The 115,849-nt window shown below is 38.8% G+C and overlaps 1 protein-coding gene across 2 annotated transcripts; it reads left to right on the top strand.

Annotated features, from left to right (window-relative positions):
* Nucleotides 1–4,561: 4,561 nt before the first annotated feature.
* Nucleotides 4,562–61,246, top strand: NMD3 (NMD3 ribosome export adaptor). Of its 2 annotated transcripts, XM_041731678.1 has the most exons (17): nt 4,562–4,718; nt 4,970–5,129; nt 6,619–6,753; nt 8,473–8,569; nt 15,543–15,623; nt 16,360–16,488; nt 16,765–16,855; nt 24,622–24,700; nt 25,389–25,485; nt 27,425–27,542; nt 28,840–28,985; nt 31,714–31,826; nt 32,539–32,611; nt 33,826–33,932; nt 35,081–35,151; nt 35,588–35,698; nt 59,554–61,246. In XM_041731678.1, exons 2-17 carry the CDS (start codon nt 5,086–5,088, stop codon nt 59,562–59,564), a joined length of 1,503 nt encoding a protein of 500 aa, XP_041587612.1. In that variant the 5' UTR covers nt 4,562–4,718; nt 4,970–5,085; the 3' UTR covers nt 59,565–61,246. The 2 variants fall into 2 exon arrangements, with proteins under 2 accessions (XP_041587612.1, XP_041587611.1); XM_041731677.1 differs by lacking the exon at nt 59,554–61,246 and having other exon boundaries at nt 35,588–36,988.
* The last annotated feature ends 54,603 nt before the right edge of the window (nt 61,247–115,849 follow it).

Raw genomic sequence — 115,849 nt, 5'->3', positions numbered from 1 at the left:
TGCCATGTAAGTATTTCATTTTGTCAAAAGCCTACGGCCTTTCTGTGCTAACAAGAGAGGGGTCCATTTGAAGGTCCATACCATTTTGGGTTCCCACGTAACTTAAAGGGAAACTTTCACAGTGTCTAGAGCCCTTGACATCCCACAAAGGGGAGGAGGACGTCCTCTAATTCCTTGTGGCAGGAACCCACTTAGTGGCACCAACCCTGACTTCCAAGTCCATCTACAAAAGGGGAAATTCATGGCGTATTACAAATCTGGAGCGATTCTATGAGAAGCAGAAGCTTCTCCAAGCTTGTACCATTGTTGATGTCAAACACTGGGGCTGATGTTGGTGTCATATCCTCCTGGAACAGTGACCAGTGGGATGTGCTTCAGCTTTGGCTGCTGCCACTGGAGCCTCTCCTACTGTGGGCTGCTTCACTTCTGGAACCTTCACTAGCTAGGTACAGGCAGCGTGCAGGGAGCTGTGTCTTCTGGTGATTAGTAATCCCGGAGCTGACCAACAGCTTTTCAAGGAGGCATCTTATGTTAACCTGCTGACCATCACCCTGTGTAAACCAGACTCTCCTCTGCACTATATGGGCATTGCCATCCCACACAACCGCAGGAACTCATGCAGCAGGTTGGAGGTGGTCGGATGCTATATGGGCATTGCCATCCCACACAACCGCAGGAACTCATGCAGCAGGTTGGAGGTGGTGGATGCTGGCCTGGGAAGTTGTGCACGTGTGTGGCACTATCCATGGGAGGCCACTCCCAGTCTCTCCTGAAAAGAACATGACCAAGGAGGAATTTCCAGGTGAATGGACTGCCCCAGGTCCCAAATTTACTGCTACTCAACCTCAGGTCTCAGATGGTGTGAAGGTGTGCAGGGGTCCCTGTGTCTGCCCAGTAGTTCCCTACTGAAAACTGGTACACTCAGCTGCCGGTCAGAACTGGTCTGCAGCTCCCACTGCTCAGGCCTCTCAATGGCTAGGAACAACCCCCGAGTGTTCCTAAGCTACTCTTCCATAGACTCTTTTCTGTTTTTTTTAAAAGATTTTATTATTTATTTATTTATTTGAAAGAGAGAGAGTGTGTGTGTGCACAAGTTGAGGGTGGGACAGAGGCAGAGGGAGAGGATCTCAAGCTGACTCTGCACTGAGCCCGGAGCCTCATGTGGGGCTCAATCTCACAACCCTGAGCCAAAATCAAGAGACAGATGCTTAACCAACTGAGGCACTCAGGTGTTCCTCTTCCGTAGACTCTTAAACAGAAGATGGAAATAAGGTTGATGGAAAATAAAGTCTCTTAAAAAAAAAGAAGAAAGCCTGTGAATAATAGGTGGCTTGAGCCTCAGAAAGGCATGCAGCCTGGTGTGGTGGGGAGGGCATGGGTACAGTTAGATTAACTATAGTTCAGGTCCCATTTCTGCCACTTACTTGCTCTAGAACTCTCAGCAAGTTACCTAAGCTTCTGGAATATTACCCTCATCTGTAAAATGTAAGCTCCACAAGGCCTGTGTTGTTCACTGTTGTATATCCAGTGTCTGACAAGCCTGGCACTGTGGCACTTGGTGTCAAATCAAATAGGGTATTAAGGGACTATGTTGAGAAAGAAAAGAACAGCCACTGACATTCAGAAGCTGGCCTGTACTCACAGGTAGCCCACATTGTTCTCCTGTTAGACAAAAACAATTTCACAGAATATCCACCTCTGACAAGGTTACTCTGACGCCACACTAAAATGAGACAAAGCAAGGCCACTGCATAATTTTGTATAACCACAGATAAATACAAGGTCACTGCATTACCCACAAAATACCAAATACTCCCTCTCTTGGCTAAAATGAGTAACTGCTGCTTCTTTACTAACTGCAGTTTTAACTTTTGCCTCTCTTCCTATGCATAAGATTTGTTGAGAGATATCCATTCATAGAATTACCCCTACTTTCTGACAGCATCCAATCTAGGGCAGACCCCTGCTTTCTTTTTCTTTTTTTTAAAAGATTTTATTAATGTATTCATGAGAGAGAGAAAGAGAGAGAGAGAGAGAGAGAGGCAGAGACCTAGGCAGAAGGAGAATCAGGCTCCATGCAGGGAGCCCAATGTGGGACTTGATCCTGGGACTCTGGGATCATGCCTTGAGCCAAAGGCAGACACTCAACCACTGAGCTACCCAGGCATCCCAGACCCCTGCTTTCTTAGACTCTCTCTCAAGTTATCCAAGAAAGCCCAAATTCTATGATAGGTCTTTCTTTCATTTTCTTTCTTTCTTTCTTTTCATTTTCTTTCTTTCTTTCTTTTCAGTTTCTTTCTTTCTTTCTTTCTTTCTTTCTTTCTTTCTTTCTTCCCTCCTTTCTTTCTTTCTTTCTTTCTTTTTTTATTTATGAAACAGACTGAGTGAGAGCATGAAGGGTGGGGGGCAGGAGGGGAGGGGCAGAGGGAAAAGCAGACCTCCCAGCTGAGCAGAGAGCCTGACAGGGGGTTTGATCCGGGGACCCTGGGATCATGACCTGAGGGCAGATGCTTAACTGACTGAGCCACCCAGGGGCCCCAATTTATTTATTTGAGAGAGAGTGAGCACACAAACATTAGTGGGGGGAGGGGCAGTGAGGGAGCAGGGAAAGAACCTCAAGTAGACTTCCCACTGAGCTGGGCTCATCTCAAGACCCTGAGACCATGACCTGAGCCAAAATCAAGAGTCAGATGCTTAACCCACTGAGTCACCCAGGTGCCCCTATGATAGGTTTTACTTAACACCCTCTTATTGAGACACTCCATGATTCCTCACAATATGTTTGCATTCACTTTAATGAATAATAAACACATTCTGTTTAACTACAGTTGTGTTCTTAGTGATACTTGGCTTAAAGAAAATGACAATATGAATGGGAAAAGTAGGAAGATAAGCTATTTCCTCAGAGTTGTTCTATCAAATAGATAATTAATTCACCACTATTTATTGAGGGTCTGTTTTGCACCAGGCACTGTGCTAGGTGCAGGGAATATGGAGAAGAGACTTGGACTGCTCTCCAGCGATTAGACCTGTGGAACATGCAGAGTAGAAAATTTATGATCCAATTTAATGTTGTTGGCACCATTACAGAGGCATATACCTTCTATAAAGATGTAGGACCACACACAAAGGAGGAACATCTTTTTTAGACTTACCACCTCTAGAAGTGTAAGATAATAAATTTGTGTTATTTTAAGCCATAAAATTTGTAATTTGTTGCAGCAGCAATAGGAAACTAATATATGGTACTTGAGCTTAATCTTTATGGCAGACTGTCCCAAGCATAAGCAAACGTAGACTAGCTCCTGTAGGACTTTTCAGTGGGTCTGTTTGGCTGCGTGCTTGGGAACGTGACAGGGTATGTCAGGATTAGATCCTAAAGTGTCTTCCTCCCATGCAGAGAAATTGGAAATACTCTGTAGGTTGTCAGAGGCCACTGAAGGATTAAAAGCAGGACAGTGCGACAAAATCAGATTTGCATTTTAGAAGGATAGATTGGAGTCTAGAAGTAAGAGGAAGGAATGGGAGATTAGGTACCCTAGGCAAGAGAAACGAGGAGGCCTATTTTGATCACCTTCTCTAACATGACCTTGCTTATTCCTTGAAATTTGGGGTCAGAGGACAAAAAATGATTGTGCTCTTTAAATATTTGAAATTCTGTCATGAGAAAGAGTGGTTAGGCATGGTCTGTGCCGTTCTAAGATGAAGGCATAAAGTCATAAGGAAATATTAAATGCATTATCGGGAAGCACATCCTTTTTAAAATTTTTATTATTTTATTTTATTTTTTAAAAAGATTTTATTTACTTATCCATGAGAGACACAGAGAGAGAGGCAGAGGCAAAGGCAGAGGGAGAAGCAGGCTTCCTGCGGGGAGCCCCTTGTGGGACTGGATCCCAGGGCCCCCATCACAACCTGCCCAGGCGCCTGGGGGAGCACGTCCTAATCATCAGTGGGCTAAAAACATACAGACCTGGGATCCCTGGGTGGTGCAGCGGTTTGGCGCCTGCCTTTGGCCCAGGGCGCGATCCTGGAGACCTGGGATCGAATCCCACGTCGGGCTCCCGGTGCATGGAGCCTGCTTCTCCCTCTGCCTGTGTCTCTGCGCCTCTCTCTCCCTCTGTGTGACTATCATAAATAAATAAAAATTTAAAAACAAAAAAAATACAGACCTCCCATAGAACTGGGACTCCTCTTTCTTCCGTGCATCTATTCAACAAATACGCATTTGACTAGGGCGCAGCGGGCATCGGGCAAATGATAGGAACGAAAGAGACAAAGACACCGCCCTTGACGGAGTTTAATTTCTTTGCATGTTGTGTCTTTGCATATTGTGTTTAGAGACAACTTTCATATAATCGCTCAACCAAGAAGCACGCAAGCCCCCCATCAGGATGTCCGAGCAGCGATTTACACACCGGGGCGAGGTTAGCTTGGGGTGACCCCTCCCCGCCCCCCCCGGGAAAGCCTACGCAAGGCGGAGGCAGGCCACGCCCCTCCCGCGCTCGCCCCGCCCCCGGGCCGCAGCCCCGCCCCTCGCAGCGCGCCTCCGCCCCCACCCGCCCCCTCAACGTCCAGCTCTCGGCCCGCGGGAGTGCGGGCTCTTCTCTCGCGAGATCTTCGCTGCCGCGGAGCCGGCTGTGGTGGCCGCGTTGGGGGCCGCGGGGGCTGTCGGTCGCGGCGGCCCCGCCAGTCCGGGTCTGCCTCAGGAGCGCTCGGTAGGTTCCGCGGCCGAGATCCGGCTGCTGGCGCGCGGGGGGCCTGGAGGGAGAGAGCAGGGCGGAGCCCCCGGGCTCGGGCAGGCCTGGGGCCGCGTGCGTGCGGCGTGGGCCGGAGTGGGCGGGAGGCCGCAGCCGCCGGGCGCGGGTCCCGGGTCGCTGAGGGGGCGCGGGCCGCGGCGGCGTCTGGGGAAGCGCGCGGTGCCCTGGGCTGCAAGGAGCTGCCGCGTGCGACTGGCTCTCGTTGGCAGCTCCGCGACGCGTGGCCGCCGTGTCCGCAGACGGGAGGTTTGCGCGGAGGTGAAGAGCCCCAAGGACTTAAACCCCACAAGCCGTTCTTGGTCTCTGCATCAAGGTGTGCGGAGACATGGAGTACATGACGGACTCCGCCGACCGCACCCCCGGACACATGTGAGTCGTACCCCCCCACCCCCACCCCCACCCCGGTCCTTGAAATGTAAAAATATTAAAGTGAGTCTTTGAAACTTGCTGCCTGTGAGGAAAGCCTTTTTTTTTTTTTTTTTTTTTTTTGAGGAGAATTCTTAAGTGGAAAGCTTTATTTCCTGAGACAGTCGGGATCGTTTTTAGTTGGAAAGTTTGTTGTAGTAAACACCTGCTGATTTAAGAGCGTTAAAATATTCGCTTTACGTCGTTCTCCACATGGCACTGTGCCATGTGATAGTTAATTAGCCATGTGGGGCTATTTAAATGTAAAGAAATTAAAATGAGATAAAATTAAATATAAGCTCTTCGGTCCTAGCGGCCAGGTTTCAGGTGCCCAGTGGCCGCATGGGCCCGGCGACTACCCTACAGAACGTCATGGATCATAGAACATTTCTATACCTGCGGGTCTATACCTGGGTGGCTCAGCGGTTGAGCACCTGCCTTCGGCCCAGGGCCTGATCCTGGAGACCTGGGATCGAGTCCCGCGTCGGGCTCCCTGCGTGGAGCCTGCTTCTCCCTCTGCCTCTCTCTCTTTGTGTGTCTCTCATGAACAAATAAAATCTTAAAACATTTCTTTGGGACAACATCAGTGATCGCTAAACCTCTTCTGTCCCAGTACACACCTAGAGTTATGACACCAGTCCATTATACAGAATCACGCTAGCCCTGGTACTCTTCCCATCCTTTGACAATTTTTCTACTCTGTTTATTTGTTTTCTAAAAGACTTATTTATTTACTTATTCATGAGAGACACGCAGACAGACAGACAGAGAGAGAGGCACAGACACAGGCAGAGGGAGAAGCAGGCTCCATGCAGGGAGCCCGACGCGGGACTCGATCCTGGGTCTCCAGGATCATGCCCTGGGCTGAAGGCGGCGCTAAACCCCTGAGCCACCCCGGCTGCCCTCTACTCTGTTTGAATGTTTACGTTTTGGCAGTTCTATACTGGCTCCCTAAAGAAAAATGTCTTCGGACTATAGAACTGTGATTACTCTAACAGATCTATTAGACTCTCTCTTGACCCTTTGGACAACACCATACTTTGAGGATTTTTGGAATTATAGCCATCCTTGGGTTTTTTGCTGCAGTATTCCAAGGTGCTGCTTTATCTACAGCATCTTTGAAGATTACTTTGCCAGGTGTTTTTTTGTTTTCGTGTGTGTGTGTGTTTTAAAGATTTTATTTATTTCTTCATGAGAGACACACACAGAGAGGCAGAGACACAGGCAGAGGAAGAAGCAGGCTCCATGCAGGGAGCCCGATGTGGAACTCGATCCCGGGTCTCCAGGATCATGCCCTGGGCTGAAGGCAGCGTTAAACCGCTGAGCCACCTGGGCTGCCCTGTTTTTGTGTTTTTTAAGCAAAGATATGGCCTCCCCTGAAGGCTTTTGTTTGTTTAACAACCAGTGCATTTATGAAACCTAATTTGAAAAATTTATGCTCTGTTTATTTAAGCTTGTGCTGTGAGTGTGGTGTCCCAATCAGTCCAAATCCTGCCAATATTTGTGTGGCCTGTTTGCGAAGTAAAGTAGACATCAGCCAAGGAATTCCGAAACAGGTCTCTATATCTTTCTGCAAGCAATGTCAAAGGTATGATGCGGTACTATTTTATGTTACTTAAAGTTGAGTTTTATATCTATATATGCTGAGGTGACATAGAGGTACATAGACTAAAGCACACATAATTGAGATTTAACTTTTATTTATGTTGGTGTTGCCAGACATTTTAGGATTTGCAATTTTGTAGTGTACTTCTGTAGTCTGAACCCTGATAATCTGGTAAAGTTAGTGTAAATGTATTTGAATCTACTTTCTTTTAGTCTTATTAGGGTTTAATAGGTTTGGTGTATACAGTTAATAGATATTGAGTTGGGTTTTTAAGGGTAAATGAAAGCAGATTACTAAGGACATAATATTGTTATTATCATGAGGGTTTTTTTTTTTTTTTTCATTTTAGTCACCAGAAGCTCTGTATGATAAACAGCCTCTTATGTTTTAATGTTTTAAATAATTTAGCAAGGTGTTTTAAAAATCTTGGTAAAATTCCAATGTAACTAAATGATTATAGTTAGCTGTTGAGTAACACAACCTGCCTAGTGACAGTGACCATATAAAGCTAATTGCCTGTGATTTCCCAGATGGGTTAGGACTCTAGTGGTTCTTAATTTTTTTTGAGGGGTAGGGGGAATGGTTCATGAATCCTTTTGGGAATTTGAAACTACCTTTTCAGAAAACATACTTAAAACGTCTTTAAAACATGGTGGAGTAGAAATAAAAAGCACTGGACAAAGAATCAGGAGACTTAGTTTGTGTTGGATTTCTCACAAACTAACTTTTTGAAACTCTGCCAGTTAACCTTTCTAAGCCTTAATTTAATTTCCCCATCAGAATGAAAGAACTTTATTAGAAGGCAGATAAAACCCTTTCTGACTCCAAAAGCATCCTTATAATAAAAGGACCTGTATAAGGTTTTTGAATTAACCTTTAAAAGTGAGAATCTGGTCCTTGGCTGGCTCAGTAGGTAGAACTTGCAACTCTGGATCTTGGGGTTGTGGATTTGACCCCATGTTGGGTGTAAAGATTACATAAAAATAAATTCACAAATAAAAGTGAAAGAACATTCACTTAACTAGTATAGCAAAAACAAGCACTCGTATAGTGTATTTAGAAGTATTATGTATTTAACAAACGTTTGTTGAGCACTTCCTATGCTTTGCACTGTCCTGAGTCTTGAGCAGGCTGGATTAAAAATCTTAAAAGCATTTGTCCAGGGATTGAAAATTTAATGTAATTAGGTTTTATGTAAGATTTAAAAACAAGTTTTACAATTTAAAATTTGGGAAGAGACTTGGAATAGATGAACAGTCTGAACTACTGTTGATACTTGGTATGAGGTACTAATATACCTTTTTTGTGTGTGAGAAATCAATTCTTAAACATTTTAGATGTTTACTATAAACCATTTTAATGCCATTTTAAGATGATTTCTTACCTTTCAGAGTATAGCTTCAAGGAACTCTTAAGCATTTTGTCAGACCTCACTGGAATTCTTTGCTGGTGTTTGAAGTAATAAGTCCTTTGTAATACATCATTTCAGATTGGCTTTCTCAAATATACCTAGGATTTCACTTTTTAATTAAGCCAATTGAAAGTTTTTTTGGAACTATTAAATATACTTGGGTTAAATGCTGCATGTCAGTCTTGGGAATTACTATATCTGATTAATCATCAGTGTTATATCCACAGATTCACAGTGAAATTTTTGTTTTTCCTGGGAGATGGTGGTTTTCAGTATATTTTTTTTCTTAGATATTTCCAGCCGCCTGCAACTTGGGTACCGTGTGCATTAGAATCCAGGGAACTTCTTGCTTTGTGTTTGAAAAGAATCAAAGCCCCTCTGAGTAAGGTAGGTCAGTCAGTTTTAAAATAAGTTTTTTGTGGATATGTGTTTTTATATTTTATTCTCTTGTATGAAAATCCTATATAGAAAATCCTATATTCCAAAAATAAATGTTAACATTGGTAAGCATCCTACTACAAACTGCTCATTTTTAAAGTTATGTATATTATTTTTTTATGGAAATGAAAATCTTTTTTGCTTTAAAAGATTTAATGTAGAATAACTTTTTTCATTGTTTATAGAGTCTCATATGCAATAATTTTTTTCTGAAAATATTTATATAAAACCATCACTAAACATAATTTAGAAGATGATAATATTAGGGCTATGATATTCAGTTTCTTTTTATTTTCACAAGAAAATACTTGTGCCTGTTGCTTAAAGTCAGTGCATCAGGGTCTCCAAAAAACAAATAGAATTTTAGCCTGTTTTACCTCTCTGGATAACACTTTCAGTTTTCTTTGTGTTAAAATTTATGACTGACTCATTTCCACCATGTATTTTTTTTTTTAAGATTTTATTTATTTATTCATGAGAGACAGAGAGAAAGAGAGAGAGAGAGGCAGAGACATAGGCAGAGGGAGAAGCAGGCTCCATGCAGGGAGCCTGACATGGGACTCGATCCCAGGTCTCCAGGATCATACCCTGGGCTGAAGGCGGCGCTAAACCACTGAGCCACCGGGGCTGTCCCCACCATGTATGTTTTTAATTGAAATGGACTCTTGGTTTGAAAGTCTTCAGATTCTTTTTTAAGCTCTGATAAAATTTCATGTAATAGTTCTTGGAAATTTTTTCCTTTATTATTATTTTTTTCTCCCTGGAATTTCTGTTAGTCAAATGTTGGCCCTTTTGGCTGAAAACTTTGTCTTTTGCCCCTTATATTGTTTTTAATCTTTCAGTCTTTCTTTCTGTGTTCTTGGTGATTTACTTTGTCTTCTGGTCTCAATATTGGTTGTTTTTTTTGTTCCAGCAGTGACATATTTATGTTCCAGAGTCTTTACTACAGTCTTTTTTTTTTTTTTAAGATTTTATTTATTTATTCATGAGAGGCCCGGAGAGGCAGAGACACAGGCAGAGGGAGAAGCAGGCTCCATGCAAGGAGCCCAATGTGGGACTCTATCCTGGATGCCAGGATCACGCCCTGAGCCAGAAGCAGATACCCAACCACTGAGCCACTCAGGCGTCCAACTTTGTCACAGTCTTAATGTTTTTTTTTTTTTTTTTTTTTTTTTTTTTTTAAATTTTATTTATTTATGATAGTCATACAGAGAGAAAGAGAGAGAGGCAGAGACACAGGCAGAGGGAGAAGCAGGCTCCATGCGCCGGGAGCCCGACGTGGGATTCGATCCCGGGTCTCCAGGATCGCGCCCTGGGCCAAAGGCAGGCGCCAAACCGCTGCGCCACCCAGGGATCCCAGTCTTAATGTTTTTGATGCATTCATTTTCTTTCTTTTTTTTTTTTTTATTTGAGTGTAGTTGACACAGTGTTAAATTAGTTTCAGTCATACAATGTAGTGATTTGACATTTTATGCTGTGCATACAAGTATAGCTACCATCTGTTACCATACAACACTATTACATGACTATAATGTCTGTGCTTACCTTTCATCCCTGTGACTTACTCATTCCAAAACTGGAAGCTATATTTCCCACTCCATTTACCCATTTTGCCTATCTCCACAATCTACTTCCCTCTGGTAATCATCAGTTTGTTCTCTGTATTTATAAGTCTTACTCTGCTTTTTGTTTATTCATTTGTTTTTTAGAGTCCACATATGAATGATATCATATGATATATGTCTTCCTCAGTCTGATTTATTTCACTTAGCTTAATATCCTCTAGATCCATTCATGTTGTTGCAGATGGCAAGGTCTCATCCTTTTTATGGCCGTGTAATATTCCATTCTCTGTATACCACATCTTTATCCATTCATCTATCGATGAACATTTAAATTACTTCCGTATCTTGGTTGTGGTAAATCATGCTGCAGTGAACATAGGGGTGCATATATCTTTTCGAGTTAGGGTTTTGTTTTCTTGTGGGTAAATATCTAGTAATGGCATTTTTGGATCATACGGTATTTCTATATCAACTTTTTGAAGAACCTCCATACTGTTTTCCATAGTGGCTATACCACTTTACATCCCTACAATAGCAATGCATTCTGTTGAATTTTTCTGAAGGTATGATAATAGGTTTTTAAAAAATTTCCTTCTGTTTCCTACTTTGTCTCTGGAGTCAGTTTTTTGTGTAACTTGGTCTCATTTTCATACTTCTGGCTTTCAGACTTTTGTCAAATGTCTGGTGAGCCTTAATAGTTCATTAGTTCATTCAGCAGTGTTATATTAAGTGTCAGCTCTGTGCCAGTCTGCTTTTGGTGTTGGGGATATAGTAGTGAATGACAGAGTCAAAAATGTCTGTCTAGGTAACTTATTCTAGTTGGAGGAGTAGTCACTGAAATGTCTAAATTCTGTAGAAGAATAAACCAGGAAGGGGATAAGAACTGCATAGGGAAGAGTTTGATTTAAAATAGAGGGGAAATAAACAAACAAATAAGAGGGGTTAGCATTATATGTCAGGTGTACTCAAATAAGTGAAATAGAGTGGTTAGGTAAGGCCTCACTGATAAGGTGACATTTGAGTAAACATTAAAGGCAGTATGGGAAGAAACTGTACAGAAATCTGTAAGAGAGAATTATGGGTAGAGAAAACAAGTGTTAGGCTAGAGGCAGGAGCATAGCTGTGAGGTTAGCCTGGAGTGGGGAGGGAAAAAGTAGTGGGGGTTGAAAACAGCAATTGTGGAAAGTCACAGAGGTTGGGTTTTTACTCCAAGTGTAATGGGTATAGAGGGTATAGGGTAGAGTAGTAAAATGATGAAAGATTTATGATTTATCAGGATCCCTTGCAGCTATGTTTAGAGTACGTATGAGGGAAATGGGGGGTGAGGGTAGAAGTGGGGACCTTTAGGAAGTGATTGTAGTAATCATGAGAAATGATGCTATTTGGATCAGTAGTGGATGTGGTGAGAAGTGGACAGTCTGGATCTACTTTGAAGGTAGTCAGTAGTATTTACCGATGAAGCTGAATGTATGTATATGACAGATGAGTAGAAGGATTATTTGATTTCATGTTTTTGACTCGATCAACACAATTGTTGAGAAGGAGGGAGGGAAGTTAAGTTAGTAAGGAGGGAGTTGCTGTTAGTAAGGTAGGGAAGACTTCAAGAGGAAGCAGGTCAGTGTGAGAGAGATTAGAGCTATCTCATAGTGGTACTTAGATGTCCATTAAACATAGAAGTAGACATTGTAGGCAGCTTATGAATAAACATTGATCCAGACTGGAGATGATGAATTTGGAATATAGATGGTTTTTAAAGCTGTGAAATTGAATGAAATTTCCAAGACAGTTTAGATACAGAAGGGAAGAAATTTGAGGACTAAATCCTGGGGTCTTTTACTCTTAAAAGCTTGAGAAGATGGTAAACCAAAGGAGACTTGAAAAGGAGTTGCTAGTGAGGTAGATGAAAAATTAGATGAGTGTAGTGTTTACATTCCAAGGGAATGTAAAGGAAGTATTTTACAAAGGAAGTGACTAGCTATGTAATTTGCAGCTAATAGGTCAAATTCTGTAGATGTAGCAATGTGAAAATCATTAATGACTTTGATGAGCAATTTCTGTTTAGTGGTGGAAATAAAGACCTAATTTGAATGAAAATGAGAGAATAGGAGAACAGAAATTGGAGATAACAAGTATAGATAATTTTTTTGAGTAAAGGGAAAGAAATAGGATAGTGGGTAGAGGGGGATAAAAGGGAAGGGACCCATTTCTCAAGGTATGAGGTTAAGGGCGCCTGGGTGGCTCAGTTGGTTAAGTGTCTGCCTTCTGCTCAGGTCAGGATCCCAGGGTCCTGGGGTCAAGCTCTGCATTGGGTTCCCTGCTCTGCCTCTGCCTCTGTCACTCCTCTGCTTGTGCTCTCACTCTTTTTCTGTCAAATAAATAAATAAAACATTTTTAAAAAGGATATGAGATGTTAGAGTATATTTATAAGCTATCTGGGAGTTGAGTACAGAGGGAAAAATCTGTGAAACTGCACAGAGACAGAATACTTGACTGTGAGATGACCTTGAGGAGTGGAAAAGAGAAGATAGAGCATACTAGTGGAAGAATATCAACAAGTATTTGGTACTTACTCTCTCCCAGGCACCATTTGGGACCCTGGAGTATTTTGTGGAACAAAATAAAGGTCTTTGCTCTCTAATGGGGCATTCTTAAGTTTGGTCTTAATAGGAGCTAGGACAGGTTATCTGTAGTAATAGAGAAATGTTTGTAAGTAGGAGCTTCTGGGAAATCTTCTGATTACTTTTTCTAATTGAGAAAACAAAAGCCTGGGGAGGAGTTATGAAGGAAAAACTATTAGATACTTGAGGAGAGAAGGGAAGGTATGAAATACTCCTCCAGAGTGGGGGAGAGAATGTACTAGAATGATGTATGATTGTTCCAAAGGTTAGTGTTAGAAATTTAAAGACTAGCATGGTGTATATTTATTCCTTTAGCCTCATTGGCTGCACAGGTAAGGCATAGAATAGGTAGGGCACTGGATTTAACAAAGTGATTTAGCAATGACAAGGTGAAATGAGAGTGGGACCAAGGGAATTGAGTGTATGCATGAGAATGATTTTGATGATCTTGACATTTAAGCTAGCATATGATGGAAGTGAGTAGAAAAAGGAGGTAGGAGGGATAGTGAAAAGTGGTAGGATGAATAGATTGTAGGTTGCAGTAGGTTGAAGAATTTTTGGTGCTCAGGAACTAGTAAAGTGAGCTGGAAGGTTAAGAGGTGGGAGTCAAGAAGTGGGATATTTGGAGTTGAGATTTTGGAGGGATTTCAGTTATTGATAAAACTTATTGGTAAAAGATATGAGTAGCTAAGATAGAAGGAGGACAAGATCTTGGGGAAAGAGGACTCAAAGAATGGAGATGCTAGGGTTTTGTGGGGATTATCTATGAGGATATTTAAATCACCAAGTATTAATATTGTTGGAAAGAGCAACAGTGAGCCAGGAGCCTAAAGTCTTTGAGAAATGAGAACATGTGACCTTGCAAGAGTTAACATATGATTATAACAAAGAAGGGGTAGCATAGCCTTCAGATTCAAGACTGGGTGTATTTAAGGAGGAGGCAGGGAGAATGGTTTGGAATTAGCAGTTAAGAGCAAAGAGGACACCTCTGGCTCTTGGTCCAGTGATAGGAATGAGAAAAAAAAAATCATTCATTAGTTTAATTATCTGCAGGGGAACAATATATATAATCAGGAGATTAGAAGGTGAAGGGGGGATGCCTGGGTGGCGCAGTGGTTAAGCATCTGCCTTTGGTTCAGGTCATGGTCCTGGGGTCCGGGATTGAGTCCCACATCAAGCTCCCCATGGGGAGCCTGCTTCTCCCTGCCTGTGTTTCTGCCTCTCTGTGTATCTCTCATGAAAAATAAAGTCTAAAAAAGAGAGAAAGTGAAGGGAATGTTCAGCAAATAGACTGAGGTTTTGTTGTTAGTGAATGTTGCATTCCAGAGGGCACAGTAAAAGGGTTTCAGAATTTTGGGAGAGGTGTTAGATGGGACAGAATGGGAAGTATGTGGAACCATATAGAGATTAGAGTGTGGGGAATGAGAGGTAATAAGTGTCTGGGACTGTTACAAAGAATAAAGGGTCCAATAAAGTTGATCAGTTCTGATTGTCTGAGGTTGTGTTGGTCAGTGTTAAAGGGTCTTCTCTGCATTTCTGTAGATGAGGTTGGAAGCTGAGAGAAGGGCAGTCTTAGAGCCCTTGGGCCTTGACCCTTGTGGGTGGATAGAGGCTGAAGGAGTAAGAAACTACTGTCACTCTGTGTACCTGGTGTGGCTTTAGTGGAACCAGACACATTAAAAGGGTTTTACTCTATAGAGAGTGCTGTGTCTATAACAGCTAGTCTAGTTCTCACCATACAGGAGCTGATAAAAAATTATCATCTGCCCACTGATGTCTCCGAAATCTGTTATCTACAACAGTTCAAGTTTCTCCATAGAATTCCAAACTGACTACATTAACATCCACTGAACAACTTCATTTTAGGGATCTCATAGATAAATCCTCTTAAACTCAAATATCTGAAACCAAATGTAACATCTTTTCTCCTCATCAAATCTGTTCTCTATTTGTTTCAGAAAAATAGTTATTACCTATATGCCCAAGCTGGATATTTGAGTGTCATTCTAAAATCTGTTCTTTTCCTCCTTCCCGTATCCAGTTGTCATATAGTCTTGTAAATCTTCTTTGCTAAATAACTCTTGGGTCTTTCTACTTTTTTTACTTCCAGCACCTTTCAGTTCAACTCACCTGCAACTCCTGCCCAGATTAATGAAATAACCTCCATTTTTGTTCCTCTTCCCTCTTCCTCAAAACACCCATTTTAGCTATATTGAGCTACATTGATGTCCTCACGTATAGCAAACTTTGACCTCTGCTGATATATCAGTGAGTTACCTACCATTGTGGATTCAGTGTTCAGCATGAGACCCCCTCTGATAAGCCTTTTTTTTTTTTAAAGCCAAATACTTAATATAGATAGAATAATCCAAGTAGAAACTTTTGTTTATGAGATTTCTAGTAGATGATTAAACACCAGATCTTTGCTTTCTTCTAAAAACTATAATTTCCATTAAAAAAAATTATTTTTTTTAGGGAAAAGGATTTCTTCCTATGCAGACACTTATATTTTTGCTTGAATTATACCAGTTGCATTAATGTAGTCCTTAGATGGTTCTTTTATTGCTCTTTTTGTTGCCATACTTCTGATGATAAATTTTTTTTTTTGACTGCTGTTGTAGAGTAATGATGCTAACCACAGATTCCTTAAACATCTTCTGAACTCTGCTAATGAGTTGTTTTTTCATCTTTTTTCTCAAGTGGGAACTTAAGTTTCTTTTTGGTTGTGTTCTTTTGAAGGTACGGCTTGTAGATGCAGGTTTCGTCTGGACTGAGCCCCACTCTAAGAGACTTAAAGTTAAACTGACAATTCAGAAAGAGGTAAGCTGTATACAGTTTTCTCAGCATGTCTGAAGTGTAGGTAGTGAAAATGAGGGGATATTGGTAAGTTATCTTAGGGCTTGAATAGCTTAGGAGGAGAGATTACACTCTTAATTTTAATCTGAGGTTTGTTTTTTTTTTTTTTTTTTTTTTTTGGTCATCTGCCAGATGATCCAAAGCAGCCATTGCTCATGATTAGTGGGTAAGGTAATCTTTTTCAGAGTTATTTTTATTAGGAAAAAAGATGGAAGTAAAAGCATGAGCTAAGGCAGTGTTTCTCAAACTTGGTTGATCATCATAATAATTCACAGTAACTGAATCGAACTGGATCCATCTGGACGTGACACCCAGGAATCTGTTAAAAGGCTGCCTAGATGGTTTCTGATGATTGGCTATGTTTGGGAACAATTAAGGAATGTCTTCTATTTTTAGAATTTTCTTTGTCTTGTATTTTTATATATACACACACATATAGATATAAAAATTCTTCAAAGACTATTCTTCACAACCACTTTAACTAGAGGTAAATATGAAATGTTAATTTTATCCTACAAATCAAACTTGTTTTTTTCTTGAAATAGGATTAACTTATTCTTATGACCTTTAATTTAATTGATTTATTGTTGATGTCCTCAAAACATTCATGGAAAAAGACTTTAAAGTTAACTTTAAATATTAAATATTTATTAAAGAAGAAAGGAATGTGATTTTTTTTTTTCCTTTTCCCCCATATCAGGTGATGAATGGTGCTATCCTTCAGCAGGTGTTTGTGGTAGATTATATTGTTCAGCCTCAGATGTGTGGAGATTGCCACAGAGTAGAAGCTAAGGATTTCTGGAAGGCTGTGGTTCAAGTAAGGCAAAAGGTATTGAGAGAAGGATGATAAGTGAATCCTTCATCTTGTATTTCATCTTTGTCAGTTATAAACAGTAAAACCTCCTCCTTTCCCTTTTCACATCCTTGAGGAACCAGGGATAGTCCAGGTTTCTGCAACATTTACTTTTAAAAATAGATCACTATCATATTTTAGATAATCTTTAAAGATTGTTTTTGTTTTAAAAATCAATGTGCTATAGCAATAGCTGGCCTTTTCTTCTTTTTTACATTTCACCTATTAATCTAATAATGCATTTATGTTTAGACTTTACACAAAAAAACTTTCTACTATCTGGAGCAGTTGATTTTGAAATATGGAATGCATCAGAATACACTTCGTATCAAAGAGATTCATGGTGAGTTAAAATTTGAAAGCATTTGAATTTAAGGCAGAATTAGTCCATCTAAATAAGAGGTCTTATCTTTATTGATAATATCTAGAATAGTACTGTCCAAAAGAACAGTTTCTTTTGTTAGGAAGAAAAAAATCTTGGTTCTTTATCTGCACTGTCCAGTATGGTAGCCACCAGCCACATACGGCTATTGAATACTTGAAATGTTTTTAGTCCAATGGAGGAACTGAATTCTTAATTTTTTTCTGTTTTAACTTACATTTACACTAAGTAACTACTAGATGAGTAAACCAGTAACTGCATTAATAAAATGTAAAGTGTTATGATGGAAAATTCATCAAAAACTTGTTTTATGCAGAGATCAGTTTCTCATTGGAAGAAAATTATTTTTGAGATTTGTAGGTTCTTTTGTAATATTTTTGGTTTTGACATACAAATGATATAGTTAGATTTCTTAAAGGTGGAATTTAAAACTTGCATGATATCGTATCTTACTGTTGATATCATATACATATTAGATGATGGATGTATATTTCTCTAATAGTAGAAAACAAATATTCTTAAGCAGACCCTTAAGTTTCTTGTTAAAGGTTATTATTTTGAGATGGTACTTGCTGCTGGTGAACATGTACATACGTTGTTTTCCTAGTCTCTTAAAGTATAGGTTTAAAGATATCTGTTCTTGAAGGAATGACTAAATTCTTAGGTCGACTCCTCATTTTAAAACTGGTTATTCCACTGTTACCAACTGATCTGTTACATCTTGTATGTCTTGGGAAAGTACTTAGAAAAGTGTGGTCTTGGGTCTTTAAATGGGGGGAGATGTATGTAGTGATGTCACCTAAAGAAAATCTCTTAAGCTTTGTATTGACCTGAGTGCCTTGCCAGTAGACATAAGGTTAATAATCTAAATCGGTGAAACACAATTTATTTTTTTCTAAATTTTATTTATTTGAGAGAGATAGAGTGTGAACAGGAGGTGGTGGGGGATAGCCGCAGAGGCAGAGGGAGAACAAGACTCCCTTCTGAGCAGGGAGCCCACCAGCACTCAATCCCAGGACTCTGAGAACATGACCTGAGCCAAAGGCAGACACTTAACCAACTGAGCCACCCAGGAGCCCTTAAATTGGTGAAACACAATTTAATGAATAATCTTAGTGGGTAAGGTACCTTGCTGCCTTGTCAACATAGTGCCTTGGCTATTTGCGGCTAGCCACCAGGCAAAAATACATCTTTGTTTTGAGTAATTCTGTTTTGAGTAACTCTTTCAGGGATAAGTAGATCCAAATATTCTAGCTAAGAAAGCAAACCACTATTACTCTGTTTCATCACCTGGCAGAAATATACTCAAAGAAGTTTTTTGTAGCAAAAGACTTGGATACATTCTGGGACATGCTTTTGTAATCATTTTTTTTTTTTTTTTTTTTTAGTAGTTCTTTTTTTTTTTTTTTAATTTTTTATTTATTTATGATAGTCACAGAGAGAGAGAGAGAGAGGCAGAGACACAGGCAGAGGGAGAAGCAGGCTCCATGCACCGGGAGCCTGATGTGGGATTCGATCCCGGGTCTCCAGGATCGCGCCCTGGGCCAAAGGCAGGCGCCAAACTGCTGCGCCACCCAGGGATCCCTGTAATCATTTTCAAAACCAAAAATATTGTGAGTTTAACAGCCCTTTTTTAATCCAGAGAATTTAATCTATATTTTTTTCCCTACTAGTTCTTGATTTGATTTAGATGAATTGTTTGTTTGTGGTTTATTTGTAAATTTGTTTTTTGAAATTGTTAAAATTTTACTATTTACTTTTACTAGTAATAGTAATAGTAAAAATATTCATATACACATAGATGTATATGAATAAAAGACCTCTACATTCCTTTTATCTATTTGTTGTCCCCAGAGGTAACCCCTTAAAACAAGATAGTATATATTTACTCTTTTGTGGGGCAGGGACAGAGGGAAAGAGAGAATCTTAAGCAGGCTCCACACATTGCAGAGCCCAACATGGAGCTCAGTCTCAAAACCCTGAAATCATGACCTGAGCCAAAATCAAGAGTTGATGCTTAACCACCTGAGCCACTCAGGCACCGCTATAATATGTATTCTGTATAAAAATAGTGATAGCAAAAAAAAAAAAATTAAAAAATTAATAACATACAAAATAAAAATTGTGATAGCATTGGTTTCCCTTATATGTGGGAATTATTTTTTAGTTATATAACTATGGCTTATAACTTTTGTGTCTTACATTGGAAGGCTTTCTGTGCTCCCACTATTGTTATTTTTAAAAGTAAATTATTTTCGAATTTTTAAGCTTACCAGTCGGAGTTTTTCTGAGGTCAGTCTATCCTTTCCCACTGATGTGAAATATCTCCTTTCTTACATACACTAAATTCTTTTATATACATGACTCCTTTCTGATTTATTTTGTCCCCCTGCTTCTACCACAGTATGTAAACTATATAATAATGTTCTCCCTTATTAATTTTTTTGGAAGATTTGAGTGATAGTTAATAAGAACATGGATTCTGGAACCAGATTTTGTGGATTTGAACTCTGTCCCACCAGTTTTTTCGCTGTGTGATCTTAGGCAAATTATTTAACTTCTCTGAGCCTCAGTTTTCTCATCAATAAACTAAAAAGGATGGTAATAGCACCTACCTCAGGATTATTGCGAAGATTAAATTATCTATGCAGAATAGAACCCTGCTTAGTGCATAATCTTTATTCACTTCTTTTCTGTACTTCAGTGAAACATTTTATAGTTTCCTCATAAAGATTTTTAAATGTTTCTAGTTATTTTTTTTGGCTGTTCTACACTATTATTGCGGATTGCAACTTCGTTGCATTTTTATTTTTCATTTTATTTTTTTTTAAGAGATTTTATTTATTTGTTTGAGACAGAGAGTGCTTGACCTGGGGGGTGGGTAGAGGGCACCGGAAAAGGGAGAAGAGATTCCCTACTGAGCAGGGAAGCCTAATGCGGTCCTGACTCCAGAACCCCAAGATCAGGACCTGAACTGAAGGCAGATACCCAACCGACTGAGCCACCTAGACCTCATGCATTGCTAAATTTTCAATTAATTCAAAGACTTTATTTATTATTTATTAATTGGAAGCTTCCTTTATTTTCAGTTTCTAATAAATATCCTGAAGTTTATAAATTTTCATGAATATGTATTGGTTTTATAGCTACCTTATCCTATTATACATTGCATATTTTATTTTCAGCAAACATCTCAACTCTTTTATTCTCTTAGGTATATACTTAGGTGTAGAATAGCTGAGTCATATGGCAAATTTATGTTTATCATCTTTCTTTTATATTTATCTTTTTAAGAAACTGGCAGACTGTTTCCAAAGTGGCTGTATCACTTTACGCTCCTATCAGCAGTGTTTGAGGGTTAGTTTCTACATCTCACCAACATTGTCTCTTTTTGTTCAGAGTCATTCTAGAGAGTAGTATGAAGTGGTACCTCATTTTGTGGTTTTAATTTGCATTTCCTAATGACTAATGATGTTGATCATTTTTTCATGAGGTTATTAGCCATTTCTGTAAATTTTTTGTTGAGATAACTATTCAGATCTTTTGTCCATTTTTTATTTTTTATTTTTTTAAAGATTTATTTATTTATTTATGATGGGGAGGGACAGAGACACAGGAGAGGGCGTGCAGAGACACAGAAGGAGGGAGAAGCAGGCTCCATGCCAGGAGCCTGACGTGAGACTTGATCCCGGGACTCCAGGATCATGCCCTGGGCCAAAGGCAGGTGCTAAACCACTGAGCCACCCAGGGATCCCCATCTGTCCATTTTTTTTTGGATTTTCTGTCTTACTAAATTTTAAGAAATTTTTTTTTTATTCTGGATACTAGTTCCTCATTATATATATGACTTGCAGATATTTTCTCCTAGCCCATACATAGCTTGTTTTTTCATTTTCTTAATGTTGTCCTTTTTTTTTTTTACTGTGATATGAACACTTAACATGAGATCTTCCCTCTTAAAATTGTAAGTGTATAATACATTATTGTTGACTAGAAATACAGTGTACCAGCAGTTCTCTAGAGCCTATTCATCTTGCTTATCTGAAACTTTATGCTCATTAATTGGTAACTTCCTGTTTCCTCTCTCCCCTGTGGGCAGTCATCATTCCATTGTTTGATTCTACGAATTTGAGTATTTTAGATACCTCTTATAAATGGGATCATGTAGTATTTGTGTTTCTGTGAGTGGCTTATTTTCGTTTAGTATAATGTCCTGAAGGTTCACCCATGTTGTTGGCATATTGCAGAATTTCCTGTTGTTTTAATGCTGAATAGTATTCCACTGCATGTACGTACCACATTTTATCCATTCCTTTGTGGTAGGAACAACCTCAGATGTCCCTCATCTTGGCCACTGTGAGCAGTGCTGCAATAACCATGAGAGTGCTAATACCTCTTTGAGATTCTGATTTCAGTTCTGGATAAATACTGAGAAGTGGGATTAATGGAACATGATAGTTCTATTTTAGTTTTTTGAAGAACCTCCATACTATTTTTCATAGTGGCTGCACTATTTCACATTTCCACTGGTGTGTACAAAGTTCCAGGTTTTACATTTCCTCAATGCTTGTTTACTTTTTAATAATAGCCACCCTAATGAGTATGAAGTGATACCTCATTGTAGTTTTGATTTGCATTTGCCTGATGATTTTGACCTTGAGCATTTTTCATATACTTTTTGGCCATTTATAGGTCTTATTTAGAGAAATGTCTGTTCAGTTCCTCTGCCCGTTTTTAAAACAAAAATATTTTAACTAATCAGGTTATTTTTTTTTCTGTTGAATTATAGGAGTTCCTGATATATTTTGGAAATTAACTCCCTGTCAGATATATGTGGTTCACAAATATTTTCTCCCATTTTGTAGGTTTCCTTTCCACTGTGTTGTTTCTTTTGCTGTGCAGAAACTTTTTAGTTTGATGTAGTCCCAGTTGTTTTTATTGCCTGTACTTTTGGTATCGTATCCATGAAATGATCACCAAGACCATTGTCATGAAGCTTTTCCCCCTTTGTTTTCTTTCCCCCTCTGTTTTCTTCTAGAGGTTTTATAGTGTCAGGTCTTATATTTGATTCCTTAATCCATTTTGAGTTGGTTTCTGTGAATGGTGTAAAACAAAGCCCCAACTTTGTTCTTTTGTATTAAGTGGAATCCAGCTTTCCCAATACCATTTTTGAAGAGATTATCTTTTCCCCAGTGTGTATTTTTAGCACCCTGTTAGAGATCAGTTGACCCTAGATAAATGGATGGATTGGTTTCTGGGTTCTCTCTTTTGTTCCATTGGTTATTACGACTGTCTTTATGTCATTATCAAACTGTTTTGATTATAGTAGCTTTGTATTTTGAAGCCAGGAAGTGTGATGTCTTTGGAATTGCAAAAGTTTAAAATTTTAAAGTAATACGTAAATTTTTTTCTTTTATCCATTAGGGTTTTGTTGTCATGTTTAAGAACTCTTGTTTATCAGTGTCAGAGATTTTCTTCTGCATTTCTTCATATGTTTCATAGTTTTAGCTCTTTTTTTTTTTTTTTTAAAGATTTTATTTATTTATGAGACAGAGAGAGAGAGAGAGAGAGAAAGGCAGAGACACAGGCAGAGGGAAAAGCAGGCTCCATGCCGGGAGCCCGACATGGGACTCAATCCCGGGTCTTCAGGATCAGGCCCTGGGCTGAAGGCGGCACTAAACCGATGAACCACCCAGGCTGCCCTATAGTTTTAGCTCTTAAATTTGGATCTAAACCTTTGTGTTAATTTTTGTGCATGGTGTGAGATAAGTGTCTAAATTCATCTTTCTCCCTGTAGATATCCTGTTTTCCCAGTGAAAAGCCTATCCTTTTCTCAATGAATTCCTTGGATCCTCTGTCAAAGATGTATTGACTATAAATGTCACGGTTTACTTCTGGATTCTCAAGTTTGTTCTATAGATCGGTATATCTATCCTATGCTAATACCACACTGTCTTGACTAAAGTTATCAAGTTTTGAAACTGGGAAGTAAAAGTTCCCAACAACTCTGTTCATCTTCAGAATTTGGTTTTGGTTATTCTGAGTTATTTTACTAGTTAGTGGAGTTGTTTGGAAAGAGTATCTCTATAAGCATTTCTATAAGTATCTTTAAAAGCAGGTAGGTGTGCTTTTAATTTTCCCTTTGTTACTGATTTTTGATGCCACTGCATTGTGATCAGATAATATTAATAATTTATACTGTTTAGAATTTATTGAAATTTAAAAAATCTTTGTATGTGATTGTTTTATGAATGTTCTATGAATTTTTAAAAATAAGTATTCTTGGGACATCTGGGTGGCTCAGCGGTTGAGCATCTGCCTTTGGCTCAGGCATGATCCCAGGTCCAGGGAAAATCGAGTCCCACATTGGGCTCCCTGTTAGGAGCCTACTTCTCCCGCTGCCTATATCTCTGCCTCTCTCTGTGTGTGTCTCATGAATAAAAAAATAAAATGAAAAAAAAAAAGTATTATTGGGACCATGTTCTATAATCTCAGTTAAATCAACCATGAGAGTTATTCAGGTTTTATGTGTCCTTCCTATTAATCAGTTTGGTTATTTTTTTTTTGGTGTTTTTTTAAAATTATTTTTTAAAATTTTATTTTATTTAATTCATTAACATATAGAGTATTATTAGTTTCAGTGGTATAGTTCAGCAATTCATCAGTTGCATATAACACCCAGCTCTCATTACATCATTTGGTCTCCTTAATGCCCATCACCCCATCCCCCCCCCCCCCCTCCTCTCCTCCACCTCCCCTCCAGCTACCCTCAGTTTGTTTCCTATAGTTAAAAGAGTCTCTTATGGTTTATCTTCCTCTTGTTTTATTTTTCCCTCCCTTACCCTATGATCCTCTGTTTTGTTTCTTAAAATTCCATGTGAGTAAAATCATATGATAATTGTCTTTCTCTGATTATTTCACTTAGCATAATATCCTCTTGGTCATTTTGTTTTTGATAGTCTCATATTAGTCTGCCACAGTGATTGTGCATGTGTTAACATTAATTAACTTCTATTTCTTTTTAATAGTTTTTGTTTTCTGCATCTTAGTGCTGTGTTAGTAGATGCATTCATACTATCTTGGTAGATTAATATATAAAATATGCTTCTTTGCATGGTTTTTCTCTTCCCTCATCTTTTTTTTTTTATTTTTTTTTTTTATTATTTTTTATTTTTTTATTTTTATTTTATTTATGATAGTCGAGAGAGAGAGAGAGAGAGAGGCAGAGACACAGGCAGAGGGAGAAGCAGGCTCCATGCACCGGGAGCCTGACGTGGGACTCGATCCCGGGTCTCCAGGATCGCGCCCTGGGCCGAAGGCAGGCGCCAAACCGCTGCGCCACCCAGGGATCCCCCCTCATCTTTTTTTTTAAGTAGGATACATGTCCAGTGTGGAGCCCAGTTTGGGCTCTCCTAATCCTAAGATCAAGACCTGAACTAAGATCACAAGTTAGATGTTTACCTGACTGAGCCAACCAGACGCCCCATTTCACTCCCCCTTTGACCTTGAATTTTATTTTATCTGAAATTAAAATTGTGAATCTTGTTTTCTTTTGTTATTATTTGCCTTGTTTGTCTTTTTGTTAAATCTTAATTGATATATTTTTATGTTTCCTAATAATTTGTTTACTACACATTTAATTTGTGATATAGTTATGTTAGTAGAGGGGAATCTTATTCTGCAGAATTATTTTCATGTGGCTTTTCTTTCTTTCTTTTTTTTTAAAGATGGTTTGGATTTCTATTATTCTTCAAAACAGCATGCTCAGAAAATGGTAGAATTTCTTCAGTGTACAGTTCCCTGCAGGTATGTTCTGAACCTAAATGTGATTAAGTCCAAGGAGCTGGGAATGGATATAGATTATATCCATCCCTCAGGCTTAGATGACTACTCTTATGTTAAAATATTTAAAATTGTAGTAGGAATACTTACATAATTAGTAAGCATCTATTGGATTAGCTACTTTATGGGAATTATTAGCCAAAGAATATAGAAGAATCTCTTTGGGGAGCTAGATCCCACCCTATGATAAGTACTATACTGCTAAACTTTTGATTGAATGTATTTAAATAAGACACAAGAAAGATGGAGGTAGAGGGCTTTGGGGAGAAGCTTCATGGAAAAAGGGCTTAAGCTCCTAAAATGGGAAGTTTTAAGATAGGGTTTATAGTGAAAGGTGAGATAAGTGTGACCAAGACTTGTGGTGGACATTAGTGTGGCTTTCAGTGGATGCTGTATATAGACTACCTTGGTCTGAGCCAAGTGCATGTTTTAGAGGTTTTGAGTAGACAAATTGAAAAGAGGTAGGATGCGATTGGATTGGCGGAGGTTTTAAAATGTAAGTAGATGAAATTAGGCTTTGCCATAGTGGGCATCAGGAAGCTGTTTCAGACCTTGGACAGTGATGATTTGATTGGATAAAAATTTATATTCTCTAGACTATATAAGTAGAAACCTTCGTCTTTTTATTACTATAAACTTTTTTTCTTAACAGACACAAAGCCTCACAGAGACTGATCTCTCAAGATATCCACAGTAACACATACAATTACAAAAGCACTTTTTCTGTGGAAATTGTTCCAATATGCAAGGTACTTTTTCTCGTTTAATTAATCCATGTCTATAAAAGAGTCCAGGTAATTAATTGGTTTATATGTAATTATTAGCTCCTGAGTTCTTCTGGGATTGGTTAAAAATTTAGAGTAACTTCTTAAAGAATTCCTTTCTGACATATTCACCCATGTTAAAAAGATACTGAAAAATAATAATGCTTAAAATTACAAATTGGCATACCTTTCATTTTGATCCTGGTGGACACATGAAAAGTTTGAATACAGGAAATGACATTAAAATAAATATCAGTGAACCACTTTGAAGCATGTATGTAAAATGAAGTTGGGCATGATGAAATTAAACAGTATTGTGGAAATAAGATCATGGAATCATTTTTGTGATTTAAAAACATCAAATACTTAAAAGTAGGTTATCATTTCCTTGTATTAAGGTAAAATCCTGCTTCAAAAATATAAATGAATTAAAATGCAATGAATAGTTAATGAGCACCTACTATATAGAAGGCAGTGTATTAAGGATATTATTTAGAGGTCTCTACCATATAGGAACTTGTGTGTCAATATCTAATAATAATGATAAATGCCATAGTTTATTAGAAGCATTCCATATAAAGTTAATATCTAAGTATTTGAGTCTATTTCACTTCTTCATATCTCATTATAAGGGGTAAATCATTTCATCATTTTGAACATGAGAAAGTTGAAGCCTGGGGAGGTTAGATGACTTGCCCAAAGTTACGCGATTACAAAATGAAGCTAGGATTTGTGCCTAGGTCTTGACTCTAAAGCTTTAAAGATACTATTGCTAATTTACGGTGCAGTGTATAATAACAAGGGTAAAATGATAGCTTAATACTGGGTCAGCAGAGGCTCCTGGCTAGCTCAATTGGTAGAGCATGGGACTCTTGATCTCAGGGTCATGAGTTCAAGTGCCACATTGGGCACGGAGCCTACTTTAAAAAGGGGGGAGTTGGCAAATTTTACGTTCTGTAAAGGACCATATGATGAATATTTTTGCTTTTAGGCCATATAATCTGTTTTGTATTCAGGTCTGCTGTTGCACATAAGTAGCCATAGGTAATAGGTAAATGAATAGCCAAAGCTATGTTTTAGAAAAACTTTATTTACAGAAATGGGTGGTGGGCCAAATTTAGCCTGAGCTTAAAACAGTGAACATTTTCCTGATACAAAGCCTGGGAAATGTGAATCTAGATATGATGCCATCTTTAGGCCAGGGGTTAAGTACTTGGATTGATTAATGCAAGTAACTGAATAAATGTACAATGTAAAAGTATTTTCATTAATCCATGGAGACTCTTACTAAGTTAGAAACAAGGTATTAGACTGGGTGCTATTTGAGATACACAGAAAGCCCATTTAGTGGAGGAGCCTATGATTGTGAATAGATACAGCTTAAAATATAACAAAGATTTTTTTTTTTTGTATTTTAATACAGTTTTAAAACAGGTAATTACATTGCTGGTAATATCTCCTAATGTACACATGGACACATGCTTTCTGGCATTAAATTTTGATTGCGTATTCGTGCATGTAGCCATGAAAGAGAAACGTGGCTCTTTTGAAATTTATTTTTTATTGAAAGGCACAGGGAGATTTAGAAAATCATTCTCCTTCATGTTTATAATACTCTTCTTAGAATGTACACTGTATTACCATAAAGCAGTAAGCATTCACACTTCAATATAATTGAAGTAAACTTAATAGCTTGGTAAGTGAGATCTGGAAAAATACTTTTAAAGCATTTTTATTAAGACAGATACTCTCATCTTTAGAAGGAATAGCTTTTTTTCTGTTTCTCTAAGATTTGATTTAGGCCCTTTGTTAATAGAATTAATGTTTTGGTTTGGGCACATACACTTGGTTTATATTGATGAGTGTTTATTGGAGATGGTTATTTAGGACTTGCTTCACTCTAAATGTTAGTTCTTATGCCTAGGATAATGTTGTTTGTCTATCTCCAAAACTGGCACAAAGCCTGGGAAATATGAACCAGATTTGTGTGTGTATTCGAGTAACTAGCGCCATACATCTCATAGATCCAAATACACTACAAGGTAAGTCTTAGAAAATATTTGTCTTGACAGTTTTATCCAGCAAGCATTAATAGTTTATATTGTTAATTTTATCAGATATTCTCAGTAATATTGTTATGCAAAACTAGTTCAGATTTTTACTGCTGTTTACTTCTTTAAAAACACTGGAATTTTTAAAGCTTTTGATAAGTAACTCCTGTATTTTTTATTTGGAGAAACTATTCTGTGAACTTCAAAAAATTTTCTAGGTTTAGTCCATTTATTTTTATTGAAATTGACTTATTCACCTAATTTTAATTTTTGTGAATAATTAAGTTGATTGCCAAGTTTAGTGTATAGCAGCTATTTAAGATTTGGAACATTTCACTTGTAATGCAGTAAAACAGTTTAAATATGAATTTTAACTAATTTTATCATTTTTACACATAATTTTTAACATTCCCTTTATAAAACTTTTTTTAAAGAAGATTTCATATAGATAAGTATATCTCCTATTTCTTGATCTTTTTCATGTTTTTCCTGTAATGTAAGTTTTCTGTTATACAAAAAAATCAAGTTTATATTTTTTAGAAAGTCATTTATTATCCTTGTCAATTAGAATTTGTAAGTCAAAGGTCTTTTGTGGTTTTGGGATGCATATCTGTCAGGTAGAACTTTATTTCCTATTAAGCAGCTAAGATGACTGATAACCTTTCTAAAGGGCTAGCACATGAAACAACTATACAACTGAGTGGATCTGATCTTATTTATTTTTTGTTATTTTTTAAGTAGACTCTGCGCCCAGCATGGAGCCCAACATAGGGCTTGAACTCGTGACCTTGAGATCAAGGCCTAAGCTGAGATCAAGGGTCAGTCACCCAACAGAGCTACCCAGGAACCCTGATCTTATTTTAAAGGCACTCAGCTCTGTGGGGAACGTTCTGATGATAGTAACTACTTAAGATATTATTGTCACTTGAGGGCACCTAGGTGGCTCAGTGGTTGAGCATCTGCCTTTGGCTTGGTTCGTGATCCCACGGTTCTGGGATCGAGTTCCACATCAGGCTCCCCACAGGGAGCCTGCTGCTTCTGCCTATGTCTCTGCCTCTCATCAATCAATAAATAAAATCTTAAAAATAGTATATTACTGTCACTTGAAATTTTTCTTGTGCTATGAGAAGTTTGGGGCTGATTTATAGGAATAAATGGTACTCCAGAGAGTTGCCACTGTGGTCTCGACCTCATGCTTGCCAGTTCATATATATCAACATCTTCCTAATTGACACGTTTGATGGCTTTTGAAATACTTCAGTTTTTGGTGTTCCATGTTTATACTTAGTTGCGGATATTGATGGAAGCACCTTCTGGAGTCACCCTTTCAATAGTTTATGCCATCCCAAACAACTAGAGGAGTTTATTGTGATGGAGTGCAGCATAGTCCGAGATTTAAAACGCAGTGCAGGTGCTGGAATGATATCCAAAAAGGTAAGTTCCATCCTGCCCATCTTTTTGCCCCCCAGTTTAATTGTTTTGGCCCCTCTTTTGTATTTTTCAGTTTCATAGTTTGTTAGGTAATTCCAAAATTTGGTTCCACAGAAAGCTAACACTTCATTAGGTTTCAAATGCATACCATATTTGTATGTTACTTGTTTTTACACATGGCCATTGTTACGAAATTTATTAGACATACACTGGTAAGTTTTTTTTCTCTTTAATGTTGAAAACATTTTTAAAAATGTTTATTGTGAAAAAAGCATTTCTTTGCTTTACTTTTGTATAGGAGGACGAAATAAGTAAACCTTTTTTTTTTTTCAAACATTTTGAATATAAGTGTATCTTATATTATCAGTAATTACTGAATACTGCAATATGTATCCCTAAAACATTGGAACATTTTTCTAATCAAAGTATTATCATTCGTATAAACTTAAGTAATTTATATTCAAATTTCCTCTTGTCCCAAAATGCCTTTTATGGTTTGTTCAAATTAGTATCCAGTTAGGGACCATATATTGAATGTGAATGTTCTACCTCCTAAATCTTTTACTCCCCCTTCCCTCTTGTTTTCCTTTAGGATATCAACTTCCTAAGGCAACTGGGGCATTTATCTTATGAATCTCTTACTGTTTTCTCATGATATTATTTAGCTTTCTTAATTTCTTGTATTTCTTTTAAATGAAGAGTGGATCTAAAAAGGCTTGCTTAAACTTCAGTGATTTTTGGCCAGAACATTTTAGAAGTGTCACTATGTGATTTTATGCTATTTTGAGTGATAGGCGTGTTTGGCTGTTTCACTGATAGCCAGATCTCTTCCTTGTAATGTTATGGTTTTTCTCTCTTTCCTATTAACTTGCTTGTCTTCTTTCTTTCCGTTGGGACATTCAGATTGTCCCAAATTTAGCCAGTGGGAGCTCCTGTGCCTTAAATTTTTTTTTTTTTTAACAACTTGTGCTTTTTAAGAGCAGTTTTAGCTTAATAGCAAAATTAAGAGGAGATAAGAAATTTCCCATATACCTCTTGTCTCCACATATGCCATAGCCTCCTCCATTATCATTTGTTAAAATTGATGAATCTACATTGATACTTGATATTCAACCTAAGTCCACAGTTTACATTGTTTCACTCTTAGTGTTGTACATCCTATGGCTTTGGACAAATGTATAGTGACGTTTCCATTATAATGTTATACAAGTTTTTTCCTGCTCTAAAAATCCTCTGTGCTTTGCCTGTTTATCCCTCTTTCTCTCTCCTGACCCCTGGCAATCATTGATCTTTTTACTGTCTGTAGTTTTGCTTTTCTCAGAATATTACATAGTTTAGATTAGAACATATAATCTTTAAATGCCAAGTAACATTTCATTGTGTGGATTTACTGCAGTTTGCCCATTCACCTAGTAAAGGACAAATATAATTGCCTCAAAGTTTTGGCAATTATGTATAGACTTGCTATAAACATCCTTGTGTTTTTAGCTTTTGTGGAGACCTAAGTTTTCAACTCCTTTGGGTAAGTAAATACCGAGGAGCATGTTTATTGTATCATTTGGTAAGATGTTTAGTTTTGAAGAAACTAGTAATTCACCTATTTTCCTTTTTTCTTTCCTAAATCTGGGAACTATCATTTATTTCAGTTTCTCTCTCTATCTCTTCTTTTCACCTCTTTGAGATTTGTTAATTCCTCAATCTATAACTCTTAGTATTTTGCTCTTGATCCCATTTTGTAGGTCTGTTTTTGTTACTAAAAAGTATTGGCAAGTGCTGCATTTAATTTAGCCTGGAAATTTGAAATGTCAATTACAGTTGCTTGTAAAATCCTATGTTGGAAAGAGACTTTAATGATTTTCCAAATTAAAATTTCAAACTTAGGGGGCACCTGGGTGGTGGCTCAATTAGTTAAGCATCTGACACTTGATCTCAGCTTAGGGTTTTGATCTCCGGGTTGGGAGTTCAGACCGTGCATTGAACCTACTTAAAAAAAATAATTTCAAACTTGGGATATTGTTTCTGCAACAGATATTAAGGACAAAAAAGATTATACTTCACATAATAGACATCCAAAAAATTAATTTTATAAAAATTTGGGTTTTCTAGTAGTAGTAGTGCCACTGGGATTGCTAGATTGCTTTGTCTCAACCTTGGTTTTTTGAACCTTATGTGTAAAACAAGGGGTTGTTATATTTTCTAGAGTTAAGATCTTTCAGTTATTTTTGCTCAGTCTATATTACCCATCTCCCTGTGTTTTGTACATTCTATATATATCTGTATTTAGATGATAGTGTTTATGTTTTATACAGTCTTAAATAAAATCTTAATAAAGATATTTATTTTATGTATTCCTTATTTTATTACTCTCTAGTAATTTGTTAATTTTTATAGTGTTTCAGAGAGCTGTAAAATTAAAACAGTTGCTATCTTTGAAGTAAAAATTAGTGGGTCGCCTGGGTGGCTCAGCAGTTGAGTGTCTGTCTGCCTTTGGCTCAGGGTGTGGTGCCAGGGTCCTGGAATCGAGTCCCACATCAGGCTCCTCACAGGGAGCCTGCTTCTCCCTCGGCCTGTGTCTCTGCCTTTCTCTGTGTCTCTCTCGTGAATGAATGAATGAATGAATGAATGAATAAAATAAAATTAGAAAACCGAAATCAACATTGTATATAATTTCTGTGAGATACATTTGAGTTATGCTTGGATTATTGAAGAGTGCATTTTCTTTCTTGTCAAGCATATCCTCGGGGAAGTCTGGGTACAGAAAACATCTGAAATGAATACAGATAAACAGTATTTTTGTCGCACTCATTTGGGACATCTTCTAAATCCTGGAGACCTGGTGTTGGGGTTTGTATTATTTTACAGTGTTTTAAACTGGCAACTATCATTGCAAATTTTCTTTAGGAGCCAGCAGACTAAACTGCTAACCATGTGTATTCCATAAAGAATTTAAGAGTTCTTAGGAGCATTACAGTTCACTTTATTGAATACTAAACTAGATTAGACAAAAGCCCATAGTTACTCCATTTTGACCATCATTTTAAAGAATCATTTAATCTAAGATTTTGAGTAACTGAGACGTGTATATAGTTAGATCATATTTGTAGCTTTTTGGGGAAGTGGGTAGTTTTTTATTTTGCATATTCTATTGCTCAGGTATTTCACTTTTAAAATATGGAAGCCAGAAATGTAACAGTTCTTTTCAGGCATAGGGCAGTCTATTCTAATACAGAGTTTATGAGCATGCCTTAAGCATTACTTTTGCTCTTATGCAATCTTTTTTTACTAAAGAGTGAGTTTTTTTTTTAACTAAATGGAACTGAATTCTAAGGATATATGTTTGTTTCATTTCTTTTACAAGTATACGGTAAGATGGACAGTGAAACTATGAAACTCAGATATGATCTGTAGAGGCATGTTATTGTACAGTAAATTGCAAAAATTTTAATGTGGGAAATATAAATGTTAATCTTAGAACTTTCAGGTGAACATATATTAAATAAAAAGTAATGTGGAAAGAATAAATGTTTATGTCATTGAGTGTTTATTTTTATTTCAGGTTTGATTTGGCCAACTGTAATTTAAATGATGAGCATGTCAACAAAATGAACTCAGATAGAGTCCCAGATGTGGTAAGCCTTCAGAGTTTTTCCTTTTAACCTGTGTTATAAAGAGAATTGATATAATAACTTTTATGGGTAAGATGTGTGAGTTCACATTTATGAAAATAACAAATCAGTTTGGAGATTCTTTTGAAATTTCAGCTAAGGTATAATAGGGCAAGCCTTCACATTTAATCATGTGTCTTTGTAGGGAAAATCCATGATTTGAGGTTTTTGTTGCTCTTAATAATTAAAGTTCCCTTCTCTGTCAAAATGCTTGATACCATCTGTAGAGCAAAAATAAATTTGCAGCTAAAAACGATGACCATTAGAACTTAATTTAGCTTCATTCTTTTAGGCTCAGCTTATTTCACATATTGCTCAGTTTAAGCATTTTAGAATGAAAACTTAGATTTTTCAGGTTTGAATATAATTGCAGTTGAAAATAGTCTTTACAGTGTTGAGTTTTAGAGAAAGAATGTTTGTTTGTGGAAAAGCCTGTTAAATTCTAACATGAGTTTTTTATAAGCAAAAATGAATGTGAAATGTGAAAGACCTTAATTCCTGGATTGTTTAATCTTCACTAATCTCTTTAGATGTGGGCAAAAAAAGTCATGGTATAAGAAGGACTCGCCTTCTTACCACCCAGTTGTGTTTTTATTAATAAATTAGGATATAGAAACATAATTTTTTAAAAAGATTTTATTTACTTGAGAGGGAATGTGTGTAAGAAAGAAATAACCTGCAGAGGGAGAAATAGACTCCTTGTTGAGCAGGGAGCTGGATACAGGATTTGATCCCAGGACCTTGGGATCATGACCTGAGCTGAAGGCAGACACTTAACCGACCAAGCCACCTAGGCACCCAGAAGTATAACTTAGATAAAAGTCTAACAGGGTCAGTAGAGGAGATCAGGACAGTCATTCAAGATTTTGTATTGTGTAAAATTATTTTCATTTATTCCACAATTTCTTAAACTGTCCTAGAACATATATTTGTAAAAGATATATATAGTTCTATGAGTGCCTATTAGTAGTAATAAAAGGGAGGGGAAAATGTCTGCCTGTAATATTTCAGGATGATTATGTGAATGGTAGGTGAAATTTGAACTTTGATATAAAACAAAGACACAGAGGGGTTCCTGGGTGGCTCAGTTGGTTAAACAGCTGCCTCAGTTGGTTAAGAGGCCCCATTACTTAGTCACCATTTTTTTGTAACTTTGCAAATATTTCTATTACTTTTAGGTATTAATCAAGAAGAACTATGACCGTACAAAACGTCAGCGTCGTAGAAACTGGAAACTAAAAGAGCTTGCAAGAGATAAAGAAAACATGGATACAGATGATGAAAGGTCCTACTTTTCTTTAAACCTTATATATTGTCTCAGGTGAAATCCTTATAATAAAAATAAATCTGTATACTTTTTACATTTAATCATCACCAGATTGTTGCATTCAGTATTACTTTTGTATTCATATGGTGTTAATTGAATCAGCATAAGAGGATACTGTGTTAATTGAACAATTGTTAATTGTTAGTGAGGATATAATGATATTTAACAGATTGAATTATTATTTCCTGGGTTTTAGCCTGAGAATTGTAGCGTTATTGTAAACAATACATTTGAAAAGCTAAAATAAGTAAGTACCTTGTGGATATCACAAAGAGCAAGTGAGTACTTGTGACTTGGAATAAAAAGAAACTAGCCTATTGATATCAAATACACTCTTTTTTTTTTTAATTTTTTATATATATGATAGTCACACAGAGAGAGAGATTGAGAGGCAGAGACATAGGCAGAGGGAGAAGCAGGCTCCATGCACCGGGAGCCTGACATGGGATTCGATCCCTGGTCTCCAGGATCGCGCCCTGGGCCAAAGGCAGGCACTAAACCGCTGCGCCACCCAGGGATCCCTCAAATACACTCTTTTCAAACAATTTAAGGAGAAATGAAGATGTGTTTTAGAAAAGTATATTGGATCAAAAGTGGCCATAATGAAGGTGAAGACGCTGATATCTAAGAAAATGAAGGTTTTAAAATAAAATTGAGTCGTGAAATTTGAGTGGGCGATAGCAGTATTTCCAAAATATAATCTCCTAATGTAATTTAAAATAATTTTTCATAAATATATGTTAAATTGATTAGATATTGCAAGTGCATATTTATTTCATGTGTAGTCTTAAAAGTATATGTATTTTAACTTGGCCATAAGACTTTAGGGGAGGGATGGTAAAGTAGCAGGATATTTTCTCACTGTCTTATATTTAATATCACATTATATTCAGTGTGTTTATTTTAATCGTCTAATCTTGAAAAAAAATTTTTTTTAATGTGTCAGAGTATTTCATTAACCATTCATATGTGACCTTCAGATATTATTTTTAAAGATACTAATACTTGGAACACATTTATCTTATAGTGCTGAAAATGAAGGACACATAACTTCATACTTTGTTGGTAAAGATGAAATATTTAAATGTTTCTTTATCCTTCCATAGGCAATACCAAGATTTCCTTGAAGATCTTGAAGAAGATGAGGCAATTAGAAAAAATGTTAACATTTATAGAGGTTAGTGTTTTAGGAATGTTTGATTTAGGTTATATCTTTTGCTTTTGTGTAGATATATTGCCCCAATATAAGTATCTTTATTTTTGGTATCTTAAATTCCATAAGTGACTTCTGTGTATTTTTAAAACTTGACTAAACATTTATAAAAAATAAAAATACTGTTGCAGAACAGTAAGATTTACTAATGTTGTTTTACCATATTTGATATCATTTGTAACCTACTATGATCCCTCAAATTTCTGATCCCTATAGTAATGGATAATTATTCATACATTTATATCATTCATTCATTTAGTATAAATGCCTGCTCTAGGTGTGATAAAAGAACTGCAGATACAATATAGTTAAATAATAGTAATGATGGTGGGGGCAGGCATTTTGCATATTTCCATGTTTGTATTTGAAATCCTCCTTGTATTTTTTTTTTTTTTTTTAGATTCAACCATTCCTGTGGAAAGTGACACAGATGATGAAGGAGCACCTCGAATTAGTCTTGCTGAAATGCTTGAAGACCTCCACATTTCCCAAGATGCTACCGGGGAAGAAGGTGAATCGATGATGACACAATGAGATTGTACTATAGATGATTTCCATATCTGTAGGCTCAGGATGTTGGACAAAAATAACTTTTATTGTCTATTCCATCTATGCTTCCGTATTGAGAAGGAGAAATTTAGTTTTAATCTTGAATAAATAGGACTATTTTGATTGCTCACTCAGAGCACTGAAAGAGATTGATAGCTTTGAAGTTTTGGATAAAAGATTATGGAAAATGTAATTATTAATGATACTTAGGTCATTTTATGTGTGGAGTTTTTTAAGTTTGCCTTTTTAAGAGACCCTAGTATTTTTGCATACTGTAGCACTGTATTTGAAATCAAATCTCAAAAGTTGTGATACTTTGGAAATTACCTAACTCTTCAATTATAAAACAAGCTTTTACATCATTTTACATTGATTGCTTTAGTAGAAGAGCATATGAAGGATCATTTTTTATATGAATTTGTTACTTTGATCCACATTAGATCATCTTTATGTTGTTGGAGTAGGTAAGTTGGTGTTCAATTTATTACTGGACATTTGGGGGAAGTTAACCTATTGTATCCATAATAGTAACACCTTCAAAAGCTGTTAAATTAGGGATTATCTTAAATTTTATTGCAGAAGGAAATATATTTAAAGTATTTATGGATTTGTAGCAAATATAGGCTATTTAAAGGTTAAATAATTTGTACTTCTGTTATTTTTGTTCATGCCAGCACCTTAGAGCAGTAGCTTGCTTGTGCATAAAAATGTCTTCCTGTCACTTCAAGCATTTTTGCTTTTAAAATTTTGGTTTATAAATTGAGAAGGAATTATCTTTAAGTTTCTGTCATTGAATACATCGCCATAAAAAAAAATTAGAATCTTGCATATATAGATAATGAAATAATAAAAATGATCTTTATGCTTTATAAAACCATGAATCAGACTTGAATGAGGAACACCTTCCACATCCTTGAAAGAAAAGCATTAGCTTGAGTTTTAAAGTGTTTTGAGAGTGAAGTATTAAGATCCTATTTCTGTAGTAAAGTCAGACTTAATAAATATGTCAGAACTATAAGCTAATTCATAAATTCTAGATATACCCCTACATAAGGAAACTAAGTGCTGAATGGAGCATTTCCTTTTTTTAAGATTAGAATCCCCAATTCTGAAGTTACAAAGACCTGAACTTTCTATAGTGACTCCTGCTCTGTCTGCATATTTAGTTAAAATTTTCACTTGTGGTTTGTGTTTACCTCTTCTTCTATGTCAAGACTTTAAAAAGCATGAAAATAAAAATATTCTCCCCTTTCTTGTGTGTCCTTGGAGTGATTGTATTAGTGTCATTTAAATGACAACGTTATCTTATGCAGTTGTTCTAGGTGGAATTATTTAAGTACTTGTCATACGATTTTCTCAGTGAAAAATAGTTTTCTGCCAAATTTAGTCTTACCCTTTTTGATGTCATCTTTATGAGTAGTGAAACCTGTTTGTTGAAACAGAGCTGTGACAAAGTAAAGGAATGTAGCTAATAGAAAAAGCTAATAGGGGATCCCTGGGTGGCTCAGTGGTTTAGCGCCTGCCTTCAGCCCAGGGCATGATCCTGGAGACCCAGGATTGAGTCCCGCGTCGGGCTCCTTGCATGGAGCCTGCTTCTCCCTTTGCCTGTGTCTCTGCCTCTCTCTCTCTCTCTCTCTCTCTCTCTGTGTCTGTGTCTCTCATGAATAAATAAATAAAATCTTTAAAAAAAAAAAAGAAAAAGCTAATAAGCCAAGAGTTCTCAGAGGAACATAGCCTTGATAAACCTACATTCATGCATGCATGTATTTATTTATTTATTTATTATGTTTTTATTTATTTATTCATAAGAGACACAGAGGACAGGCAGAGACATAGGCAGAGGGAGAAGCAGGCTCCCTGTGGGGAGCACAATGTGGGACTCAACTCGATGACACGCCCTGAGCCAAAGGCAGACGCTCAACCACTGAGCCACACAGGGATCCCCTTATTAGCTTTTTAGAGTATAGTTCCCAGGCTGTAGGTTCCCAAATACTCTTGTTGATGTCCCAGAGTTGATACAATTTGGGAAGGCTGGTATTAATCGAATTCTCAAGAAGCTGATTTATAATCTAGTTTATAAATAGGAGTACTTTCTAAGTCAATATGATCAGTTAGCTTCTTTTGTAGTCAGTCTTCACTTGAAGGTGTTTTATAGGCAAAAGTTATTCTGTGAACAAACAGTTGAGGGAGAGAGTTGCTTGTATAATTTAGATATTTCAACAGCATCAAGCTAATCCTTGCCATAATAGAATTTAGAACTCCAGGCTGAGTGCCAGGACTAGACATTCCTCTATAGTCAATACTGAGCAAGTGCCAGAGCTTTCCCTAGACTATTTTAGTGAATGTGTTCATATTGATTCTGTCCTTTAGGTTACTTGATCTGTTATTTTTAGCCCAAGGGATGTTACTTTTTTTTAATAATTTAATTTTGATATAATATCAGACTAAGTTGAAAGAATAGTACAGAGAATTCCTGGATAGAGTTCAAATCCTTGGATTTATCAAATGCAGGCACTCTCATTTGCTTTTATTTTTCTTGAACCATTTAAAAGTAGCCCCCCAAATATTTCTGTCCTCCCCCCACCCAAGAGTTTTCTTACATAACCATAGTGCAGTGATCAAAATCATAAAATTAATGTTGACATAATACACGTATTTTTATTTTTAAAGATTTTATTTATTTATTCATGAGAGAGTCAGAGACAGGCAGAGGGAGAAGCAGGCTGCCTGTGGGGAACCTGTTATAGGACCTGATCCCAGGATTCTGGGATTACGACCTGAGCCAAAGGCAGATACTCAACCATTGAGCCACCCAGGCATCCCATAATACTGGTATTTAATCAATGGTCCATTTTGAAATTTTGTCAGTCGTCCCAACTATAAAGTCTTTTATAGAAAAAATAAATCTAGGGCATCTGGGTGGCTCAGGTCAGGCTGCATTGAGTTCCCTGCTCAGGGGGGAGTCTCTTCCTTCTCGCCCTGCTAATGCATGCACATATGTGGTCTCTGGAGCATTCTTTGTCTCTGGCTTGCTCACTTTCTGAAATAAATTTTTTTTTTTTTAAATCTAGGATTGTGCATTGCACTGAGTTCTCATCTCTTTAGACTTCTTTCATCTGGACCTGTTCTTGAGTTTTTTATGTTCAATGTAGTTGGCATTTTTGAAGAGTACAAGCCAGTTATTTTGTAGAATGACCTCAATTTGGGCTTGTTTGATATTTCCTGATTATTAGATTTAGGGTAAACCCTTTTAGCAGGACTAGAAGTGGTATCAAATTCCTAGATGTAATACCGAATTCTCAGTGCATTTCTATCAGGAGATTCATGCTGTGGATTAGTTCAGATGTCCCTAAGCTTCCTTGGGTTCCTTAGTTGGTTTTTTTGTTTTAAAGGATTAGAAGATTTATTCCTTGAAGATTTATTCCTTGAGTTGCCTGGATGACTCAGTTGTTGAGCGTCTGCCTTTGGCTCAGGGTGTGATCCCAGGATCTGGGATCAAGTACTATGTCAGGCTCCTTGTGGGGAGTCTGCTTCTCCCTCTGCTTATGTCTCTGCCTCTCTCTCTCTCATGAATAAATAAAATCTTTAAAAAAAGAAAGATTTATTCCTTTATAATTTTTGCTTGATTTTTTTCTTTTTAAATTTAATTTTACCTTCTAGACAGTGAAATTCAGTCTCGTGATTTACAGTTCTCCATGAATTTCATCACAGGTAGATAATCACGCAATTCCCACCAAAACCAAAATACAGAGTAATTTTATCATTCCTCCAATCCCCCACAAATTCCCCTTTGTACTAATGTTTTAATGTAACTCTTTGGGCAGGTTTTGGGTTTTCCTTGTTCAGGCCCCACTCTGCTCTTGGCTTATTTTCATGATACAGATCAATTTACCTAAAAATAGACCAGCCTCAGTTGAGTCACCCTATGAATTAAAGAATCATGAAATGGCATCATAAAAAGCACAGATGTAGGCTATTCATTCTGTTTATCAATTTTGTCACATATTGAAATAACTTGAGCAGTGGGGTGGTAAGCCTTGATGAAGGCAAGAAGTCAGTCTCAGTCTCTTTGAACTTCCAAAGTAATGTGAGGAGAATATTCAATTTTTGGTTTTTGACTTGACACATTTTGAAAGAACTGCTTTATTATTTAGGGATAAGGTATGATTCATGATACCTTCTGGTAAAACAAGATCTCTGTAATACTTAAAAGTTACTAGATGTAAGTTTGGCAGCTGGTGTTTCTTGGTGTTTCTTTCGTAGCAGTGCAGCTTGTATTGTTATCTGATGGAGATTTTGTTTTTTTTTTTTTGGTGGAGTTAGCACTGCAGTGATGCCTGTCACATATTTTCTTGTGACACAGTTTCATTCAAATATGTCTCTTTATAATTCACTCTATAGCACTATTATGAAGTACTTTAAGATAATATATATACTAGCATTAGTTTATGAAGTACTGAACAAATAATTCTGGGGAAGCTATATTATATAGAAATAAAAAGGTGTTTTGGGGTCATTTTACCTGCCACCTATTGGTTACAGGACTTAAACATTCTAATGCTTTATTTCCTCACATTTTAAAAAGCAGTAACACTGTTCACTACACAGTATTGCTAAAATTCTTAGCATACAATTCATAGCAAATTGTAATTATTCAATAAATATCTGCTTTTAAAATTTATAATGACAGTTTCAGTGTTTATTTAAACAAGTTGAAAAAAAAAAAAAACACTTTTACTACACTTTTTAGAGCAGCCTAGAGCTTGTTCTAGAAAATGTGTGTAGCACAGAGAACTAAAGACAAAAAGCATAAACTACCCATATTTCCAGTATAAGAGGATTATCACTGTTAAGTTTTGTTTTTTTAAATAGACTTTATTTTTTATAGTTTTAGATCTTCAGAAAAATCAAGAAGATACAAAGTTTCCATATATGCCACACCAGCTTCTCCCTTTATTACTTAATTACCCAGTGTTGTCGCATTATTATTAACTAATATCTGTAGTTTATTTAGATTTCTTTAGTTCTTATTTAATGTAGTTTCTTTTTTTCCCCCAAGATCCCATTAAGGATACCAAGATCCCAAGATCCCATTAAGGATACCACGTTACATTTAGTCATCATGTTTTCTTAGTCTCCCCTTGTCAGTGGCAGTTTCTCTGAGTTCGCTTGCTTTTGATGACATTAACCATTTTGAGCAGTACTCGTCACTATTTTGTAGGATACTCCACTATTGGAATTTGATGTTTTTGTTTTAGGACTGAGGTTAAGGGTTATGGGGAGGAAAACCACAGGCAAAGTGATACTTTCATGACATTATATCAAGGCACATACTATCAATATGATTTATCATTGTTGTTGGTCTTGACCTGACTGAGGTAGTATTTGTCGGGTTTCTCCACTGTAAAGTTAACTCTTTTTTTCCCCTTTCCATAATGTACACTTTAGAAGAAAGTCATGCATAGATTATACTTAAGAAGTAGTGAGTCCTATTGCTCCTCGAGGGTGGGATATCTATATAAATTATTTAGAATTTTTCTTCATGGAAGATTTATTTTCTCCCATGTACTAATTTATTCAGTCATTTATTTATAGCAGTGTGGATCCATGAATACTTATTTTATATTTTGGATTATTATCTAATGCTACTTTATTTTTTTCCCCAGATTTTTATTTATTAGAGAGAGAGAGTGCACTAGCAGGGGGAAGGGCAGAGGGAGATGGATAAGCAGACTGAGCAGGGAGCCCGATGTGGGGCCCAATCCCAGGACCCTGAGAGCATGACTTGAACTGAAGGCAGATGCTTAACCGATGAGCCACCCAGGCGCTCCTAAAGCTACTTTATTTTGTTTGAATTATTCTAACTTTGGCCATTGTTCTCATCTTCTGGCATCTATTACTTAATTGTTCAATTTTGGTATACAGAATTGTTAATCTGTATCCCATGAAAAACAGCCTGATGCTTATGTGCAGTTCCTTTTGCCTTACTTAGTCTTACAGACCGCATTCATTTCTAGAATTACTTAGATCAGCACCTTCAGTGTGATCAGATCTGCTTCAGTGACTTTGTTTCTTATATTTGTAATGCAGTTAATCTCCTGTCACACGAGAGACACCTAACTCTGGGAATTGAACAAGGCGGTAGTGGAAAGGGAGGTGGGCGGGGGGTTGGGGTGACTGGGTGATGGGCACTGAGGGGGGCACTTGGCAGGATCAGCACTGGGTGTTATGCTATATGTTGGCAAATTGAACTCCAATGGAAAAAAAGAAAAGAATCTCCTGTCACAGCCTTCATTCAATTCCTTGATCTAAATGTTTCTTTTAAATTTGCATACATGAAGGTTCATCATTTGTACTATGAAGTTTTATGGGCTTTGACAGATTCACGTTTTGCATCCACCATTATGATATAACGAATAGTTTGTCATTCACCAATTCATCCTGAATCCCAAAACCTTGGCAACCATAGATCATTTTACTATCTCTATAGTTTTGCCTTTTCCAGCGTGTCATATAATTGGAATCCTAAATATATATCCTTTGGTACTGGCTTCTTTTCACTTAGCAATATGCCTTTAATGTTCTTTTTGTGCCTTGTTAGCTTGTTCTTTTTATTGCTGAATGATGTCCCATAGTATAAGTGTACCCTACTTTGTTTATTCACCTATCCATTCATCTTGGTTACTTCCAGCTTTTGGTGATTATGAATAAACCTTCAGTGAACTTCCATGTGCAGGGTTTTGTGTGAACATAGGTTTTCAAATTAACTGAATAATATCTAGGAGCAAGATTGCTGGAGCTTGTGAAAACAGTATGTTCGATTTTGGGAGAGGCTGCTAAACTGTCTTCCATAATGGTTACACCATTCTGCATTCCCACCAACAAGGTATAAGAGTCCCTGTTGCTCTGCATCCTTAGCAGCATTTGGTATCGTCAGTTTTTTAAATTTTATTCTATTAGGTGGGTAGTGAGTAGTTAATCTAATAGGTGGGTAGTAGTATCTCATTGTAATTTACAGTTCCTTGATGACAAATGTGATCATCTTTTATATGCTTATTTGCCATCTGTGTATCTTCTTTGATGAGGTATCTGTGCAGATATTTTGCCTATTTTTAAACTGGACTGTTTTCTTATTGAGTTTTAAGAGTTCTTTGGTATTTCAGATATAGGTCCTTTTTATCAGATATGTATCTTGCAAATATTTTCTCCTAGTCTGTGGCTTACCTTTAAAAATATATATGAAAATAATATATGTATGTGAATTAAATATAATACATGTACTTTACTTATGCATGATTCTGTAGAGGGGAGATCATACTGTCTGTACAGTTTGTTTTTTTTTTACCTTCTTTGACTTTTTAGCATTATTTTATAAGTCTTTTCTAAGCCATTAAAAAGTCTTAACTATGTATAATAATAAACCAACACCCCACTGGTAGATTGCAGAAATAGTCTTAATTCTTCACTTTTCCCTGTGTCTCATTCCCTTTATCCTATTGCCTAGGAGCAAATAATAAACATTTATTTAAGATTTTGCAGGTCATACAGTGTCTGTTGTAACTATTCTGTTTATGTAGCATGAATGAGAGCCATAGCCAATATGTAAATGAAAGGGAAAGGCTATATTCTTTTATTTATTTTTTAAGATTTTATTTATTTATTCATGAGAGACACAGAGAGGCAGAGACAGGCAGAGGGAGAAGCAGGCTCCCCACAAGGAGCCGGATGTGGGACTCAGTCCCGGAACTCCAGGATCACGCCCTGAGCTGAAGGCAGATGCTCAACCGCTGAGCTACTCAGGTGTCCAGGGAAAGGCTATATTCTAATAAAACTTAAAAAAAAATAGGCAGTTGGCCACATTTTGCCTGTGGTCTGTAGTTTGCTGACCCCTGATATAACTTTGTAGTGTCCTTCTACTCTTACACTGGGCTTTGGCGGTTAGAAGGAGGTGGAAATTCTGAGCTTAGGTTTCCAAATGGCTTGGGACCTGTATCAGAGCTCTGAGAACTTGCCTGGTTGAGTGTTGGAAGAAGAGACAGACCAAGTCGCCCCAGTTGCTCTAGAGAAAGCCAGCCAGCCCTCAAACATGTGAGTAAGCCTAGCTAAGATAAGCAGAGCCTTCGAGCCAATCCCCCAGCTGACCGCAGACATGAGCAATACCCCTTGAAAACCGCTGAGGGTTTGTGGTCATTGTACAGCATTGTTGTGGTGTTAAGACAATTGATAGACTATATATCAACATTTTATTAGCTGGTCTCTGAAGTTGGGCCTTTCCAGGTTGGTTCCCACCCCTCCTGCCCCATAAAAATCTGTATTTTGTTCATAATTTTCTTCCGAAGGAAGTAACTATGTCAAAGAATATATAAGAATCCCAGGACGTATTACAAAATCCTTTCTAGATAGATAACTACCATGTGGTACAGTTTATGAGAGTGTCTCTTTTATATTCTGCTATTCTGATGTTTGACATGTTCTCTCTCTTCACTGAATGTTTTATAGCTTAACTCAGGTGAGGCCCAGTCCACAGTGATCTGTTTGTTGAACTTCTGTAGCAGTTACTACCCATCCTCCTTTGTTAGTTTTTACATGCTTCCTGAGTTATTATTACCATTTTTATATATATTTGTCTTTCTCTCTAACTAGACTATACATTTCTTTAGGGCACTGCAGATACAGCACAATGCATAGGTCCTCAAATATGTAGTTAGTAATACTATCTGGTTTATGTGAATAGTTTGAAATAAAGGGCAGAAATTTTTGTTGGGTATAGTTTGGCTTTAACCAATTCCTTTACAAGTCTATTCATAAAATAAGAAACCAAGCAGATCTTAATGGCATTGGAGAGATGGTGAATGGGATTTGTAGGGAGAGTTGTTCATGATGTTCAAGCTCTCATTTTATTTATAGAAATAGAACCTGCATTTAATTCTAAACTTTGGTAAATTTTATGCGAGGGGTGCTAATTAACCACAGAGGTTTGATGTTGTAGTGTTAACATAAGACTGTTCAGTTTAACACAGTAAGTTGTTTTCTTCCTCCACGGTACTTTATTGTATATAATAGCACAAGTGGTGTTTACAGATAATCACATGGACAGAGGACCTGTACAGAGAAGGTAGTCTCTTCAATCAGAAGGGAATTTTTTGAGTGGTATCTAAGAAGTACAAAATACGTGTTTTTCTGTGTTTTCCTTTATACATTTGGATCAGAATAATGTTGAAGGGCTGACAACTTGAGAAAGGCTGAGATAAAATCAGTGTTCATCTGCATTCAGGAGTGACAGTGTAAACAAGTGGTTATGCAAGTCTCCATGGACTATTACCAGATAGATTTCTGCAGTGGTAATAACTCGAATGATCTGGAATGTAGAATTCTGTCTTCAAAGAGGATCTTAAAAAATTTGTATTTTGATTGTAGAGTTCCATTGTAGTATTTGTCTTTTCTCTTGTGAGAAAAGATAGATTCTGATTCTAGGTAAATTTGTAAGTTAGCAAACAGTTTGTTTGGGGTTGGCCCCCCAATCTCTTACTCTTTGCCTTCCCTAGTCTTGTTTGCCCTTTCTTTCTTATCATAAGAAATACTTTGATACTAAGGGACAAATAAATAGGTATGGAGTAAAGTGTCACCCCTGACAGTATTTCCATTTTTGTCAGAGACCAAAGGCTTGAGCAAAGGCATATTCATATTCAGATGGAGGAAATATTTGGGGATATAGCAAGTCTCCTGTGTGTGGTATTTGCCCTATCTTCATGCTGGTAGAAGGCATTTCTTTGCCTCTGAACTTTGGATTTGGCTGTGTGACTTGCTTTGACAATAAGATGTTAGCAGATATGGTAAGAGGGTAGGATTAAGATGCTTATTTGCACTTGTATTTTTGTCTTTCTTTCATCACTGTGAGAAGAATATCCCTGGGTAGTAGTTACTGCCTTCCCCAACTTGGCTCAGAGTGGAACAGTTAGTGTCCTAAACAGCTGAGAAACCCATGAATGTGATAGTAAGTGATTATTGTTAAGCTGTTGAGTTTTGGAGTGGTTTCTTATGCAGCATTATTGGCAATAACTGATAGTCTTTGCATCTTTAAAATTTATTTCATTAAGCAATTGTTAGTGGATAGTACTTTTTTTTATTATAGAAATAGGCAACCTCCCTTTTTCCTACTTGCTTAATTCAGGTTAAAGTTCAGGTGACAGTAAATGTACTCCTATAGATTCCCTTAGAGCAGCTTGATGGTCACTCTTACTTTCACTGTTATTCTGAGTGGGCACAAAAATTATTTTTGGTTTCATGCCCATATATTCTTCTTTCTGTATAATAGGTTCTAATGGTTTAAATAATGATCTGGAACGTGCCCTAGGGGGTGAGTTAAGATGACCTAGCTCCAGGTTTTCCTGACTCTTGTGTCAGGCTGACCAGCTTCATTTTCATTTAGATATTTGGTTTTCATGTAAGATTTTGTTAGGAAAAACATTTTTAGAGAATTAAATACTGTTGCTATAAATATACTTGTACATTTGTACCATAGGATATTATTCATCAATATAAAGGAATGAACTCTTGATAACAATCTGGATGGATCTCAGGGGAATTATGCTGAATGGAAAAAAACAATTTCAAAAGGTTACATACTGTGTGGTTCTGTTTAGATAACATTCTTGAAACAACAAACTTACAGAGATGAGGAACAGCTTAGTGATGGCCAGAGTTTAGGGATGAGGTGTGTGTGGAGGTTGGGTGTGGCTGTGACAGGATAGCATGAGGGAGCTTCTTGGTGATGAAACAGTTCTTTTTTTTTTTTTTTAATTTTTTTATTTATTTATGATAGTCACAGAGAGAGAGAGAGAGAGAGAGGCAGAGACGCAGGCAGAGGGAGAAGCAGGCTCCATGCACCGGGAGCCCGACGTGGGACTCGATCCCGGGTCTCCAGGATCGCGCCCTGGGCCAAAGGCAAGCGCCAAACCACTGCGCCACCCAGGGATCCCGAAACAGTTCTTTTTTTAAAAAAAAAAAAATCCTCTTTTAAAGATTTTATTTATTTGAGAGAGAAAGAGCATGAGCCCTAAGGGGCAAAGGGAGAGAAGGGATCTCAGACTCCACACTGAGCACAGAGCCTGACCTGGGGCTCCATCTCACGGACCTGAAATCATGACCTGAGCTGAAATCGAGAGTCTGGCACTTAACCAACTGAGCCAACCCAGGTGCCCCGGTGATGAAACATTTCTTGATTGTGGTGGTGGTCACGTGAAACTATCCAGGTGATAAAATTGTATACACGTGAATGCGTGCACTCATGTACACACACACATACACACAAATGCTTGTAACACAAAATCTGACTAAGTTCTGTGGATTGTTGTCAGTATCAGTTTCCTGGTTTTGATACTATACTATAATTATGTCATATTGGTGGGAGGCTGGGTGAGAAATGCACAGGATCTCCCTTTATGTTATTTTTGTTTTTGTTTTTCCTGTGAGTATATAATTATTTTAGAATTCAAAGTTAAGGATCAGGGGTGCCTGGGTGGCTCAGTGGTTGAATGTCTGCCTTTGGCTCAGGGTGTGATCCTGGGATCCTAGGAGCTAATATTTAGAGGAAAAGAAAGAATTCTTTGCTGTTATCAATTGATTTGAAAGAAATGAATGAATATTGACATTTTATTGCATAATTTATTCATCTTTGATAATCAGATATTCCTTAGAGAAAAGCGAAAGTGACTAAAGTGTGTGTTTATTCAGTTATATCTAATGCAATTTATTTATTTTTATTTTTTAAGATTTTATTTATTATTAAAGACACAGAGAGAGAGAGGCAGAGACACAGGCAGAGGGAAAAGCAGGCTCCATGCAGAAAGCCTGCCTGACGTGTGACTGGATCCTGGGTCTCCAGGATCACACCCTGGGCTGTAGGTGGCGCTAAACCGCTGAACCACCTGGGCTGCCCTACTGCAATTCATTTAGAAGAGTCTCAAAAAAGAGCCCATTTTTTTCTTTTAATGTAATTGCTGATATGAACAAAAGAAAAGAGGATAGATATTAAGTAGGGAAAAGAGAAGAGAGAGTCCTCAATTTATGAGAGGTTATTAGGGAGAAGGCAACTAACAGAGAACTAATAATTTTCAGTTTCGGCAACCCAGAGGAACTTCTGTGTCAGGAAATTAAAAGCAATTTCCTTCTGATAGGAGTGTTCAGAGCCATGGATGTGCTCATATTCATGGTAGCATTTTCTTTTGCTGTCAGATATTTGGGAATAAACTGAAGCTCACAGGATTTGAGTGGAGTCTTATCAGTTTCAGGAATAAAATCATCTATTAACCCCTGGCTTTGGCCTCTGATCTAGTTAAGTGATGATAAATAACATCACCAATGTCCTATACTTTCCCCCTTGTCTGTGGTTTTAGAATTTCCTGTGCAAGCAAGAATACTAGAAATTTTTTAAAGAGAATTTTGAAGATTGTGGTATGATTTGCCTTCGTATTTCTTTTAATTATTTTTTTAAAGATTTATTTGTGAGAGAGAAAGAGAGAGAGCGCGTGGGGCTGGGAGGTGGAGGACAGAGGGGAAAGGGGAGGGAGTCCCAAGAAGACTCTTCACTGAGTGTGGAGCCCGATGCAGGGCTTGATCTCTCAATCCTGAGATCATGACCTGAGCCAAAACCAAGAGTCAGATGCTTAACTGACTGAGCCACCCTGGTGCCCCTCTTTTAATTAAAAAACAAAACAAAACAAAACAGTGTTTGATGCAAAACAATCTAACATGGGTTGTAGGTCTGTTACTGTCTTTACTTGATCTGGCACTTGCCACTGACTCAACCATGGAAAGTTGAGCATTAGATCTGTAGGATGATGTATGGAACCATACTCAGTTTTTTCTCCAAGCATATGAATGGATCTATCAAGAAGGAAGGGAGGCCAGTGATGTCTTTTATCATATAACTGTTTTCATTACACTTTTTTTCCCCCAAGACATGGTGATACAAAATAAATGTTTACTTAAATAATGCCACAGGCATTATTTAGTTGTCTTTACCAGTCTCATTTCTTTCTTTCCTGTGGAAATGTAGTTTTACTCTACTTTGAAGTGTTTGACAGCAAGTATAGAAACTATATAGTTAAGTACACAGGCTCAGGAGCCAGAAATCCTAGGTTCATATCCCAGCTGTGGCTCTCAGGCAAGGAGGTACTTTTTCTGACTCACGTTTCTCATTTGTAAAATGGTAATTCAGGTATTTAAAATTGTGGGGTCCTATTATGAGGTTAATAGGAAACCAGTATATTTCAGATGGTTTGTACTGTGCACTGACATAAAGGAGAAGTGCAGAAAGGAATACAGATGGGCCTGGAGTGAAAAAGGAAGATCAGGAGCTGCAGATGTTGCAGACCTCTGACCTGTTGCTGTACTCAGAGGCAGGCCTGGATCTACCGAAGAGGTCACTTTACCAACCAATGGGTGCTGTGTCTGCCCCGGTTTCTTATCTGGAATCATGCCATCCTCAGAGCAGCACAGGTATCTGCCAGCAACTGTTACACATCGGGAGCCCGAGCCTTTCTTTTTCCTCAGCTTCCTTGGTTCCCTTCACTGCCTAACAGGAAACCACCTGGCAAAAGAGCTTAGAAATACAGTTTGATGTCCCCTGCCCCAAGATGTTCAGAATAGCGTATAGAAGGGTAGGTGAAGTGAATTTATAATCAGTAACTGGTTATCTTTAGGAAGGAGAACTGGGAGGCTTGAGCACCACCACAGAGGGATGCATTCGTTTTACTCCTGTCTTCTTTGCTTTGTTTTTAACGCCTTTAAAACCACAGAATTCAATTGGTTGTACTTATTTTGTGGCATGTTGATTTTGGTCCATGGAAATCATTGTGCCCAATTTTTTTCTTCTTTGTCACCCTTAGCATATGTGTCTATCTTCCACACTTCTTTATAGATACTTAGAAATTCTTGAAAGATACCTAATGTTATTCATGGGTTAAATTTAAATAAAGGCTGTTGTGCATTACTTTATTACACTCAGCCCTATGGGGTTTTTTTTGTTTGTTTTATTTAAATTCAATTTGCCAACATGGAGTTAACACCCAGTGCTCATCTACTCACATGCCCTCCTTAGTGCTCATCACCCAGTTACTCCACCCTCACCCCCTTCTGCAACCCTTTGTTTCCCAGAGTTAGGAGACTCTCATGGTTTGTCTTCCTCTCTAATTTTTCTCCACCTAGTTTCCCTACTTTCTCTTATGGTCCCTTTCACCATTTCTTATGTTCCACATAGGAGTGGGACCACATGATAATTGTCTTTTTCCAATTGACTTGTTTCACTCAGCATAATACCCTCTAGTTCCATCGACGTTGATGTAAATGGTAGGTATTTGTCCTTCCTGATGGCTGAGTAATATTCCATTGTGTATATACACCACATCTTCTTTAACCATTTCATCCTTATGTTTTTAAAGTGGATCCATGTGGTTGTGTATAAATTTGGTTCACTGTTTCTGATTGCATAGTATCCTTCCATATGCTTACATCACATTTTGTCTTCTCATCTATTTCCCCATTGATGGGCATCTTAAGTTGCCTGCAGCTACCCTTCACACAATACTACAATGAACAGCTTCATGCCTTTTTTATTGTTGATCTTTTGAGAGTTTCTGGGATATATAGCTATTGTGGTCAGCAGCCTTTAAAATGGTTCCCGATGATTCTTGCCTCCCTATATTCATGCCCTCATTTAAATTCCTCCCCTTTAATATGGTCCGGACCAACTGATTCTTTTATAATGAATTGAATAGGGAAAATGTGATGAGATGTCACTTCTAAATAGTTTACCAAAGATCTGTGACTTTTGTCTTGCTCACCATTTCTCATTCTCTCTTCTCTGAGGGAGACAAGCTGTTATGTTGTAAACTGCCCTGTGAGAGGTTTATGTGGTAGGGAACTTATATCTCTGACCAACAGCTGTGAGAGTAAACCAGCAAGCAGATAAGCAGATAGTTTCCACTTTTACCCTTGAGATAATTGTAGCCCCAGCTGACCCTTGACTGAATCTTCTGAGAAACCTGAACTCAGAGGTGCCTAACCAAGCCACATTTGGATTCCTGACCCACAGAAACTTTGAGATAATACACATTTGTCATTTTAAGCCTCTAAACCTTGGGTTAATTTGTTACACAGTGATAAGTAACTAATACACATAGGAACAGGATTGTTGGGTTGTAGAATACATGCATACTTAACTAAGTACTGACCAGATTTCTTTCCAACAGAAATACTTGAGGCTCATTTCCTCATTTTTTCACTAGCACTTGCTAATACCCTTTATAAGTCATTTTTTGCCAACCTGAGAGGTGTAAAGTGGTATCTCACTTTAATTATATTTATGAGATTTATGCTGAGTATCTTTTCATTTCTGTTTTTGGTCCATGCTTATTCATTTTCTTTCCTCCTCTTTGGTTTTTCTTGGATTGAAGAAATGTCTTGTAAATAACCCTCGGCTTCAGACATCACTATCTTCACTCATTTTATTACTTGTTAAATTTGCAAATAATGTCCTTTATTAAATAGAAATATTTAACTGATGTCGTTATAATAATTTATTTCTCCTTAAGGTTTGTGCTTCTCTGCATTTTATTTAAGTAGGGCCATTGATATCCATAATTTAGTTTTAAGTAAGTCTTTTCACTAAAAACTCTTGGATGAATTGAAGCGGGTTTTAAAATGGGAAAAACCCTGCTCCTTTGTTGTCCATTTCATTTGAATTTCCTTTGCAACACCACTGTCAAACACTTACTTTACATATACTGCAATAACTTAACCCATTCACAAATCTGAATGAAGATGAGGTGTGACCATGTAGTAAGTGACCTGAGTTAGGAAACCTAGAAGTGAATTGATACATTGGTTTCCAAGTTACAGAAACTAGAAGATAAACTATGTTGCAAAATAATAAAAACGTGTTTTTCTGCTTGCTTTTTTTTTAAAGCCCCAGATTCTTTACGTTAGCTTTATTTAAAAATGTCCACCAGATGGCACCAATGCACACTAAGTACTTTTAAAATCAGATCTACTTTTCTCACACTTCTCTTAAATCTGATAAAAATGTATTGACCATGTCATTAAGGAGATGATGTTGGCCCCCTACTAATTAGTTTTTAAGAAACTTTTTCTGAGCGTCCAGGTTGGGTGAGGTATTTTCCTCTGTGGTCCTGCAGCTCATAGCATTCACCTGATTGCTCTGTAATTACTTATTGGAGTCTCTTTCTTCCACTTCAGGTAGAGATTGGGACATTTTTAGTTTCACCAGGCCCTGAGTAGTGAGGCTGTCAGTTATTTTTCTAGTAGTCATTAGGTTATGAATTAAAGCCTTATTTGGGAGAAGTAAAATCTAAAAATACAGATTTTATAAGACAAGATAAGAGAGAGAGGCAAACCAGAAGATACTCTTAATCATAGGAAACAAACAGGGTCGCTGGAGGGGAGGGGGTGAAGAGATGAGGTGACTGGGTGATGGGCATTAAGGAGGGCACATGATTTAAGGAACACTGATATAGATATCAGACTGAATCACTGACCTCTGCCTCTGAAACTAATACATACTGTATGTTAACAATTTAAATCTAAAAATTCAAAGGAAATTTTAAAAAAGAAAATGAAGATTTTTACGATTTAAACATATCTTTCAATGCTTATAAAATCTGCAGGTTTGGAGAAACCATGGAAATAAATATTTTAATTTTGTCTGTTGAATTGATAATTAAAAAATAGTTATTATCTGCCTCATTCACTGGACTGGTCTAGAAATCCCATTTACCTTTGGGAAATGAACATAAGAGAAATGTATAAGCCTTGAAAAATAAATGTGTGTGTTAATATGTCCAAGGACCATAAAGTTATTTCCAAGCAATAGCCTGGACTCCAAATATCAAACTTTCTTACCATTTCTTCTAAATGGCACTAATAAAATTCAGGCTGTGTGTGTGATGTCTGAGTGTCCGACAAAAGTTTCCATGAACTTCTTGTGTTTGGAGAGATGATATTTTTTTCTGTATTATTGACACATTTGAGATAGAGCAGGGAGAGGAGTCCGGTCTCCTCAATCTTGATTGCAAAACCGGGGTTCCTAGGTAGCAGAAACACTACTCCCCTTTTAGTAGCATAACTTGTAGGAATGTGGAAGCAGTAGGAGAGACTTGATTAGGAAGACTGGTGCAGACCAAGCCAGTCTATGCCAAATTGGACCCCAGTGCTGATCTTTCACCAACTTTTTCCCTCATTATAATACTAAAAATCATGCCCAGGAGTGGAGATTTAACATGCTAATGAGACATGAGATGCAGAGCACAGCATGCAAGCCTGTGCTGTCCACTGCACCTGTGCATCCAACTTTTGGATCTCTCCTTGCCCCTGCATGATTAGCCAGCACTCCTTTTCCTGCCGTAGCCTCGTTAAAAACTCTCCCCAGCCTTTGTTTGGGGAGTCAACTGAAGAACCCTCTCCATCATGCTTGAGCATAAACCCCAGTAAAAGTCTTCCCTGAAATTCCTGCTTGGCCCCAAGTTCAATTGCTTGGAGAGCCCGAGGACCCCAGTTGGTAACACACATGGAGAGGTCCAGCTGATGCAGCTTTTGAATATATATAAGGTTCTTTGGGGTCCGGAGCCAATGGCCAAAAAAATTCTTGAGACTTGCTTCAGCAAAATGAAAGAACTGCTGCTGCTGCCTGCTGCTCCCTACTGCTCTGGAATTGTGAGGGGCAACCCATTATATGCTTTGGGGCTGGGGGGAGGAGTTAAGGGAAGTGTCAAAACATTCTTCATATGCTAAAGAAGACTCTTAGGATACCAGAGGCCTTATTATAGTCAAACCAATGTTTTTCCCTTCCAGCAAGGCAATAATACTAAGCTTCCTGGAGGAAGGTTACACTGCCTGCCTCAAGTATTTGTCAATGGCGTGCATATTATAAGGACATTTTATTTTGTGTTTCCTTCTGTCTTTGTTTCCCAATTCATAGCCAAGCATCAGACTTCCCAGGAAAACATATCTCCAGAACCTTCTTATTGCTGTTCACTTGTGGCGGGTTACTTAATATGCTTTTTTAAAATTAAATATTTAAAAAAATAATAATATCAGTATTTCCCAAAGTGTGATTAGTGAAACGATAGTCTTCTTAGAAGCTACTTGGGAGAGAAAAGTGTTCTGTTGTAAAGTGTTCTAATGTTTTCCTCTTCTAGGTCACATTGTCATGTTAAAGACTCTTTGAACAAAGCCTTATATCAGTGATTCTCAGTGGAGTGGTACTGTCCCCTAGGGAATGTTTTCTAAATTATAAACTTGTGGGAGTGTTTTATTGTCATACTGACTGGCCTAGAGGTTATGGACACTAGCTAGCTTATAGTGCACCGAGAGTCCCACATAAAGCAAGAGTTATCTCTGGTCCTCAAGGACTTACCCTTGTCATTATGGTCATATAGCTGAAAAATCTGTTTATAATTAAGCTTAGGACCCAACTCTGTTTTACACATAAATACAAAGTAGTTGTGATTTTATAATGGACACTGATTGTCTTAGTACAGTGACCATGCAAATCAAGGGAACATTGTATTTTGTTTGGAGCTTTGCCAAGAATTATTTACTATTGCAGAAAAGCACACTTGAGCAAACCCCACTGGTTGTATTTAAGTCACTGATACAGTGGAACTTTGTAGCCTTGTTTGAGCTGTCATATTCACCATGATTCTTCATACAAGTGTCTGACTACTTATGTCTTTTGGTTTAGTTATTCCCAAGCATTTGTGTATTAAAATAAGTATTTTGTTGGTGGTGTTTCTTTTGGAAATTGTTTATATAGGCTGTGTCTGTGAATTTTGTTTCAGGGTAGGAAGGGAGATGCTACGGAGTTAATTTGTTTACAACAAAGGCACATTGGATCTAATAGGGTTGGGGGGTCACTATCCTAAGTAGAGAAATCTGGAAAATTTTCTTAACCCATCATCTGCTAAGTTAATTTGATAATAGAACCTTTTTTGTGTATAACATCTGTTAACAGTAGGGAAAAAGCTATACTAATGCAAATCCTGTCACTAATGAAACTTTTTATAGTACTTTGTATTTCTCAAAATGCTTTTACATGCCTTATTTCAACTTAATTCCACATTTTATGAGGTACATAGCATAGGTGTTCTCATTCTGTAGATGAAATAGAACAGAATTCAGGTGAGTCACCCTAGGACACTCAAAGAGGTGTGTGACAAGCCACAGATAAGAGGCCCGATTTGCTGATTCATGCCCTTTTTCCTACATCTTATGGCTCTGAAAGTTTGCCAATCCTAGCATAGACTTCTCTCCATTCCTCCATGTGTCTGTAGCCAGGAAGTAGGCAGGAAAGAGATGGAACTGTGTCAGAGCAGCACTGGGGCAGGTGAGGCATTGCATGCTAACGGGCGGACTGTCCAGTCTGAAGCCCACCAGCTTATTTCCTGATTCCTACTTCTTGTTGTTTGCCTTTCAAGTTCATCACCTTTCTTGTATCTCTAGATCGAAAGGGTGATCAAAGGAAAGGAGAGAAAGCAAAACCGCAGCTCACTGGTTGAAGCTAGCAGATGGAATGTGGAATTTGTGTGATTCAGCATGGCTTTGTATTTGTTTTCTCATTTTCTGTACTTCCTGGGGCTTATGGTTGGAATTTGCATAACCAACTCTAGTTGAGATAACAGGCCTAGAGGATGTCTGTTCTTAAGAGGAAATTATAATGGCAAACAGCTTTTACTGCATGTCGGACATCATTCTAGGTTCCTTACGTACATTAATTCATGTAAACCTTTCAAAAACTTTGAGGTGGGTAATATTGTCTTCATTCAGGTGAGGAAACTGAGGTGAAAGAAGGTTAAATCACACTCACTTATTCGAGATTATACTGCTAGGAAGTGGTAAAAAATGGCTCAGTACTTTACCCCAAGTTGTTCAGCTATGTCGGCAGAACCGACATTGGAATCTGTGCTGTCTGGCATCAGAGGAAAGCTCATGGATTCCCAAAGATGATTGGACTGTGGTATAGTCAGAACATGACAGGCGGAGTCTTGTGATTTTCATTTAGGATGAGTGTTATAAGGGGTGCCTGGCTGGCTCAGTAGAGCATATCACTCTTGATCCTGGGGTCATGAGTTCGCGTACCACATTGAGGGCAGAGTTTGCTTTTTAAAAATGTAATAAAGAGATATATAAATAGCATGAGTGTTGCAAAAACTTTTATTGAAAATTTTTAATCAAGTTTGAGCTTTGTTTTTAAGTCTAAAAAGAGTGTCATGGTATAAGAGGTCTTACAAGCAACTTCCTACCTCCAAGTTTCTTTATTTAAGTGTCACAGTCTCTTAAATTCTATTAATATATCAAACCTTTTGAGTTTTCTTTGGGTTCAACTGTTAAATATTCCTAAAAGACTAATGTAGTAAACTAAGTGACAGATGAGACTTAGTAGTTTTGAACAAGACTAATGGAGCGAGACTAGAACCTCCTTGGCCAGCTAACTTCTTTCTTTCCTTCCCTATTCCTTTCCTCTGCTCTTCTTTGCCTTGCTATTGCTGCCCTCCAAATAATAGCAGCAGCAAGGTCCCCAGATTTAAAAAGAGGAGCAGGACATTTTTATTCGATGCTTGCTGTGCCAAGTTTCATTAAGCTGTTTTGCTGGGGTTTCCATTTTTCCCTCTGTGATTTTGGTGTAAATTTATTACGCTTCCAACATGTGGGCCAATGCTTCTTTTCAGTATAATGCTAATTGATTACAGAGACCAGAGCTGCAAATGGAACGCCAGGTGGGTAAGGGGGCACATATCCTGTCTTGGAGATGATGCTGAACATGCTGGTGAGTCAGGTGCAGTGGGTGGGACCAGCCAAAAAAACACTGGAGACAATTGGGCATGCTCCGAGAGCCTTGCTTACTCAGGGTTGGGCACTGGGCACTTTCCATACAATGGTAAACAGTTAAAGACTTCACTGGCATCCTTCCTAATTCCTGAATTCAGATTTTAAAATAAGGCAATATATGGAATTTTTTAAAAGTCTGAATTGTGATTCATTATTCCTCAAAACTCCCTAACAAGCATGTCTTACCTACCCTTAATGTACACTTATCCAAATTGTGATTTCAGACAAGCCTGAAATGAAGATCGTTTTACATTCCTCTTACCACATACAAAAGGGAACACACAGAAGAAAGATGAGTATTATTTGTTTCAAACACTACCACGAAACATTTTCATAAAGTATATAGTAGATATTAGGAAGTTAGGTGCTTTGGAATGCTAAGCAAAGGGATTTGTCACCAAAGAAACTCACATGGAAAGCACCTCACAGATGAAATCGGGAAATGGCTAAATAAAATGAGTGGATCACAGTGGTTTTCTTGGTGGCCACACAGCGAGGTTTAAGAAACCACAGAATTGGGAATTCTTGGGCTTGACTCTTGATTGGCTGTGAAACAGTGGCACGTCCAGGTAGCCTGTTAGTGTCTTACCCGCCCCACCTCCTTACAGGGCTAATGAGCATCATATAGAATGATGAATGGGAAATTGTCTTGAAAACTGAAACTTAGGTACTTTTAAAGAGGCTGTTGTTACTCATTAATTCTAGTTCATAATAAAGATAATTTAAATGAGGCTTGTTTCTCCTTTGCAAATGTAATCTTTCCTCAGTTATGATAATACTATTGATAATATTTATTTATGTATTTTAAAGATTTTATTTTTTTTGAGTAACCTCTACACTCAACGTGGGGCTCCACTCACAGCCCCAAGATCGAGAGTTGCACACCCCACTGACCGAGTCAGGTAGGCGCCTCCCCGCTTTTTAAAGATTTTTATCTTTTTAAGTAGACAATACTTATTAACAGAAACATGATTTATCCATAGGCAAACAGTAAGTAACTGTGCTGCCTCTAGAGCCCTGATGAAGGTTGGGGAGAGATACAAATAATCCTGATTCATAGCCTGGGTGCTTTCCTAGGGCCTCCAGGTCACCTGTATTCAGTGCTGCTTAGGGTCTCACTTCCTCTTTAATTATGTATAACTAGCTTCTTGCTTGGTGGACTTGCTATTTTCTAACTAGTCAAACGAGAGAACCTTCTGGCTTTAATATACCCCCATCACATTCTTACTGGTTGTGGACTTTTTCTTCCCATATGGGCATCAGTATCTGGGTCGCAGCCTATATCCTATCTATTGTATAAGTGCTACAGGTAAGAGGGTATCCCCTAGTTTATGTCTACATCAATATGTACAGACCAACTTGGGTCTCCAGGGAAGCTATTTTCTGGTGGTCTCAAGAGCTGAGGAATTACTACAGGAGATCCTTTTTCTGGAGTGAACACAGAGAGCTAGCCGTGTTCTGGAAGCTCAGTTGGTTCCAGGCCCTCTCTGAGGAACCAGACTTGTCCTCATCTGACTTAGATCCCCATGGCCTGTTTAGAGTATCTCAGAAACCACTGAGAGAGCCTTAGAACTGATCAGTGTCCTGAGTCATTTTCCAGGCTGAGCTACATGGATCATTAGTCAGCCTTGGGAGGTTTGGGGGGAGTTGCAGTTGTCATAAACCTTGTGCTCCCCACAGTTCTCCTAGAACATCTCAAGTGTGTCCTGGACTCTCTGTGATAGAGACTGCTGTCAGCAATTAGCTCTGTCGGCCAGAGGGATGCTAGCATACCTGAACCTCACTCTGCTGTCAGGCTGGGGCTATCCTAATGTGGTCACTTTCATCCCCATCATTATAAGTTTCTTTGAAACACTGCTTCATATTTCAAGGCCCAACTCAAATGTCACTTTTTTTTTCCCTGCAGGCTCTCATTTGAATAGAATAAAATACTATACAAACATATACATACATACTGTACAGTACAGTGCCATCTGTGTGCCCATAGTACTTTATCATACACCTCTAGTGAAATTCTTCACACACAGTATCTAAAATGTGTCTGGCTTTGTGCTTAAAGGGAGCCTGTAAACTGCCCGAGGGGAAGGACTACATGTAACTCATTTGATCTATATGTATATTTGCAGGGCCCACATCCTGATTGGAATGTACATGTTTATTAAATTATTTTAAAGGACAATGAGATGGAGATCAAAGATAGTATCACTCTTTTCCTGATTAATTATTTCCACAAATTTATCAATAACCTACTAACATGTTAGACACTGGTATGTGCTGAAAAAGCAATTATGAGTAAGACACATAGGGGACATGCCTTGTTGCCCTTGATGGTGGTGAGCTCAGCCATACTGTTCCTTCTCACTCACCCAGGATGTGGAAAGGTGCTGCTGTTGCTGGTGGTAGGAGTAGCAAGCAGCAAGCAGAATTGTACCTTCCCCACCTGACTGTGTTTATGATAATTGTAGCATGTCCAACCATTGTCTGTTGTTGCCAGCTGTCCCCAAGGGGAACTCTAGATGAGCTTAATAGCAGTGGAAAATGACATGTTGGGTCCTGGAAGCCTAGGCTTGACATCCTGCAGGATGAATGGAGCCAGGGAATAAGGAGGGGATAAATCAGAGAGGCCAAGTCCATTTCAAATCCAAAGAGCAAGCGTAGGGTAGAAAACAGGACAAAGTTCAAAGTTTAGAAGCAAAGCTGGACAGAGATGAAGCTGAAAGTTGAAGAAATAGAGCTAGAGGTTAGGAGTTAGGTGGTTGATGGATCCAAGGGTTTTGTGGTAAAGAAAGCTGGGATGTCTAAAGTTTTCTGTTCTTGAATTTGCTCAGCTTGCTGAGAGGGGCTGCTCTGTTTGGGGAGTGATGTCAGCTTTATGACTGAATAAGATGCCCCTTATTTGTGTTTCTTTCCCAGGAACAATTTAGCCTCCATCAGAGTGCCTTTCTAGGAGCTTTGGGATCCAGTACAGTATGCCACAGGATCTGGGAAGAGTCTTGCCCATCCATGCACAGGTAATAGGCCATACGGATGTTGGTCCCAGCTGTGGACTCTGCAGTGGCCTGTGAACTGGTTCTAGTCCCTTTGGCTGCAGTCCAGAAGCCCCTGGAAAACACTGTCTTTGACAATCACCCACAAACAAAAGTACCAAAAGAACCAAGTTTCCAGTGGAAAAGTTCTAATATGCCACTGAAACAACAACAACAAAAAATCTATGTATGCGTTTGGATGCATTGGCAGGGGTAAGAGAAACAGTTTGGCTTTACCTGTATCACTCTTAACCCAAGGCAACACAGCTTAAGGCCAAGATCTTCTTGGCCTGTGATCTTTCCTTTGGAAGAAAAGGAGTGTTTTGAGTGAGCATCCGGTTTCCCCAGCGGTGTGGGACCCTGCCAAAGAGGCTCATTTCTCTCTCACCCTATCCAGAGTGGTGAGTCATGAACTCCATGACCGGGGGGGAGGAAACAAGAAAAAGCTGAGAGGACAGCAAATTGAACTCTTGAAGGGCATTGATGGGATGTGGATGATAGTGAATCTCGTCATTTGGTCCATAGGCACCCCCAGTGCTCTGCATGCCTCGTCCCCCACCATGAGTGTATTTCTCAACATAAACCTTATAGGCCAGAAATGAGTGGGATAATATACTCAAAGTGCTGAAAGAAGAAAACCTGACCATCAAGAATACTGTATCTGGCAAAGTTACCCTTCAGAAAGGAAGAAGCTATAGAGACTTTAACAGACAAACAAAAGCTGAAGGAGTTCATCACCACTAGACCTGCCTTACAAGAACTGCTGAAAGTTCTTCCAGCTGAAGCAAAAGGATGCTAATTAGTAAGATGTAGGTAGACAGCATACTGGTAAAGCTAAGTATATAGTCAAATTCAGATTACTCTTAATACTGTAGAATGGTGGTTGTATTAACCACTTTAGTGTAAGATCAAAGGACAAGAGAACTAAAAATAACTATGACTACTGTAATTTGTTAGTGAAGACACAATATAAAAAGGTAAATTATAGGGGCACCTGAATGGCTCAGTGGTTGAGTCTCTGCCTTTGGCTCAGGTCCTGATCCCGGGGTCCTGGGATGGCATTCTGCATCAGGCTCCCCACAGAGAGCCTGCTTCTCCCTCTGCCTATGTCTCTGCCTCTCTGTCTCTCATGAATAAATAAATAAAATCTGAAAAAAAAAATTATAACATCAAAAACAAAAGGGGAGGGGTAAAGGGGTCGATTTTTTGTATGCAATTGAAGTTAAGTTGCTATCAGCTTAAAATGGACTATTGTAGTTACAAGATATTTTATGTAAGCCTCATGGTAACCACAAAACAAAAACCTATAGTTGATTCACAAAAGATAAAAAGAGGGGAATCAGCATAGTACCATAGAAAAATAATGCACAGAGGTAGGAGAAAAGAAAGGAAAAAAAGAACAATGGAACTATAAAACAACCAAAAAGCAATAAACAAGATGGCGTTAGTAAGTTCTTACCTACCAATAATTACTCTAAATGTAAATGAATTGAATTCATCAATCAAAAGACAGAGAGAGGCTGAGTGGATAAAAAGACAAGACCCAACTATATGCTGCCTATAAGAGACATCAGCTTTAAGGACACACATAGGCTTAAAGTGAAGAGATAGAAAAAGCTATTTAATGAAGGTAGAAACCAAAAAAGAACAGGAACAGCTGTACTTACATCAGACAAAATAGAATTTAAGCCAAAAATGGTAACAAGAAACAAAAGTCCATTATATAATTATAAAGGGGTCATTTCATCAACATATTACAATTCTGTGTACCCTCATCATTGGAGCACCTAAATATATTAAGCAAATACAGATCTGAAGAGAGAAATAGACAATGATATAATAATAGTAGGGGACTTCAGTTTGCCACTTCCAACAATGGATACAGAGAGAAAATCAGTAAGGAAACTGAACCTGAACTATACTTTAAACCAAATGGATCTAACAGACATATACAGAATGTTTCACCCAACAGAAGCATGATATACATTCTTGTCAAGTGCACATGAAACATTCTCCAGGATAGATAATATGATAAGTCACTAAGCAAATCTTAGCAAACTTAAGAATATTGAAATCTTAAGTATCTTTCCTGACTACAGTGGTATGAAACTAGAAATCAATAACAATTGGAGGAAATATGGAAAATTAAAAGATATGTGGAAATTAACATGTCTGTGGACAACCAATGGATGAAAGAAATCAGAAGCAAAATAAAAAAGAAATCATCAAACAAAAATGGAAATAAACCAAAACCTATGGGATGTGGTAAAAGCATTTCTGAGAGGGAAGTTTATCACAATAAAGACCTACATTAAGGAAAAATGTTTATCTAATGTTATACCTCAAGCAACTACAGAAAGAACAAACCAAAGCCCAAAGTTAGCAAAAGGGAGGAAATAACAACAGAGGGAAATAAATAGAGACTAGAAAAACAATAGAGAAAGTCAATGAAACTGAATATTTTTTTAAAAAAAGATAAAAGTGATGGAGGTGTTAACTAATGCTACTGTAGTAATCACAGTATATAGGTGCATCAAATCAACATGCTGTATACCTTAAACTTACACAATGTTATATGTTTTTTTTTTAATTTTTATTTATTAATGATAGTCACAGAGAGAGACAGAGGCAGAGACACAGGCAGAGGGAGAAGCAGGTTCCATGCACCGGGAGTCCGATGTGGGACTCGATCCCTGGTCTCCAGGATCGCGCCCTGGGCCAAAGGCAGGCGCCAAACCGCTGCGCCACCTAGGGATCCCACAATGTTATATGTTAATTCAGTAGTGCCCAGTTTTTTGGGTGCAAGAGAATTGTAAAATGTAGTCCTGTTCCTTAAGGAACCTACAGCTTAGCTGTGAGAAAAGAATCACACTTGGGGGAAAAAAAAGAATAGAGTAAGATGAGGTTGAATTTAATTAAAGATCAGAACACTAGATCTAGTCGAGGCCCAAGTGGAAACAGGTTGGGCTGGTGTGAGCTACGGGCGATGGCTTTATAGGCTGAAGCATAGGCTTGTTCACAGCCATCAAGTCACACAGTTCTCTCATGTCAGGAACCTTGGTGTGGTCTGTGCTCAGGCCATAATTACATGAGTGAAGATAAGGACAATCTCAGAATGCTCAGAATGCAGCCTTAGTCAGTTCAACTTTCTTTTTCTGAATACTTTAAAAGGAAATCTCGTTTATCATGGAGATACTCTTAACTCTCATACTTCAGCCACGGGAAAGCCAAAACCTCCCCAAACCTTTTTGTTTGGCTAAAAAGTGGCGTACAGAAATGGCAACTGCTTTGAGTTTGGCGGATCACTGCAAGTGGATGACGAGGGGTCAGTCTGCCTTTGGGACTGGGAGAGTTTCCCAGCTCCACCTGGACCTTGACTCACCTCGTTGATCTGTTGACTTCTGTTATTTTCTTTGTGGCATGTTTTCTGTTCTGCTAGATTGCCTTTTACTGATTGCAAAGATGGCTGCTCACCACGGAGGCCTGTGTAGGCACGTACCTGTTAGTCCTAAGCAAGAGCATTACGTGTCCTGGTGTCTCTCCCCAAGTTCTGCACATTTAACACTTGCCTTTGTGTTAGGAAGCATAGAATTTTGAGTTCCTTTGATGCATAAAATAAGATGCTCTCATTAATAACTGGCTTTCCTGTACTTGCTTTGCTGTCAGGAGAAAACTGGATAATAAAATCTATGATTTATTTCGACTGGCTCCATTAAGGACCGAAGAGTGATGATGTGATTCCAGTAATAATGCGTAATTTTTACTCTGCAGTTTGACTATTGCATCTGGCTGTGCCCCTGCTGAAAGTGACTCTTAATCGCTAATTCTGAACTGATCTAAGCATATAAAATAGGACATGTCACCTAAAATCTCAGTGCTATTACCGTTGTTACCAAAACATTTCATAAGACTTTTGAAGTCTTTCTCAAATTATTACCAGATCATTGAAAAGTCCAGACAGCTTACAGGTTCACTTTTTGGCTGATTTACCCTTGTAGGGTGTTTCAAAGGGACCCTTATAATTGACTATACAGTTTTAAATTTGTTCATTGATTCGTTCAACACATATTTATTGGAAGTTTACGTGTCATGCTCTATTCTAGGTCTTGGGAATAGAGCAGTGCATTGAACAGAAACCTGCCTTCATTTAGGGGAGGAAAATAGACAAAATAGAAAGGAAATAATGTGATTGGTTATTTGAGCATGAGAAGGAGAAAAATGAATTAGAGCAGATCTAGGCTGCTAGTTTGCAGGAGACAAGTAGGGAAAGCAGCTCAGTTTATTTTAAATATGGTTGTTTGGAAACTCACTGAGAAAGTGATACGAAGAGCAAAAGCTTGAAGAAGGATTGGAGTGAGCCACATGTGTGATAGTGGGAAGAGTGTGCCAGGCAGAGGAAGCAGTGGGTACAGGGGTGCGAAGGTGGGAAGTATCTGCTGTGTTTCAAACCAGGCTGATGGTAGCGTTAGCGCACACAGGCACTTTACCTGCTGGGCACTGCTTTAAAGGCTTTGAGTCCATGATCTCATTTAATCCTCCATGTTTTTCCCAGTCTACGTTTCTAAATGAAGAAACTGAGGCACAGACTTGCCCAACGTTACCCAGCTGGAAAGTGGTAGAACCCAAGTAGTCTGCTTCTAGAATCTATGTGCTCAACCACACTGTTCTGCTGCGTAATATACAATCCTTTGCAGATGTGAGGACGCTGCTCATCGCATTGCACTGTGCCACTTTGCTTTCAGGAGAAGATATTTTCCTGAGCTTAATATTGGCAATAGTTGTGCTGGCCTTGAGTTGCTGGTTATTTTCAATCTAATGAACACTGTGATCTGTGACAATTGCTGGTTATGATTTTATATTGGCCATTGAATATTTAGAGGTCCACTCATTTTTCTTGCTTCATGTTATATTTTGTCTATCATTATGGACTCCCTTATCTCCTAGATAGAGGGGAAAGGTGAATGAATAGAAATACATTTTATTTTTTATTTTATTTAGATTTTATTTATTACACACACACACACACACACACACACACACACACAGAGGCAGAGACACAGGCAGAGGGAGAAGCAGGCTCCTCGCAGGGAGCCTGATGCAGGACTTGATCCCTGGAGCCAGGACCACGCCCTGAGTCAAAGGCAGACGCTCAACCACTGAGCCACCCGGGTGTCCCATAGAAATACATTTTAGAAGAAGGCTCAAGGTACTTAGCACTTTGCTACTGGGAAGCAAGCAGCCCTGGCTATGAGGAAAGCCACCATCCAGCCTGGACTTGCACAACTGGGATTCTCATTTCTCCATCTCCCAGTCATGGTCTTTCTCCCATTGCTCATACTCAGGGTTCCTTCTGGAGCTGATGGAAGAAGAAGGAAGCAGGGTTCTCTCTGAAACCCCAGCCCTGACTGATGCAGTCTATGCGGCAGTTAGAAGCAGGGACTGAGATCAGACCATTCATACCTTGACCACCACCTGTCCGGTGCATCTTCATCTGTAAAACAAAGATCAAAATTAGTGTGCACATCTTAGAGTTGTCAGGATTAAATAGGATAATGTTCACACATAAAGTGCATGGTATAGAGCTGATGTATATAAATACCACGGAAATCTTAGCTGTTGTTATTATTGGTTACTCTTCCTTAAAAAACAGAAAACCAGGGATTTCACAATCTCAGGATTGTGAGAGGAAGCCCCGTGTCAGGAGCCTGCCTAAGATTCTCTCTCCGTCTCCCTTGCCCTTCCCTGCCAACCCTATGCTCCCTTGTTCTCTCCTTAAAAAAAAAAAAAAAAAAAGCACTGGGCTTGGTTGACATTTGTCTCCATTTTATCGTGTCAAATGCCCTGTGGGGCCCCTCTGTGGTAGTGATTCCTCACATCTTGGATCCCAAAATGAATATGGCCTATTGGAAACTAAATAAAATAAATATGAATAGCAAATAAAACCAACAAGCATGGCCAGGTTCCAGCTTACTAAAAGCTTCAGCCATGCTAAAGATAGGGCTTTGAAGAGATTCCACAGGAGAGAGGACAAGGAGGACAGGAGCTGTGTTGTAAGTACTTCTGCTATGTAAGCTGGTCTTCCTCCCCCCAAACCCCTTTCAATTGCTCAAGAAAAGTCTTGGCTTCTCACAAAATTGCCTTTGACTGTTTTAGGATTGCTTCAAGTTCTGCAAGAAGAAAGTGATCCCACTAAAGAGGCTTAAAAAGTCCAAATAAATATTTCATTCATTGTGTTAGAATAAAAGAAAGTCTTTTTCAAACAGCCTTGCATGCTTGGTAGATTTTTGTTTCATCTCATAAAATTGTTGAACCCTGACCTTTGTGGAGTGGTGTGGTGCTATGGGAAGGACATACGCTCTGGGCCTGACTCCCAACTGCAAACTGCGCAGTTGCAGCTGCGAGAACTTTGGCCAAGCCCCAGGATCCTCTTCTGTAAAATGGGACTAGTACCTGACCACACAAGGCTGTTGACAGGATCAAGTGATGCGGCCGTGAAAAAGCTCCTGGCTGGTAACAGACTTTTCGTGATGTTAGTCTGATTTTTTGGGAAGATTTTCCTTCATTATTTTACTTTCGTGTCACATCATTAGAGCTGCTTAACTATTCAAGATTTTTTTTTTTTTTTTAAGATTTTTTACATCTAGTTTATGGATTATCAAAGCTAATAGGACCCCACAGCTAATAGTCTCTTTGCCAATAGGACTATTTCCTGCTGACTTTTATAAAATTAAAATGTAACTGCCTATTGGCTTGTTAATTATGAGAAATAGCAGATGATTCAACATCAGTATTGCCAAATACCTTAATAAAATGGTCATGAAAAACTTTGAAACTGTAGTAAATGGAACTTTATTTTAATAAAGATTGTATTTATTTATTCATTCAACAGAGACCCAGAGAGAGAGAGACAGGCTCCATGCAGGGAACCCAATGTGGGACTCGGTCTGGGACTTGATGTGGGACTCAATCCAAGACTCAATCCTGGGACTCCAGGATCACGCCCTGGGCTGAAGGCAGGCGCTAAACCACTGAGCCACCCAGGGATCCTGGAACTTTATTTTTTAAAATTTATTTTTATCTATGGATATATTTTGCAAGTTGACAGTTTTCTTATTTTTTAAATGTATTTTTTTCGATGATGCAATTATCACAAAAATGTGAAGATAGAATAAAATCACTCATAATTCTTTTGCCCCGAAAAAAAAAACCATTATTAATTTATTCCTTTTTATATGCATAGTTCTTTATATGACATTTTCTGCCTAAAAGTGTATCATAATTACTCTCCTATATTGCTAACATTTAAATGACTTTCATCTATACTATGAGGTACATAATCATTTTCCTAATTTAGACATTAAAGGTCTCTGAAACTACTCTGCAAGAAATGTTCAGGAACGTAAGCCTTTGTCTGCATTCCTGATTAGTGCCTGAGGATAAATTTCTAGAAGTAAAATTATTGGGTTAATCTTAAGATATTTATTGCTATGTAACATGTTCTCAAAACTTATAACCCAGTCACTTAAATAAAAAAAAAAACAAAACAAAACCCAGTCACTTAAAACAGTAACAATCATTCATTTGCATACAGTTTTGCCACAGGGGGAGCAATTAGTCTCGCTCCACATGATGTTACCCGGCTGGGGTTGCTTGACTGGGACTGGAGGACCTACTGCCTGGGTAACTGTCTCCCATGACTGACAACTTGGTGCGGCTGTTGGCCGGGGCCCTTGTTCTGCTCCAGGTGGGCTACTCAGCTGGATTCCAGAGGGACGAAGTGGAAGCTGCCAGTCCATTTAAAGGCTGGGCCTGAAACTGGGAGAGTCACTTCCAACATGCTCTCTTGGTCAAAGCAGTCACAGGTCAGTTTCCACAAGGTGGTAAAATAGGCCGCATCTCTTTTTGAGGAAGTGACAAAGAATTTTTGGTCATATTTTTAGTCAATGTAAATTTTACTTATCTAACATGTCAACAGGAATCTAGGAAAATATGATTTATTAATTATCTTCATTTTGGAAGGACTATGCCAAAAGAGAGTTAAAAGTTTTACTTGTATTGCACTTGACAGTTTTCACAGGAATTACATGTGATTTGTCTCCTTTGATTTTCACAGCTATCCTTAAAGACCTGTAGGTCAGGTCGTATTATTTCCCTTTTATACATGAGGAAGTCAAGGCTTGGAGCTGTTATGACTTATCCAAAGTTACAAAGCTAGTAAGTGCCAGGCCCAGTACTGGACAGCCCTTATAGGCCTCATCCAGAATTTTCCCATTGGATAGTATGCTGCCTAATTCTCCACCAAGGACATTTTTCAGGTGTCTCTAAGATGAGAGGTACACAATGGATTTTCTTTTTCCCTGTCTTCCATTAAATGGGTGGGAGACTTTCATAATCAATATGGACTCTAGAGTCATTGTATACGTTTGCATCCTGGTTCCGTCTCTTGTTAATTGTGTCATTGGAAGTTACTTAATCACTCTGTGACCGTTTCTTCATATATTTTTTTAAAAGATTTATTTATTTATTCATGAGAGATATAGAGAGAGGCAGAGACATAGGCAGAGGGAGAAACAGGCTTCCCACAGATCCCAGGATCATGCCCTGAGCCGAAGGCTGATGCTAAACTGCTAAGCCACCCAAGCATCCCTGTTTCTACATATATAAAATGAGAACAGTACTGATAACTAACTCATAGGAGTATTGGAGATTTATTATTTTTTAGAAGATTTTATTTATTAGAGAGAAAGCATGGGGGCGGGGGCAGAGGGAAACTCCCCATTGAGCAGGAAGCCTGACACAGGGCTCCATCTCAGGATCCCAGGACCCGGAGATCATGACTGAGCCAAAGGTGGACCCTTAACCAACCCAGGCTCCCCAGGAGTAGTGGATATTTAAATGAGACCATCTGTGATAAATGCTAGCACAAAGCCTGGCACCCAAGTAAATATTAAAGCCCTTGTTCTTACTTGGTGTGATCAGAGAAAGTAAGCTTCCCTTCCATCAGGGTATCTGCACTGCTGGCCTTTCACTGTGCCTTGCACTTCAGGCATTGGTTTCAACAGAGCTCTGTTGTAAAGAACTGTCTTTCATAGGCATCAACACTGCACTGCCTTGCACTGAGCATCCTTGACCACATTATCACAGTTTATCAGATTGGCCCCAAGGTGATGGAGCCCAAGACAGGTGAGTATTGTTTCCAAAAAACTAAAACTAAAACTAAAAAATAAGCCATTAACCCCTGTTAACATTTTGGTGTATTCCGTACCAATCCTGTATAGTATTTAATAAACTAGAATTGAAGGAGAGCAGAATATCCCACTCCCAAAAAATACCCCTTTGGCATACTAATTATTTTGAATTAAAGTTATTTAAAAGACAGCTGATTCAAGAAAAGCACTGATCCTCCTTTGTCTCCCTGAAGGCAGGACATAAATCTCCCATGTGATAGGTACTCTCCCTGTATCCAAAGGGTAGAAAGCACTCTTGTCACTAGAGATAGGAATTTAGGGCCAAGAAAACTATATTAACAAAATTTGTTATTTTTTCACCAATTTAATACCCCAAGTCCAAACCCCTTTATCTTGTCAATTCTTCACAAAGTTATTATTTCCTTGTCTGAAAGGTGAAAAAGTCTCATACTTTTTATGGGGCTCTCATCTGTACAAAATTAAATTTGTTTTCTCCTGTTAATCTGTCTTATGTCAATTTAATTATTAGGCCAGCCAAAAAACCTAGAAGGGAAGAAGGGAAAAGTTTTTCACTCCTGTAGTTTTGGTGCCTAATGTGGAGCTCTCCACTGGCTGCAGCAGCTGAGAGATCCTGGAATCTCTGACAGGGCCCAGCAGAAGGTAAGAATTCTTACCATATCCGCCTCCCGGTTCTCTGCCTGCCAGGTCTGGTGGAAATGAGAGTGATGAGAATTCTTTCCTTTTTCTAAATTTAGATTAGCAGGAGAAAATATTTGTGGGAACTAGTTCTTTGGGTATAGCAACTCTGATAAAGGTTTATTTTATTTTATTTTTTTAATTTATTTTAAGAGAGAGAAAGAGAGCACAAGCTGGGGGGAGAAGCAGAGGGAGAGGGAGAAGCATGCTCTCCACTGAGGAGGGAGCTCAATGCAGGCCTCAATCCCAGAGCCCTGGGATCATGACCTGAGCCAAAGGCAGACACTTGACCAACTGAACCACCCAGGCGCTCTGGTACAGATTTGTTATGAGTACTCTTGTTTTCTATTGATCCTTTTCCTCCCAGAGATGGTTATCGTTTTCTTTTGTCTCTGTCTTTTGTGTCATTTGTCATAACAAAGAAAACCGTAGAGTACAACACAGGCATGGGTCCTATAAACCTGTTGCTTGAGCCCCCCTCACAGACTGGTAAGTTCATAGTTCTCACAGACCAGCATCTGTTTAGACAAGTTTTGCTGTGGGGTCCCCCATGTAAAAACTGGATGAAGTTTTTCTTTCATCATCTTCTATGTTTTGAGAGTTTGGTTTTATAACTCTGGTTTCTGCCAGCCAGAAGATGCACACATCAGCTTGCATTTGGTGTCCAGTTGAATAGAATAGGGTTCAGAGAAACACAGAAGCAGCTCGTTCTTTGTCTGGCCATGCAAGTTCTTAGGGGAGTTGGTCATAAGAGGTTCCAGCCCATAAAGGACTTTTATTGTCTCAACCTTTGTTGTCTCAGTGCTGGAAAAGTCCCATTTGGTTAGCACATGCCTAGGTCTGTAGCTGGAGGCATCTCATGTTCTCATGGAAAACTGGAGATGCCATTTTCATTATACCATTCTTACTGCCTGTGATCATAAGTCTTTGCTTTCCTAGGCTAACTCTGGAAGTGAACTCTCTGGGTCTGGTGAGCCCTGCACCTTTTGTACTCTCTTTTGAGACACCTCTTATGTCTCATGTGCCATAAAAGGGTTATTGGTTTGAGTCACCATTGAGAATAGTATGAGATCCTACTTATCAATGTTGGGTCCTTTGAATTGGAAAAACTTATATATTTGAAAAAAATTTTTAGAGAGCTGTTATTCTGAACAGGTGTCCTATTGGTACCTATGGAAAGTTCAAATTAAAAAGTGGATAAAAAGAAGCACAATGGGTAGCTTTAGGGACTTCCTTAACAAGATGAAAGAACAGAAATTAGACTTAGAAAAAAATTAAAATCCACATTCAACGTAAATTCCCCTTCTAAAGTCTAGCTCCATTTTCTCAACAAATTCCCTTAGCTTCCCAAAGTCCTCCACCTTCCCAAGAAAATCCCTTAAACACCTACCTGCCTGTTTTAACCTCCCTTTCCCTGCAAGATTTTACATACAGCGTTCCAGCCTAGTCTCTGGGCCCAAGGTATAAGGTTACTCATGTACATGCTAAAAGCCAAGAAGTATATTTAGCAGAAGTACCAGGAAGTGAATTTAGCAGAAGACTTGTCTTGCTGTCCCCTCAGACTGCTTCCACTTTCCCGTCTTAGGCCTTTCTAAGCAATATCCTTTGCAGATGTAATCCAGAATCCTCCAGCCCTACCTGAAGAATTCATGTTCTGTGGACAGCAACAGATCTTTTAAACTATAAATCCCTTTTACCTCCACTTTCAGAAGACACTACCAAATTTAGAAAGAAATTAGAAAGATCAGTGGTGAGGGGTGCCTGGGTGGCTCAGTCGGTTGAGTGTCAGACTCTTGGTTTTGGCTCAGGTCATGATGATCTTAGGGTTGTGGCATTAAGTCCCACATCTGCTCCGGCTCAACAGGGAGTCTGTTTCCCCTCTCCCTCACCCTCTCCCTCTGACAGCTATCTCATGTACGTGTGTTCTCTCTCTCTCTCTCTCTCTCTCTCTCAGATGAATAGATAAATCTTACAAAGAAAGAAAGGGAGGAAGGGAGGAAGAAAGGAAGATGAGTAGCCATTTACAACCTCACTCACAAGGACCTTGGTTAGCTGCTAGGGTGTTCTTCCCACCCATGATTTTATGGAGTTAACAGACAAGTCGGGTGGCCCCCTGCAGAAAACCCCCTCAAAGAGGAAACACATGATCAGAATTTCTCTCAGGCCCTCCTACAAATGATCAAGAAAATGGAACAGCTGGAGGCTGATGTTCAGGGGCTGATAGAAGCAGTCATAGAACTTTCCCCCCTAAGGTGAACTGGTCTAAGTTTGAATTGTACATTCAGAAAGAAGGAGAGCATCCAAAGGCCTTTGTTGAATGCTTTATACAGATTTTTCAAAGGCATACTGCACTGCCCTCTGCAGCTCTGGAACACAGAAATCTTTTAGTTTCTGCCTTGGTAGGAAAATTTCTCCCTGATATGAAAAGGAAAATTCAAAATAGTGTGATTGGGTGGGCTAGTCAACCTCTAAGCACTATCATGGGAGAAACTATCCAGTTCTTTGAAGAAAGCTATCAGGAATGCAGGAGAAAAAAAGGAGTTGAAATTGACAATTTTTGATTTGCAACTTGAATCTTTAAAGAAACAAAAGCATAACTCTGAGAATAACTTAAAGTCTACTGAGAGCCTTTCCTATTTGCCTCCAGACTTTTTCAAATGTAAAAAATCAGGACCTTGGAAGCACAATTGTCCTGTACTTAAAAAAAAGAAAAATTTAAATAACCAATTACCTTAGACTTCAGATAATAGACAATCATATCCCAAAACTCCTGGGAGAAAACTTGCATTCTTTTTCTATCCCTTGAGATGTAAATCTTAGCATGTCTTTGAAATATAAACACCAGAGGAGATAACTAAAATACAGTCCACAATCACATGAGACTGAAAGAAAAAAAAATGTGCAGGGGGAAGCTTTTAAAAATATAAAATATGCTAGGAAATCTCCCTTGTTCAAGCTCTAGTCTACAGCTTTCATAAGATTACTTAGCAAGGGCAAATACAAATCTTAAAAGTCTTCACAAATAGTAAAAAAAATTTAGTCGTATGAGTGGGTAAATGTAACTTATTCTAACTGCCAGAAACACAATTTGGATCCAACTGTTACTTGTAAACTAGTGAGTTTTATATTATTATACCTGGTTCATGGTTAACATTTTAGAATGAAAGCTCTAAAATCTCAGTTTGTATCTGCCTGTGTGTTTATGTATATTTATTGATGTATGTTATAAATGTATGGTCTATTTTTCCTACCTCCAGATGGTATTACCAAAATTAATTTGTAGTAAAGCTCTATTTAATTGAGTTAAAGAAAGATAAGCACTTATCAAACTAAATGTTTCTAAACTCTCAGAAGTAAAATAGAAATCAAACCAAGTGCTTTCAAGTTCATGTCATCTAGCATAACCTCTTAAATAAAGGCTAGTTTAAGTTTGTTGGTTTAATTAAAATAGGAATGTCTCTAGAGTTATTGGCATTTAAAAACAGCTAGTGGCATTCTATCTAGGTTTACTAAAAGTCAAATAAGTTCATTTTATCTCTGTTACAACATTTGTCAGCAGGAAAAATAGCTAAAGGTGATGGCTAGCTGCTTTAATATCTCATGAAATTTTGAGTTATCTAATATGATTATTAAGAACAAATAAATTAGGGGAACCTGGATGGCTCAGTCAGTTGAGTGTTTGACTCTTGATTTTGGTCAGATCATGATCTTGAGGTTGTGAGGTCAAGCCCCACGTAGGGCTCCATGCTTAGCTGGAGTCTGCTTAGGATTCTCTCTTTCCCTCTGCCCCTTCTCCGACTCACATACTCTCAAATAAAATCTAAAAAAAAAAAAAGTGAATTAAGTAAATGTAACCAAGATAAATTTTTTTAAGTGAACTTTTCAACAATAATTATTTTTTTATGACATGCCTACTTAAAATTTCCCAAATCTCTTTGGTAATTTATACCCTCAGAGTTTTGCTAAGTAATGGAAAGTCATTGAATATCTAGGTCATTTCCAAGTAAGATAAAATACAGAAACATTGATTATTGAACATAGGTTTATCGACTTTTGACTTCTTATAGCAGAGAAACTAAACATATTTGGATTTCAGTAAACATATCTGTGCCACATTAAAAAAATTGTACTGTGAGAAAACATATGTTTCTAGAGGTTATGAAATGCATTAATGGGTTTGCCAATGTATAGAATACTGGTATAATAGTTCCCAGTTGCTTAGTAGAAATTAAGATTTCTAATAGTTACAAATTCTAATTAATAAATGAAATAGTAAAGGAAACAACACTGCAAGCAAAGTAAAATGTGTTTGGGCTCAGAAAAAGTATGAAATATAGAGATGTATTTTTTTTTTAAGGGAAAGTAGTATAATGGCTGGTTATTTAAGAAAGAAATACAGAAAGAATTTTTCATGTGTGGTCATGCTAGCTAAAAAAGAATAACATTTTTGTAAGCATTTTAAAAAATAAAGTTTAATAACAATAGTGCACCTATGTAAGCAAAAACATATTTTTCTTTCATCTGCTAAAAGGACAGTTTTCTTGGACTATTGGTCTGTTCTTGATAAGATTGTGGAAGACTTTTCTTTACTTTTTAAGTAATCTGTCTTGAGGGCAAAGATTTTGTGCTTTGTCAAAATAATTCCCTGTGCTTCATGTTCCCTTTATCAGGTCTTTGATTACTTAAGAAAACAGAATCTTCTCTATTAAAAGGACTACATTTTTTCCCTGCTATGTAACTTTCTATCTTCCTGCAAAGTCTTTAGTTGTCACTTTGGTTAAGTGGGCAACTAAGTACTGTTTCACAGTAACTCACAGTAACCCATGAGTCATTAATCAAGTGCTTAAAACCTATTGATATTTTTGACAAACATTCTCCAAATAAAATTCTAGCTGAAGTCTTTTTGACCTCAAACTAACTTTGGGATTTAGTAGAGGGTCCCCTGAACCATCTTGAAAGATTTATTCTCTCTCCTTGTGAAAAGAGAGATGATAAACTAATTAGGCCTATTTGATATGTTAAATTACGCAGGAAAGCATTATTAAGTCAGAAGTGATGCTAAATCATTTCTAGGTTGTATTTGTATGGATATATATCATTAATACATGTTCTAGAAATTGTATGAAATTCCTAAAATCTGATATGTAATGTAATTAGTCATAAATCCATATCATCTTAAAAAGTGTGTCACAGAAAGAATCAAATCTCCTTGTTGGTTGCATCATAAAGAATTCTCATCAGATCTTTCACTGTGACCTTGGTGAAGTCTTCTGTCATTTATAGACAGTTATTATTTTAGTCAGATGCTTTTGCAAAAGTGTTCCTGCAAAAGTGCTTCATCTTCAAGGAGATTCATGGAAAGGACACTAACAAGTATAGGTTTTGGATTACTTTTGCATACTACTACTGAACTGAGTAAGAACTTACAAAACTCCACTGGAGAAAGTATAGGCTTCATAAAACTGCTAACAAAACATTGAAATCAACAAAATTCATTATAATTTTTATGACTTTTGTTTGAAACATTTCCAGATTTAAAGAAACTTTTTTCTCTTTTAAGTAGTCAGCAATTTGGTAAGTATACTTTGTGACAGAGATGAAACAATTACTTTTCCTTCCTACCTGATCCCTCCATAATTTGAAAACTCTTAGTGAGTATTTTTATTTTTATGGCAATATAGTTATTGCCATAGTTCAGTAAGAATCCAATCTCTGATAACACAATTGGAAACACTGGTTATATTATACAGGCTTTGACTAGAGTGTCACGTTTGAGGGAGATGTGCATAGACCAGGCAGCTTTAAAGAACTAAAGGCAGCTTTAAGGAACGAATCATATTATTCCTTAACGATATGGTTAATGAACCATATTAACTTTATGGGGTAAATTAAGGCCTCTTGGAAAAGCAGCCTGGTACCTTCCTCATGGGATACCCAGCAGCCCTACCAGGTGAGTGAGAAAGGTCATAGCTCAAAATATTTTGGAGACTTTGAGAAGAGAGGAATTCACCCAAATCTATAGGCATTGCAGGTAAAAATCTGATTACAATTCTTGGTTTGACCTCTTAGGTTAAGAGGCTTTTAAAAATGCAATCTGAGATTTTTTTATGAAAAGTTCCAGCAAAGCAGCCTTTAAAAGAGTCACTATAGTTAATCACTAGTCTTGCTGCACTTATGTAATCAGGCCAAGTTTATTAATACTAGACTTATTTGCAAACAAATTAATCTTAATTTGATTATTCTAATACAAATGAGGTTGCCTATCAAGAGAAAGATGGTATTTCAATGGAAAACTATTGTACACACTTGTGGACATCAGATTCTAGTTCTATTAATTGTCTTGAGCTTTCGTTGTCTACCTGTAAACTGGAATGGATCCTGAATATGTCTAGTTTCCTCCAATGTATAACTCTTGAAACTAACATTTCTAATTTTCTCCTACTCTTTTGACTTGTAATCATTGAGAACTAAAACTGCCCTTTTCCCAAAGCCATGAATCCTAAAGTTGGACAGCTTGTTATAAACTTCAGGGAAATCACCATAATAGCTCATGTATGGACAATCTTTTTTTTTTAAAGATTTTATTTATTTATTCGTGAGAGACACAGAGAGAGAGAGGCACAGACACAGGCAGAGGGAGAAGCAGGCTCCATGCAGGGAGCCCGACATGGGACTCGATCCCAGGTTTCCAGGATCACGCCCTGGGCTGAAGGCAGTGCTAAACCGCTGAGCCACCCGGGCTGCCCATGTATGGACAATCTTTATGACTGTTGCTGTGTGATCACTCAGATCACCAGAGATGTTCAAACTATAAACTAGGAAAATCTGTCAGAACGCCACTGCCTGTCCTTACTCTTTTTTTTTTTTGTATATTTTTTTTATTGGAGTTTGATTTGCCAACATATAGCATAACACCAGTGCTCATCCTGTCAAGTGCCCTCCTCAATGCCCGTCATCCAGTCACCCCAATCCCCCACCCACCTCCCTTTCTACCACCCCTTGTTCATTTCCCAGAGTTAGGAGTCTCTCATGTTTTGTCTCCCTCTCTAATTTTTCCCACTCATTTTCCCTCCTTTCCCTTATAATCCCTTTCACTATTTCTTATATTTCCCATATGAGTGAAATCATATGATGCTTGTCCTCCGATTGACTTACTTCACTCAGCATAATACCCTTCAGTTCCATCCACATCGAAGCAAATGGTGGGTATTCATCGTTTCTAATGGCTGAGGAATATTCCACTGTATACATAAACCACATCTTCTTTATCCATTCATCTTTTGATGGACACCGAGGCTCCCTCCACAGTTTGGCTATTGTGAACATTGCTGCTAGAAACATTGGGGTGCAGGTGTCTTGGTTTTTCACTGCATCTGTATCTTTGGGGTAAATCCCCAGTTGTCCTTACTCCTTTTGAAGATGTTTTGAACCTGACTTTTAAAAATCTTCTTGACTAGCTGTCTTCAGAACTCAGAAACTGGGATTATAGTCTACTCCAATCATTAACTATTGTTTTTATTTTATTTCCATAGAACTGTCTCCTATTAAATACCTGATGCAGATACTCACACCATGTAGGCCTAACTTTGGGAGCCTACCTGCAACACTGCCTCCTGAAATGAGACACAACTGTTTAATCAAACTGACCTATTTTCAAAGACTAAGATATTAGTTAAATGAGATAGTGGAGCATTTTGCAGTCAGCTCCTGAATTGTGAAACTTCTTAGAATTTTCAAAGTGGGGCAGAAGGAGAACAGAATATGGTACCCCTAAATAGGTCCCTCTGGCCTATTGATTATTTAAAGTTACTTAAGAAATAGCCAGTACAAGAAGAACACTCTGACCTTCCTCTGTCCTCCTGAAAGCAGAAAATAAGTCTCCCATATGAAATTTTCTCATCCTGTACCAGAAGGTATCCTTATCACTGGAGATAGGGAATTTAGAGTCAAGAAGGCTGTGTCAACAGAACATGTTACTTCTTCACTAATTTACTACCCCAAGCCCAAATCCCTTTATCTTGTCAATTCCTCACAAATCTATTATTTCCTTGTCTGAAAGGTATAAAAGCTTTCTGCTTTGTTTCCTTCTTGGAGTCTCATATTTTTTATACAGCTCCTGTACGTATGAAATTAAATTTGGTTTCTCCTGTTAATCTGTCTTATGTCATTTTAATTATCAGGCCAGCCAAAGAACCTAGAAGCATAAAAGGGAAAAGATTTCCACCCCTACAGACTCATATTGTATAAAGACTTTTTGTGACTTGCTTTCTTTTCTTTTCATAGCAGCTTTATTTGTAATAGCCCAAAACTGGAAAGAAACCTCATGTTCATCAATGAGCAAATGGTTAAATAAACATGATATGTTCATACCATGGATTTCTACTTAGTATTAAAAATGAACAAACTATTAATATATACAATAACTTGATTAAGCCTCAAGGATATTATGTTGAATGAAAAAACCTATCTAGAAAAGTCACAGATGTCATGGTTCTATTGAAATAACATTCTTGTGGTGATGGAACTGTTCCACAGATATATTTTTTCTAATTGAATTATAGTCGACACACAATATTACATTAGTTTTAGGTGTTGTGATTTGCTTTCTTCAGTTCATATTTACATTGTCTTTCCATATCTTTAGTAATGCTGAAAAATATGCTCTCGTGGTTGCATTGGGGATTCCATATGTGGAGATGCTATTATTTATTACCAGTTTGGTATGTGGGATAGTTAATTTTATTTTCTATTATAAGTAACACTGTAGTAAATATTCTTTTACACAAATCTTTGAGATCTTGTCTGATTCTATCAATTCTTACATAAATAAATTACTTAAATTCCTAGAAATGGAATACATTTTAAAAAATAAATTCCTAGAAGTGAGATTGCTAAGTCAAAAGGACTGTGCCTTTGAGAAATGTTGCTGACCTGCCCCCTAGAAAGTTGTGTCAATTTACGACTCCTACCAATAGTGTTTGTGTTAGTGAGCAAATCATTCAAGGCCTTCCATAATTTCTCCTAACAGATTTTTCTCTCCACCCTTTCTTCCCGATACATTCCTGTAGGAAGCCTCTACTTCAGATCTTCCTTCAGCTCTAGTTACATTGTTTTGTTCAGTGTCTCTCTGATATCTTCCATAGGTCCCATCTCTGGGCCTTAGCCACTCCTTAGAAGTGTCTTCCTCTTCTTCTGTATTTCTGAATCCTGTTTCCTTAATTCAAGTCCTAACCCCTCTGCAAAGCCTTGCCTCATTGTTCAATTAATTTTTTTATTTTTTAAAGATTTTATTTATTTATTTATGAGAGATGCAGAGAGTCAGAGACACAGGCAGAGGGAGAAGCAGGCTCCATGCAGGGAGCCTGATGTGGGACTGGATCCTGGGACTCCGAGATCACACCCTGGGCTGAAGGCAGGTGCTAAATTGCTGAGCCACCCAGGTGTCCCTCATTGTTCAATTTAGTAAACAAATCTCCTATTGTCTGTGCTACTCATTTGTCATTTGTCACATGCCACATGTGATTTGTCTTTTTATGTATGTCTGCATTGTTTCCTGAAGGACCCATATAATACAAAATTACACTTAAAAACCCCTTCTGGGACACCTGGGTGGCTCAGCGGTTGAGCGCCTGCTTTTAGCCCAGGGCGTGATCCCTGGGTCTTGGGATTGAGCCCCACCCTGCAGGGAGCCTGCTTCTCCCTCTGCCTGTGTCTCTGCCTCTGTCTCTCTCTGTGTCTCCCATGAATAAATAAATAAAATATTTTTAAAAATCCCTTCTGTTACCCATAGCATACACAAATGTAGCTTCACATATGTAACTATATTGTGATTCATATAATGCATATAATGTTATATAGTATAAAACTCCAATGAGAGATCATAATGAACTCTTCCCCTTATTCCAGTCACTACCACCACCAACAAAAAGCAGCTATCCCTGTCAGAGCTGTCCCAGACTCTAAGGGACTCAGACCTGAGAGCTTTCTTGAACTTAAACTTCCTTTGTGCTATGTTTATCTAAACTATCTAAAAATGACAGGGGCTTTTTTTTTTTTTCCACATAGCACTTAGGAATAGCTAAATTCAATTTTAAGTCATAAAATTATGATAAGAATAATCTGACCAGGAGTGCCTGGGTGGCTCAGTTGGTTAAGCATCTGCCTTTGGCTTGGGTGGTGATCCTGGAGTCCTGGGATTGGGCCCCACGTTGGGCTCCTCAAATCTGCTTTCCCCTCTGACCCTCATCCCACTCATGCTCTCACTATCTCAAATAAATATATAAACATCTAAAAAAGGGATGCCTGGGTGGCTCAGTGGTTGAGAGTCAGCCTTTGGCTCAGGGCAAGATCCCAGGGTTCTGGGATCGAGTCCTGCAACAGGATCCCCACAAGGAGCTGCTTCTCCCTCGGCCTGTGTCTCTCTTCCTCTCTTTCTCTCTCTCTGTCTCTCATGAATAAATAAATAAAATATTTTTTTGAAAAATGTGATAGCTCTTTCAAGAAATACTGAGATCAAAACATGTCACATTATATAAATAACTACGTAATGCAAATATACCATAAGAAGCTGAAAATTCAAAAAAAAAAAGAAGCTGAAAATTCTGCAATTTTATGTAGTATTTAGATGTAACAAGTGCTGCTTCATCATAACTAAATCATTATAACTCGATCATCAAACTATCTAGTTAACACTCCTGGCAATCTTAGGATATAAAGTATATGAGAAAGTAGTTAAAATTGATGTTTATAATCCTTTAAGTTTATAGAAGCCATCATCCTGCTGAAGTAGCATGAGCACACTTTCCGGCAGACATTGATTATACAAACAAAAAACTGGAGACCTGAGGAGATTAAAGCTTGGTTAAAGCCACACAACCAGTAGGTAGGGTCCCCGACTCTCACACCCAGCCCTATCTGGTTTTCAGTCTAGTTTACTCTCAGCCATAACTTGCACATCTACTGTATATGAGGAGCAGGTTTCAGGTTTAGAGGCCTCATCCCTGCCTCAGGATATTTGCACTTTCCATTCTGTCTGGACTGTTCATCTCACAGACATCCCTTTGGCTTATTCCCTCATCTTCTTCAGTTTCCTGCTCTGATGCTATTTTCTTTATGAGTTCTTCCCTGATTATTTAAAATACCAGTTACCCTCACCCCCAAACACACACTTTTAAGAACTTCTTTGCCTTCTTCTTGCTTTATTTTTCTCCAAGCACTTATTAGCCTCTGATGTGTTATATATTTACTTGCTGACACTTGCATGTAAGCTCCACAAGAATAGGAATAAAAGTTCCTAATAAACATTGTTCTGCTCTCTGTGGTATCCTAGACCTAGAACAAAGGATGGTATCTAGAAGACAATAAATATTTGTAGGATGTATACAAATAAAAAAATAAATCCGTGTAATTTCCAGTTTAAATTTATAATAGTACAGTTGGCTTCTGTGGCAATAGTCTGAACAGCCTGATTTCTAGCTTGGAGGTTTTCATTCATTCACTCATTCATTCACTCTGTTTGCCTTTTCTTCACACACTTTATCACAGCCTGAAACTTTATTATGTATTTATCCATGTACTTATTTATTGTCTGTCTCTTTACCTTATTGTATAAGCTCTAAGAAGGCAAGGGCTTTGCCTGTTTGGCAAAGGGGCTATGTCCCCTCACAGAAAACAGTGTCTGGCACATAACAGATGTTCAAGAAATAGCTCTGATAAGATAATAAATTACTAAGTATATTCATTTAAGAAATATTTATTGAGGGCAGCCTGGGGGGCTCAGCGGTTTAGCACCACCTTCAGCCCAGGGCCTGATCCTGGCGACCCAGGATCGAGTCCCATGTCTGGCTCCCTGCATGGAGCCCGCTTCTCCCTCTGCCTGTGTCTCTGCCTCTCTCTCTCTCTCTCTTTCTGTTTCTCTCATGAATAAATAAATAAAATCTTAAAAAAATATTTATTGAACATCTACTAAACACCTAGCATGACCTGTCTTTAGTTTTTTGAGGGAGAAAAACAAGTCAACAGGGAATTGCAACACAGGTAGGATTTACCATGGGAGGGGGGGAAATGTGGAGATACCCCTAACCTGATTGTGAGATACCCCTAATCAATCCCAGGTGGGATTGTCCTGAGCTAACCTTGATGGGTGACAGCATATGCAAAGGTCCTGGGTCAAGCAAGAACATGACAGAGTGTTAGAAGTACAATTCTTTGATATTAGACTGGGACTTGGGGGAGGAGAAGGGATCAGGGGAAGCTGGGGAGCCAAGGAGCTTGGATGACATACCAGCATGCTGGACTTTATTCTGAGATAGTGGAAAACTGCATAAGCAGGAATTTGACATGAGTAGATTCTCTTTATCATCTCACTGTGGCATTTGAAAGGAAGGACAAGGCAGCAAAAATCACTGCTCTTATCAGATCCACAAAGTCAGCACCTGTAGGCATGAGATGGGACTATACAGTCCAATTAGCCTCCCCGCTGGCCGGTGGGTGCAGAAACCCAATCACGGGCACAGCTGTCTGCAAGTGGGCAGGGTGGAGTGTCCCATGGCTCTGTGGGGACATTCAAACCCCACCACAGTGATTGGTGGCAGCTTATGGGTGTTTCTGAAATGCCTGCCAGGAGCTTTCTCACTAGTGTAAAACCTGGAAATAAGTAAAGCTATAAAAATTTAAGTATCTTGATAAGCTAGTAATTCACATTCTAAATAACTCTAGAGAGTAACAGATTAAAAATTCTCCTTTCCCCAAGTCAATCATGCGTACAATTTTATTTATTATTATTATTATTATTATTATTATTATTATTATTTTAATCATGCATACAATTTTAAATAATACATTTACTACTTGGAGAAGATTTTTCTAAATAATTAGCTGACTATGCAGAAGGTAAAAGTGATAATATGAATCAACTTTGCTGTCCAGTTTCTTGAGACCCTATGATAGTTTGTGTCAGCAAAACCAACCTCCGCCTGCATGTAATAGGGAGAGAAATAACAGGGGGCCTGTAAATGTATGTTGGGGCAGAGGGATCTGTGCCTCTGGGGAAAACTTCTGCACAGTGAGGGAAAAGCCTTAGTGAAGAGCATGTGTCTATTCATTAAGCTCACCTGTAGTTTTAACCTGCTCTTTGCTAAGGCTTTATTTCTATAAAGTGATCAAGGCTGCATGATCACTTTATAGAAATGATCAAGCCTGTGATCAAGGCTGCATGTTAATAAATAGACCCACACAAACACACTCAACTGGTCTTTTAAAGAAATTGAGGTCAAATTCACATAACATAAAATTACCCGTTTTAAAATGACATCGAGTACATTCTCAATATTGTGCAACCATCACCTCTATCAAGTTCCAAAACACTTTTATCACCCCAGAAGGAAACCCCGTAGCTGTTTGGTAGTTGCTTCCCATTGTGTCTTCTCCCCTGCCCCTGGAGACCACGAGTCTACATTCTACCTCTATGAATTCACTTATTCAGGATATTTCATATACATGGAATCACACAGTCCGTGACCTTTTGTGTCTCGTATGTTTCACTTAGCATAATGTTTCAAGGTTCATCCACCTTGTAGCATGTATCAGGACTTCCTTTCTTTTTATGGCTGAATAATATTCCACTCTGTGGGTAAGCAATATGTTGTTTATCCATTCATCAGTTGATAGACATTTGGACTATTTCCACCTTTTGGCCATTGTGAATCATGTTGCTATGAATATATATATACTTATTTGACTACCTGTTTTCACTTCTTTTCAGCATATATTACTAACTGATTTTTGGCAAAGAGGCAAATCAATTCAAAGAGGAAAGATAGACTTTTCAACAAATGGTACTGGAGCGATTGGGCATCCATAGTCAAAAAAATAAGCCACGACATACCTTATACAAATATTAATCCAAAACGGGTCATAGATTTAAATATAAGATGTAAAGCTATAAAAACTTCTAAAAGGAAACTGGTACAGTCACTCTGGAAAATGGTATGGAATTTTCTCAAAAAGTTAAAAACAGAGCTACCCTACAACCCAGCAATTGTAGTACTAGGTATTTCCACAAAGGATATGACCATAGTGATTCAAAGGGGCACACGCACCCCAGTGTTTATAGCAGCAATTTCCACAATAGCCAAAATATAGAAAGAGCTCAAATGTCCATTGATAGATGAATGGATTAAGAAGAGGTGGTATACATATACAATGGAATATTACTCAGCCATCAAAAAGAATGAAATCTAGCCATTTGCAACAATGTGGTTGGACCTAGAGGATATTATGCAAAGCAAAATAAGTCAGTCAGAGAAAGACAAATATCAGATGATTTCATTCATATGTGGAGTTTAAGAAACAAAACAGGAACATAGAGGAAGGGAAGGAAAAATAAAATTAAATGAAATCAGAGAGGGAGGCAAACAATAAGAGACTCTTAATCATTGGAAACAAACTGAGGGTCACTGGAGGGTAAGGAGGTGAAGGGATGGGATAATTGGGTGATGGGTATTAAGGAGGGTGTGGGATGTAATGAACACTGGGTATTATATACAACTGATGAATCACTAAATTCTACCCCTGAAACTAATAATACACTATATGTTAATTAAATTGAATTTAAATAAAAAAATTTTTAAAAGACAAAACAACAGGGCAGCCCCAGTGGCCCAGTGGTTTAGCGCCACCTGCAGCCCAGGGCATGATCCTGGAGACCCGGGATTGAGTCCCACATCGGTCTCCCTTGCATGGAGCCTGCTTCTCCCTCTGCCTGTGTCTCTGCCTCTCTCTCTCTCTCTGTCTCTCTCTGTCTCTCATGAATAAATAAATAAAATCTTAAAAAAAAAAAAAGACAAAACAACAAACAAGCAAACAAAAAACTTCTAAAAGCAAGTTTTACAGGAGAAAATCTTTCAGGCCTATGGCCAAGCGAAGGGTTCTGAGACCGGACACCAAAAGTGTCCTACCACCCACAAAAGAGAAAGTTTATAAATTGGACTGCTTCAAAATGAAAAACTTTTCGGTGCCAAAGACCTTGTTAAGGGCATGAAAAGATAAGCTAGAGGCTGGGAGAAAACCTTTTAAACCACATGTTTGACAAAAGTCTTATATTTGGAATAAACGACAACAACAAAATCCTCACACTCAACAGTAAGAAAACAACCCTATTTGAACATGGTCAAAAGAATGGAAGAGATATTTCACCCAAAAGGAGATATAGATGGTGACCAAGCACACAAAATATCCAAAATATCAATATCATTATCCATTAGGAAAATGCATATTATAATCACAGCAAGCTACCACTGCTCACTTATCAGATGAGCTAAAATAAAAAATAGTAATAATACCAAATGCTGGAGAGAATGCAGAGAAACTGGATGTCTCAATACTTTGGTGGTGGGGATGACATAGCCACTCTGGAAAGATAGTTTGGCAGTTTCTTTTAAAACCAAACATGCATTTACCATAATAACCTGGTGATCACACTCTTGGGTATTTATACCAGAGAAACGAGAACTTTTATTCACACAAACAGCTGTACATGTTTTATAGCAGCTTTGTTTGTAATCACTCCAAACTGAAAACAGCCAAAATCTGGTACATTCATACCATAGACTACTACTCAGCAATAAAAAGTAATGAATTGGGGATCCCTGGGTGGCTCAGCAGTTTAGTGCCTCCTTCAGCCCGGGTTGTGATCCTGGAGTCCTGGGGTCAAGTCCCACATCAGGTTCCCTGCATGGAGCCTGCTTCTCCCTCTGCCTGTGTCTCTGCCTCTCTCTCTCTCTCTCTCTCTCTCTCTCTCTCTCTCTGTGTCTCTCATGAATAAATAAATAAAATCTTTTTTAAAGAAAGTAATGAACTATTGATACATGCAACAGCATTAATGTACCTCAAGGGCATCATACTCAGTGAAAAAAGTCAATCTCAAAACGTTAAAACCTTATAATCTTATTTATATAACATTTTCAAAATGACAAAACTATAGTGATGGAAAACAGAGTAGAGGTTACCGTGGGGGCAGGGACAGGTGTTAAAAGGGGACGTAAATATATATGAAGAGTATGAGAGGGTTCTTTTGTGATGATGGAACAGTCTGGTATCTGGATTGTGGTGGTGGCTACATAAATATACATACTTGGGATTGTATAGGAACACAAACACACACAGATGAGCACATGTAAAAATTGGTAGAAATTGAACATGATCTGTAGTCTAGTTAACAGCATTGCACGAATGCGGATTTCCTGTTTTGATATTATATATAAGATGTCACCTTTGGGGGGAACTGGATGAAGGGTACTACAAGTATTTCAAAATGCAAACTTAAAAAAGGAAAATTAAGTAGTGAGTAAAAATGCTTGTTAAAAAAAATCCCTCGAAATACCTGTATTTTAAACATACAAATGAAAGTGTGATTTTAGGCCTTGCTGAATATTCCAGGCAAGTTAGAGAGAGTCCATACCTTCTAGGTGCTTAGGCAGTGGGGAAGATAGTTCAGTGAATGGCACAATGTCGAATAGGAGGTGAGCATGTACATGGCCACCTATAATCTCTGAATCAAACACACTGATTAATTCCAAGCAAAGTGTGGCAGGAATTGAGAGGAAAGAGATTTTAAAGTGGCCCAAGAGGCTGGGAAAAATGTCCTGATGGAGGTGATTTCAGATATGAACCTGATATGAACCTTGAAGGAGGGGTCTGATTCTGAAGGTACATAAGAGAGAAAGGAAATTTTTTATGTGCATTTTAGATGTTTTTTTTTTGGTTAGTATTTTTAAAATCAAATTTCCACTTTTCCCCCAAACTTATTCTTTCGTGCCTTGAGCCTATGAAACTAGATGAGTTTATTTATGGTAAAAATGCACCACAGGGACTGGCTTGAAATGTGCCTATTTTGAGGCTCAAAGAGTGTTTAACATCACTTTATATAGTTCTTCAAAGAGAAGCACTTTGCGAGAGAACTTAAAGTGCTGAGTCCTGTAGCCCTATGCCTAGAGGTACCAAGCTGCAGTCATGTAACTGGGAACCCCGCCAAAATAAGCGTATTTCCTCCAATCTCGTAGTTTTTCTTTTATCAAGAAGAACTTAAAAAATGAATCAAAATTAAAAACCAAGTGCTGCTGACAATAAAGAATATTGCCCCAGGTAGGGACACAACAGACCTTTTGCAGTTAATAGAGTCTTGATTCTGTATTTTCTTGCATTTACTTAAATTTGGGCTCCAGCCCAGAGAAGCCCAATTGCAAAGGAAAGCTATGTGCCAGGTATAAATAGACCCAGAGCACATAAGGCAATTTATTCTATCATTTGTTGTAATGAGGATTTCACTTGGCCCTGCCTTACCTTATTGGCAAAGTTTAACTGTATTATTTGCCTAGTGAAGTTTTACTCTATTTTTGCAAACGTGAATTTGTATTCTAGAAAGATGATTGAGAGTCCTTTCCACTATCTGTACAGAGCCAACCGCTGGGATACACCTGGAATTACAGACAGAACTTGGATGTTTGGCTGAATGGAGCCCTGGAGATTACCTTGTTAAACAGCCTCATTTTGTAGGTGAGGAAACCGAGACCAGAAGAAAACGCTTCTTTGTTGCAGATTAAGTGGTTTTCAAACTGTTCATTCACACATTTGTTTGTTCAATACATTCTGAGCACCTGTGGGCCAGATACTGTTCTGGGTATGGGGACTAGGGGTTCCTGCTCCCAGGGAGCTTACGTAAGTGCTTGCAAAGGAGGGACTAGAGAATTAAAAAGTAAACAAGCGAACTTCCAACTTCATCACAGTGTGAAGTGGTGTAAAGAGAGAGGTCCTAGGAGAGCAACTCTGATGCGGTGGGAGGAGCTCAGAGAGGGCCCTTTGGAAGAGGTGACATTTAAGATGACCCCTGAATGATGAGAAAGAGCCATTTGTGTTAAGACATTGGGGGAGATTGTTACTCATAGAGGAAGAGCAGAAGCCCTGAGGCAGGAAGGTGCCTGGCAATTTCAAAGAGCAGAAGGCATCTGAGTTCATAAGGAGAGAGATGTGCTGGTAGGTGGAGAGCGGGAGGGTTGAGACCCTACAGGCCTTGCAGGCCTAGGAGAAGACTTTTAAGATGTTGCAGGTTTAGGCCAAAGAGTTGCAGGATCTGATTTACATTTCTAAAATAGATCATTGAGTGTGATGAGAAATGAATGGTAGGGAAGCAAGAGCTGAAGCAAGGAGACTAGTACTTGTCAGGCCAGGCAAGAAGGTTATGGCCTAGAATAGGGTGGTGGCAGAGGCGAGCGAGAGAGGTGATTGCATTTAGGATATATTCTGGAGACAGAACTGTTGGGACTACAGTTGGACTGAATATGGATGTGAGGCCAAATGAGAGTAATCAGAGGGACTGAGGTATTTGGCTTGAGTAATTGGTCAGGACCATTTCCTGAGATGATGAAGTCTGGAGAGACGTTGGGGGAGAGTCTGGGTGGGGGGAGGAATCATTTTTTCAGAAAAAAAGCAGTGTTGAGAATGGGGAAAGCAGGAGTAGATCCATTTTGGTAGAGCAATAAATGAAGGCCTCACTCAGAAGTTGACACTTTAGGTGAAATCTGAAAGGCGCAAAGGGCCAGCTGAGAGAATATTCCAGATAGAGGGAACCACAAGTGCAAAGGCACAAGGGAAGAAATGGCTTAGCAAGTCAGAGGTAAGTGAAAGGAGCTATTGTGACTGCAGAGCAGGGAGTGAGATAATCAAAAGAGTGGTTTCTATTTTTCGTACTGCTCAGGAACAAGTTTAACACTGTAACTTAGATGTGCAAAAAGAAATCCTGCTTTTCCCCCCTCTATCACTGACCTGATTTTCTACACAGCTGCTACCCTGAATAGGAGTGGAGACCGAAAGAAGGGACCAGAAATTTTAACCTGCCAATTTGTAGTATATTCATTGCTTTCAGATAACTCCGTTGCCTTTGCAAGGTGTTGGGGTGGGGTGTGGGGGTGGGGAGACTTTGGGTCCGCACATCAGTTGTGTCCTGCCTTCTAGCTCCCCTTGTCTCCATCTGGACAGGAGCCAGAACTCCTGTCTTGTATTTGTCCATCCAGTCAGGTGACACGTCTCTGGAGAACTATTAGTCTGTTCTCTGCGCTCAGGGAGCCTGGAGGTCTTTCCAACAGACTCAACCCTATTTCCATTTGCTCTGATGCCACAGTTCCTTCTCCCTGAGGTTTGAGAACACCCGTGACTCCCAACTTAAGGCACTTCTGAGTCACCTCGTCATCGTTCTGTGGCATCTCAACAGCAGCAACATGATCTCACATCCTTCATGAGGCTGGTGGGAACCTCTGGGGCTCTACTGTGCCATATGGCAGCCAAGGAAGTCTCGGGGTAATTAAGTGTTCTCACTACCCAACTGGGCTCTGCTGCCATTTTTGCTTTGTTGTGGTCTTTCATTGTTGGTGCTCTCTGTGGTGATATCCTCTCAGAGTTGTCAATGGGAAGTGGCAGCAGCTCCTGCACTCTTGACTTTCTTCTTGACCCTCGTCCTGTCTGATACCTGCCACACAGATGTTATGGTCCAGGGAGGGGTGGTGATGGTGATCCATAACACATATGCATCTGACAACCTGCTTTCTCCACCTCTCTTCTTTTTCTAGCAAATTCTGACTTGAAGAGGTAGGTATCCTTTTCCTTTTTATGGTCGTTTTAAAACATATCTGCAAATTCTTTGATGCTCTTTCCATCAAGAGGTGGAGTCTACGTCACTTCCCTTGAAACTGGGTAGACGTTTGGGTCTTCCTTAATGAAAAGAACACGGTAGAAGTGACTCAGTATGACGCAGGCTGGATTAGAAAAGGTTGTGCTGCTTCTGCCAGAGGCTCTTGAGACTCACTCTGGGAGAAGCCCAGCTGCCCTGAGGCCACCATTTTGGGAGCTTATATGTAGAGAGATGAAAGAGAGAGGGAGAGGGGAGGAGGAGAGATCTGAGGAGCTTGGGCTGTTAGCTGTTCAAGTATCAGGCCAGGGACCAACGTGCTAGTTAAGAAGGCTGCAAGATGATGTCAGTTTTGACCACTGTCTGATGGCAAACTCAAGGGACAATCTGAGCAGGAAGCACCTGGCTGAGCTCATTCATTGCTCAGACTTATGAGCAAAAGAAATGATTACTCTTGTTTTAAGTCATTCTTTTGGGGGTAGTTCGTTGATAGATGATTGGAGTACTCCTCCTGGAGCTCACATTCTTACCAGTATTTTTCTTCTACCTTAAGTAACCTGTACACTATGGCTCAGAATTGAGCCAGAGGTCCAGACCTTGAAGTAGAATGGACCAATTACCCTGATATGGCTGGGGTCAAGCGGGTTCCTAACATGCAGGGCTTTCAGTCCTACAACTGGGAATGTCCTGGACAAATCGAGATGAGTTGGTCACCCTACTTCAAGGTTTGCTTTGAGGCTGAAGAAATTTAGAGGTTTGTTTTGAATTATTACATCACTATGATTTTAAAAAGAAGCTGCTTTGGGCTTGGATGCTGACCCATTGTTCTAGAGGATAGCTGTCCTCCCAAAGGGAGTCGATGAATAGGCTAATGCAGGCAAAGGTAATTCTAGGATCGGAAAATATTTCAAAAATATCTTGTACAGATGGGGAAACTGGCTCCAGACAAGGTCACTGACTTTTCCAAGGGCAAATAGTGACAAGGCCATAATTTGGGATACAGATATTTGGACTTCAATCAAGGGCTCTCATCTCCATATTTGTCTTTCCAATCCTCGTCAATATTTACCCTGTGAGTATGGTATAATAGTGAACCCCGGATAATATTTAGGCTGAAGGAGAGATGTCCTTGCCAGGAAGATAGTTCACCATCTTCAGCTGTAGGCAGTGCACAGATTAGATGAAAATCTAATCTGAGTCATACCTGGACAAAGAACCAGAAAACACATCTCACTTGAAACAAAACTCTCCACCAACTTCAGGTCTGTTTTGAAATGGAGTTTTATCAATTGCACCAGAAATGATAGTGAAAAATTGTAGGGCCTGGCAACTGCCGTCCCAGAAGAAGCCAGTTCACTTTGGGTCCAGATTTTAGGCCTTTTCTTGAAAGTGAAGGTTGAGGCAGCTTTCAGCTGGCAGCAGGGCAGGTGTAACTAGGTATGGGCCAACAAGTGTTTCTGGGTGTGTCTTTTGGCAATGAAACCCAGTTGGCTTTAGCAAATAGGAGGCTGGTAGCTATCTGCTCTGCGTAGAGCTGAAGATGGAGGACCAGGTGGGAGGAAGGGTGGAGAAGGAGAACATTACTTGAGGTCTGACTTGGCAGGAATCTACCATTACAGCGCTTGCCCCACCTCTGTTTAGAAAGTGTGTGTGGTATGTATGCTTGGGTGTGGGCTGAGGGTGTACCTAACAAGTAGAGTAGAGCTTTTATCAAAGAAAGCAAATTGCTCACTGATATGACTCCAATGACAAGGCCACCCAAAAGCCAGCCCCATCCCATCCTAGGGATCCAGGAGGAAGCTCTGTTTTTGACCAGCAACGTGGTGAGGAGGCTGTGAATCATACATGGTGAGATTCAGGTGGCATGTGAGCAGGTGCGACTTGCATTTCATTCAATGATTATAAGATAAAGCCCTATAATTTTGCGCAACCCTAGAATTCATTCAGGAGCAACTGAAATTCGTTTAAAAAGAAAGTGTCAAAGCTCTTGGCGGGGGTGGGAGGGTACTGTTTCAGGATTTTTAACCTTTGCTCTTCTTTCCTTATTTCCTCTTTGCTCCTTATTTGCTCTTCTTTCTTTATTTCCTCTTTTTTCCTCCTTCTATTGAAGCAAGTAGTTAAGTCTGTTCTTTGCTTCCATGGGGTGGGGGTGGGGGGTTATGGTGGAAAGAAGAAGAGCAAGCCTGGTCTGCTTGTCTTCCTGGCTTTGGGAGCAGAAGTGGGGAGGGTGTGGGTCAAAAAGCACAGGAACAACATATTGGCCAGAAAACCAAAAGAAAAAAAAGATTTTTTTCCAAGACAAGAGAGAGAGAGTTCCCAGGACTGGAAAGAGAGAACACAAGAAGAACAGAGAGCTCTAAAGTCCTGGGACAGGGAAAAAAAACATGCCCTGAATCTTTCAACGGTCACTCAATTCCTGCATATGCCATGCCCTGTTCTGAGAGCACTGAACAAATACCTAAGGACCCTTGCCCTCGTAGAGTTTACATTTTATGACTATCAAAACATACGGGATTCTGATATTCTAGACACTATTCTAGGGGCACTGGTGTATTTACTTCTCAGGACCCATTGAATTAGATTCTATAGTCCCAGCTGACTAGTGAAGACATTGCAACATAGAAAGGTTACATAATTTGCTGATCTCATAGGTAGTGAGTATCAGAGCTGAATATTGAACCCAGACAAGCTGGCTTCATTTCTCTTAACTGCTTGCTTAATTTCTGGGCAGGGCTTGGGGAGGGTGGCAAGACACTAGAGTTGAGAAACCTGCTTGGAGCAGTTTCACGGAGACTCCCATGCCCCAGGTAGGTTAGGGAAGCAGTGAAACGACCCTGAAATTCTAGGGGCTGCCTCCTGTGATGATGGGTGTCTCGGAGTCAGTCTTCCCCTGACTGTGCTCCACTGCCCCAAATTCGGGGATGCCAGCGCGACCAGAGGGGAGGAGCCCTGGTCCAAGGCTGCCTTGCCTCCTTGTCCAGGAGGACGGAAGCCCAAAACAGAAATTAAGCTGAGTTACAAGAATACAAATAAAAAATAAATGACAGAAAATAATAAGAGAAAGAGAATAAATGTTTTTGTAATCCTGAGTCTGTAGCCTAAGATCCAGCCATGCATTCCGGGAAGTGTGGGAATTAGAGGAAGCTATGTGCTTCTCATGGGAGGAGTTAAAATTCCCAATCCCTTCACACATCCCCCCCCTGGAATTGGGGCACTGTACAAGGGGACCTAGGATTTCATGACTGCTGAGATGGAAGCCCAATCAAATCAGAATTTTCACTAATTAAGAGAAAAGAGTTGTTAGAATTCCACGTGCCACCAAAAAAATGCACAGTGTGCAATATTGTGCAATATTACTCTCTAATCAGTACAAATATATCTATCAGATTATTTGGTTCCGTCACCAACCACAAGCCAGGATCTTCAGTACAGTGTAAATCCTGCAATTAGCAGGTTAGAATTGAATGGCGTGGAGTTAGTGCCCTCAGCAACCTACACTGAAAAGAGATTTTCAAATCAACCCTACTTGTTATACTCCAGAGACTTGGTAGTTGCATGAACAGATGTAGGTCTTGTCCACACAGGTGACAATTTCTGTTAATTAATTCTGTTCAATTTCTCTCTGTTAAAAAAAAAAAATTAGAAGTCACTACTAAGTGTTGGTTTTAGAAGCCAACTTTTCTTAAGGCATGAGGCCATTTCCGTTGAATCATTGTTGGTCCTTCATCCACATGCTCTAAACTCTGCATTTTTTTTTATCAAGTTGGATTGCCACAAATAATATTTTCTGACTCAATTTATGTTGCTTCTATAAAATTTGCTTCCCCTGGGCTGTAATTGAAGGGTATATTCTTGTTTTCTTGAGGTTTTAAGAACATCATTATAAATCTGCTGCTTGGGGGATCCCTGGGTGGCTCAGCGGTTTAGCACCTGACTTTGGCCCAGGATGTGATTCTGGGGTCCCAGGATCGAGTCCTGCTTCAGGCTCCTGGGATGGAGCCTGCGTCTCCATCTGTCTGTGTCTCTGCCCTCCTCTCTCTCTCTATGTCTATCATGAATAAATAAATAAAAATTTTAAAAATAAATAAATAAATAAATGCATCTGCTGCTTGAAGACATTACCTGTTATATTATGAATTTCCATTTATATAAGAATCCAATGCAGGGCACCTGGGTTCCTCAGGTGTCCCACTCTTGATCTCAGCTCAGGTCTTAATCTTGGGGTGGTGAGTTCAAGCCTACTCAAAAACGAACAAACAAAAGAATTCAATGCTTTGTTGCTTGTAAAATTTTTCTATAAATTAGTTTCCTTTCATAACAAGCAGTGTGAACACATGGTCCGCACTCGCTCCCAGTCTGATTTCCTTATTCCCCTGCTCATGAATCAGACTCCTGAGAGGCTTTCTACCCGGAGCACCCATGCTACTCAGGGAACAGTGGCTTTCAATTTTCTGTATTCCTAGTTCAGTTCTTATCACAGGCACGGAGTAGGTGTCTTGCTCCTCCTCACATGTGCTGATACAGAAACTTGTGTCATCGGCTTTGTCTGTTCCTAAATGAGCCCAAGATGTAAGACAGTCCACAGTGTCAGAGAGGGAGAGAGCACAGTCATGTTTGTCTTAGTTTCCTAATTTGTCACAAACTACCACACACTTAAACAACACAACGTTGTGCTTTACAGTACTGGAGGTCAGAAGGCCCAAATCTGTTTCACTGGGGGGCCTGATTCCTTATGACAGTTCTGTAGGGAGAATCCATTTACTTGCCTCTTGCAGCTTCCATGGCTGTCTATATTCCTTGGTTTATGGCCCCTTCCTCAACTTTATTTTTTTTATTTTTTTTTTTATTTTTTATTTTTTTATTTTATTTTTTTTTTTAAATTTTTATTTATTTATGATAGTCACAGAGAGAGAGAGAGAGAGGCAGAGACATAGGCAGAGGGAGAAGCAGGCTCCATGCACCGGGAGCCCGACGTGGGATTCGATCCCGGGTCTCCAGGATCGCGCCCTGGGCCAAAAGCAGGCGCCAAACCGCTGCGCCACCCAGGGATCCCAGCCCTTCCTCAACTTTAAAGCTTATCACTCCAGGGGACACCTGGCTGGCTCCGGCAGTAGAGCATGTGACTCTTGATCTCAGGGTTGATCTCTACCCGCATTGGATGTAGAGCTTATTTTAAAAAATAAAAGTTCATCACTCCAATCTTTGTTTCTGACATTGCATTGCCTTCTTTCTGACTCTGACTTCTGTCTCCCTCTGGTAAGGACCATTGTGATTGTTTTGGGCTAGCCCGGATAATCCAGGATAATCTGGGATAATTGCTGAATTTCTATTGATCAAATTCCATCTTGGTCAGATTGATCCAAATGTCAGTTAGTGGTGCACACACAGTCTTAACATTGCAGTTGTGTGAATTGCTTTTAAATAAAGCAGCATGGCCCATGTTTTGTTTTACATAGCCCAGAATGTGTTTTTATTTCTTTAGGTACATATCCAGCCATTTTGAATTCAATAAAATTTGAGCTCAAAATACCTCGAATATGATGACCCTCATCAAAGAGGAAACAAAATTTTACACAAACTGATTGTGTTTACTTATTACAAACTGTATTGTTTTTCTCATATGAAACCCCAAGAATTCTTTGTGTATGTGTTGTTCTCTAGCTTGGGAAACCCTGTCTGTGAATTCAGTCCATGTGGCTACTTGCTTTTCTTCAGAAGAGAACAAATGCTATGCTATCACTATGCTATCACTATGCTATTGATTGTGGGGCTCTTCAGGTCATTTTTACATCTTCAATCTTTGTATTCATACAGTGAACATGGCATCTGAGGTATCGTGAGTCCTCCAGAAATAGTTGTTAAATGCATTCATTTATTGAAGGAAGAACTTTATTTGATTACATGATGAGGGCTTTATATCACTTCTGATTTTCTTTTCCCTTACATGCCAGAAAACTTCAAGCCAGATTGCTCTGTGACAAAAACTATCTTAATTCTAAAAGATATTTTACTTCTGTTTTTATTTTTCCTTAAGTTAACCTGACTACATATTTTTATTCTGAGTAATGCCTAATGCTTTTTAAAACTACTAAGAACCTAACTTATAAATAACATATTTGGTGAATTTTTATTCATCTTGCATTTATGTTGAAGGAAAACCAATGCCTTTCACCATAGTGAGCCTAATCACTGTGATGGAAACAGTGAGAAAAATCAAGGAGCAATAACTATCAGATAAACATGGGAAGGTGGTAGATATTGTGTTTATCAATAGGAAAGACAAAGGTATCATTCAAAGAACTGACTGCTGATGTAAAACTACAAACAGGTGCATTTATATGGGGAGCGTGGTTGAGTCTGGCACAGGTGGGTGTTGTGTAGCTAGAAGAATCCTGTTGAAAAGATTTATTTTACTTTTATTTATTTATTTAAAGATTTTATTTATTTATCCATGAGAGACAGAGAGAGAAAGAGAGAGAGGGAGGGAGGCAGAGACACAGGCAGAGGGAGAAGCATGCTCCACGCAGGGAGCCCGGCTCGGGACTCGATCCTGGGTCTCCAGGATCACTCCCTGGGCCGAAGGCAGGTGCTAAACTGCTGAGCCACCCAGGTGTCCCACTTTTAGTTATTTAATAGTGTTTTGTTGTTGTTGGTGCTTAATATCTACAAGAAAGAGAAAAGGACATAGGAAATCTAAAGGATTTCTCACAGGGGGCTCCTGGGTGGCTCAGTCTATTAAGCATCTGCCTTTGGCTCAGGCCATGATTCCAGGGTCCTGGGCTGGAGCCCTGCATCCAGCTCTCTGCTCACTGGGGACCCTGCCTCTCCCTCTCCCTGCTCATGTTCTCTTTTCCTCTGTCAGATAAATAAAATCTTAAAAAAAGGGGGTACAGAAAAATAAAGGATTTCTCAGAGGAAAAGGAATCTTATAAACCTGGTGAGAAAGCTGCCCAGTGGTCCAATGATGAGAAAGGCAGATGTAACATGCACGAATGAAGGTCAGAGTAGGAAAGTTGCTCCTCTTTAACGATGAGAGAGAAACAGTATTACGTTTGAGATTGGGGAATGGTCACCTTGGTTTACAGGGACATAAATCAGCAAGAATATTGTTTTGTGAAGTAAGGAGGATAATCTCTGTCAAATTACTCTTGGTTTTGTTCCAGGCTTAACAAAAGGCCTAGGGCCAGAGTGAAATGGGAAAACAGGAAACAACAGGTGGAAAGAAAAAAATCAAAATGCTTGAGAACAAGGCAGAGCTTTATTTATTAAGGTTTTTACTTTGGAAAATTTGAGAAAATAAAAAAGCTCAGCTTTTTTTTTTTTTTGAGCTGAAAATAGACCATTGGTTTTACTCATAAAGCAAAGAGCACTTTCTAAATGAATACAAGTAAAAGGAAGCATCAACAAAGAAGCAGTCATCTCATCATTATGTGAGTCAGTATTTGCTCTGTAAGGTGACCAGAAATAGTTTGGTTTTGTTTTTTAACCCTGATGATATAAAATTTTCTAAATTTTTACTAAAGGTTAAACAAAGGTAGTTCAACCTTTAGTACACAATTGGAAAAACCTTCTAAGAGTAGACAGGGTTTGTTCTTATAAATGAACTCCAGGGGCACCTGGGTGGCTCCATGGATTGAGTGGTCAACTCTTGATTTCAGCTCAGGTCATGATCTCAGGGCTGTGAGGGCAAGCACTCAGCGGGGAATCTGCTTGAGGATTCTCTCTCCCTCTGCCCCTCCCTCTACTCACTCTCTCTTTCTCTCAAATAAGTAAATAAACCTTTAAAAAAAATAAATGAAGGCTAGTTTTAAAATGAAAAATGTCCTCATTGAAATGTTTTCGTTGGTCAAATTTGGTAGGAATATCCCGATATTGGTAGGTGGGAACAGAACATGCCTATGGAAGGGGAAGGTGCTGGGATCTATAAGTGGGAAAAGAGGCTCCAGCAGGGTTGACTGGGCTTGGCTGTAGTGAGAGCTCTCATCCTTGAGCTGCTCTCAGAGGGCGCAGAACAGTCAACCCATTTGAAACTTCCCATAGTCATTATTAACATTGAATCATGAGATTTCACATAAAAAGCCACATTTCTGATTTCTCTTGAAAAATCTAATAGCATTCCACCATAGCAACTATCTCTGAGTAGGACCAAATAGCTGCTGCTCATTTGGGAGAGGACTGGCTCCCTGTTGTCCACCTCCTTCCTACCTGCCTGTTGTCTTCAGACATGGAGGCTATATGCCAATTGCCATCCATCCATCCATCCATCCATCCATCCATCCATCCATCCAACTGCACAGTCGTTTGTCCTATGGTAGAAGTAATAAGATATTAGAATGTCTTATAACCTTGTCTATATCAAAAGTGTGATGTAGACCAAGATGCCACATAATTCAAGAATGATGGGAGAAAGCAAATTTCCTTGTGGAAGTGAAGAGTATCCTAGGGATTCATATACGTATAAAATAAATCTGTAAGAAATCACTTGCCTGTTTTACTCATTTGTTCCCTTGCAGACTTTGGATTTAAAATGCCTGGTTTAGCTTTTGTACCTGTGATCTCATCTTTGGGCACAGATCACCCCTGAGGCTAAAACATGTTTCTTATTCCAAGAGACAGTTCCCTTTTCGTTCTTTTCAATGAAACTCTGACTTTTTATGGTAGTAAAGTGCCCATAGCTGGATCTATGCTAAAATTTTTAACCACATTTAATCCTAGCTTCTCAGCTTCCCGTGTTGCTAACCACGTAACCTAGTTCTGACCAATGAGATGTAGGCGGAACATCCTGACGAGTTGAGGAATTTATTTCCCTGTAAAAGGGAACAGGTGCAGTCACTTTGGCCCTTTATTATTTCCCCTTTCTTCCTGCTTTGAAATGGACAAGTTCTCTGGAGATGCAAAGGCTATCTTGTACCCACCCAAATACCGCCATGGGAGCAAAAGCCAATTTGTGAAGGATACTGAGCGGAAATAGAGTCTAGGCCCTTGGGAGCAGGTGAGTAGGAAAACCAACTGCCGGTAACTGCCTAGGTTTGATTATATGAGAAAAATAAATCCTTCATTGTTTACATCATGGTTGTTTGGCTTTTTTGTTACTTGCAGACACAGGCATTCCTAATTGACTCATTCTTCTTCCCTCCCTTCCATTCATAGATCACAATGCTTCCCACTATTTCGGTACTCCCTACAGCTGCCAAATTACGCCAACACCCCAATTCAGTTCCTCTTGGACCAATGTTTGCAAGGAATGATGCTAGCATTTGGAATGAGGGGTCCTATAAAGATGAGCAAGACAAATTCTTTGTGTTAAAGTACCTTGTTATCTAGAAGGGAGAATTAGAGACATGTATGCAATAATTGCAACACAAAGTAGAATAAGGACAATGTGCAGGTCGTTATGGAGTGTTCAAGGTGGGGGTGACATAAATGCCATTGCACTAAGTTCCTGGCTGGAGTCATCAGGAGAGATTTCTTGGAGAAGGTGGAATTTGAGATGAATCTTGAATGTTGGATAAAATTTTAGAGGACTGCCTTCTAGAAAGAGGGACTGGTAGGAGTAAGGGCATGGAGGTAGAAAGTGCAGCACATGTTTGAGAACGTGGGTTCTGCAGCTGCCTGCTCCCACACTCCAGGCCCACTGGCCTCTCTAGCTCTTCTGGTGAGCAAGCCAGGCCCAGCTCTGTACCCTCACATGTGCTCCTTCTCTTGCTCATGGCTCTCCCTTCTTCTCCTCTATGCTGGCCACCTGGGACTGTTGTTTCCTTAGGATGTCTGTGGGTAACCAAAGCCAAGTAGGTCCCACCTGCCATTCTTTCTCTTGTACTGTATTCTTAGGCTTTACAAAATTTAGTTGCTCATTGTTTAGCAGTTGTAATTATTGATTGAAGACCTGTTGTATTCCAGGCATTGGCCTCATTTAGTAGCTATAGTAGTGAATAAAAAAGTCAAGAGGTCCCCGGGTGGCTCAGTTGGTTAAGCTTCTGACTCTTGATCTCAGCTCAGGTCTTGATCTCAGGGTTGTGAGTTTAAGAAAAAAAAAAAGTCAAGACTCATGCCTGTGCATTTGGGTAATAAGACAGATAATTAACAAACATAAAATTATTACCTATTGTGTTAAATGCTAGGAAGGAAATAAGGGTAATCTGAGAGACCCCTGGGGGCTGGCAGGAGATAAACTCTGCTAATAACAGTACCTATTTCAGAGGATTTGTGAAGATAATAAAAATGATATACATAAAGAGCTAAATACAGTGCCTGGCACTTAGCACTAAAATTAGTGATTATAAGTTTGTGTGTCTGAGTAAACTTTTTATTGCAACATATACAAGAAAGCACAAATCAAAAGTCTATAGCTTTGGTGAATTTTTTTTAAGATTTTATTTATTTATTGAGATTTATATGAGAGACACAGGCAGAGAGAGGCAGAGACGCAGGCAGAGGGAGAAGCAGGCTCCATACAGGGAGCCCAACATGGGACTCGATCCTGAGACTCCAGGATCATGACCTGAGCCAAAGGCAGGTCACTCAACTGCTGAGCCACCCAGGCGTCCCTTTGGTGAATTTTTTAAAAAGATTTATTTATTTATTTCAGAGAGAAAGAGAAAGAGAAAACAAGCAGAATGGGGGAAAAGCAGAGGAAGGGGGAGTGAAAGAATGCTTGAGCAGACTCTCCACTGAACAGGGAGCCCTATATGGGACTCAGTCCCAGTACTCCAAGATCATGACCTGAGCCAAAATCAAAAGCTGGCTGCTAAACCAACTGAGCCACCCAGATGCCCCTATAGCGTGGTGAAATTTTTAAAAAAAGATTGTATTTATTCATGAAAGGCACAGAGAGAGAGAGAGGCAGAGACACAGGCAGCGGGAGAAGCAGACTCCATGCAGGGAGCCCGACATGGGTCTGTATCCTGGGACCCCGGGACCACACCCTGGGCCAAAGGCAGACGCTCAACTGCTGAGCTACCCAGGTGTCCCAGCTTGGTGAATTTTTATTAAAAAAACACATACACGTTACCAGCTCCAGATCAAGAAACAGAATATGACTCAAACTCTCAGAGTCCCATCGTGCTTCTTTCTAGTTAGCCACTTCTCAATGGTAATTATTTTTCCTCTCACAGCAGAGAATGATTTGTCTGTTTTTTGAACTTTATATAAATGAAATTATAAAATATGTACTCTTTTGTGCTTCTTTTTCCTGAAAAAATGATGTATTTAAATCATGGGAATGTATGGGAATTAAAAAAAAGTGTATAAATTCTGTTGAAAATATTGGTATGCAAAGAAATAGTTTTGGAGCTGATTTTAAAATTTAGATTTTGCCAAAATCAGGTGTTGACTTTATTGTTATAAGAAATATTAATTCTTGTAAATCTTAACTGAGACTTAATTTCTACATAAATGAATGTTATACAATATATGAAATATAAACAGTAGTGTAGCAAGAAAATAAATGGGCATAAATAATTATACAGCAAAAGAAAAAAGGGAAAAACAATCTATGGGACAGGAAAAATATTTGAAAACCATACATCTGATAAAGGGTTAATATCTCAAATATATAAAGAACTCATACAACTCAATGGCAAAAACCCAAATAATCCAAATAAAAAATGGGCAAAAGAAAAAAAAATGGGCAAAAGATCTGCATAGACATTCTTTCCAAAGAAAATATACAAATAGCCTGCAGGTACACGAAAAGATGCTCATCATCACCAATCATCAGGGAAATGCAAATCAAAACCACAATGAGATATCACCTCATGCCTGTTAATATGGTTGTCATCAAAAAGACAAGAGAGAACAAATGTTGGCAAGGGGGTGGAAAAAAGGGTACCCTTACGCACTGTTGGTAGTATTGCAAACTGGTACAGCCACCATGGAGAGCAGCATGGGTTTCCTGCAAAAAATTAAAAATAGAACTAGCATATGATCCAGCAATTCCACTTCTGGAAATATATCCAAAGGAAACAACACTAACTTGAAAAGATATCTGTGTCCCCATGTTCACTGTGGCATTATTTACAATAGTCAAGATGTGGAAACAGCCCAAGTGTCCATTGCTGGGTAAATGGATAAAGAAGATGTGGTATCCATATACCTAATGGAATATTATTCAGCCATAAGAGAACAAGAGAATCCTGTCATTTGTGACAACCTGGATGACCCTTGAAGGGATTAATGTAAGTGAAATAAGTCAAACAGGGAAAGACAAATATTGTATGATCTCACTTATATGTGGAATCTAAAAAAATAACAAAAAACCCAAACCAAGTTTATAGAAACAACAGTCAGATTTGTGACTATCAGAGGGGGAGAAGGCGAATTGGAAGAAGGTGGTCAAAATAAATAAATAAATAAATAAATAAATAAATAAATAAGGGAAGAAGGTGGTCAGAACTTCCAGGTATAAGATAAATAACTAGTAGAGATCTAATGTACATGATGACTGTAGTTAGTGTTGCTGTATGATATATAGGAAAGTTCTTAGGAGGGTAAATTCTAAGAGAGTTCATGTCAGAAGGAAAACAATTGTTCTTTTTATTCTATATGAGATGATGGGTGCTATCTAAACTTATTGTGATAATCATTTCACAATGTACGTAAGTCAAATTACTTTGTGGCACATTCTAAGCTTATACAATACTGTTAATTACATCTCAGTGAAACTAGAAACAAGAAAAAAATAATTTAACCAGCTGTAATAATCCAGACTCCGTTTTCAAAGATTCTGGGTACACAAAGAATGGGAAAATATTGTCATAAGATTTTGCAGCATATGAAAGCATTTGATCCTAATTCATCATCATCAACACCCCTTTCTTCTCCGCTGTGATGGATCCATGTTATCTCCTATCAGTTCATCAGGTTTATTACGTGAGCCGGATCGCAGGCAGGTGTGCAGGGTAGGTTTTGAATGCCAACATCTGCCAAAGGCTGCTTTTAGTAAGACCCAGGATTTCAATGTTGATATCATTTACTAGGTCCCTCTTTTCTTCTGACATGGATCATGCTATTCCCCTGGTATTTTTTTCTCCACGTGGAATGGATGAATCGCAAGGTAGCCACGTAGTGTACCTGGCTACTGGGACAGGTGATAACCAAGGCGAGGCAGGAAAGCCATTCTGACACCGCATGCTCCCAGGGGCGGAATGGCATCGGATATACTGGAAGCAGCACCTACCCAGGCCATGTTCTCCAGCACCTCCCTGGAGTACCTTCACCTGTAGCTGAAACTGCGGCTCCTGCACCGGTGTTGGCAGTCCCGGTCTTAGCTGGGCTATGCTACTGCCTGCACCTGCAGTTTGTTTGCTTTCATTGCTGAATAGCATTCCATGCTGTGACTATGCCACAATTTATCCATTTTATTGCTGATGGATTCTTTTTAAATGTTTGTCATTTCACTAGGTTGCATCTCCATGCAGATTTTTGTTGGATGAGTGGATACTGAGTAGGTGACCTGAGATAATACTGGAAAAGCTAATTAAGGCTTTATTGTGGAGATGTATAAAAGTCTGGTAAAAAGTTTGTGCTAATTTCTTAGGTGAGAAGCTTTAAGGAGAACAGGCTAAAAGCATGAAATGGGAGGGTGGGGTGCCTGGCTGGCTAAGTCAGTAGGGCATGCCCCTTTGGACCTTGAGGTTGTGTTGTTGAGCCCCATATTGAATGTGAAGTTCACTTTAAAAAAAAAAAAAAGCTTGCCCTGTGGAGCCAGATTATTTGGGTTTAATGGCCAGTTCTACTTACTAGCACTTAGTAGTGTAACCTGGAGAAAGTTCCCTATCTCTGCGCTTCACTTTCTTTATCTAAAAAAATGAGTGTCCTAGGGAGATTGTAAAGATTAAATGAATTAATAGTTAGAAGTGACTTGGACCAGGATCCAGCACATGGCAAATTCTACAGCAGTGATTTTAAGCAGAATGAGGGTCCACCGTAGGTTTTTGAACAGGGAAGTGGCATTGTCGGAGCAAAGTGAGAGGCTGTCATAATGGCAGGACCAGCTGTCCGGCCACAGCCACTGTTCTTGTCAGGAGGCTGATTGTCATGGACCCAAGGGGTGTTGCCTGTATAAGAAACCCTCGTGAGCAACTCACATGCAGAGAAACAACTTGAAAATGGGGATGACAAAACTGTATTTCAAAGATTTCATCCTCTGCCTCAGCAGAAAAACTGTAAATGGGTGGTTTGGAATTATGACCTGTAATTAGAAAACGTTCATTGTTTACAACCATCAGTTAATGAATAATGTAGTTAGAGAGGTGGATTTCAGACCAGCAGAGGAGGGATTTTTTTTTTTCCATCCCACTGAAATGGCACACGGTAAGAGTCTCCCTCTGTTCCCTGGTCTATTGAGATTTGCAGGCTTTTCCACTGGAAATTTCTTACAGTGAGGTTGTCTGTGTTGTGCTAGGTTATCCTGCTGGAGCCAAACTACAGAACGGTGACTATGTAGGGGTCTGGGAAGAAACAGATGCTACACTCCAGCTGCGTAATTTGAAAAGAGTTTAAGAAAAGGATCATTTTACAGAACAAAGGTAGGATGTGGGTGCACTTACAAGAACCCAGGGAGGGCTGAGGACAGAAGCTGTGGGCTTTGGTACATGGGACACCCAGCCAATGGTTCCCTGATAAAGAGGGAACTGTGAGAATGGATGGAACTGGAAATGTCTTTCCTCTGATCCCACCCTCCCCAGCCTTCCCATCACAGAACAGGTGGAGAGATACCCCAGGTAAATGGACCTGGAGGGGCAAGTAATGGATGTCCCACAGAAATAGAAAACCGTGGCATCAGCCAGGCAGCCCATTTCTCTACTTTCGGAGTCAACATAATCTCATAAAACAGCTACGATTAATGTTAATAGTAATAATCAGCATAGTAGAAATGTGTCTTCTACTTATTGAGCATCCTCTGTGCCAGGCACTGTGCTCAGCACATCGCACACTTAAGTTCGTGAAATCTTCACAATATTCGCATAGCTAGTGTCACTGCTATTTTGCAGATTAGGAAAATAGGCTTTAGAGAATTAATTGACCAGTCCGGAGTACCATAGTGCAAGGGAAGCACCTGAATCAAAATGCAGCCCCATACGATTTCTGAAGCCAAAGACCGTGCCCTTTTTACACTTGAGTAATGATCCCTTTTATTTACACATTCACTTAAAGTATTTTCTACTCAGTTAGATGAATTTATTTGCATGTAAATTGAAACAGTACAGAAATTGTAAAGTCAACGTTCGATTTAGTCCTTCTCATCACTGTCCCTTAAAATACTTCCCTTCTCAGAAGTTCTCAGAAGTCTGTTAATGGTGTGGTATGTCTCTTTTCAAACTCTTTTTTGCTATGCATTTACAAATTTACATGTACATATGCAGCTAGTCTATTTTCACATAAATAAGATCATTTTGTTTATAATGTTCAACTTTCAAAAATCTAATTTTTTATTGATGTATAATTGACATGCAATGCTACATTAGTTCATTAGTTTCAGGTGTACAAAAGAATGGTTTGATATTCCTATACATCATACTTGGGGTGCCTGGGTGGCTTAGTTAGTTGGCCGACTCTTGATTTCCACTCAGGTCATGACCTCAGAATTGTGATATCAAGCCCTATGTTGGGCTCCACACTGGGTATGGAGCCTGCTTAAGATTCTCTCTCTGGCCCTCCCCACCTTTAAAAAAAAAAAAAAAACCAAACTAACAAAACATTATGCTAAGCTCACAAGTGTGGCTGCCGTCTGTCACCATAGGACACCATTACAATATCACTGATTATAGTCCCTATGCTGTACCTTTCATCCTCATGATTTACTCATTCCATAACTGGAAGTCTGAACCTCCCACTCTCCCTCACTGCTTTTGCTAACTCTTTTTATTCTGGCTTTTTCCCCTACTTTGAACCCCTCCATATCACAATGACTTGAATTATTTTATGTGATGGCTTAAATACATACTGTTATATAATTAGTTACAAACCCCCCTTGTGCTTCTAGGTCGTACACAACTATAAAACCCAAATGAATTAAGGACCAACAAAATTTCAAGATAAAAAATCATCATTAGTGTAATGCAGTTTAATGTAATTGAAATGAAATTATAGATGGCTGGGTTTAATAGGATGATGTTTTATTTTTCAGTTGTTGACTTGATCCTTTTGATTTTAAGCATGATGGCCCATTTTTGTTATATCATCATCATTATTTTTATTTTTCCTTTTAAACAATAAACACTATACTTTCCTTTGATCCTATGACCAGTCAATGTAATAGATTATGCCAAACATATTGGACATTTCATAAAGGACCGTTGAACAAAAATATTTTCCATGTATCTCTACAATGACATGTTCTGACAATAAACTTTTGCAATTGGTACAGAAGAAGATACATACCAAAAATGAGCTTGTTTCCTGAATGGTACCAATAATCATACCACCACATCTGAACTACAGTGTATAGTGTGACCTGATTCTCCAATTGTTGTTTAGCTTTTGCACAGCATCAGATGAGGTAATTTGGCCTCCAGTTGAACTTGGTATCTCGTTTCCATCCTAGGTCCGTCTCAATTCTTTCCTCATTAGCTTCCTACCTTAGAGTATGTTACTGTACGCTTTCATGATGTCATATCAAAATCCCAATTTATTAAGTAACTTAAGAAACTAAAGTGTTAGTCCATGAAAATGTCTTTCAATTTTGAGGATCATTGCAAATATCAAGATTTATCTTTATAATTGGTCCAAACCAATCATTTAAGTATAATAGCAGATATGTTGTCCTTTGGGCATTAATATATGCAAGCTCGAAGGCATCCAGTTTTGTCTATAAACACATTAAAGTTAAATGCTGTCCTTTCAAATGATCAGGTGATAATAAGCTGCTTACAAAGAGCCGTGCAAATATGCAGAGGCTGGAATTAGTGGCAGTTTGTGGGTATTAAGTGGTCATCCAGATCGATCCAGAAAATGCCTATTATTTTCTTAAAAGTGTCAGCCATATGAAAATAACGAATTAAAATAATCCCAAGGTAGTTGTGGGTATACCTCCCTCCCCCCAGTTATGTGTAAGTGAACATTCGCAGTTTGAGAACCACTGTGCACTGTTTTATGTTCCTGCATGGGGTATAAAGGCAATCAGGATTGGGGGCAAGGAGGAAAGAATTGTGGGATGCCTGGGTGGCTCATTTGTTGAGTGTCCTCCTACGGCTCAGGTCATGATCCCGGAGTTCTGGGATCGAGTCCCATGTCGGACTCCCTGCATGGAGCCTGCTTCTCCCTCTGCCTGTGCCTCTGCCTCTCTCTATCTCTCTGTGTCTCTCATGAATAAATAAATAAAATCCTCTTTTTCAAAAAAAGGAGGAAAGAATTACTAGAACAAAAAATTTGTAGAGTCTCTGATACTGGCAAGGAAGTTGGGGTTAAGAAAGGGGTACTGTGGTCTGTGGGTTTCTGCCTCCCCAATCCCCAACCCAAGAAGATATTTCTCCCTTCTTCAGACAGGCTACAGTAAATTCTTTCTGTTGATGTCTAAGCCCTGAAAGATTGATGTCAACCTTCCAAATTACCACTCCACTAGTTCGTATTGTGGCTTGAGGCCCTTGTTTCTTGTTTCAAGGTATAGAGGTAGGAGGGATTCCATAGTGGTTATTGTATGGCATGTAATGGCCTCTTAAATGTATTACCCTACTGTATAACTCACCCAGGTGGCATGGTGCCAGAAACGTGTTTTGTTTCTAGATCTTTTCTTGTGATTCAATATGGGTATATCCCATTGAAATAAAATTGTCCCCTCAACCAATAGTTAAGAAAAATATAAAAGGTTAATTTTTTTCTGTTTCTCTCCTCTCTCCTTCCCTCCTTTCTTTCTTTCCTCTTCTCCTCTTCTTGGTCCTTGTCTTCTTCTTCCTTCTTCATTTTTCTGAAAGATATCCTTTAGGTTACCTTTTTTGACTTGGAAGTATAAAACAGACATTCCCAAGTTGATAAATCTCATTGGGGCAGAGCTATTGCTAGACAAAGATCTCATAGACTCCCAGAACTGTGCTTGTCGTACTAAGCTTTTGCTAAGGAGCATAAATCAATAATATATTAATCAACACTGAATCTTACAGAATTCCAATTAATAAACATAGAAGGAATGAGGGAAATCTAAAACTGCCATTGGGGCAAATAACCACTGTTGCAGGCAAGATCCACTGATGGATAAAATCAGTGGGTGAAAGTTGGAGTAGAAACAGATGATTAGCAAAACCTCAAAGTATCTCTCCCATTGTATTTGTCAGTTAAATAGTAACTTGCAATGGAGAAACCCAATAGATGCCACAGTAACCAAATGCCACTGGTACTGAGACATATCAGTATTGCAAACCTCTTGATATGATGCACTGAGGACACATCACTTTCATAGTAATCTTGTCAAAAAGGCATAAAACCTCTGTTTAATCATGAGAAAATGCCAGATATATCCAAGTCAAGGAACATTCTACAAAATTCCTGTCTAGTACTCATTAAAAAGTTCAAGTCAGGAAAGACAAGGATAGACTGAGGAAGTACACAGGTTGGAGGAAACTAAGGAGAAACCAAATGCAATACAGGATCCTGAATCAATCCCAGAACAGTGAAAGGACATTAAAGGGAAAAAGTAAATACCTTCCAGTAAGATTTGTAGTTCAATCAATAGTATTGTACCGTGATTGATTTCCTGGTTTTGATCATTGTGCTACTGTACAACTTATATTGTACAACATATTAACGTTAAAAGAAGGGTATATGGAAATGCTCTGTACTATTGTTGCAACTTTCTGGCAAGTCTAAAATCATGTTATTTATTAAAGATTTATTTATTTATTTTAGAGAGAGAGAGAGGAAGAGAGAATGGGGGGAGGGACAGAGAAAGAGGGAGAGAGGGTCTCAAGCAACACCACACTGAGTGCTGAACCCAATGTGGGGCTCCATCTCACGACCCTGAGATCATGACCTGAGCTGAAACCAAGAGTTGGCTGCTTAATTGACTATCTCAGTATAAAATTATTTTAAAATAAAAAGTTAAAAACAAAAAAAAAAGTACTTGGGACAGAGACTCTCTCTTGAGAAGGGAAGAAAAAATCTCAATCTTTAGGACCATCTTTACAGTGTCAGGCAAGTTGATGGGATATAGATCTTTGAGAACATTTGTATATTGTAGTTTGTGTGAGGATGTGTGAGGGATTTCATTGATTTTATTTGGTCTTCCCTTTCCCACTTTCTGCCAAAATATCCTGCTTATCCTTGGTAAGTGTGATTTGAAAATTGTGTTGTATTTTAAATGTTATCATTATAAAATTCTGAGCACACATTTTTTCCTGTTCGGAAAACTCATTTCAAACTTTTACAGGGAAATAAAATGAGTCTTGATTCCCCCAGTTATCTGTGGCAGTCTGCTTTTAGGGATTATATCTCATCTTTCAAATGAGTCACAGTTGTATCCAAATCTGATAAAATTAATCAATCAGCAAATGTCTATTGACCACTTGCTGAAAACTCAGGACATAGCTGCAGTCCTCAGTAAGCTCACAATCTCTTTGGAAAAACAAGTAACCATAGAAAAAGCGGGGCAAAACCCTAAATGAAGCTCTGAATGAGGTTGTGATGCAGAATTTAAGTGCTATGGAAGAAAAGGAGGTGGTTGGTTGGAACGGTCACAAGAATTTTCCTGCATAAGCAATTATCTCACCGTCAAAATGTCAAGACATACACATTAAGTACATACAATTTTTATATGTCAAAGATATATCAGTAGAGCCATTAATAAAAAGAAATCGTTTGATCTCAGTCTTGAATTGTGGGTAGAAGTCCATAGACGGTGGAGAAGGAAAGGATTTCAGATAGGGAGAGAATAAGCCAGCAAGCCACCACCTGAGTGATCAATGGCAAGCACAGCTTGCCTGGAGTAGGCAGTGGATGTTGACCTGAAGTTTGATCAGTAGCCAATAGCAGAGGAAGGAGGGGGACTGAATTATGGCGATTCTTGAAAACTAGGTCAAGAATATTAGATTACAAGCCTGTAGCAGATAATAGAGAATCGTTGCATGTTGGGGAATAGGGAGTCTGTTGTAGTGATCCAGATGAGACCTGAGGCCTTGCTAAGTTTGCGAGTTGATGGTGGGGATAGAGAATGGACATGACGCGGAATATCATAGGAAATGTACACGATTTGATAAATATGAGGGAAATGGAGAGGAATCATAGAGGACTTGAGAATTTTAGGATCAGGTAGGGTGGATATCAGTCCTACCGACAGCAGGAAATTCAGGACGCAAAGGAATTCAGGGGAAAAGGACGTAATTTTGGTATAAAGTTTGAGATATTTTAAGAGATTTGAATGAAAATGTTTTAGTAATAGTTTTATAAACTCATTAATTCTTTCATTCAAAGAACTATCAAGTGTTTTGTGTCAAGAATTACACTAAGTGCTGCATATCTTATTCCAGGGGAGGCTGGTAGAGACAGACATATAAGCTATGATTGTAGGGAGCATGAAAAGGCTCTCAGAGCATCAGGGAAGGGCTAGTTTCTCAAGGTGTTGGGAATATGGAACTACAAGTCAGACAAAATATGGAAGATCTGGAAATGTTGAAGTCATCTGCAAGAAGTGATAAGTGGAAGCCAAGATTGGCTAAATCCGATTTTAATGAAAGCAAAAAGGCAGAAGGTCAAGGTATGAGTCCAGTTGAGACACAGAGAGAATAGGAGAAAATCAAATGTCAGTGACAGGGAGAAAGTGCTGGAACGGTTGCGTAAAAAATATGTAGTGGCGTCACAGACACTGATGAGTTTCAAGGAAATTGTTTGGATTTCGGAGCAGCTTTGAGGGGATGGCTTCAATGAAGCCAATGTAGCAGGAGTTGGAGAAGAGCTTAGAGAGGAAGTGAAAGCAGGAAGCGCTCCTGTGAAATGTATAGTAATAAAAGAAACCTAAAAAGGGGGGAAAGTAACAACAGGGCATCAAGAGAGAGTGAAGTAAGATCTTCTGCATTCATTGATTCCATTAAAAAAATGTTGATTCAGTTGACAGGCATTGTGATGGGTACTTCATGTTTTCTCTTTTATTCCCCACAATTTTTGAGCGAGTAGTATCTCTTCAGCAAACGTTTATTGAGGGCCACTTGGTGCCAAGTAGTGTTTCAGGTGACAGGAATACAATAGTGGACAAAAAGAGACAATTCTTGCCCCCATGGCACTTACGGTCTAAGGGGAGAATTGACATTAAATAAATTATGTCACACATTATGAAAAATTGAAAAAGGAACAAGGTGTACTGTTATGGGACTTGCAATAATTCAAATGGGGCTGTGCTCCAGTTCACCTTTGTCCTGTGAACACAAATTTTGCTAAACAAATTAATAAAGGGAAGGCCATGACATCTTTATGAAAAATGTTCTAATTTGCAGAGAAGTGTGCAAATGAGCACACTGGGTTTGCGGTAACTCTTAGGGCCGCTCTAATTGTAGGCACTGATGTTAAGTGACTTCAAGTGGAAATTTGTTTTGCTGCCCTCCTGAATCTTTTGATTCATCCGAAGTACCTCATCAAAGCCAAAAATTATGCCAAGAGTGTGCTCTGAAAGTAGTGGAGCTGGTGCTGAGCACTGAGCCTGGGAGGCTGGATCAGGGTGACCAAATGTCCCTTCTTCCCCGCCTCCCAGGGGCAGCCTGGAATTTAGAACTTGCAGACATGTCTTACCAACAGTGGGAACCATGGAGTTTCCAGGCACTATTCCCACTCCAGGTTCTGGAGTTTCCCACTTGGTCTTGACACCCTATTTCTGTTCTCCTGGCTCCTGCCAATCCAAACAATTGGCAAGATTATTTTCTTTTTGCCCAGATCTTGATTTTGGTTTTCAACCCCTCCCAATAGACTGATATCACCTCTGTGTTTTGTTTTTTTTTTTAAGATTTATTTATTTGAGAGAGAGAGAGAGAGAGAGAGAGAGAGAGAAAGAAAGAAAGAGGAGGAAGAGGGACAGAGGGAGAGAGAATACCAAGCAGACTCCATGCTGAGCACAGAGCCCAATGCAGGGCGTGATCTCAGAACCCTGAGATCATGACCTGAGCAGAAACCAAGAGTCAGATGCTTAACCAACTGCACCACCCAGGCACCCCACCTCTGACTGGTTTTATTGTTTTTTTCTAAGTTTGTTTCTGTTTCTGGAAGAGTCAGGATCGCACCATCTTGATAGATTTTACCATTTTTTTCTCCTACATCTTATCTGGGAGGCAGGAAACTTAAAGTTTCCAGGATTTATGACCATCTTTAAATCAGATCAACTTTTGAGCTTGATTTGAGTGTCCCATTATGGTAATTAACCTAGAATTAACCCAGGGTTTGAAGAAGTGAGAAGCAACCATGTCCTTGTTGACATATCTTCTCTGAGCTTCTCAATGCTTTCAGTTCTTACAGGTAAATGTGTCTTATGAGGCTTGTGTCTTTGTGTGTCTGTGGAATAAAGTCACTGTCATGGTCAGGTTGAAAGTTAATCATTATTATAATTAATTTGAAAACTATGGCTGTTAAATAAAAGACATGATCGCTGAAACAGAAACAAATAAAAACAGGATTTCAATGTGTCCCTTTTTATTTTCTTTGATCAGTGTGCTGTCCTGTTGGCTCAACCATCCTTAAACTAGGGCTCAGAGTGTTTAGGTGGAACCAATCCATATTTGTCTGAAACTCACCAAAATCTAGCATCTTTTCCCGCACATCCTCAAGGAGTTACCGGCTCATTACCTTTGATTTATTGGAGAGTCTGAAGCTCTTGCCTGTAAAAGGGAACAATTTCCCTCACTCTCTGCCACCCTGAAATGTTTTCTCCTTTCCTAATCAAGAGTTTTATTAAATCTTTCCCTCCCTTTCTAACAACCCAAGGACATCACCTGGAAGTGACATTCTAAGCCTTCTGTATGTAAAGTAAGTTACCACAGTTGTGACAGGACTGCACTTTATTCTTGCCCATAACTTAATGGTTTTTTTTTTTTTTTTTGAGTTTTGGGGAGGGATGGTCAACTCCATTTATGAAATAATGTATTTGAGAGGGGGTGCTGAGTGACTCAGTCAGTTAAGCATTTGACTTCAGCTCAGGTCATGATCTCAGGACCCTGCCGTGTCCAGTTCTCTGCTCCATGGGGACAGTGGGGAGTCTGCTCCTCCTTCTCCCCCTGCCCTTCCTCTGTCTCTCAAATAAATAAACAAAATCTTTAAAAGGAAAGAATGTATTTTGGGGTCCAAGCAATATAACCAACTGGAATGGAAGAATGTTAACAATGGAGGATAAACTGACTTTAATGGCTGATTTTAAGGTGGCCAGTTGCTATTTATTCTTTAATAAGTAACTCAGGCATCATCTCAGGTAGAAAGCCTCTGAATTTTCCCAACACCCACCCCCCCAGACACTGGCTGGGCAAACCAGGATGTATGGTCACCCTCTGTAAAATTCTGTCTAAATCTCGAAGTGCTTTACCACATGGATTGATCTCTGGTAGCCACATGGAGTCAGTAAATAATAGAATGGAAAAAAAAAAAAAAGTATGGTGTAGGGGGATGGTTGACGCAGACATTCAGAGGAAGACACTGTTTCATCCAATGTTCAGCACTTTTCCTCTGGTGCAGACTGCCTCAGTTCAGATCGCAGCTCTCTCAGGGACCATGTAACTTTGAACAAGTCCCTGACACGATTGGTAGCCTCAGCTTTCTCCCTCTGTAGAATGGGGCTAATAATAGTAGCTCCCTAAATGGATTGCTGTGAGGATTAAGTGAACTACCTATGCAAAATGTTTACAATAGTGCCCAACACTTAATACATGCTGCCCAAATGTTACGATTTATTATCACGGTATGTGGTTGGCCTAGTAGAAGATGTAGAATTTGACCTGGAGCTGACAGGTGAGTGTGACCAGGTAAAGAGAGCTATATGCCAGCGTGAGTGTACACATGTCTGTATATGGCTATAAAGACTAGCACTAGGATGGTGTAAATAGTTTTCATTTTATTTCTACTTGTTTCCATCCACTGTATTGGGTTGGGAAATAATTCACTGGTGTTCAACCCAGTAAAAATTAAGCTTCACTTTCCTTCTCCTGAGGGGCACTGATAGGTTGATCATGGATTTCTTTCCAGTGAACTGATACAGCCCCAGAATGCTTCTCAACACACCCTGGAAGGCCCGGCCAGTGACTGAAGAACCCAAAAAAGGCAAACGTGTATGTTCCATCCCAGGTGAGTGCCTCATTTCACAGCAGAGAAACCTGGAGCTGGGATCCCTGAGTGGCTCAGTGCTTTGGCGCCTGCCTTTGGTCCAGGGCGTTATCCTGGAGTCCCTGGATCAAGTCCCACATTGGGCTCCCTGCATGGAGCCTGCTTCTCCCTCTGCCTCTCTCTCTCTCTGAGTCTCTCATGAATAAATAAAATCTTTAAAAAAATAAAAAAAAAACACAATTTTTTTTTTAAAGAGAAACCTGGAGCCTAGAGAAGCAAAGTGTCCAACATGACACACAGCTACCGGAGCAAGAACTAGAGCTTGGATTTTTCTGCTCTCTGGTTGGCATTTATCTCTTCATCATCCACGACTGGTATTTGTTTTTCCTTTTTTTTCTTTTTTTATTATTCTATTATGCATTATCACTTGGTTAACTTAGTTTCTAATTAGAATGGCTTCTGTCACCAACTATATTGGTATAGCTTTAGATGGCTTAAAATGTGTGTGCGTGTGTGTATTGTCAAAAGGTCATAATAGCAGAAAGCCAGGGATCACCTAAGTAGTAATTAGTAAAAGGTTATTGTGCATATACCAAAAAGGTGGCTCTCGGGCAGCCCGGGTGGCTCAACAGTTAAGCGCAGCCTTCAGCCCAGGACCTGATCCTGGAAACCCAGGATCGAGTCCCACATTGGTCTCCCTGCATGGAGCCTGCTTCTCCCTCTGCCTGTGTCTCTGCCTCTCTCTCTTTCTCTGTGTGTCATGAATAAATACATAAAATCTTAAAAAAAAAAAAAGATGGTTCTCAAACTGAGAGCACTCAAACTAATACACAGAATGAGACTCAGGGGTGTATTGTTATAATTTATATACACAATTCACAGTGATTGGTTTTATAATATTATAATTTTCTTAAATAATAGGGAATTGGTTTGTGGTTACCTCATATAACTTGGGGAAACTATTTTGCTTATGATTTCCAGAGGCACAAGCAAGAAATGACCTAGTCAAGTTATCTTGCAAAACAAGCTAACTTAAGCTTTGCTTATTATATGACTAAACTGGTTTTGTCTGCTCAGGGAATTTTTAAGGCTGGTCCCCATTTGTTTTTGATTTTTAGCAATCTCCTATATTATGTATAAATTATATGGAAGACGGATGGGTAACTGCAAGTAATTAAAACAAAAGGTACAATCACACATCCACAAGACGCCTTGATGCGTTACAGCACGGTACGGTGAAATGTGGAAGCCTTGCACGCTCTGCAGCAGTGCTGATGGCACTATCTATCTGGCTTAACCAAATTATTGTGACATGATCTTGTACTCAGGTTGCAAATGAAAAAGCTCCACCAAGCTCATCAGCAGAAGATTGAGTGTACTTAGAGCTTCAAGCCTAGAAGCATAAATTGTGATATTTTACTGCTTTTAAATGATGCATGATGAAATGATTGAAGACATCATTACGTGGAACAAAATCTGGTGGGGAGTATGATGTTCTTAACTATTTAGCACTTCAGGCTCTTAAGGGAGTGTTAAGTGCTTTTACAGAAAAAGTAGGGAAGTGATATTAGTTCCGATGAGGACTGTATCTAGAGAAACAGTGGAGCCTTGACCATGTCTTAGGTATATGTCTGGGGAACCCAACAAGTGGGAGACATAAGTGGAGTGTCCAGCTTTAAGCTGGAGTTAAGGGACTTAATTAGCATCTAGTGAAGCCCTGGTAAAGCGGTTCTTAGTCTAGGCTGAATATTAGAATCACTTGGAGAGCTTTTTAAACTACCATGCTGGGGCCGCCCTCAGGAATTTTGATTTAATTTGGGGGGTGGGGCCAGGACCTGGTGGTTTTTTAAAGCTCCCAGATGATTCTAATGTATACCCACAGAGGAGAACCAATGGTGTGGAACTTGAGCAAATTCATCATTTAAGCTTTAAAAATCCTCCTTTTAGCAATGAGCATGCGGGGATGGCTGTGAAGGAAAGATTTTAGGAGAAGAGGAGTAACAGGTAGGAGAACCTAACGGAGGGTCAGCAATTTCTCAAAAACCTTCATCTACTCGAGCAGAGTTTAAAAAGTCTCCTTTAAGGTGAATCACTCAGTACAAAATCTAATGACAGATTATATCTGGAATAAGACTCTAGGCTTCCCAACCTGGAATTGTAAAAAGGGCTTATTCATCAATCAGTTCACTTAATGAGCTTTTACAAAATTATGTGGGGAACAAAACACAAAACACACGGAACAAAACACACACAAAAAACACATGATCTGTGCTCTCCAGAAGCAAGTCCCACATGACTCTGCGGGAGCTGACCTAGGAGGGACACAGAATATGCATATGTGGGTAACTAGACTTTCCTTTTTCCCTCTCCTTTGGAGCTAGGAGCCAGTTACTTTTTCTGGCTCA

The sequence above is a fragment of the Vulpes lagopus genome, chromosome 17 (assembly GCF_018345385.1).
Source record: "Vulpes lagopus strain Blue_001 chromosome 17, ASM1834538v1, whole genome shotgun sequence".
NCBI classification, from domain to species: Eukaryota; Metazoa; Chordata; class Mammalia; order Carnivora; family Canidae; genus Vulpes; species Vulpes lagopus.
This window is presented reverse-complemented; position numbering and strand designations above follow the sequence as displayed.

What these genes read in the sequence shown, in the direction of transcription:
- NMD3 (XM_041731677.1), top strand. Translation starts at nt 5,086, where the DNA reads ATGGAGTACATGACGGACTCCGCCGACCGCACCCCCGGACACAT. An exon ending in GACCGCACCCCCGGACACAT is followed by an intron (nt 5,130 to 6,618) that starts GTGAGTCGTACC and finishes TGTTTATTTAAG; the next exon opens with CTTGTGCTGTGAGTGTGGTG. An exon ending in AACTGACAATTCAGAAAGAG is followed by an intron (nt 15,624 to 16,359) that starts GTAAGCTGTATA and finishes CCCCCATATCAG; the next exon opens with GTGATGAATGGTGCTATCCT.